The following is a 121896-nucleotide window of genomic DNA, read 5'->3' as shown; positions in this document are numbered from 1 at the left end:
ACTACAATCCCACAGTAAAATCAGTAAAAAAAAAAAAAAAAAGAAGATGGAGAAACAAAAGCCCTGCGTCCCACAATGCTCCAGGCTTTCAGGTATAATCATGTGATAAGTGGTTGAATATTCTGTGCACAAGTGCTTAGTGTAAGGCTCCATTCACATGAGCGTTTAGCCATGAAATGAATCCCAACAGCAAGAATCTAGTGCGTCAAAGTGCATCCAGCTGTCATCACCGCAGGCAATCGCTGGCTGTGTGAATCGTCAAGAATAGCTGCAGCCGCCAACAGCCTGTCATCACAGTGCATAGGCTCAGCGGCCACAGCTAAGCACATGCCAAGTGTGCCACATATCAATCCCACCTACAGAAACAAGTATATTGTTGCCACTGGAATTTGCACTGTGGCTAAATGCTCGTGTGAATGGACCTAAATGTGTGCAAGGACACTTATTACTGGATGTTGTGTAGAAATGATTCCCAGAATAAGTCTACAAAAAGAAAAGTTTTATTAATATATTAACACAAACACATATCCAGCATGAAGTTGACAACGTCCCTTCTCACTATATATAGAGGTATATATACAAGGTGTGCGGGGCTGGTCACAGTTGTCAGTCTTCATGCTGCTAAGCAGGGGAATGCTGGGGATGGCGAAGAGGTCATTGCTGTTTGGAGCGAGGCCACAACCGACTGGTGATTGATCCCAATGAAAGCGTCTGTCTCTTACTGAGCTGTGACAACTCTTCAAGTCTTTGCTGCTCCTCCTGGAATAGAAGAAGATGTAGACAACATGAGATTAATGCAGTCATTTACAATGTAGAACAGGGGTGTCAAACTCCATTTTATTGCAGGCAGCATCAGTAGTTTGCTTGCCGATTGTATCTGGGGTGTGTTACATAAAGAGCGCAGAGCTCAGGAGTGCGTTACGTACAGAGTATGGGTTAAGGTGTGTGCTACGTACAGAGTGTAGAGTTTAGGGGTACGCCATGTACAGGGTTCAGGGGTGCACTGTGTACAGGTTTTAGGGGTGCACTATGCACACTGCAATGCCAACCCACCCTCTCCTACCTGGCCTGGCTCTAGTAACTATTTAGGTAGCTCTAGTACTGCCCTGTGTAGGCGGCAATCTCTACTACCCATGTACTTGGCTCTGTTAAATCCCCTCTGTGTATGCACCAGAGCTTTGCAGGGAGATTGTTCTCGCTCTCAGTTTCTGGAGAGCTGTTACACTGGGACTGAAAGCAAAGTGGTTTCTTGCAAACACAGAAAGCGGGAGCGGAGGGAGGGTTAGAGACGGAGGTGGCTGAATGGAGTTCCACCACATTTCATCTTCAAAAAGGGGGGCAAGGTCACATGACAAGGCCTGGAGGGCCAGGATTTGGCCTGAGGGACTTCTGCTCGACATATGTGATGTAGAACAATAAATGCCAACTTGCAAGATCCTTAAAGCGAACCTGCCAACACAGAACAATATCATGGGTACCCAGAAAACAAACAAACAAAAAAAATTATTTTTTGCGTTTCTGGCAAGTGAAATCTTCAGTCTCAAACACTTACCAGAGATTCTGCTGTCTGACACTTCTCGGTGTGCCACGTAGCATGTCCCCCTATTGAGTACTGTGGTTCCTCCTGTTAGCTGCTACGGTACTACAGAGTAGAGTATGGATGCAGCACCCGACAGGAGTAACCAAAGTACTGTACACGTTAACAGCAACAACTGGAAGTGTCGGGTAGCAGTGGTGTCAGCAGCTGTTCAAAAAAACAAACAAACACTCGCTGCCTGCAAAGAAAGTGGTATTTATCATTTTCTTTTCAAAGGGTGCCCGTGATTTCATCCAAGGCAGACCACCTAGCAGTCCTTGAATTTCCCCACCGGTGTCAGACATCGGATTAAAAGGGGCTGTAAACCCCCAAGGGTTTTTCACCTTAATGCATTAGGGTAAAAAAACGCCTGCGCTTCAGCTGCCCCCAGAGCCCCCCTTTTACTTACCTGAACCTGGTCTTTCCAGCAGCAGGGACAAGCACACCAGCTCCAGCCGGTGTTTCAGGTCCTGATTGGATAGATTGATAGCAGTACAGCCATTGGCTCCCGCTGCTGTCAATCAAATTCAATGACACGGGAGCCGGGGCTGAGTCCTGCTGTCTGTGTCAATAGACACAGCAGCAGGACTCGGGAGCGCGCACGCAGGAGTGCCCCCATGGAATGCGTCTCTCCGTGGGGGCACTCGATGAGGAGGAGCCCCGCTGGGGGACCCCAGGAAAGGAGGATCAGGCCACTCTGTGCAAAACCCTTGCACAGAGGAGGCAAGTATGACATTTAAAAAAAAAAAAAAACAAACAAACCTTTAGTTACTCTTTAAGTGTACGCATTTGATCTTGTCATTTCAGCTGAAGGGGTTCGGGGAACAACATCAGGCAAATCCAGCTACTCTACATCACAGTTTAAATTCAGATTGCTACCTTCAGCCAAGATCACATGAACAAATGCCTATATATTACCAGAAAGGGGGATGAGAGGATAGACAGTGGAAGCTATATTATATACAGGAGCACCTCAAAAAATAAGATTGTCATCAAAAAGTTCATTTCACTAATTAAATTCAAAAAGTGGAACTCATATTATATAGATTACACACAGAGTGTTATATTTCAAGTATTTTTCTTTTAATGATTATGGCTTATAGCTAGTGCTAAAGAAGCTGGCTGCTTACAGAGTGCTGTATCCAAGCATATTAATGGAAGGTCGAGTGGAAGGAAAAAGTGTGATAGAAAAAGGTGCACAAGCAACAGGGATAACCGCAGCCTTGAGAGGATCGTGAAGCAAAGGTCATTCAAGAATTTGGGAGAGATTGACAGAGAGTGTACTATGGCTAGTGTCACGGCTTCAAGAGCCACCACACACAGACGTATTCAGGACATGGGCAACAACTGTCGCATTCCTTGTGTCAAGCCACTCCTGAACCAGATAACATCAGAAGTGTCTTACCTGGGCCAAGGGAAAAAAAAAAAAAAAAAAAGACTGGACTGTTGCTCAGCGGTCCAAAGTTCTCTTTTGGGATGAAAGTAAATTTTGCATTTCATTTGGAAATCAAGGTCCCAGAGTCTGAAGGAAGAGTGGAGAGGCACAGAATCCAAGTTGCATGAGGTCCAGTGTGAAGTTTCCACAGTCAGTGATGGTTTGGGGAGCCATGTCATCTGCCGGTGTTGGTCCACTGTGTTTTATCAAGTCCAAAGTCAGCGCAGCCCTGTACCGGGAAATTCTAGAGCACTTCATGCTTCCCTCTGCTGACCAGATTTATGGAGATGCTAATTTCATTTTCCAGCAGGACCTGGCACCTGCCCACACTGGCAAAAGTACCAATACCTGGTTTAATGATCATGGTATCACTGAGCTTGATTGGCCAGTAAACTCGCCTGACCTAAACCCCAAAGAGAATCTGTGGGGTATTGTCAAGAGGATGAGAAACACCAGACCCAACAATGCAGACGAGCTGAAGGCCGCTATCAAAGCAACCTGAGCTTCCATAACACCTCAGCAGTGCCACAGGCTGATCGCCTCCATGCACATTGATGCAATAATTGATGCAAAAGGAGCCCCAACCAAATATTGAGTGCATACTACACTGTACATGGACATACTTTTCAGTAAGCCAACATTTCTGTATTAAAAATCCTTTTTTATTGGTCTTATGTAATATTAAAATTTTCTGAGATACTGAATTTTGGATTTTCACTAGCTGTAAGCCATAATCATCAAAATTAAAAGACATGCTTGAAATATATCACTGTGTAATTAATCTATAGGATATAGGAGTTTCACTTTTGAATTACTGAAATAAATTAACTTTTTGATGATATTCTATTTTTTTGAGATGCACCTGTACATATATGGAAATCTGATGCATCGCCTGTACTTTCAATGTGCTACTCCAGATGACCCGGGTCAAGTATTTTCTCCAGTTAAGACAGAATGGGGTCCTGGACAACATAGCTGCTTTTGCTCCTCTGACACTGGTAAGAATTGCAATATCAGAAAAGCCACCACATTTGCCCCGTTTGAACTGGCTGTAGACACCAAAGTCCTTATGAAGTGATAGGTGGGTACACAGCTTTGACCAATTGCTCTATTCTGCTGGTTTACTGCAGAAGCATGAAGAGTGTAGCTATGCTCCCTAGAATCCACCATATCCAAGGTTCTTGCCTAGGTTTCTTTGTGCCTGATTCAATTCTGACAAGAGCCCAAGTGTTCTGTCTAAATACAAAGACATTTATTTTAGTTATATTTAGTTTTTGGCTGGTGGGTGACAGGGATTTTGATGAGCGCACAGGCTCCCATTAAAATTTGGTAAATATGGTGCTGTCTTATGCAAACATTGAAGAAGAAAGAAAGCTATGACTAAGCACCAGGGAAGGTGTGAAACACTTTAGCTGTGCTGTATGGATTGTTTTTCTTTCATGGACCAATAAAGGTAATTTTATGGGCACCATCCAGACTTTTCACCTTATGCAAATGTTATTATACAAAATGGCAGCCCTTTGCATAGAATTTGTAAAATGGGAATTGTATAGTCTTCCACAATTACCTGCTCCAACTGAGTCTGTCTGCGTTTAAAAGCATCTAAAGGATCCTCCTCCAACGAGTAATTTTCTAAGACAGTGCGAACATCACCGACACCGCTCACTGCAACGGCTATAAGAAAGGAATGTTAAAAAGTCACAACAATTCAGAACATCTAAAAGAAATCTTACTTTATGTGGCTATTAACAGTAACACAGGTTGGTTTATATGAAATAGAAAAACTTACAAATATCCTCAGGGTAGATAATGTTCCTGTCCTTGGTAGAGATTAGGTGAAATTTAGTTGAAAGGTTGCAAAACTTTGTGGCAGACTCAATTTCACCAATCATCCCTAATAAAGACATAATGCTGCATAGGAGTGACTTCTCTTTGCTCATTAGTAATTTAACCGAAGAAAGCAGTATAGAAGTTGTAAAATAAGCCCTCATTGAGCTCTGAAGCTGCAGGCATTGTAAAGGAAATGATCCACAAACTGCAGTTCAATTTAATAGAAGGCAGGCAAACTACCAATTAACTTCAGGGGGGTCACAATGGAGCTGGGCCATGGAATCAAATTGTGCTTTCTGCTGTACACTTGGAGGATGAATTGCTTAACATTGCCTGAAGCCAGAGAAAGGTTTGGTCAGGGGCGGCGCTGGATCCGAGGAACTTCTTAGGTCCAGTTGATGTAAAGAGCTGTAGGTTTATTAGTATAGCAGGTAAAGCGACATAAAACATATAAATATTTTTTTTTTCTAATAAGTGATCACATTCCCCCTGTTCTCAGCTGCATAAGAGCTGGAGGAAGAGAAACAGCAGCACACTGTTCTTAGTGAATGGCTGTGCGGGAGGGGATTGGTGTCAGCAAATGTATGATCATTGGAGGAAAGCAGAAGGAAAACTGACCATGCTGTTCTGTCTAGTGTGGTCTGTTTTTAATAGGAAAGCAGAGGGACTGGCAGGATCGCCAGGGGTTTCACACAAAGGTAGCCATACAAAGAGAACAGGATACTTTTTCTCATACAAGTACATGGTACAGCAGGCACATATCAGGAATATAAAAATGTTGGGTTTACACATTCTTTAAGACTGCTCCCAAACCAGGGTCTCCTTCTACTCACTGAGGAACCCTGGGCAAAAACTTGAGTTGAAGAAGAAACAGAGCGACAATACAAATCATTAAGTTTGTTTGGTATAAATGATAATCTTTTATTATCCATGGAAAGTCAACGTAATTCAGTGATGACAGAACCCCCCTTCTTCAGAATGGAAGTGCAGGAGAGTGATTGATTCACAAGTGGGAAAGTGCAGCCGCTACAACTAGTGTGTGTCTGCATGTCTGTTCAAGGTCTAAAGAAATGTAAGGCTACTTTCACACTGAGGCAGTTTTCAGGCGCTTTAGCGCTAGAAATAGCCTCTGAAAAGCGCATGAAATGCGCCTCCCATTCAGAGCAGTGTGTCTTTTCACACCCGGGCGGTGCGCTTGTGAGACGCTTTACGAAAAGTCTTGCAAGCAGCATCTTTGGGAGTGCTGTAAATAGCACCTCCAAAATGCCCCTGCCCATTGCAATGAATGGGCAGCGCTTCCAAAGTGCCTGAAAAGCGATTTGAAAGTGCCGCAAAACTGGACTTTTTTTGTTAAAAAGCGCCCCGCTAGTGGCCGAAAAGCCCTGCAAAAACGAGCAGCGTTTTAGCGCTAACGGCCGGGCGCTGCCAGTGTGAAAGGGGTTGTAAGGCAGCTATCCAGTGCATGACATGTATACTGATGTAGAGATGGTGTGCACTGGACCTATAAAGAGGTTCAAAAATCCTTCCAAAAGAGTCACAGAAAACAAAAAACCCCCACAGTAGAAGTTCTACCACTTTACCCACACCATCCAAAATAAAAAAGGTTTGTTATAACTAACCTAACTGCAATCAGCAGGAAAGTGGCCCGTCTGTGGCCCCCTATAACTGCCTCATATCAGGCACAGCACATTGATCATTACTGGTACAGACTTTACCCCTTAGTCTTGAGATATACTCACTCTTCAGGAAAGAAGCAAGATCATAGAGCCCTCGGTCCTCCGAGTTGCCATCCCATTTCTTTATGGCCAGGCCATTGTAGGGCTGCAGTTTAAAAGCTTCTCTGTTACAGTCCACAATGACAACACGTGCCGGGTCTCTGTTCAGACAGGAGATGTCCTAGATACAAATACACAACATTACACAGAAATGAGATAGCAGAAATACAGAATAGCTTCACCAGGATGCAAACAGACAAACATTTCAGCTATACCCAACAAAGTTATTTGTAAGGAGCAAAGTGTAAAGCCTGGTACACCAAGGTTTTTTTCATGCAACCTGAACGAAAAAAAAAAAAAACTGAGGAGCTTGGGAGGAGATCCTAACAATCCAATGTTAGTACAGATCTCCTCCCCTGCTGAGCTATTGTGTTCTGACAGGGGGACTGTCGCCCCACCAAAACACACCGGTTAGTGCTCCCAGCCATTGGCTGCAGGTTTTCCATCATGTCAGTTCAACAGAAGGCAGACAGGCTGCTGTACACACTGGCCAAATGTCAGGGAGTTTCTGTTGAACCGGCTGATATTTGGCCCATGTCCTCCCCTTCTTCCACAATCCCCAATCCATCTGCTGATAGTACAGAGCCCTAGGAGGCACTCTGAACATGCTCAGTTTGCGGTGTATTGCTAGAGACTTTTTTTTGGGGGGTGCATGTGATCAGTACAGGATCAATCAGCACTGTCCAAACAGGGGTTCAGGGGTCTTGCAGCCTCATAGGACAGTTAGAGGAGAATGAAAACTCCTCCTACAAGCTTTACCCAGGTCTCAGCCAGTAACTGATATAAGTCACAAGACTGCTATATTCTGCTAATGAGAAGAGGTATTTAGCAGTTTATATTTAATAAAATAATTGCATTTCTGTGTACTATGGGAGACCAGATATAGTGAATGCAGGGCCCTGGGTTTAGTAACACTTTAAGCTACACTAACCAATCAGAATTCATTCCTCATGGACAACAGAAAATGGAAAACGGCTGATGTGGGTTACCACATTTTCTGCATCATCATCACTGCTCTCCACATTGCCCTATAGAGGACTATGCCAAAGACTGTCAGCAGATAGCATTATCATTTAAAGAAACAGAATTAGTCAGATACTCTGCAGGTATACCAATGCACTATTACTATAGCTTCATGCTATGCACTACACTTTTTATCTCACAGAGGGCCACTTAAGATTCTGCTGGTCAAGGCTCATCTGGGGAAACATGTCCCCTCACCCTTCCCATAAGCCAGAGAGAAGGCCTCCCACACTTCACTCCATAAACTTAAACAGGAAAGGGTAGCCATTCGTGTTTAAGAAAAAGTGGCTACCTAAGAGCAGTTGAATCATGCCTGCGAGTCCACCGCACCTCAATGGTCTATGAGGGAAGGAAATAAATAGAGAATATTTAGCAGCTTAAAGCGGTAGTGAACTGCCACTAAAATAAAAATAAAATGGGCCACCCCTGCAGGGTTAACTCATAATGTACTAAAATGCATTGCATACTAGTACATTATGACAGTCTTGCCTGTAAAGCGAATCCATCCAGCGCAGCGTTGTCATGGATCCCCGATGCTGCCATTTTCACCTGGTCTTTCTTCCAGGTTTGCGGGCTCCGGGTGTATGAATGGCCAGGGCAGCAGTGACAACACCCGGCTGTGGCAAGGAGCTCTGAAGCTACGGCACAGGTATGCCATGCCTTCAGTAACAAACAGCTAGCCAATGCCCCCCACCTGAGTGAGTTGAGCTGGGAATTTTCTTTGGTTTTGTTTTGCCGTCCCTTCAGAGCACATGTGTGGGCAGCATCCCTTGTAAATATCTCCTAAGCAGTGCATGTCTAGGAGATATTCACTGTACCTACAGGTAAGCCTTATTATTTGGCTTACCTGTAGGTACAAGTTCAAAAGTGGAGTTCATCTCCAATTTAAGGCTTCTTTAGCATTTGAAATTTTGGGATCTCCAGAAGAATTGCTGCAATTCTGCCAGCGATCTCAAATTGCATTGCAAAACGCATATTGAAGTGCCATTCATTTTCAATGGGACCTAAATACTGTGCGCTTTTTCCGTGATCAATCGTGTGGCAAATACAGCAAACCGCAATGCACAAAGCTTGTCGCACAAAAGCAGCTCCTGCTCCTTTTTAGGCCACAAACTATGCTTTTTGCAGTTTGCTTTGATAATCGCCGCAAAACCGCACCGCTTTTTAGGTGCTATTGAAAATGAATGGCACTTGAACACGCGTTTTGCCAATGCAGTGTGATTTGAGATCGCTGGAAGAATGGCAGCGATTCTACCTGAGAGCCCAAAACACCAAATGTGAATGGATCGCCCCATCCACACTAGTGAATGCAGAAATTTCCCTCACACTGGAAAGATATTCTTTCAGTTCCCATTGAGTCTACAGGACAGGAAATAAAGGGAAGTCTTCCTAATAAGACAAAAAAAAAAAATCCAAAATGAAAACCAGTTTTGCCCTTAGTTATACTTTAAATGGCCCTTGTCCTCATCAGTACTGGTTAAAAAGAAAAAAAAAAAAATTGTATTGTACAACTACACCTAGAAGTGTAGAACTAGATGTAAAGGACTTGACCTCTGCAGTATTCATCCTTCATATAGACACCTTTACTAAAGTTAGCAAAGATAATGTCTTACTTTAACATGATGGCCTTCTGTGTAACGTGTTGCATCGCGGAACAGTCGATACGATATAAAACCATGAGGGTCCATACTGTCAATGAGAGGGAATGCAGTCTGCAGAAGAAGCACCATATATGTTTTAATCACATTACTTACAGGAGAGGAATCCAAGAAAAGCAGACAGAGCATTAAGGAAGAAATATATGTTGCAAAATATCTTTTAGGGGCATATTGACAAGTCACCAAAGTAATAAAGCCAGCCACAACTGGGTCTCATTCACATCACAGAGGAGAATGCACAGAAATTGACATGTGATTTTAAGCTCCCTTCACATCACCCCATGCATCTGCTAAACAGCAGCGCGATTCTCACTTGTTTAAGGAACATGCATATTCCTGAGATGCGATCGTGTGAAACGAATGTTAGAATGCATCTTAAAACACACCTTGCAGTAGGTTTTCCCCTTCCCCCAATTTTCACCATTTTGAACACGCTACAGTAGCTTGCAATGCGCTGCGATAAAATGTAACCCATCCTATCTTATTTGCAATTCAGCACAATGCAGGGGGGTGCGACAGAGCCCTTAAGAAATAACCCCATGTAGAATCTAAAGCTGGCCACACACACAGTTTTGTCCAATTCCTAACAGGCCAGAATTCACTTTGTGGGTGACCCTGTTGGCTCTGTCCTGCCCAATATCCTCCAACTGAAAAATTTAAGGAGCAAGATCGAAAATTTTCAGCCAAGCAGCAGCTACATCCAATCAGCTGCAGGCACTGTTTGGGTATTCTTACAGCCACCTGAAGTTTTTGTTGCTCAACCCAGCGAGCTGAACAAAACAAGACAAAAAAAAAAAAAATATTAGAAAAGAACTCGGGAGGAACCACTGTACTATGTGATGTTAGTGCAGCAATCTCTTCCACTGAGCTGTTGTGTTCTGATAGGGGGACGGCCCCCCTGCCAGGACACACCGGTCAGCGCTTTCAGTCATGGCCGAGAGCGCTGATCGGCAGACCATTTTCGGTCATGCCCCTTCGACAGAAGCCGGCTTCAGTACACACAGGCCAAATGTCGCCCTACGTTCGGCTTGTGTGTGCGGCCCTTTAGGCAGGACACCCACAAAAATAAGATTTGCACAGGCACCTGTTGGCCCCTTCTGTTATCTGTTTAGGTCAGTTGAGATTAGACAAAGCTTACACTTACCATGCCTGTTTCAGCGGTAAATATAACAATTTCATAAAGAGGGGCAAGTTGCTGGAACAGGTTGTCAATACCGGCCCTCTTCTTAAACCTCCATCCTGTTTCTAACTAAAAGCAGAAAGCAGCATTACTAGAGGAAAATAGCAAATGGAACATTAGTACCTTTCAAAAAATCATTACATCCATGTATGGGCAGGCTGGTTGTACACAAGTCGATCGATCAATGTATGGGCTGCCTTACATTTTCAGAATATATGCAAAGTGTTCTCCGATTGGACGAGGTGGAGAGCGTGATGTCACTACCTCGTCCCTGCCCTGCTGCCATGAGGCGTTGTAGTGCAGCTACCCTTCTTGGTTCATTTAAGATATCAGGCAACATTTTATAACTGCAGTAAGAGTGCAACAAATGATCCTGCAAGCTTCTCCGAATTTCCCCTGAAGTGTCATGACTTTCATAAGGGACATGTGTAAGAGCTTCCTGTGTCTGGAAGCACCATCTGAACCAGGGACTTATAGTTTGGATCACTCACCGACCACTCTGGGTGTAGCAGCACATTCTTCAGCTCGAGAACTAGTGTGTAGGGAGGCTGGTAATATGGTTCTTTTAATGGATCTGGAAGAAGTTTCGGACTTGTGGGTTCAATGATCATCTACAATAAAGACAAAAAGAAAAAAAGAAGGATGATTAAATCCGTTACTTATTAAAGAGAAAGTCACAATTCAATGTCAGTCCAGTGAAAGCTACTGTACATCTTATCCATAGGATAGAGATCTTATTTTTGCCAGGAGTTGGGCTTTGGGCCTCATGCACACTGCAGCCCAAAGAAGCTGCTCCTACTGGCGCTTTTTTTTTTTTTTTTCTGCCGGTAAACTCTTGAAAACGCCTATAGTGTGCATGGACACATAGGCCAACATGGAGGGGAGTTATCAGGCAGAGAAAGGTAAAAGCTCAAATGCCTGTAGGAGCAGCTTTTTTGAACTGCATTGTGCATGAGGCCTTAAAGTTAAACCCCTTTTGGAGTCTGTTACCTACTTACTGTAATCAGCACCTATGATGAAGGGGAATACCTACGCTGATGAAGGTAAATACCTGTCAGAACAGAGGTTTATAATAAAATAAACTTTGATTTTTAATTGTTGCAGCATTTAAAACCTGTCAGAAGTTCTGGGGAGGAAACCAACAGAAACTTGAAAGATTTCTTGGTCATCATGTTATCCACTAGGGTTGCACTGATACTAGTATCGGTGCCAATACCAAGTATTTGCACAAGTATCGATACTCGTGCAAATGCACCGATACCTGAAACTGATACTTTCAGGCTCGATTCTTTGAGCTGTCAGTGGGTCTCCTCTGTGTGAAAGAAGTCTGGTAATTAAAGCTTAAAAAAAAAAAAAAAGCAGCCGGCAATGTTTATTAACAACTTGCGCAGCCCTGAAACACTAAAATAAAAAGAAACTGTTTCTCTTTGTATATTTCTATTTCTTCATCTGCAGATCAAAGGGATGAACAAATGTTCCTCCGTTTAACCCCTTATTAACCCTTAATTTACTCTAATCAGCCTTAATTAACTCCCTATTCTCCTCCATTTAAAAAAAAAAAAAAAAAAAACTATTTCATTTGTAAATAACTTTTCAATGCTTTGTACCATTGCTGACAGCTGAAGTTAAAAGAAAACAGTTGCGGTAGGTATCGGTAACGGCAAATACAAAAAAAAAAAAAAAAAGGTATCGGTGCATTCCCATTATTCACCCTCTTTCCATAGATGGACAATGCTCCAACATTACAAAAAATGACCCCCGATATGCACACGGCTGACATTAGCAGCTGCCTGTGTACACGCCAGGCAACTAGCATTTTCAAAAGGAGGCCAGTAATGGCAGCGTCTATTTTTCTCAGTGCAGAATACTATAACTGTATACCTAACCCTTTTAGTGCTTACCATCCCCACACCATTTACAACATACTGAGTGCCAATAGAGACTTTTGTAGTATACTGGGAGCCATTATGTACTACACTGTTATAATAGCTGTACCCCAAAAACCTGCAACACAGACACAAGGATGAAAGTAGAGGAGGCCTAACAGGCAAAAAAAAAAAAAACTTACCTGCCGATAATCTTTAAAATATTGATATGCTCTTCTAAAATGCTGTACGACAGGAGGGTCTGGAATCAGAAGTATAAGAGAATCAGAAGTATAAGAAAATCAGAATACTGAAATAAAAGGAGAGACAGAGAGAGTGTGGAAGAAAGACAGCAATCAGAAGGCCTCATTCACACAAGTTGGGACTGTATTTTGCCTGAACAGGATACACAGATGTTCTGTACATCTGTGTACAGGCAGTCTCATTCATGCCCATTGGGATGCAGCAGCCGCATGAACAGAGCCAAATGCTCCCAATTTGAAATCCAAGTGGATGTATGTCACCAAACTCTTATGCCCCGTAAACACGTTTGGATTTTCTGACAACGAATATTGGATGTGAGCTTGTTGGCGGTAAGTCCGACCGTGTGTATGCTCCATCGAACATTTGTTGGCGGACTTTCCGCCAACAAATTTTGGCTAGCAGGTTCTCAAATTTTCCGCCAACAAAACTTTGTTGTCGGAATTTCCGATTGTGTGTACACAAGTCCGTTGCACAAAAGTTCACGCATGCTCGGAATCAAGCAAGAGGAGCCGCACTGGCTATTGAACTTCCTTTATCTCGGCTCGTCGTTCGTCTTGTACGTCACCACATTCCCACGTTTGTAATTGTTGGGCAACATTTGTGTGACCGTGTGCATGCAAGACAAGTTGGAGTCAACAACCTTCGAACAAAAATCCACGGTTTTGTTGTTGGAAAGTCCGATCGTGTGTACGGGGCAATGCAGTGTGTTTGGGGACCCACACCTCCCGTGCAGAGAAAAAAAAAAAATGAATACGAAAGATAGAATATGCTAGTCATGAATGTCTAGATTATGTCTTAGCCCACAGACTGAAGAAGAAAAAAAAAAGTCAATTCCACCAACCACACTAAACATGGATAAAGGAACCTTCGCTGTCAGCTACTGTATTTAGCACCCGCAGATACCTGGACACAGTGGCACTACATCTGATTGGATGGTGTCATGCAGTCACTTTTTGGCTGATGCTTCACCCAGCTGCTAATTTTAAAATGGCAATACTTGCAGGGCCACCCACAACTCGAATTTTAGGAATCAGATGAAATTTAAGCCATCGCCAGCATAGAAGAAATTGAATTGGTTAGTATGGACTTCTGCTTTGCACAATTATCGTTTTCTTATCAAATAAATTGGGGACAGTCCTGAGCCATGAACGATCAAGATATTTTTATCACATGAAAGACACTCAAGTTAATGCCACTTCATTTATTTTACTCTATAATATACTATACTAGTGTTCTGACATTCACAACAGACATTTTGACAAATTTAAGCAACTTCTGCTGCTTTCTTTAGGGCTCATTCAATTACCATGCAGGATTACATTATATTGGGAAAATGTCCTCTATGCTGACATAGTCATGGTTCCAATAAAAAGTCTATTGAAAGGGACCCTTTCAAACATTACAGTGCAATGCAAGGTAAACTTCACAGAAACCCACATTAGTGCAAAGGATGTTGCCCTGTGTATTCACTTGCTACTGAAGGCTAAAGTTGGCCATAGATGGATCGAAACTCAGCCTGTTCAGCAGGGATCAGACAAATTTCAATCCATGTATAGGCGGTCCTGCTCGACACCACCTACTCTAAGGCCTGGTTTACACCTATGCATTTTTTTTGGTGCATTTTGTAAAAAAACGCTCTACAGTTCATTTAACATGGATTCCTATGAGACCGTTTCACAACTATGCTTTTTTCAGTCACACAAAACAAAACAGCTTTTTTGGTTCAATAGACGTCAATGGAGAAGCTGCAGAAAAGCATGTAGTGCATTTTTGCCGCGATTTGCAGTTTTTAATCTGCCCGACAAATTTGTCCAAACTAAAAAAAACTAAAAGGAGCATAAAAAAGAAATGCAAAATGCAGTAAAAGCACATGTGCAAAACATACAGCAAAAAGCACTGCAGAAACGTTCAAAAGCAAACTGCATAGGTGTGAACCGAGCCTATCAATATGTGTCGAATGGAAATGTTAAAAAAAAAAAAAAAAATCTCAGTCAGCGGCTTCAGCCAATAGACAACTGCCACCAATGAGTGTATTCTGACAGTGGAGGAACACAACGCGGTTGATTTTCTAGAACTGGAGAGTCCAAATCTGGTGCAGCTGTGCATGGTAGCCAATCAGCTTGTTCAATTGAGCTTTGACAATAAAACCTGGAAGCTGATTGGTGTCCATGCAAATCTGCACCAGATTTTCCACCTTCCATTTTTAGTAAGTCAACTCCAGTGACTCAGAGGGGAGGATTCTTCTATCCACCTAGCTTGTGTGGATGGAGAAAGCTGGTTGTTCCCCCCCCCCCCCCCCCCCCCAATCAGTCCATTGGCTGATCTAAAAAATAAAAAAGTAATCTATATGGCCTGATCACTGTTTTCTCCAACTTCTCTCTATACAAATACAGACAGCCCTGTATGTAGGATGTAAAATGCACAGCAAGATGAAAGCAGGAACATGGACATTTTATACTGAAAACAGACAGACCAGGGAAGTTTTTTTTAACTCACCATTGTCAAACTCATCTGGTATCTGTAAAAAAAAAAAAAAAAAATTTTTTTTTTTAGAAAAAAGATAAAGATCAAACAAAATATTTTATTTTATACGTATATTACAGAGCTCAGCACTAGTAACTTGGATGTTTTGGGCTAATTTCACCAACATGTACATCTATATTCATTTACATCTACTATAGATAAAAATGGCTGGCTGCTGTTTGTTTCCAGATGTATTATATGGTAGAACAAAATGGTATCATATAAACATTTTAGCAAGAAGTCTAAAACCTAAAAAATAAGTCACCTACAGATGCCTGAACATATCTTCATAAAGCTTTTGGAGCACCACGGGGGCCCCCTAAATCAAGGACCCTTACTTACAAATCTCAATTTCAGTAGAGGAAGGCATGCTCCTTGGACTTTGGATTCCCTATATACAAACCCAATCGCACAAGCATTTACGTTTTTTTGAATTTTTATTTAAGGAGGTGTGCTACAGATATATATGAAATAGTAACTTCACACAATATACAAATAATATAAATTGCTTTAGGAACAACCAAAAGGCGGTTATACCCCTCCAGGGAATGAAAGGTAAAAACAAGTAGCAGCATTAATAACTCAGAATATTACATAAGATAAAAAAAAAGGTTCGTCTAGTCAGGTCACACATGAGCTACAGTAACCACGCATTAGTAGACAATCTCTCTGTCCTCCAGCGGTAACTACCGAGTCACTAGGAAGGGGGGAGTCTGATGCGTGGTGTCCAACTGGGGTCTGTGCACACCCATTTTTGGTTAAATAAGTATGAGAGGAAGAGAAGCCAAAAGAAAAGGGAGAGAATAAAAGAGGGAAAGGAAAAAAAAAAAAGAAGTAGATGGAAGGGGAGCGAGGGGGGTTAACGTAATCCCAAAAGTTAATTTCACTCAAATAGGACCTGGCGACCCTGCAACGAAGGTCCTGGTTAGGACCCTTACACAGTAATAGAATTTTGTCTCCATGTCCTGCATTGCCATCCTGTCATATGTGCTTCAAATGTATTCAAGTAGTTTGGCTGTTCTAATGCACATTACCCAGGCACGGTCAGTCCACTGTTGCCATGAGCAGGAAACCAACCCTGAGAAATGCCATTTCAGCCATCGCTGGCGTGTATGTAGACAGGAAGTGGCTGCAGGCAATCAGCAGCATGGAGATGTAAAAATAAAATTTAAAAAAATGGGATTTAAAAAAAATTTGCAATGGTTTATGATATACAGTGCTTTGGCAAATTAGGTGTCATTCAGTAAGGGTTTCCATCTACACCAAGGAGCTGAATTATGCATAGAGTTTTACAGCTATAGATCACAACTGCCAGAAAGTAGCAGTTTTCACCTCTATAGGCTCATATCATGTTCAGTCAGATGGACAGAAGTGGGTTTACACCAGCTCCAGGACAAAAGAGGTTATACACAATGCGTGAAAAGGAAGGACATCTGATAAGTGTGCTGCTAAACACACAATAAACATCAAAGACAAAAGAGCGCCTGCCATCTGCACACCTAGGAGTGTGCCAGAACTTGGTGACAAGTGGGCCAGTCACAGCAAGGTGATACACCATGCATATCAAAGGCCAGGAGAGGAAGCCGAGGTGTCAACAGGATGCAAGTGTATCTCAGACATGAAAGACTCCTTGCTGTATACATCTGTATGCTCCGAGCTACCTGGAAGAAGGTGTGACTACCCAAGTGTGCTTTCATACTGTCTTCCACAAGCAGCAGCGATAAGGGTCCCGGTACTTGTACGTGACTGCAGTTCCCGCAAACTATCACACTGATTTTGAGGGGAAAAGTGAATTAGTAAAAAGTGGACAGTGCTAAATGGTGGAAATTTATAGGTTATAAGCAAGTCTTTTTCCCCCCTTCAATTAGCTCCACTGCATTTCAGTGATACTAAATCGTCCTCAGATCTCTGCTTCCCAACCCACTTTAACCAATTCAGCCATTCTACAGACTGAAAGTTACTTAAAAAATAAATATCCAAGTTAAAGTAGATCTAATCCCCAATTCTTATATCAAACTTTAACCACTTCCAGTCCAAGCCAATTCTGACACTTTGCTCCTACATGTAAAAACCATAATTTTTTGCTAGAGAATTACAGAGCTCTCTGGGGTCTATAAGAAAAAAAACAAACAAACAATCTCAGCCTTTCCAGCTAAAAACACAGCAGTGTTTACATCTGCCAATGCCGGAAGTGACGTCATAACGCCACGCCTGGCCTCTGAAGGCCATCTGGTCCTTGGTCAGCTCTATGGTAAAATTCCGCCGCCGACCGATTTATTCTCCAACTTGCCGATCGCCCGTTAAAGCAATTAAGCAGCTGAATGGTTTTTACTTTGCAAGGAATCGCATCATTCAGATATCTCCACTCAAAGTCCAGGATGTCAAATGACGTACTGCGGGTGGGAAGTGGTTAATATTATACTGTGATTTCAAAAGTTGTTTTCGCTTTTTAAATCTAAAGCTTTCATTCAAATAATAATTGGTGATCCTACCATATAGGTCCTTGTTCTGGTACTTCCTGCTATAGAGTGACAACTGTCTCCTAATTGGGCTTTTGCACAAGTTCAAAAGGCGAAAAAAAAAAATAAACACAACCTCTCAGCCTTTTACCTCAGGAGGAACCCCTGAAATAATTTTCAGGTCCATGGGAACCCTAAATAAAACCAATTCTTATGGGGAAAATGCCCCAGTAGGTCAGTAGGATGAATGCCACCCTTACAGGCAGTTAAAAAGTTAAATGTGTCGCCTTGTTGGTTATGTCAAGTAGAGTCACCAATAAAACTACGCAGGCATCATCAGATGGGTGATCAGCAAACGTGAACTACAATGCTCAATGGCAATGCACCGATGTTGCAATGTGCTGTAACAAGCGGTAGTGCATTGCCTTACAGAAAAAGGGTCATGTCCAATCCTTGGCACATAAGGCCATGTTGGCAGTCCATGCATTTTAATTTACTGTAATGCATGTTAACATGCAGCACAACACAAAAAACAGTTTAACTTACTACAAAGATAATGGGACCCTGAAGTGTCTCTAAACCCTATAAATCTACTTCTCTTATTTGCTCCCTTTTGGCCTGTTAAATACTCCATTGAAAGCATTTTGTTATAAATCGGTTTGATAAATGCCATAAATACCCAACAACCACTTAAGGTTCCACACAGTAACTGATGCCCCGTACACACGAATGGATATTCCGATAACAAAATCCATGGATTTTTTCCGACGGATGTTGGCTCAAACTTGTCCTGCATACACACGGTCACACAAAAGTTGGTCGGAAATTCCGAAAGTCAAGAACGCGGTGACGTACAACACGACGAGCCGAGAAAAATGAAGTTCAATATCCAGTGCAGCTCTTCTGCTTGATTGAGAGCATGCATGGAACTTTGTGCGTTGGAAGTTACAAGAGCGGATTTTGTTGTCGGAAAGTTGCTCTCAAATTTTGTGTGATGGAAATTCCAATGGAAAATGACCGATGGAGCCTACACACTGTCGGAATTTCCGACAACAAGCTCCTATCAAACATTTTCCATCTGAAAATCCTATCGTGTGTACGGGGCATTAGAATCTACATTGTTCTCAGTTATCCGAGGAATACAGAGCCATAACTTTCCATGACATGGACAATAGCAGAGAGGCAATGTCCTGTTATCCGAATACTGTATGGTGGATACTTGTGCCAAGGTGGCTCCATGCTGAGCAGACTCATGATTTCCCATTAAGCTCCTGTCAGCAAGTGTCAGGATACTAAATTCACTCTAGGTAGGCCCAAACAGCAAGTTAAGTCAGCCACAGATGGATCGAAGTTCCACCAGTTCAGCAGGGACTGCCTGAATCTCGATCCATCTATGGGCAGGTTTGGTTGTACAGAAGTCAATCTCTCAATCAACTTCTGTAAAACTCACTTGTCTTTTTTTTTTCCATTTGATTAGTGCTGCCAGATAAATTTCAGCATTTTTTTTTTTAAAGCCCAGTGTGCGTGGAACCTTAAAGTAGGTGTAAGCTCAGTCCCTAAAATCTCAAATCTCATGAAAGCTTTTAAACGCTAATACAATTTCAAAACTAAAATTTCAATCTTCTTAGATCTGCAGCGCCATTAAAACAATATATGATGATTTGATGATCCTGCCATTAAGGACCTTGTTCAGGCACTTTGTTATAGGATGACAACACTCTGTCTTCATCTCCCAACAGTGCTCCTGCGTTGTCACCCTGTCACATGGACATCCAATGGAGATTTAAATTGGCCACTTAACATAACACGGGCAATAATCCATTGCGGTCATTATCAGTAAACATGCCCTGAGAAATGCCATGCAGCCATCACTAAGATGCATAAAGTCAGGAAAAGGCTGCAAAAAATCATCAGCACTGAGAACCAACATAGAACGAGGAAAAAAAGGGAAATCAGTATTACAGTTGTATATGATGTACAGTGCTTTCGTAAACAAATTGCACTTACTGAAGATGTAAACCCTAAAGTAATGAATTGATGAACATGGTTATATATCTAAACACTATAACCTGGGGACACAATACATTGTCCAAAGTTGCAAATGTTTCATGCTTAGTGACTGATCACGGGAATTCGAAGATCAGTCATGGCCTGTATAATGTAGGCTTTACCTGTCCTGGCACGCCGGCTGTGTCGTATAATATCACAGAATGTACAAGGGATAATAACAATTAGTATGACTAATGAGCTCATTAAAAAGCCTCAGAGGAGATTTATATATAGTTTACGGCACACAAAAGTCCTAGCACCAGAGTACAGTACCATGTTATCCATTAATAATAGAGAAGAGAAGAATTAATGCAATTTTGTTGTTTAACTAATTGCAGAGATTTAAAATGAATGCTTTAAAAGCTGGAAGGATTTCATCTATTCAGTTATCCCATAAATTCTATCATAATTCTACTTTTACTACACATATGTCTTGCAAGTGTAGAAATTCAACCTTAGTGCCAACCCTGAGTACTCCAGTGTCACTTGATTTCTCTAATGGCCCTTTGGGCTGCAGGCTTCAAAGCACATCAAATGGGCAATTGACGTACAGTTAGGCTGAAAGCTTCCTCTTCACATACTACTCTTAATAATAAAAAGGACTATACTGCTCTCCCCCTTCATTCTTACATCCTCATCCCCATCAAAGCCGAATGGGAGGAAGTGGTCTGTCAGCTGATGTCTCATGAAAAGAGAGAGTGAGGCCTCTAATGATGGCCTGGACACACTTGGCACTTCCCTGTGAAAGGGAGCCAGTTCATGGGAATATGTGGCTTTCCCACAACCTCAGATTTAAAAGCTCAGACTTCCCCGGAAGGAAATCTCACACTACAGACACCAAAATGACACAAGATGATCATTGGGTGACGATCCCAGTGTCAGCTGGCACCACCAGACAGCCACAGACGTTCTGACCAGCTTGGGGATATGGCAATTGGCTGTGTTGGGTCCTTCTGGATGCTGTGCAAATAGTTACTGAGCTGCTGCACCTCAATGTCAATTAGACCATCTCTTCTAATTTTCCCATCATGTCCTCTCACTTACTTCATGCACTAAGCCAGGATAAAAGGGGAGTGACAGAGCCCCCAAAAACACTTTAGCCATTTACCTACACCTTAATATGAAATAATTAAAACTAGTGTTGCACTGATACCAGTGCCGATACTAAGCATTTGTATGAGTACTTGTGCAAATCCTCCGATACTAAAACGGATATCTTTAGATGCGATTCAGGTGCGAATTGTTAAAGTGTATGACACTGGAAATTAGACCTGAACCGGGTTAAAAAGCATACCGACTTTCTGAAATCACACTGCAGCCGGCCCGCACATATGTGAACCACCCTAAAAAAATAAAGCCTTTTGGTTCACGTGTCATGCGAATATGATACGGTTCAAAATGCATCCAATTTTCATATATGTAAAACAGGGCTGAAAATAGGTATTGGTATTTGGCATCAGTGAGTACTTGGAAAAAAAAAAAAAAAAGCATCGGCACTCTTACTTGGTCTTAAAAAACTAGTATCAGTGCATTCCTAATTAATGCTTTTGTGGATTCTTTGACTACTGATGCAGGGCCGTCTTTAAAACGCAGTGCAAACAGGGCACTTGCCCAGGGCCCAATCTTTGTTGGGGGGCCCAAAGCATTGAGCCCACGTTAACCTGCGAATAGGGGCCCCGATGACTGCTTTGCAGAGCACACAGAGAACACAGGAGGCTGTATTCCTGAGCTAGCCAGCAGAGAGGGGGCGGGGTTGGGAGCTCCACTGACGCTCTGATCCCGCCCCATGCAGTCTGTATGCTCGGAACAGAGCAGCTGTAGTGAGAGCAGTGATCGGAGTGGCCCCACCCATCTATACTGCCTGGGGAATACAGAGGTCCGGGGGCGGGGCCTCCACTGATGCTCTAACCCTGCCCCATGCCTGTATGCTCAGGGAGGAGCAGCTGTAGTGAGAGCAGAGAGTGGAAGCCCTGCACCTGGACCTCTGGCTGTATGCAGTTTGCGCAGATGGCCATGTATGTCCTTACACCCATAAAATGCCTGACTGCTGAAACTCTGAGCTGTGTTACTGTAAAGCTGTGCATTGCTGAAAGTTCTCTGACCATCTCCTGTAGCATGTTCGCAGTCTCCGATTGTCACCTGCAGCATGTGCGCAGTCTCTGATGCTCTCCTGCAATATATTTGCCGTCTCTGACCCTTTCCTGTAGTATGTGTATTAAATGTGCCGCTTTACTTGCTCAATTATTTGGAATTGCTCCAGTGCTCAGTGAGTGCCAACGATGTGCATTAACCTGTAGCAACCAATCAGTGAACAGTAGTAATCTGCTTTAACACCTAGCAACCAATAAGTGAGCGCTAATAATGTGCAGTAACCTCTAGCAACCAATCGGCAAGCAGAAATTATGTGTTGTAGCCTTTAGCAACCAGCCAGTGAGCAGTAAGGAAAGGCTGTAACCTCTGGCAACCAATTCCAATCGCTGCGTGATCTGCTGCAGTAAATGGATTTTGCGTCCACCTGCTATTTTTTGTATTTCTCAGAAGGGGGGGGGGGGGCAAGAATATGTCAGCCCAGGGCCCAATCAATATCAAAGATGGCCCTGCACCGATGTGATATTCTCTGGGTCCTCCAGATAGCACCCCGTTTTATGAGAGAAGCCACACAAGAGCTAGTGAGTTCTATATACTAAACTGGTCTTCCACGATCACGAGACATCAATTATGGATGATCTCAACATGAGGAACCCTTGAAATAACTTTCCAGTCTCAGGGAACCTCTGCTAAAAAATACTATATCTACAACTCATGATACATTAGTGCGATGGTCAGGGGGAAGAATGCTCCTTACACTTGTGGCCATTGGGAAGAATTACTCCCTTACAGATAGCTAAAAAAGATCATTGGTGTCAGTGGGAACTTCACGGAGATGGTGAAACTGCTTATTACTCAAGGAACCCCTAGAAGCCTCTCGAGGAATCCTGGTTGAGATACCCTGATCTAGCATATCGCACAAACACATTCAGATCTTTCTGGATGACTTACAGTGCCTTCTTAATGTATTCATACCCCTTGAAATTTTTCACATTTTGTCATGTTATATCCAAAAACGTAAATGTATTTTATTTGACGTTAATATTTTCTCTGATAGACCAACACAAAGTGGCACATAATTGTGAAGTGGAGGAAAAATAACAAAATATCTAAAAAAAAAAAAAAAAAAAAAAAAAAAAAAAAAAAAAGTGTGAGGTACATTTGTATTCAGCCCCCTTTACTCTGATACCCTGAACTAAAATCTAGTGGAACCAACTGCCTTCAGAAGTCACCTAATTATTAAATTATTGCCTTCAGAAGTCACCTATTATAAAAGTCCACCTGTGTGTAATTTAATCTTGGTATAAATGCAGCTGTCCTGTGAAGCCCTCAGGAGGTTTGTTACCTTAGTGAACAAACAGCAACATGAAGGACAAGGAAGACATCAGACAGGTCAGGGATAAAGTTGTGGAGAAGTTTAACCACTTCGCATCCAGGCCATTTCTGACACTTCGCTCCTACATGTCAAAAATCATCATTTCTTTGCTATAAAATTAGATAGAACCCCCAAACATTATATATGTTTTTTTAGCAGAGACCCTAGAGAATACAATGGCAGTCATTGCAACTTTTTATCTTGCACGGTATTTGCGCAGCAATTTTTCAAACGCGTTTTTTTTAAAAAAAAAACAGTTTCATGCTTTAAAAAAAAACAAAACAGCAAAGTTAGCCAAATTTTTTTGCATTGTGTGAAAGATGAAGTTACGCCGAGTAAATAGATACCTAACATGTCACGCTTCAAAATTGCACACGCTCGTGGAATGGCGCCAAACTTTGGTACTTAAAAATCCCCATAGGCGACGCTTTAACATTTTTTACTGGTTACATGTTTTGAGTTACAGAGGAGGTCTAGGGCCAAAATTATTGCTCTCGCTCTAACGTTCGCGGCGATACCTCACATGTGTGGTTTGAACACCGTTTTCATATGTGGGCGGGACTTACGTATGTGTTCGCTTCTGCGTGCGAGCTCACGGGGACAGGGGCGCTTTTTTTTTTTATTGTTAATTTTACTTCAAAATTTTTACACTTTAAAAAAAATTTTTTTTTTTTGATCACTTTTATTCCTATTACAAGGAATGTAAACATCCCTTGTAATAGGAATATGACACGATCAGTCCTGTTTACAGTGAGATATGGGGTCAATAAGACCCCACATCTCACCTCTAGGCTGGGAAGCCTAAAATAAAAAAATAAAAATAAAACGATCGCCGCTTCACAGCCGAAGCGGCGCCGTTTTTCTGAATGCAGAGGCCGGGCGTGACGTCATAACATCGCGCCCGGCCTCCGAACGATCATAGAGACTCTGGCGACCATCTGGTCCGCCGGAAATCTCTATGGTGAACATCCGGCGCCGGCGGATCCGCTATCCGACTCACCGATCGCTGAGGTGAGTCGGTAGTAGCACCGGAGGGCGGCGGGAGGGGGGGGACGTCCCCTCCCGCAAGAACGATCAAGCGGCGGAACAGCCGCTATGATCGTTCTTATGGTGTACGGAATCGCCGGCTGAAAATGCCGGTATCTGAATGATGTCTGTAGCCTCAGACATCATTCAGATATAAGCCCTGAAAGTCGAGGACGTCATATGACGTCCTCTGGATGTCAAGCGGTTAAAGCAGGCTTAGGATAGAGATATAGATATAGATATTAGATATAGAGAGAGAGAGAGAGAAAGATATTTATTAAAAAAAAAAAAAAAAACCCATCCCAAGCTTTGAACAGCTCACGGAGTTCAATCCATCATTTCAAAAATGGAAAAAGTATGGCAGCGTTAAAGAAGCAGCCAAGAGGCCCAGGGAAACGGAGAGGAGCTGCAGAGATCCACAGTTCAGGTGGGAGATTCTGTCCACAGGACAACTATTAGTCATGCACTCCACAAATCTGCCCTTTATGAAAGAGTGGCAAGAAGAAAGCCATAAGAAGTCCCTTTGCGAGAAGCCATGTGGGGGACACCGCAAACGTGGAAGAAGGTGCTCTGGTCAGATGAGACAAAAATTTAACTTTTTGAACTAAAAGCAAAATGCTATGTGTGGTAGAAAAATAACACTGCACATCACTCTGAACACACCATCCTCACCATGAAAAATGGTGGTGGCAGCATCATGTTGTGGGGATGCTTTTCTTCAGCGGGGACAGGGAAGCTGGTCAGAGTTGATAGGAAGATGGATGGAGCCAAATACATGGCAATCTTAGAAGTAAACCTGTTAACAGTCTGCAAAAGACTTGAGACTGGGATTAAGGTTCACCGTCCAGCAGGGCAACGACCCTTAAACATACAGCCAGAGCTGCAATGGAATGGTTTGGATCAAAGCATATTCATGTGTTAGAATGGCCCAGTCAAAGTCCAGACCTATATCCAAATTGAGAATCTGTGGCAAGACTTGAAAATTGCTGTTCAGATGCTCTCCATCCAATCTGACAGAGCTTGAGCTATTTTGCAAAGAAGAATGGACAAAAATTTCACTCTAGATGTGCAAAGCTGGTAGAGACATCCTCAAAAAGACTTGCAGCTGTAATTGCAGCGAAAGGTGGTTCTACAGAGTATTGACTAGATTTTAGTGAGGGGTACCAGAGTAAAGGGGGTTGAATACAAATGCACGCCACACTTCAGATCTTTATTTGTAAAAAAAAAAAAAAAAAAAAAATTTGGAAAAACCATTTATCGTTTTCCTTCCACTTCACAATTTTGTGCCACTTTGTGTTGGTCTATCACATAAAATCCCAGTAAAAGACATTTGACATTTTTGGTTGTAACGTGACAAAATGTGGAAAATTTCAAGAGGTGTGAATACTTTTTCAAGGCACTGTATTTTCTCCTGTGCTTGTGGATGTTTTTTTTTATTTATTTTTACACAATAAACAAGGATGCCATTTATTTATCCACTGCATACTCCTGTGGGCCAGTTCTCAAGCCACAGGAATCTTGGCTGGTGTCAACCACGGGGCAAGGCCAAACCTAAAATGGCGTTCTGGTGCAGACACACAAGTCACAGTAAGTGACAAAATTTACAATATAAGTACGGGTCTTCACAGGGTATAGTGCCTGAAAGGAAACATGCTTTTAGGGGGTTGAAATAAGGCTTCGTTATTCGTTTATAAACACTCAGTGTGTGCAACCAGCTGGTACATGCCGATTTCATCTTGCATAAACCTTCGCAAGATAATTGGCTCTCATTACTTCTACCCCCTAAAGGCATGTTTCATTGTAGGCACTGTGCGCAGTGCAGTTTTGTAATGGAAAGAGATTCTTTCACCCACCCAGGCATGGGTACAAAAAACACCATCTAGATTAAAAGGATTTTATAATTGTACCACTTCTGAAGTCATATCTACTGAAATCCCCATGCAGTTGGGGCTGTGTCAGCCAAACCACATAGGACATACAAGCCCGTTTCGGCAGACAAAGAAGTGATATTTAAAATGTATGAATTCTCTTCCCCAGTTGCAAGACATAATGCAACACAATTACACCTAAATGATTACAGAACAAGTACTGAAGACTAAACAAGGAGGGAATTCCCTGGACAGGCAGAACTGTGTTGGATGTACAAATTGGATACCCCGTCTCCTAAAGGCATCAAAAGTTGACTGTAAAAGATTTACTTTTTAATCATGGTCTGCCAGATACATATTCTATAACAGCTTTTTGCTATTATGTCTCAATTTTTGTACTACATGGCTTTAAAATGATCGAGATTTGTGTAATATTCTGTATAGGTATGTGCTTTTTATTTATTTAGACCCCTTTCACACTTTGGCGGTTTTCAAGCGGTTTAGCACTAGAAATAGCACAAAAGGGGTCTTAGAGTTTGTGTGTTCATTTTTTGTTTTGGGCCTTTTACTTCCCACTCCCAGTATCACTGCCAACTCCCATATATCAAGAAGCGCAAGCACGCAAATATTTTGGTTCAACCAGCAAGTTGAAGTTTTCTGCATCCCCACAAGCAATGTGGATACAGGGATCTCCCCTGCTGTGCTAGATTGACTTCTTTTGAACAGACAGGGCTACACACCTACCAAAAATCATCTGGATAAGTAGGAACCAGCTGAATCTGAAGTGTATACCCATATACCCAGCTTTAGACTCCCTTGTGAAGGCTTGTACTTATAGTGTACATTCTGTCACCTGGTGTGACTTGAGCTGGTGTGCCTGCACCAGACCATCTTGGGGTTGGCAGCCCTAGTGTCCTACCCAGTGGTTTGTGGGACTCAAACCCTTGAGAAAGGAGTGTTTGTACACCTCAAAATGTTGGGCTTCCAGACCTCACTTTCTACCTGACTGTTTTGCTACTTGGTAAATCCTTATGTAACTTTTCACATTGTCTGTGTCAGTTTTGAGCCTCAACCTAGTTGAATATTGTACAACACTTGTATTTTTTATCTGTCATTTGGCATGAGTATATTAGTGTTGTCAGAAACTTTTTGACTTTAGTACAAAAAACAAAAAAAGTTTTACATTAGTGGGTGTACTTGTTCTTTATTAGGATTTGAATTTCCCTTAAACTGGGGATGAAAGAGTACATTGAGCAGACTGGCTGAATAGACACAAGCCTTCAAAATGCTCACTTCTCTTTGTGCTTCAGCAGAGATAATGCCACCTAAAACTTTATGTGGGATTTGGTATTTTAAACAGCTCCAAGCTAATGGGATAATGCTTACAGAAAACTGTATTACTAATTTTTTGGGCAAAATGTATAATCATGCCTGATAAGATTTGTACATAGAGTAGGATATAGTTTCCACAATTCAATTTACTAAGTGTTCCCAAAACGGTTGTGAAATCAGATTATCCAAAACAAGGGATTACTGCTGAGCCAGCTTTATATAGAACCAATCTCTACTCCAACCTTTGAACACATAGCATTTCATCTAATGAGTGACCTCTGGTGGTAAACTTAAAAAGCCGGAAGATATGAAAGAACACCAATACTACTAAATAATATTATTATATCGATCTGTGGAATTATAATAATCTTGAAATAATGCATACAAAACTCTTGAGCTCTTAAAGTATGGTCATCAGCTGCTAATAAATGTTACCAACATAAACCGATCAGCCAGAACCATAGACACAGGTAAAGTGATCCTTTACCTGACCACAGACAGGTAACGTGAATAACATGGACCATCTCCTTAAAATGGCACCTGAAAGTGGGTGAGATATATTAGGCAGCGAGTAAACATGTTGTCCTTGAGGTTGATTGGTTGAAAACAGAAAAATAGGCAGGTGTAAAGATCCGGTGGACTTGGACAAGGACCAAACTGTAATGGCTAGATGACTAGGTCAGAGCAACTCCAAAACTGCAGCTCTTGTGGGATGTTCCCAGTCTGCAGTGTTCAGGACCAACCAAAAGTGGTCCAAGGAAGGAAAACTGGCAAACTGGGTCATAGGCGACCAAGGCTCATTGATGCATGTGGGGTGAGGAGCGAAGGCTGGCCCTTGTAGTCCATTCCAATAGAGCTACTGTAGCTCAAATTTCTAAAAAAGTTCATGCCGATTCTGAACACAGTCAGAGCACACAGTGCATCACAGTTTGTTGTGTATGGGGCTGCATAGTCGCAGACTGGTCAGGGTGCCGCATTCTGACCTGTGTTCACAGCCAAAAGTGCCTGCAATGGGCACCTGAGCATCAGAACTGGACAACGGAGCAATGGAAGAAGGTGGCCTGGTCTGATGAATTATGTTTTCTTTTACATCACGTTGATGGCTGGGTGCACGTGCATTGCTTACCTGGGGAAGAGATGGCACCAGGATGCACTATGGCAAAAATCCAGCGGAGGCAATGTGATGCTTTGGGAAATGTTCTGCTGGGAAACTGAGTCCTGCCACTCATGTGGATGTTACTTGGCATATACCACCTACCTAAACATCGTAGGTGACCATGTACACCGCTTCATGGAAAAGGTATTCCCTGATAGCAGTGGTCTCTTTCAGCAGGATAATGTGCCCTTCCACGCTGCAAAAATGGTTTAGGAATGATTTGAGGAACACAGCAAAGAGTTTGAGATGTTGACTTGGCCTCCAAAACTTCCAGATCTCAATCCAATTGAGCGTCTGTGGGAAGTGATGGAAAAACAAGTCTGATCCATGAAGGCCCCACCTCACAGCTTACAGGACTTAAAAGGATCTGCTACTGATGCCTCGGTGCCAGATAACCGCATACTTTCAGAGATCTAGTGGTGTCCATTCCCGACAGGTCAGGGCTGTTTTGGTGGCAAAACAGGAACCTACTCACTTAATATTAGGTGAGCATTCATAAAGTTATAGGCAATTGGTGTAATGATATATCTTTATACATACATACAGTTGTGCTTATAAGTTAACATACCCTGGCAGAATTTACGCTTTTTTGGCCATTTTTCAGAGAATATGAATGATAACACAAAAACATTTTTTCACTCATGGTTAGCGTTTGGCTGAAGCCATTATCAAATCAACTGTGTTTACTCTTTTTAAATTATAATGGCAACAGAAACTACCCAAATGACCCTGATCAAAAGTTTACATGCCCTGATAACAAGCACACAAGTTGACACAAAAGAGGTTTGCTATTAAAAAGGTAACCATCCTCACCTGTGATCTGTCTGCGTGTGTGCGTGTCAGTGTAGGTCAATGAGTTTCTGGACTCCTGACAGACCTTTGCATCTTTCATCCAGTGCTGCACTGACATTTCTGGATTCTGAATCATGGGGAAAGCAAAAGAATTGTCAAAGGATCTGTGGGAAAAGGTAGTTGAACTGTATAAAACAGGAAAGGGATATAAAAAGATTCCAAGGAATTGAGAATGCCAATCAGCAGTGTTCAAACTCTAATCAAGAAGTGGAAAATGAGGGGTTCTGTTGAAACAAAACCACGGTCAGGTAGACCAATTATAATTTCAGCCACAACTGCCAGGAAAATTGTTCGGGATGCAAAGAAAAACCCACAAATAACTTCAGGTGAAATACAGGACTCTCTGAAAACATGTGGTGTGGCTGTTTCAAGATGTACAATAAGGAGGCACTTGAAGAAAGATGGGCTGTATGGTCGAGTCGCCAGAAGAAATCCATTACTATGCAAATGCCACAAAGTATCCCACTTACAATATGCCAAACAGCACAGAGATGAGCACAAAGTCATTTGGAGCGATGAGACCAAAATTGAGCTTTTTACCCACAACCATAAAACGCTACATTTGGAGAGGAGTCAACAAGGCCTATGATGAAAGGTACACCATTCCTATTGTGAAATAGGGAGATCGATCGCTGATGTTTTGGGGATGAGCTAAAAAGGCACAGGAAATTTGGTCAAAATTGATGGCAAGATGAATGCAGTATGTTATCAAAAAATACTGGGAGGAACATTTGCATTCATCGGAGGAACATTTGTATTCATCAGCTAGGAAGCTGTGCATGGGACCTACTTGGACATGCCAGCATGACAATGATCCAAAACACAAGGCCAAGTCAACCTGTCATTGGCTACAGTAGAATAAAGTGCAGGTTCTGGAGTGGCCATCTCAGTCTCCTGACCTCAATATCATTGAGCCACTCTGGGGAGATCTCAAAAACGTGCACTTCAAGACAGCCCAAGAATTTACAGGAACTGGACGCTTTTTGCCAAAAGGAATGGGCAGCTTTACCATCTAAGAAGATAAAGAACCTCATCCACAAATACCACAAAAGACTTCAAGCTGTCATTGATGTTAAAGGGGGCAATACACAGTATTAAGAACTGGGGTATGTACACTTTTGATCAGGGTCATTTGGGTAGTTTTTGTTGTGATTATGATTTAAAAAGAGTAAACACAATTGATTGATAATAAATGGCTTCAGCCAAACACTAACCATGAATGAAAAGTTTTTTGTTATCATTCATATTCTCTGAAAAATAGCCAAGAAATCAAATTCTGCCAGGGTATGTAAACTTATGAGCACAACTGTACATACATACGTACGTACGTGCACACACTCCCACTTTTTTGCCATTTATGCATACCTTTTAAAAACACTAAAAAAGTAAACCAACTAAAAATGCTAGTCAACTGGATGTCATACTGACCCTATATTTCAGTCACTGATCTAGATCAAGCATGCATATCAGGAAGGAGTTAGATCAGAAGTACTTATCTGCATGCTTGTTCCAGGACAGAAACTCATGATTGCATTGAAGCCTCGTATATAGCGAAGCTAAACTGACTATGGAAATACAGGCAAAATGGTGCGACAAAGATCTATAAACTGACACCAGCAAGGATTTGCTCATGAGCTTGGTGTGGTTAGAATAATAGAGGAACAATGGTAGCATCACCAGGTATTTCTGAAGAACGAAATTAAAAAACAGACTACATTTACCGAAAACACGAAACCACCACAACATGTAAACGATATAGATTTTTGGATCATACACTTTAATGGCAACCAGAAGCAATATTTACACTACAAAAGCTTACCCACTTCCGGACCGACCGCCGTCTTTATATGTCGGTACTTTAATGTTGAATACCGTTGTTATGGCAGCAGATGGCGGGCGGCCATAACCCTGGTATTTTCTGAAACGGCAGGTGGTCCGCTTTAAGATAAAAAGCAGTCTCTGCAGCGGAGTCACCGCGAGATCACTTTCATTGGCGGCGGGAGAGATGCCCACCTACTGCCGCGTTTCGGATGTCTTCGCCGCTTACTGGAGCCGTTGGTAGTGGCGGAGACGATCCGATCCTTTCCCCTCAGAGGCACTGTGTCGAGTGAGGGAATGATGGCCCCCACTCAACGACATTGGATGACGGAAGCGACATCAAACGTCACTTCCGCCCAACGGCCTTAAAGGGACATTTTTTTATTGCATTTAAGTGTAAATGTGAGATCGGAGGTCTTTTTGACCTCAGATCTCACATTAAAGAGGTCCTGTCATGCTTTTTACTATTACAAAGGATGTTAACCACTTCAGCCCCGGAAGAATTTACCCACTTTCCTGACCAGAGCGATACGGCACTGCATCGCTTTAACTGACAATTGCAGTTGTGCGACGTTTCACCCAAACAAAATTGACGTCCTTTTTTCCCCACAAATAGAGCTTTCTTTTGGTGGTATTTGATCACCTCTGCGGGTTTTATTTTTTGCGCTATAAACACAAAAAAAAAAAAGAGCGACAATTTTGAAAAAAAAAAAAAAAAAAAAAAATACAATATTTTTTACTTTTTGCTATAATAAATATCCACAAAAAAAGTATAAAAAAAAAAATTCTCTCTCAGTTAAGGCCGATATGTATTCTTCTACATATTTTTGGTAAAAAAAAAAAAAAAAATGCAGTAAGTTTGCGCAAAAGTTATAGCGTCTACAAAATAGGGGATAGATTTATGGCATTTTTATTATTAATTTATTAGTAAGGGCGGCGATCTGCGATTTTTGTTGTGACTGCGACATTATAGCGGACACATCGGACACTATTTTGGGACCATTGTCAATTATACAGCAATCAGTGTTATAAAAATGCACCGATTACTGTATAAATGACACTGGCAGGGAAGGGGTTAAACACTAGGGGGCGATCAAGGGGTTAAGTGTGTCCTAGGGAGTTATTCTAACTGTGGGGGGGGGGGCTTCAACTCACATGACAGCGATCACTGCTCTCGATGACAGGGAGCAGTAGATCTCTGTCATGGCACTAGGCAGAACGGGGAAATGCCATGTTTACAAAGGCATCTCCCCGTTCTGCCGCTCCGTGACACGATCGCGGGACTGCGGTGGACATTGAGTGCGCGGGACCCGCGGGCACGGAGTATGCGGCGGGCGCATGCCCACTAATGCCGTGTCTTAAAGGGGGCGTACAGGTGCACCCATTTGCACAGCCGTGCCATTTTGCCAACGTATATCATCGTGCACTGGTCGGCAAGCGGTTAACATTCTTTGTAATAAAAAAAATAAATTTGTTCTTTTTATTTATAAAAGGGACAATGTAAAAATAAAACAGTAAAATAATTTAACCATGCCTGTCTCCCTGTGCTCGCACAGAAGCAACGCATACGCAAGTCGCACCCGCATATGTAAACAGGTGTTCAAACCACACATGCGAGGTATTGCCACGATCGTTAGAGCGAGAGCAATAATTCTAGCAAAAGACCCTCTTTGTAATGCAAAACTGGTAACCTGTAGACATTTTAATGTCACCTATGGAGATTTTGAAGGGTCAAAGCTTGTCACCATTCCACGAGCAGGCGCAATTTTGAAGCATGACATGTTGGGTATCAATTTACACGGTGTAACATTATATTTCACAATATAAAAGAAATTGGGCTAACTTTAGTGTTTTCTTTTTTTAATTCGAAAAAGTGTATTTTTCCCCCAAAAAAATAGTGCTTGTAAAACCGCTGCGCAAATACGGTGTGTCAAAGTATTGCAATGACCGCCATTTTATTTTCTAGGGTGTCTGAAAAGAAAAATATATAATGTTTGAGGGTTCCAAGTAATTTTCTAGCAGGGAAAAAGAAACAAACAAAAAAAAAAAAAAAACGGTTTTAACTTGTAAACACCAAGTTTGAAAAATAGGCCTGGTCCTTAGGTGGTTAAGGCTGGACTTGGACGCCAAACAAAAAATGTTTCTGCCATGCAGTGGGGCTGTGCCCGCGCTGCATGGGTTAACTGCTCGTTTTTTTTTTCTAGGGGAGAGAAGAGATGTACTTACCTAATCCTCCCAGCACAAGACTGTTCTGGCACCCAGCACTCTAGCGGTCTTGAATAGTTCCTGACATCACGCCCAGAGCAGGCTCCATAGACCAGGAACAGTCCACCGCTGGACCGTGCGGGAGCGGTTTTCCGAAGGTTCGGGTAACAAAACAAGTGTTGACGTATGCAGTGCGGGGACAGCCGCACTGCATGGGAAAAATATTTTTTTGCCCGGAATTGGGCTTTAACTTAACGCAACATTGTAAACTACATGTAGAATACTTACCAGCACCACCTCTTTTGCATTCAGTTCCTATAATAGAATCTGCAGTATCTGATACTTCCAGGTGTGTCAGATGCCTGCTTTCCCCTGCTGCAGCTCTCCTTCCTCCCCTGATGTACCAGCTGGAAGGAAGAGCCACAGCGTGCACCAGGCATCAGACAAACCCAAAAGTGTTATAAAGTGCAGACTTTAGTGGGTCGCCTAGTCTAGCAAAGACCATTACCAATGAAGGAGTAAAGCTAAATATTCTAGATGTATTTTTCAATGCCCTATAGTATAGTATAAGTATAACTAAAAGGCAAAACTTTTTTTATGCATTTTGGATAGAGTGCAAAGGAATAAGAACACCTGTCAGTTTTCATTGTTGTCTGTGTCCCCATTAGGAAGATTCATCCTCTCCATTTGTCCTATTTATTGTTATCGTGTAACACCCTCCTGTCAGTCCTATAGTACAATGACGGCTGGGCGGGAGCACTGTTGTTCTGGGCCAACATCATACAATGTCATCCTAGAACACGCGCCTCTGGCGAGGCCGCCCAGCAGTGCGATCTGGTCTGATCCATGCACTGACCTGCTGCCAATACCATGTGATCACGGTGACCAATCACAGCAGATCACATGACACAGTTATAAACTATGAATAGCTTCTTTTCATGCCATCCATTTTATACAATTGTGTTGCTAGCTGTGATTGGTCAAAGTGATCACATGGTACAGACAGGGCCAACCACAGCCCATCTGTACCATGTGATGAGGAGGGAGAAAGAAGAAATTTTTTTTTTTTTTTTTTTACACAAAGGATTACTATATTTTTTATTAAATTTGTTTACATATTGTCACTAGTCAGTGTCCCTGATCACTGCCACACCAGTTATATGATAGCGTTGTACTGCACTGGTGATTAATTTTTTCATTTTCCCAAAAAGTTGTAACAAAAAATTACAACTTCAGAAAAAACTTGCCAGGTCTCTTACTAAATACTTTGGACTGTCTACTTTCCAAAAAGGGGTAATTTGGGGGGTATTTGTGCTGTCCTGGCATTTTCAGGCCTCAAGAAATTAGACAGGCAGTCAGTAGATCAGGATTGATCAATTTTCACACACACATATACATATATACACCATAGTTTGTAGACTCTATAACTTTACTATAGTCCAAATAATAAACGCTGATTTTGGTTATTTTCACCAAAGAAATGTAGCAGAATACTTTACCTAAATTTATGAAGAAAGATTATTTATTTGCAAAGTTTCATTTTCAGTCTTTTTTATTTTGCTTGGCAAATAAGAAAAACCAAGCGGCGATCAAATACCACCAAAATAAATGTGTGAACAAAATGCTAAAAATCTGTGCAACTGTCTTTCAAAGTGTGACAGCGCTGAATGCTAAAAATTGGCCTGAGGAGGAAGGGAGTAAAATTCCCTTTATTGAAGTGGTTAAAGTGACGGTAAAAGAAAAAAAAAAAATTATAATATTTATTTATATATATATATATATATATATATATATATATATATATATATATATATATATATATATATATATATATATATATATATATATATATATATATATATATATACACACATATACACACACAATTTTTGGGTTGTTCCCAGAACAGAAATAGTGATTATATCTTCCAATGGGGACATTAGTTCTGGTGACAATCTGGAACTCCATCCCTTTAAAATAATTTCCTCTCACTTCCTGTTTTGGCTAGGGGACAGGAAGTGAAGGGAATTCTCCCCAATGGGGCAGATGGTAGTAATAACCCCTGTACAGGAATTATAATCCACCCTTACTCTATCAAAAATAAAAAAAAATAAATAAAAAAGTTATGCCTTTTGTTAGACTTTATGTCACACTCTAGGATTACTGCCTTATTTCCTTTTTTATCCCAGACAAGATAACAAGCGGCCTAACGTTTCCAGTCCGTGAATGTCTCGCAAATATTGGTTAGAAGGAAAGAACACCGGAAAAAGGTACTTGACTGAGAACACACTCAGATTTTGATTTTTGGTCCTGGGGTGGACTTTAAAAGGGTAAAAGGGTAATGACAATGTGGGTTATTTACTAAAACTGGAGAGTGCAAAATCTGGGGCAGTTCTGCATAGCAACCAATCAGCTTCCAGATTTTATTGTCAGTCAATGTTTAATTGAGCAAGCTCAAGTTAGAAGCGGATTGGCTACCATGCACTGCTGCATCAGTTTTAGTAAATACCCCCCAGTGTTTCTTTAAGAGAGGAGACAGGTGCAGTAATGTTTGTGAGTTGAGTTTTAAATAGAAAATACCCATGAAAAAAAAAACAAAAAAAAAACAAAAAACACACTATAAAAACACAACATGGACGTAGTAAACTTAGATTTTACATGCAATCCTTTTACATAATCCTTTAGTTAATTGGGAAAAAAAAAAAAAAAAAAAAAAAAAAACACAACAATTGTGGTTGTTAGGTTATATTATAATTTAGGGAACTGATGCTTAGATAAAAAGGAATATAAAAAATGGGAACTGCAATCAAAGTAAGCCTGCAGCAAGCGTTATTTCATTCTGAAGGCATCTCCACTACACTAATGTAAATTAGCATATTTAAAGAAGAATTAATAATATATGGAACATATGGAAACCGATTCATGTATTGTACATAGTAGGGTGAGCAAATGTGGGCAGGCTGACTATATCACATTAAGATGAACACTGACCTCTAGTGGTATATTTAAAAATTGCAAACATTAATGGCTTGACATTGCAAGTCAGCAAGCTGATCAAATCAGATTCCTTCAGGTAAAATGTTCTCATTACCTGGAATATTTGTGTGCTTATTGGTAAAATTGTATGGAAAACTACACAATCTACAGTGGAACTATAGGCAAAATATAAAATAGCCCATATAGCGCTGTGTTTCACGAACACATCAGTCTTGGATACATTATTTTTCTAACCCCTTTCTTCAAAAGGGTGACAACACCCTTTTCCCCTGCAGTGAAAGTTATGTTATCTGTGGACGGAGCAAGTGACAAACAATTTATACCTGTACTCCATTTAATGCTATACGGTATATGTTCAAAGATGGAGGCTCCCAGAGTAGATTTAGGATCCACACTACACATAATTTTGTTCTGTGAAAAAAAAAATTTCCATGCGTATCTTACTTTAAGAGCCGGTTCACACCAGGAATCGCATGCAGTGCTGTGCGATTTCAGTCCATTCAATGTACAGCCTAACAATTTTTTTTTTTTCAAATATAAATTTTATTTCAAAAAGAAAGTAAATGAACAAAAATAGAATTGAGTTACATTCTCCAGCATGTCATCCATTATACACAGTTGAAAACATATCTCGACCATAACAGTAAACTGGCATTTGTGTTTAAGAATTCAAAATTGTTAGTTGACATCCAGCTAACAGAATCAGTTTTTGCAGGTATTACGAATCATCGCCTTCTATGTGCAATGCACACTTCGTTCCTGAAATGTTTTGAGATTTCTGACATGCAATACCATACCATTAAGAAACCAGAAATAAAATAAAGGAAACAAATAGATTCCATTGAAGAACACTACAAAGTAAAGAGACAAAGAAGAGAGTAAAAGGAGAAAAGAAAAGAAAGACGGGGAAGAAGATGTTAGGGAGAGGGGAGGGGGTGAGTGAAGGGGAAGAAGTGGGGTGTTTGACCCAGGTGTACCGACTGCTATTGTGTTATTTTGTTCTATGTGGCCAGAAGGGCTATTCCTTCGTCTGAAAGTATGAACATATTCCACAGCCTCCATGTCTGTGAATGTTGATCGTTTGTTTTGCACCATTTGAACCAGATCCTCCAATCTCCTGATCTCTTCCACCCTGCGCAGCCACATCCCTATAGTCGGCGGGAGCATCTTCTTCCATAGAAGGGGGGTGCACTCTTTAGCTGCGTTCAGTAAATGCTGTACTATCGATTTTTTATAGGTTCGTGGCGAGATCGTAGTCGCGTGAAGCAAAATTAGCGCCGGATCATCACTTATTGTGTAATCCGTGAATTTTTGCATTATTTTACGGACTGTTGTCCAAAAGTGATGCAGCAGTGGGCAAGACCAGAAGATGTGGAGGAGTGTCCCCTTACTCGTTTGACATCTCCAACATTTGTCAGATGTATCCGGGAAGTATTTGTGAAGTCTACTAGGCGTGTAGTACCATATAGATGTTTTTAGGGAGAATGTGATAATCGTTTGTGTTTGGGCACTAGTAAATGTGCGTTGTAAGTCAGTTTCCCATGCAAGTATGAACGTCAAAGCAGGTTGTTCTGAGGGGGAATTAATCAAGGCATAAGTTTTGGACAGAACTTGAGGTAAAGTTCCCTCATCATTACAGTAGCTTTCAAAAGTCGTCAGGTCACGGTTAAACTGTGATGGGTTGGGGATCGTACAGAGAAAGTGATGCAAACGTATTGCTGTCCAGAATGGGAGTTGAAATTGGCCACTATCTAGTGTCAGGGACTGTATGGATGGCCATTTGTTGTTTATCAAGAAATGTGAAGCTCGATCTCTTCCTGTCGATCTAAGATTCAAATCCTAATCGTTCCAGACCCGGAGGAAAACCTGGGTTACCCAGAATTGGGTATAGAGGTGAGCTATCTGTGGATAAGGAGTTTGCAAGTATCGTGGCGTGTCCCACCCGAAGTGATGTGCCAATTATAGGGTGCAATTTCAATGTCACAGGTAGTTTATCATAGCACCAGACCGCTCCCTGCAGCGAGACCTCGGACTGTGCCTGTTCTAATTGTATCCATAATTTGTTTTTGCCGTGTCTGTTCCAATCTATTATTCTGCCCAGGTGTACTGCCCTATAGTAGTTTTTTTAATCTGGGAGGGCCAATCCTCCATAGTGTTTGGGAAGTGTGAGGTAGCTTCTATGCAGTCGAGGTTTTGATTTCCCCCATATAAATTTGATGAAAATAGAGTGTATTTGCTTAAAATATTGAAGCAGGATTTTGATTGGCAGTGTTTGAAACAAATATAAAAATTTCGGGAGTATGGCCATTTTAAGTAGATTACACCTGCCAAACCAGGAATGTAGCCCCCTCTTCCATTCCTCTAAAAGTATTCTAGTTTTGGTCAGCAGAGGAGGGAAATTAAGGTCGAAGGTGTGTCACAGATCACTGGGAATCAAGGTCCCCAGATATTTAAGGGATGTATCTGACCATCTGAACTTAAATTGTGATTTTATAGAACTCAGTCTATTTGGCGTTATATTAATTCACATGGCCTCCGACTTATCGAAATTGATTTTTAGATTGGACAGGGTGCCATATTTTCCAAATTCCCTCAAAAGATTTGGAAGTGACACTATAGGGTTGGTTAGGGTGAACATAAGGTCGTCTGCATAGGCAGAAATTTTGTATTGGATATCCCCTACTGTTATGCCTGATATATCTGAATTCAATCTTATAGTGCAAAGAAAAGGTTCTAAAGTTAGGGCAAAAAGGAGGGGTGAAAGCGGGCATCACTGTCTAGTACCGTTTGATATTGGGAACGTATCTGAGAGGATTCCATTCGCCTTAATCTGTGCTGTGGGTGTAGAGTATATGCTAGAGATCCATTGTATCATTTTGTGGCCTAGACCAATATGCTTAAGGACTGCCGACATGAACACCCAGTTAACTCGGTCAAACGCCTTCTCAGCATCTGTGCTGAGAAAGACGGACGGGACACGTTGTTTGTTTACTTCATGGATGAGGTTGAGCACCTTGGTGGTATTATCCCTTGCCTCTCGAGCGGGGATGAAGCCCACCTGATCCAAATGAACTAGATTCAGCATAAACTGGGTCAGTCTGTTGGCTAAAATTTTTGTGAAAAGTTTAAGGTCCACGTTCAAGAGCGATATAGGCCTATAGCTGCCACACACCGCTGGGTCCTTGTCTTCTTTGAGTATAAGAGATACGTGTGCCCGTAGGGTGTCCTGGGCAAGGAATCTCCCCTACCCAGCCCATTAAACATCTTCACCATATGGGGGCCTAATATTGTCAAAAGTGTTTGGTAATATTGTATAGTCATCCCATCTGGGCCTGGAGCCTTGCCCGGTTTCATCCCTCCTACCGCACGCTGCAGTTCCTCTATTGTGATGGGTTCTTCCAGTCCTAACTTATCCTCTAATGACAGTCTGGGCATTTGGGAAGCTGTAAGGTAGTCATTGACCGTGTCGTCGGTTGACGGTTTGGCTGGGAGGTTATATAGAGAAGTGTAATAGTTCCTGAATACTTCCGCAATTTGAGTTGGTGTGGTCTTTTTTTGCCCCTCTAGATTTATAATTTGGGGAATGTACGTGTTAAGTCGATGTTTTCTGACTGACCGTGCTAAAAGTTCCCCGCATTTGTTCCCCGACTCATAAGATATTTTCCTGCATACTTGTAGGGCAGCTTTAGCTCTATATTGTAACAGATCAACAATTTGCTTCCTGAGGGATGTTAGATCTGCTTCTATCGAGGTGGTCGGGGTTTGTTTGTGTTTAGATTCCAAGTCATGTATTTTGTCAAGAAGAGTCAGCAGTAGTTGTTCCTTTTCTTTCTTAATGCGTGCGCCGTGCTTTATGAATATGCCTCTTATTACAGTCTTGTGGGCTTCCCACACTATGCCCGGGTAACATTCTCCTGTGTCATTAAGTCGAAAGTAATGTGTCAGTTCAGTCTGTACATCTGCCAGGACCTCTGGTGTCTGCGAGACTTTCATTCAATCTCCAAAATTTGGATCTGGTTGTCAAGGATGATAATAAACAGTAACACATGGTGATAGGTGCATGATCCGACCATGTGATGTTGTCAATCTCCACCCTGTGAACTGCATCCAGCCGACTATGGGGGACAAAGAAGTAATCTATTCTCGAGTATACTGTGTGTGTGTGTGTGTGTGTGTTATAAAGTATAATCGCGTTCCCCAGAGTGAAGTAATCTCCATGTGTCTATCAGTCGGGCATCACGTAAGTCTCGAGTTATGCGTTTGTGTACACTAGAACATATGGACAAGGAACTAGATGACGCGTCGACGGAGGGGATTAAGGGTACATTGATGTCCCCACCCAACACTAGTTGGCCCTCCGTGAACTCAGTCAGTAAGTTCAGTGTGTGATGTAAGAAGGTATCTTGTCGGTCGTTCAGTGCATATACAGTGGCAAGTGTTACTTTGGTGCCTCTAAGCAAGCCTTTAATGAACAGATAATGGCCATTCGGGTCCACAAAGGTATCTGCACAGGTCCAGGGTACCGTCCCTGAAATAAGTATTGACACTCCCCTGGACTTGGCCGTTATATTAGTGACGTGGTAAGCATGTGGAAAGTGTCGGTTTTTTTAGATATGTCTGATTGCCTGTCCTAAAGTGTGTCTCTTGGATAAATGCAACATCCGCGCGAGCTCTCTTAAGGTCAGACAAGAGCATACGGCGTTTCTCTGGAATATTAAGGCCCTTGGCGATCAAGGAATATACATTGAGTCCATCATCACCTGGGCCAAAGAAGGTTAAGGGATGGGTGTGGGATGAGGGAGTGGAAAGTAGGGGAATGTAGGAAAGAGTAGATGTAGAGAGGAGAGAGAATAGGAAAAGAAGACGAAATGAAGACCGTCAATTAAGACGGGTAACAGTTGGTGTGTACCGTCTGTTTACTATTGTAAATTAAGCAAATTACTTTACAAGAGAGCACGTCCTGGACCTTACCAGGAGACTTGCTCTGACCTATTGGGGGAGAGGTAAGAGTAGACCAGTGAAGGTGCCCCCGGTCCGCCCCTTACCACCCAGCTTGAAAACATTATATAAACCTCTACTCAAAATCTTACTACATATAACATTGATTATGGCAGAAATAAACTCAAATTAGCTCAACAAAAACAGAGCAAAAATGTTGTAGGGTGTATGGTGTAAAATACATAGCATCCTGACTTGCTGCATAGCAACTAACTGTGAGCCATGCCCTTTACAATAGAATATAAATATCTTTGAGAGAAGATAGGGGATGTACGTTGTCCACGCCACCCCTCAATCAAACCCCTTCGTTATTACCATGTCCCCTTTCTTAAACTAACCACCCCTCCCATACTACCTGCGTCCTCCTCTATGGGGAGTCAAAACTCCAAGTGAAGGATAGGCGGGGGGGGTGTGTATACAGATGATCCTTCCCCAATAACTAAAGGTGTGAAACCTCCCAAGTCATCCCCACAGTATGTGGGTTTGTCTGTGGTGCTATTCAGCTCCCCCTGCTAACGTGGGTGAATGTCTTCTTCTACTCCCCCCACAACCCCGACTGCCCCACAGTATCCCACCCTTGCTTGGCAACTCAGGACCTCTCAAATCCTGTCTCCGAGGGTATATGTATGATAACCAGCTGAAGGTAAGCAATCCTGCCCCTGTGAAGACCAGCTTTAACATTGAGAGAAAAAAAAAAAAAAAACACATTGCCCAAGCGATAATATCAATATTATAAGCAATACCAATATCAATATCCACTCATCCAACATCTATCCCAATTACCTGGCAATGCATAGGATACAAAAACGTTAGTGTCATATTGTGTCACATTTAATAACCTGGACCTAAGTTCTGAATATACCCTTCAGTCACCCTCAATAGGTCGAGGGTATTAGCAATAAGTGTAATCCTGAGAAAGGATGTCGGGCCGGACATAAAGGGGCCATGGTAACCTCACAGGCTATTTCAATAACAGCCTGTGCGAACAGTCTCCCCTCCTTCATGCCATTTTGTGGAGCTGTTCAATAAGGATGAGTTATCTCTAGAAGCGGGGGGGGGGGGATCCAACAAATCGCAGGGGGATTGCAGAAAAAGCATGAAAGGTATATGTCCGGGAGTAGCATACAGGGACATCAGTGGGAATAGAAATCAGCTTCTATCAGCTCACCGATCAAAGTAATCCGTTCAGTCTTCCCTCGGCACTTCTGCAGAAGTGTAGCGTGACCTGCGTTGGTTCCGCTGCAGTCTCGGTGATCGAGAGCTCTGCCTGCCAGATGGTCCAAGCCGGTTGTTGGAGCGCTGCAGGAACTGTAGCCAGTCCGGGACTGCAACAGGGTCCACCTACAGGAATGCAAACAAGGCGGGAAGTTCAGCAGGTGTCCGCAGGGTAAACGAATGTTGAGCTTTTCGAAATGTCACTGAGATGAGGAAACCCCACCTATAGGTGAAGCCAACATTTCTCGCCACCCCAGCACTGGCTTTAACTGAGCTCTTCGCTGCAATGTCGACTGCGATAAATCCGGGAGAATTCGAATAACTGCTCCATCGAATGTGACATCTCCTTTCTCCCAAGCCGCTCACATCACCATTTCTTTGTGTGTATACGACAAATAACGTCTCTCGGTCTGCCCATATCAGTCGAGCGGGGACCCAGTGTTTGGTGTATACGGTCAAAAGACAGGCTTGATGGGTATTGTTCTCCCAGTAGGTCCCTGAAAATCGCTAGTGTGGATTCCGCTAAATCTTCTATCCCCGCTGCCTCCGGTATTCCCCTCAGTCGCAAGTTGTTCCGTCTGCTGCGATCTTTGGCCTCCTCTAACCGCAGTTGTTGAGCGAGGAGCACCGAGGCCTGTGTAGTTTGTGCCGCCTCAACCACCGCCAAACGTCTTTCAATCGTGGTCATTGATGATACTCCCACTTCCACTCAGTCTGACAGGGTCTGTATTTCCTGCCTCACCCCCGCTATCTCCTGTCGGTGGGAAGCCTCTAGTCTGCTGACGATAGCTTCCATGTCTGCTCTGGTTGGAAGGGCTTGTAAGAGCGCCCTTAGCTCCGCATCAGCTCTCAGAGTCAGCGGTGTATGTGACAGGGACAGAGACTCCTGCGAGTCGGAACGGAATATTCCTGGTATTGAGCAGTCTAAGTTTTGTACTGTCGGCGTCGACATCTGGCCAGAAGGAGCCTGTAACTGCCGGTCCTTGTGTGTGCCGGGCCTCGTGGTGTCCGCCATCTTAGTAGCTGGTGCTTGTTCACTAGAAATCGTTGTATGTCTCTGCCGTTGCGCGATTTAGGAGACACCCGCTGTCTAAATCTGCCTCTCCGCTTTCCAGCAGAGTACATACCGGGTAAAACAAGCAGGGTATGTGCGGTTAAAAGCTGGTAATGGACGGGTCAGGCCGGAAGCTCCTCAGAAAGACGTCCTCACTCGGCCATGTCGAGACCACGCCCCAACCTAACAATTTTTAACCACTTCCAGGCCAAGCCAATTCTGGCATTCTTCTCCTACATGTAAAAATCTTAATTTTTTTGCTAGAAAAAATATTTATACACATTTCCTAGCAGAGACCTTAGGGAATAAAATGGCGGTCGTTGCATTTCTTTATGTCACAGGGTATTTGCGCAGCAATTTTTGAAACGCAAGTTTTTTTATATATAAAAAAAAACCCCACACACAACACTTTCATGACTTAAAAAAAAAGAAAAAAAAAAAAAAAAAAACCTAAATACAATATTTACCCCAATTTGTTTGCAGAATGTAAAAGATGTTATGCCGAGTAAATAGATACTGCGAACACTTGCAGAATAGCACCAAACTTTGGTACTTAAAAATCTTCATAGGCGACGCTTTAACATTTTTTTTTTTTTTTTTTTTTACAGGTTACCAGTTTAGAACTACAGAGGTCTTGTGCTAGAATTATTGCTTTTGCTATGTTTGCAGCGATACCTCACATGTGTTGTTTGAATGCTGATTACATATGCAGGCGTGACCCACGCATGCGAGCACCAGGGGATAGGGGCGCTTTAAATGTGAATGTGAGTGCGAGTGTGCATTTTATTCTGGATGATGCCTGTAGCTGCAGGCATCATTCAGATATCACCACTTAAACTCCAGGACATCACATGACGTCCACCTAATGTTAAGTTGTTAAGCAGCTACAGCAACAGGTTTTTTTTTGTTTTTTGTTTTTTTAAACAGTGTTGAAATTGATTGTTTTAAGCATCTCCGGCAGTGTAATATGCTTTGTCCTAATCCCTATAACTGCCTTTTTTACTAGACAACTTGATGTTGTAAAGAGTAACTCCAGGCTAAAAAGTTTAACTAAAATCTGATGTGGAACAGTAGTTAAAAGGAGAGGTCCAGCCCAAAGCTCGTTTGGCTGTACTCCTATGGATCACAGGTGTGCAGTTCGTTTTGCACTCCTGTGACCTGTTTTAAGCAGGGAGCGGGCTGAAGTCTGCTCTCTGATGACGTCACGGAAGCCAGTCCAGGCACCACATCATCCCGACAATAATGTCTGGATCCTCCAGGTGCCTGGACTGACACCCAGCTCAGCCTCCCAGCGGCTGGCTGAGAGGCTGAGCCGGCCGCCCCCACCCCCCTCCACAGCTCAGCGCTTCAGTGAGCTGTGACTGACAGTCTACAGCTCTCTGCTCTGAAAACCGCGTGATCAGGGGTGTTCGATCGCTCCGTTCCCAGTGCAGAGGCGCCAGGAGACAGATGCTGCATCCTCTGAGGTAAGTAGGATTCCAAAAAAAACCCTTTACTTCTCTTTTAAATCACTGGCATTGTCATTGTATGCCACCTCCTAGATTGCTGAGGTATCTTCATTATTTAAATTTTCATTGCTGCTGGGAAATATAGCTTTCACTATGCTTCCAGCCTTCAAATTGAATTGTGGATCTCCTGCACAGCAGCCGCAACACCCACTCCAATGTCCATTCACAGAATGCTCATGAATGGGTTTGCAGAATACAAAGCATTCTGTGATTGGACAAGAAGAGGGATGGGAAAATTACAGCAATGTTGTGTAGAGGTGCCTCAAGTCTCCTGTCAAGAGTGATGGAAACATTGCGAAACTTTATAATGAAGAATTAACAGAGAGAGAAAGATTTGTCCGAGCAGTGGAGGAGACTGGCGCCGCATCCCAATAATACTACATACAAGAAAGGCGTTTTTTCCAGGTGCCAAAGACACAACACAATATTTTGTTACTTTCTTTACAACAATTTTATTGAAACAAAAATGTTAAAATCCCATAAAAACATAAACCTAAGTGGTTCAGCTACAGTATTAGTTCCATATGGGTCTCTTTACTAAGAGCTTGCAATGGTAACCTCTACACGTTTCAATTTGATTGGCTTCATCAGGAGGAATCAAACCGTATTAAAAATACAAGATACAGTTGGAGTCGAACAGTAATATTCCTCCCGATGGAGCCGATCAAGGCAAAACATGTAGAGGTTACCATTATCAAGAGACCTGTACGGAACTAATACTGTAGTCAACCCACTCCTTTGTTTATATTTTTATGGAATTTTAACATTTTTTGTTTCAATAAAATAGTTGTGAACATTTTTTTAACAAATTGTTGTATATTGGCACCTGCAAAATCCCACTTTCTGGTTCTTGTATTTAATAATGCATAAACAGCAGAGATCAAGGAGGTGGCAAACTCCACCTGTGATTATAATTTATTACCCATCAATTTTTAATAAAAGTTCTGAATGTTGGAGTTTTTACCTTAACCACTTGCCACTGTAGCTGTACGTCGGTACTTTGACAGCAGATAGCTGCCATAAGCCCGGTATTCTCAGAAACAGCGGGCAGTCCTCTTTAAGATAAAAGTGGTCTCCGTGGCAGATTCACTGCAAGATCACCTTTATTGGTGGCGAGAGAGGTGCCCCCCCTCCCGCAGCTCTCCGTCATCTTCGCCGCTTACCGGAGACGATCCGATTCTTTCCCCTGAAAGGCCTGGAGCCAAGTGAGGGAAAGATAGCCCCCGCCCGGCTCCATAACATTGGATGACGGAAGCGACGTCAAACGGCCTTAAAAGCGGAATTTTTTTTTTTTTTATTGCTTTTAAGTGTAAATGTGAAATCTGAGGTCTTTTTGACCCCAGATCTCACATTAAAGAGGTCCTGTCATGCTTTCTATCACAAGGGATGTTTACATTCTTTGTAATAGGAAAAAAAGTGGCCCACAAAATTTTTTTTAAAAGGGATAGTGTAAAAAAATAAAATATTTTAAGCATCCCGTCTTGCCGTGCGCGCAGAAGCGAGCGCATACACAGGTCACACCCACATGTGTAAACAGTGTTCAAACCACACATGTGAGGTATCGCCACGATCGTTAGAGTAAGAGCAATAATTCTCGCAATTATAAAACTGGTAACCTGTAGAAATTTCTAAACGTCGCCCATGAAGATTTTTAAGTGTCAAAGTTTGTCGCCATTCTACGAGCGGGCGCAATTTTGAATCATGTTGGGTATCAATTTACTCGGCGTAACATTATCTTTCACAACATAAAAAAAATAAATAATAATAATTGGGCTAACTGTACTGTTTTCTTATTTTTGTATTCAAAAAAAAAAAAAAAAAAAAAAATGCGTTTGTAAGACCGCTGCGCAAATACGATATGACATCACAACGACCGCCATTATATAATATACGTTTGGGGTTTGTATGTAATTTTCTAGCAAAAAAATGATTTAACTTGTAAACAAAAAGTTTGAAAAACAGGCCTGGTCCTTAAGTGGTTAAATGAAGTGGGAAAATAACGGATCTATTCTCCTGATGAACTGGTAATAAAACCATGTTACGAGGAGAAATAAAAAAAGATTGCTTTGAATATTAAAAATCAATTAAATAAAGTTTTTTTGGTTTGTGGTGCTCAGATGTAGTGTAGTTCTACTTTAAGGCTCGGTTCACACAGGGACGACTTGTCAGGCGACCTAGTCGCCTGACAAGTCGCCTCCCGTTCTGTGCTATGGAACCGTTCTAAGGGGAGCGACGCAAGTCGCTCCGACTTAGAAAAAGGTTCCTGTACTACTTTGGGGGCGACTTAGGGCGACTTGCATAGACTTCTATACAGAAGTCGTTTTGCAAGTCGCCCGGGCAGTCGTGTGCAGGTCGCCTCGGTGAGGCGACCTGCAAGTCGTGCCGCCTCTGGTGTGAACCGAGGCTAAGAATCCCAGAAACTGGAACTAACAAACAGATTCTCAGTCCAGTAAAAAAGAACCCGTGTAGATTAGTCCATGATAAAACAGACCCAGCCCTCATTTGTTGACTGAAAAGAACTGCAAACTTGACTGACTATTGTAGGCATTATAGAGAGAGAAGAAGAGGCTGAGTGTAGTGGATTCTTTACCTTGTTACCTTGCTCATCCACAGAACTGCTACCTGCAGGAAGAACACAGGAAATTGAGAAGATATCACAAAGAGCAGTAGTAAGAATGTGCTAAGTGCACCAAAACATATTAGTAAGATAGTAATACAATGAAAGTGAAATCCTCATTTGTTGCCATAGGTTACAGCTGAACTCCAGCCTTCCCTTCAGTTTTGCATGGTTGTACAGGCTCCTCTTCTATACTGAAATTGCTTATACTCTGATTTCACTGCACACTGTGAGCTTCTCACCATATGCATTAGAGGCATAGTCAGATAGAGCCTGCCCCCATTTCCTGACTGGAGGACGTCCAGCACTATCTAGTCCTTTAGGCCCATTCCACACAAGGTGGATCTGTTTCAGCGGAGTCCGCTAGCTCAGCGGGAGGTCTCTCCGTTGATCTCCACTGAACTGGCGGATGATAGGTCCGTCTCTGCTCACTGAGCAGGGAGGGGCCTGTTGAGCACCGCTGATTCCTATGGAGAGATCAAATTGAAAACGGACAGCGTGTCCATTTTCATTAGATCTCATCCGATCAGACAGATGGCGAACGTATCGCCATACGTCTGATTTTAGCGGATCGGATGTCAGTGGACATGTCAACGCTGACATCTGTCGCTCCATAGACCTGCATGGAGTGTTCGTTCAGGTCCGCCTAAAAAACTGACAGGTGGACCTGAACGGTCCGCCTGTGTGAAAGGGGCCTTACTCCCCAGTTTTACTGTCCCTAAGCCTGCGCCCTTTTATTCATTGGATTTCAGCCATGGAGGCTCAGCTTCACATGTGGAATTACTTTAAGCGGCCTGCAAGTAAACAGCTTGAAAGGCAAAATAAAAGCACATTAAACTTCAGCTTTAAACACATATGCTATAGTGTAACATATATTCAGCATTATAGCTGATCAAGGGGAACACCCTACTATCCTCAGCTTTTAAAGTCTCCTGTTTTTCATTTAAAAAACAAAAAGGTTATACTTACTTGCTCTTTGCAGTGGAGCCCAGAGTCTCCTCTTCTTGGGTCCCCCATCGGCGTTCCTGCCCCCTCTCCTTCCTGCCCCCTTAGCAAGCAGCTTTTTATGGGGCCACCCGAGCCGATGCCCTTTGTGTCCATTAAGACACGGAGCCGCGGCTCAGCCCCACTTCCTCTCTCTCCTCATTGGCATAGAATGCATTAAGATAGAAAACCTTGTGACTTTACAACCACTTTTAACCAGCCTTCAGATTGAGCTTGTGAATATAGGTGAGTGTTTACCAATTATCTGTACAGTGTCTCTGAGCTGACTGAAATTTTGCCCAATCAAAAGGGAGCAAACCAGGCGAATCCCGTCCCACTGAGCAGCACTCTGCCAAACCTCAAATCTTCCCATCAGGGATTTTATAAAACCCAGGATTAATGAGCTGCTTCCTGACAAGCACAGCCGTAAGGTTTCCTTATTACTAATAGCAGCTTACCGACAGCTAATTAGATTTAAAACTGTGAACTCACCGAAGGTATATACAATAAAGCCGCTTCCAACAACGCCAAAAATTCCCGCTGTCCTCAAGAGAAATTTTTTGGCTCTTGCTTTATTTTCTTTCTGCTTTTTCTGCTGCTCCTCAGATTCAGCATTGGCCTGGGGGTCCTCAGAGGCCTGTAGAGTGAAAACACAACACTGGGGGTCAATATGAGGAGGGTACAGTAGTGTCCTTTTAAGAAAATTATGCGAGCCCCTGGGGCGAAGACTGAAGAACAGAAGCTGTAGCCAGAGAGAAACTTTCATTATTGTGGCATTACAATGAAAGAGGGGCTAGCATAGGATATATACTAGTACTCTTTACGGTTGTGACCGCCCCTTTGGAGATTTCCAAAGACTTCCTGTTCTTCTGATACCATGTCACTGATATAGAAAATCTCTCCACCGAGATCACCGACAGCAATAAAAACCTGGCAGGAGTTCCAACCTTTCCCCATTTTCTTATATTGAATATGCTAATGGCACAAACATATTGACATAATATTACTGAAGATTTTTTTTTTGTCTTGAAATAAAATGAATTAGCTGCTAAAATGATGATACAATGAAAAGCAATAATTGCTCAAGACCTGGGAACTGAACCCTCCTATCCTTTTCAGCCAAGGAAGCAGCCATCTTGGCCTTGGTCTGATCTGCAGCTACCATGATGCTCCACATGTGATCAGTTATGACTCCAGTCATTTGACTGTTTGGTTAAGAGCACAAACAATGTGACAGTTAGCAATCCCGAGCATGTCGGGAATGTAACCATTTTTTGAAACTGTTAAATCGATGGGTTTAGTTCCGCTTTAAAGCGGAACTCATCGGTTTAACTATTTCATGCCGGAATTGCTAACTGTCACACTGTTTGTGCTCTCAGCCAAACTGTTAAACCATCAACTAACTGGAGTCATAACGGATCACATGTACAGCACCATGGCAGTTGCAGATCAAACAGAGGCCAAGGTGGCTGCTTCCTTGGCTGAAAAGGATAGGAGGGTTTAGTTCCACTTTAATCAAAAATAACACATAGATATTACATGATTACATGTGCAAAACAATAATTTGTCCAACGCTGTATTATACCTGTTCACAGTCTGTACAGTATTGCCCCCCACATCCCTGTTACCAACTGTCACCAGGCCCGCCCTGTATCACTAATGTCAACAGTTCACAGCTAGGTCACCTCAGTCATTTAAAAAAACAAAACAAAAAAAAACTGCCAACAGTTTTTCTCTGCATCTGAAACAAGCGATTAGGAGGGTAAGTGCCGGTTCACACAGGGGCAACTTGTCAGGGGACCTAGCCGCCTAAACAAAAAAAAAAGATTGCTTTGAATATTAAAAATCAATCAAATAAAGTTTTTTTGGTTTGTGGTGCTCAGATGTAGTGTAGTTCTACTTTAAGGCTCGGTTCACACAGGGACGACTTGTCAGGCGACCTAGTCGCCTGACAAGTCGCCTCCCGTTCTGTACAATGGAACCGTTCTAATAGGAGCGACGCAAGTCGCTCCGACTTAGAAAAAGGTTCCTGTACTACTTTGGGGGCGACTTGGGGCGACTTGCATAGACTTCTATACAGAAGTCGTTTTGCAAGTCGCCGTGGCAGTCGTGCCGCCCCTGTGTGAACCGGGGCTAAGGCTCCAGTCAACTTTGTGCATAGCCACACCAGAATTGCCATTGAAAAAAGGTGGTTAAGGTCCCATTCACTCATGGGTTGGGCGTTTGAGACACCACAGCTGCTCGCCATCTTTGAGTAATGAGCCTTACTTTTTCTACTATTTTAACTATTCTCAACATACATGGTCCTTTCATATCAGCCACTAACCTACAGTGCTCAGTATAAATGAGTACACCCCATTTGAAAAGTAAGATTTTAATTAAGATCTCAATGAACACAAGAACAATTTCCAAAATTTTGACAAAACTGAGTTTTATAGAACATTTGTTTAGCTCATAACATGAAAGTAAGGTTAATAATATAACTCAGGATTACAAAATCTTCAGTTTTACTCAAATTAGTTGATGCAAAAACAAATGCACCCCACAGCAAAAAACACTACATTGCGTATTTTGTATGACCTCCATGATTTGTAAGGACAGCACCAAGTATTCTAGGCACGGAATGAACAAGTTGGTGACATATTGCAACATCTATCTTTTATCATTCTTCAAGAACGACCTCTTTTAGAGCCTGGATGCTGGACGGAGAGTGATACTCAACTTGTCTCTTTGGGGATTGGGTTCAGATCAGGAGACAAACTTGGCCACTGAATCACTTACACCCTGTTCTTCTTCAGAAATGCAACAGTGGCCTTAGATGTATGTTTTACATCAATGTCATGTTGGAAAAGTGCACAGAGTGATGGTAGCATCTTCTCTTTCAATATAGAGCAGTACATCTGTGAATTCATGATACCATCAATGAAATGCAGCTCCCCGACACCAGCAACACTCATGCTGCCACACAGAAAGACACTGCCACCACCATGTTTCACTGTAGGCACCATGAATTTTTCTATGTACTCCTCACTTTTGCAACGTCATACAGTTTTGAAGCCATCAGTTCCAAAAACATTTATCTTGGTCTCATCACTCCAGAGTACGGAGTTCTAGTAGTCTTTTTCATCATTGGACCCTGCAAATTCTAGGTGGGCTTTTTTGTGCGTGAGCTTTAGGAGAGGCATCCTTCGTGGACAACACCCATGCAAGTGAACTTGCATGGCGATTTTCTTCAACCCTTCTCATCAGAAGACGCGCCTGTCGAGGTGTTGAATTCCGTGGACGGCCTGGACTTCTCTGTGAGATGGTTGCAATTCCATCTTTGTTAAAATTTTTGTATCACTTTTGCTAAAGTATTCTGACTGATAAGTAAAGCTTTGCTGATCTTCTTGTAGCCTTCACCTTTCTTGTGTAAATAAATCATTTTTTTTCTCAGGCCTTGTGACATTTCTCTCCCATGTGGTACCATTGCCGACAGCGTGAAATGGGAAGGGGTTTTCTTTGTTAAGTAAGGCCCTTTTATGAGCAACTGTCTGCTGGACACCTGCTTAATGAATAATTAGAGTCACCTGTAGTTGAATTCTTGTCAATTAGGACTGTTGTATAAAATTTAGCTTTGCTCCTTATGCCCCGTACACACAGTCGGAAATTCCGACCGTGTGTAGGCTCCATCACACATTTTCCATCGGATTTTCCGACACACAAAGTTTGAGAGCAGGATATAAAATTTTCCAACAACAAAATCCGTTGTCAGAAATTCCGATCGTGTGTACACAAATCCGACAGACAAAGTGCCACGCATGCTCAGAATAAATAAAGAGATGAAAGCTATTGGCCACTGCCCCGTTTATAGTCCCGATGTATTTTACGTCACCGTGTTTAGAACAATCGGATTTTCCGACAACTTTGTGTGACCGTGTGTATGCAAGACAAGTTTGAGCCAACATCCGTCGGAAAAAATCCTAGGATTTTGTTGTCGGAATGTCCGAACAAAGTCCGACCGTGTGTACAGGGCATAAGACTTTCATTGGGGTGTATTCATTTTTACAACATGGTCTTAAATGAATTTGTTAGGAAAAATACTTTGTGTGTGCAAAATAACAAATCTTGGTTGCAATCAATGGCCCGCCTTTGTGGGAATATTTTGTAGTATAGTGTCCCATACAAAATGTTGATTCTGAAAGGAAAGTAAAGGTTTTCTGACAAATCTGTTGGGGTGTACTCATTTATGCCGCACTGTATGTATGGTACTAGCTGTCAGCAGGACAAAAACTGTTATAAAAAAGCTCTGCATGTACAGGGAAGTAGAAATCTTGATTTTTAAATAGAATACATTGACCCTTCCTTTAAAGCAGGTTAAAGAGCATAGTACTTGTGCAACCAGGCTGTAAAAAGCCTGGTTGATCCTGTCTGTTCCTCTGTCCCCCTATGTAAACTGACAACGGTAATCATGGTTGCTGATCCACAATACCGTGGTCAGTTTACGTGCCTAGGTTATCCCGCTGTCTCTCCACTCCCCCCCCCTCCCTGCAAGCTCCTGTGTGTAAGCGATCTCTTCTCCATTCCTCCCCTCCTGCCGCTATTAGTAGCTGGCAGTAAAGTCAAAGTAGGATTACTGCCAGACCCTCTGTTATACCAAGGTATACTACACAGTGTAAATGTTTGTTTAAAATGATGCCGCTAAATGCCTTCTTTTAGATCGCCTCTGTGCGGTCACATGACCCCCCTCCTCTCTCCTTCCCCAATCTGAGGACTACAGTGGGAGGGACTGAGCGGGCAGCACAGTGGTCACATGACCGGTCAGAGGGAATCTCAGCCCCTCCTGCTGTAGCCCTTAGATCGGGGAAGGAGAGAGGAGGGAAGTGATGTGACCGCACAGAGGCGATCTAAAATAAGGCATTTAGTGGCATAACTTTAAACAAACATTCACACTGTGTAGCATACCTTGGTATAACAGAGGGGCCAGCAGTAATCCTACTCTGACTTTAATTTTGCTCTCCTGCAACCCAAAATCAGCGTGCTAAAGCCCACCGTCAGCAAATATCACAGAGCTGCTCCAGTTTCTCCATTCACCCAGCTGCCTGATTGATGGATGATAGTTGAAGCCAGCTGCTCCCACTCCCTCCCCAGCTCAGTGCTCCAGTGGGTGCTGGAGGGGCAGAGAGGAGATCGGTGACTGACAGTCACTGCTCTACAGTTGGAGCAGGCCAAGAAATAAAGGATCAGAGGTCATGTGATCGCTCAGTTCCAGTGGGAGGACAGCTGCAGCTTTGGACCGAACCTGCAGCCATACAGATGAGTATATATGTTTGTTTTTTGTTTTTATTTTTTTATAACCTTAAACTTCTCCTTGAAGTCCAACAAGATGCATGTTACCTTGAGGATCTCCCTCATTAATTTGGATCTGACAGTTTTATAGTGCTCCCGGAGGATACACTCCAGGCTCTGGGAGGGGAGACACTGCACCCTCACACACAAGCTTTGGCTGGCCATCCCTCTGCTGCCTATTCACAGAATACAAAGAGTTCACATAATGCAAAGGCTTCTGTGAATGAGCTGTAGAGGGGAAGGGCTACAGACAGTTTTATTCAGCTGGCTATGCTGTTTTTTGTAAAAGCCGTTGTAGCGGTTAATTAGCCGCTGGATCACTTTTATAGGCGGCGGAAGAGAGTTCCCTCCCCCTTCCCGGGTTCTCCATCCCACCGCAGAGCCCGGGACTATAACCAGCGGTTTCACTGGCTGACCATAGAGGTGATCGAGAACCAAAATGTCCCTGATCATCTCTATGGTCCAAGAAACCAGAAACGACGAGTATTTTGTCACTTACAGTTTCGCCTAATGTACACAAGCCACTATTTGGTTTGGGAAAGCATTGGATCAAACAGATCATGCTTTTTAGGGCAGAGGAGAGATATGGGGTGTAATAGATTCCAGATCTTTCGGTAAAGAGCAATAATGTTGATCAAATTTTTTTCTTAGAGAGACAGTGTAAAAATAATAAAAACAGAGAAAAAAAGTAAAATGCCAATGTGCCATGCACGCGCGCAAAAGGCGACCGCACCCATCTGTTGCATGCATTCAGAAACAGCAATTGCACCATACATGTGATGTACTGCCGTGAACGTCAGATCCAGAGCAATAATTCTAGCACAGTACCTCCTGTGTAAATCTACAGCGGTAGCCTGTAAAGGCTTTTAAAAGGTTGCCGATGGATAATTTAACCACTTCCTTGCCGTGCTATAGCCAAAACAAGCTCTTATTCTGGGAGGGCGTCCATGGGCACACTAAATTGCTGTGTACTTCTGGTTATAAAGAAGCACAAGTTAAATATGAAACGCATCACCTCTTTTCTGTGTCCTATGTCCTGGTGGCAGTCAATGTTGACACAATAAATCTTTGTTGGATCAATGGTGGTGTGCAGCCGTACCTTTTTTCCTTCCCTCATACTATGGTGGCAAGCCGGGGTTAGCACCCAGCCCATCCAACCCACTCGGATCATTATCACCTTGAGCAGAGATCTCTTTCCTTGGATCCTTTGGACAAAGCCGATCACAGATTGAGGGAAAGGTCCAATCACAGGGACCCTTTATCAGCTGTGTCCAATCGCAGCTCATCACAGTGTAAACAGACTTGCCGATTATTGGCATTAATTTCCTCGCGCTAGAGCTGCACGATTGATCGTTATAAAAATCAAGATTGCAATTCTACCTCCCTCATGATCTTAACACAGCATTTCCTCGATTCAGTGCAGAGAGTTCTCTGTTCAAGCAGACAGCTGTCCAAAAAAATAAATAGGCAGCCTGCCAAGTTATCAAAACATTGCTTAGGCAGAGATAACGAGAAACATTGTAACATTTCATTGTTTTTAGATGAAAGGAATGAATTTGTCTGTAAATGAGGTCAGTTTAACCACTTAAAGACTAAACCTTTTTCTGACAATTGTTGCTTACAAGTTAAAATCTGTATTTTTTGCTAGAAAATTACTTAGAACACCCAAACACACACATATAATATAAAAAAAAAAAAAAAAAAAGATAGATAGAGAGTATATATATATATATATATATATATATATATATATATATATATATATATATATATATATATATATATATATGGGGGGTATATATGCACAGAGACCCTAGAGACTAAAATGGTGGTTGTTGCCATACTTTGTCATGCAGTATTTGCGCAGCGGTCTTTCAAACGCAATATTTTTGGAAAAAAAAATTTTTTTTAATGAATTAAAAAAATGATTTTTTTTTTTAATGAATAAAAAAAAAAAAAAAAAAAAAAAAACTAAGAGAGTAAAAGTTAGCCCAATTTTTTTTTTTTGTATAATGTGAAAGATGATGTTACGCTGCGAGAATCGTGATATTTATTCTAATTAAAAAAAAAAATTGGGATTCTCATTTCAGCCAGAAACGTGCAGCTCTACCTCACTCGCTGTCACAACATGTGGAAAGCAGAGCCGGTAGCGACAAGTGTCACAGGGGACATTTGCACTAATTATTAGTGCCCTGATTATCAGTGCAACCCCATCAGTGCCCTCTATCTACCCCCCCAAAATTATTGCTCTTTTGTCCTCTGTATAACAAACAATAAAAAAAACCCAGTGCTGATTAAGGATGGGCTTGGGCGTGTTCGCAACTTCACGCGCCCGCAAGGAAGCTGACACTGCACAGCGCTAATCACAGGCAGTGAGACATTTCCCGATCTGCAGCTGCAGAGATCCGGAAATGTCTCACTGCCTGCGATTAGCGCTGTGCAGTGTCAGCTTCCTGGTGGGTGTGTGGAGTTGGGAACATGCCCAAACCCATCCTTAGCGCTTATTAAATACCCCCAAAAGAAAGCTCTATTTGTGTGAAAAAAAAATTTATAAAAATTTCATAGGAGTACAGTGCTGCATGACCTCGCAATTGTCAAAGTGTGACAGTGCTGAAAGCTGAAAATTGTCCTGGGCAGGAAAGGGGGTGGAAATGCCGGTAGTCATGTGGTTAAAGCGGAGTTCCACCCAAAGGTGAAACTTCTGCTCTAAGCACTCCTCGCCCCCTGACATGCAACATTTGGCATGTCATTTTTTTTTTTTTTTTTTTTGGGGGGTGGGGGGGGGTGGGGTGGGGGGAGTGTGTACCCTTTTTTTGTGCGACTTCCTGTCCCACTTCCTGCTTCCTATCTTCGCCCACCTAGGCGACTCCTCCTCTCGCCCTAGGCAGCCCCTTCCTGCCAGCAATCTTCTGGGACAAAACTCCCAGGTCCCAGAAGATCGTCTGGCCAATAGGAGAGCGCAGCGTGACTCGCGCATGCGCATTGCGCGCCCGGCTGTGAAGCCGTAAGCTGTCATGGCTGGGTGCCACAGTTACCATGACAGCGCCAAGGAGAGGAGGGGGGAGAGGAGCTAGCCTCCGGGCGGCCACATCGCTGGACCATGGGGCAGGCAAGTGTCGGTTTATTAAAAGTCAGCAGCTATGCTTTTTGTAGCCGCTGACTTTTAACCACTTCCGGACCGCACGCATGCCGATGTACGTCCCTACTTTGGGGACGGATATTGTTGTTATGGCAACAGCTAGCTGCCATAATCCCGGTATCCCCGTGTTTGGCCAGCGGTCCGGTACAAGATAAAAGTGGTCTCTGCGGCGGATTCGCCACGAGATCACTTTAATCGGAGGTGTGAAAGGGCCCCCCCCTCCCGCCGCGATCCGGTGGCGATTGCGTCTGTCCCCTGGGCTGACATGGAGACGAGTGAGGGGAAGATGGCCCCCACCCGTCTCCATGACACTGCAGGGCGGAAGCGAAGTCAAAACGTCACTTCCGCCCGTATCTCTTAAAGGGCCAATTTATTTTGTTTATTTTTTTAAATGACAATTTTTTTTTTAATTGCATTTTAGTGTTAATATGAGATCTGAGGTCTTTTTGACCCCAGATCTCATATTTAAGGAGGTTCTGTCATGCTTTTTTTTTTCTATTACAAGGGATGTTTACGTTCCTCGTAATAGGAATAAAAGTGACTTTTAAGAGAAATAAAAAAAACAGTGTAAAAATAAAAAGTGAAAGATAAAATAAATAAGACAAAAAAAAAAAAAAAATTTAACAACGCGCACCGAGCTTGCGTGCAGAAGCGAACGCATACGTGAGTAGCACCCGCATATGAAAACTGTGTTTAAACTAGAGGTCGACCGATATGGGTTTTTCTCTGGCCGATGCCGATATTTAGAAATCGTGGTGGCCGATTCTGATATGTGATGCCGATTTTTTTTGGGCCGATATATTGGGCCGATTTTTTTTTTTTTTTTCCCTTCATCTCATAAAATCTAACAGTTAGACCCCTTTCACACTGGGGCGTTTTTCAGGCGCTTTTGGGCTAAAAAGAGCGCCTGTAAAGTGCCTGTAAAACGGCTCCCCTGCAGTCTCAGTGTGATATCCCGAGTGCTTTCACACTGAGGCGATGCGCTGGCAGGATGTAAAAAAAATTCCTGCAAACGGCATCTCTGGAGCGGTGTATACCACCACTCCTGCCCATTGAAATGAATGCGCACCGCTGCCGAAGCGCCTGCAAAGCGTTTTGGCAGCGGCGCTTCAGGGGCACATTTAACTCCTTCCTCGGCCGCTAGCTGGGTTATAAGCGCCCCGCTAGCAGCCGAATAGTGCCTCTAAAATGACGGTAAAGCGCCGCTAAAACTAGCAGCGTTTTACCATCAACGCATGCCCGCTCCATTGTGAAAGCAACCTTAAGGGATACAGAAAATTTTTTACATTTAAACATTAAACAAAACAAACCTCCAATCAGTTCACTTGTATGTATAATTTAGAAAAAAAAAAAAAAAAAAAAAAAAAAACTATCTTAAATATTAAATACACAAAAACAGGTAATCAAAACTTTTTGGACGAAAAAAAAATGGGCCAACTTTACTGCTTAGTTTTTTTTTTTTTTAATTCATTACTGTATTTTTTTTTTTTTTAAATTGCGTTTGAAAGACCGCTGCGCAAATACCGCGTGACATAAAATATTGCAACAACCGCTATTTTATTCCCTAGGGTCTCTGCTAAAAAAAATATATATAATGTTTGGGGGTTCTAAGTGATTTTCTAGCAGAAAATACTGGATTTTTACCTGTAAGCAACAAGTGTCAGAAAAGATTTAGTCTTTAAATGGTTAAACTGAGAATTCCTACACGGAGTTCAGTCTATTGATAAAAAAGAACTTGAAGAGATACAAATGTATCTTCTTATCAGACTTGGCAGGCTGCCCAGAGGTGAGAGAAGATAACTTTCAGGCAACTTGCATTGACTCTATTACAGAAGTCATTTGCAAGTCCCGCTGAAGTTACAATTGGCCTTTTTTATCAGCACAATCGGCCGATGCCGATTAAGTAAAAAACGCCAAATATCGGCCGATATATCGGTCGACCTCTAGTTTAAACCACACATGTGAGGTATCGCCACGATCGGTAGAGTGAGAGCAATAATTCTAGCCCTGGACCTCCTCTGTAATGCAAAACATGCAAGTGGTAGAATTTTTTTAAATGTCGCCTATGGAGATTTTTAAGGGTAAAAGTTTGTCGCCATTCCACGAGCAAGCGCAATTTTGAAGCGTAATATGTTGGGTATCAATTTACTCATTATCTTTCACAATATAAAAAAAATTTAAAAAATTGGGCTAACTTTACTGTTGTCTTATTTTTTAATTCAAAAAAAGTGTATTTTTTTTTTTTTTTTTTAAAAGTGCGCTTGTAAGACCACTGCGCAAATACGGTGTGACAGAAAGTATTGCAACGACCGCCATTTTATTCTCCAGGATGTTAGAAAAAAACTGTATAATATTTGGTAGTTCTAAGTAATTTTCTAGCAAAAAAAAAAAAACTGTTTTTAAACTTGTAAACACCACATCTAAAAAAAGAGGCTCGGTCTTAAAGTGGTTAATAAACTAAAAAATGGTTGGAACTCCGCTTTCATGTAACATAGTTTGGCGCCATTCCAAGTTCGCAATTTCAAAGCAGGACATGTTTGGGATCCATTTACTCGGCGTAATACTATCTTTTACAAAAAAAAACCCTGGGTAATATATTGTGCACTAAAACTCATTAAAGTGGATCCCCCCCCCCAAAAAAAAAAAAAAAAAAAAAAAATCGCATTTGAAAAACTGCTTTGCAAACACTGTGTGACAAAAAAAAGATGTAACACCCACCATCTTATTCTCAATGGACTCTGCTTCTAAATATATCATGTTTTGGGGGTTCTAAGGCATTTTCTAGCGAATAATAATTATATAAAATGTTGATTTTTCCATATATGTGAGAAGTGTGAGGACTGGCCTGGTCTCCCTCCAAGCCCTGACCTCTGTATACAGGAGAGGAGCACTGACTGCACCTGGACACTTCCGGTGGAACCCTCCAATCCCCGCACTGGGTGGGCACCAAGGCCAGCTGACAGCTCCAGAGGTCAGGGGTCACAGCCACATGGAGGTCAGGGGTCACACGTCTCTCACCTCCTGTTGGTGCCGCAGTTTGTCCTGCAGCACAGTCCCGGTCAGGCTCCCCCCGGGCCCGGAGCTCAGCAGCCGACATCCCAGCAGTGCCCGGGTACACAGCAGAAGCCGCCCCGTCCTCACGCACGCAGGCACCAACGAGGCCGCCATCTTCCTCAGACTGCATGCACCGGCCAATCAAAGAGAAGCCGGTCAGCGCGTCACCCAATGAGTAACATTTGCCGCACAGCCAATCACAAGCCGCGGACCCTTCGGCCAATAGAGAAACCGATTGCATGCCGTTCGCTTACAGCGCAGTCTCAATGTCGCCGTCAGGCGGCCATGTTGTGTGTGGCAGCTGAAGAAGGCTGTCAGTACACGTGGTGGGAGGAGCCTAAGAGTTATGGACCCGCCCACTCCCAAGCCTGTCGAGCGGAAATCTGTTCCAATGTAAATAGTCCATGAATGGGAAACAGAAACACCTCCACTGTCATCCTTCATGCATTGTGTTCAGCTGACAGCATCAGCTTTATTTGCCTGGAAATTTGAAACATCTAAAAAAAAAGTCTATTAACCACTTGTCTACCGGGGCAATTTTTAATTCTTTTTTTTGCGCACCTGTTAAAATATGCATTTTTTTTGACAGAAATTACTGATAACGTCCCCAAAAAAGTATAAATGTTCTGAAAGCAGAGACCCTGGGGAATAAAATGGCGGTAGTTGCAGCCTCTTTTGTTGCACAGTTATTTATCTGAATACTTTATTGGGAAATTGTTGCTACACAGCCACACTTAAAGCGGAGTTCCCCTTAAAAAAAAAAAAAAAAAATTAAAAGTCAGCAGCTACAAATACTGCAGCTGCTGACTTTTAATAATCGGACACTTACCTGTCCCAGGGTCCAGCGATGCAGGGGATAGAAGCACCGCTCGTCTCCCCCTCCGCTCAGCCACGCCGACATTTTAACTGTGGGCGCTCAGCTGTGGCTTCACAGCCGGGCACCCACGCCCGCCGTGACTGGCCGCACAATCATCTGGGACCTATCACGTGTCCCAGATGATTGACAGAGGGAGGGGGGAGAGCTGATCTCCCTTCCTGCGCCGAGGGAAGTAACGTCAGGAGCCCAGGCACTGAAGGAGGCAGATTACGAGGGACCCCCTAGCAACAGGCATTTAGAGGTGAGTAAAAAAAAAAAAATTTCTCCAAATTTTTTTTAAACTTTTTTTTAAGCACATTAATTATTTTATTTTTTTTTGGGGTGCAACTCCACTTTAAAGAGGAGGTCCAGCCTAGGTGAAAAAAACATTTAAAGTCAGCAGCTACAAAATGCCGCAGCTGCTGACTTTTAATATTAGAACATTTACCTGTCCAGGGAACCCGCGATCTTCGGATCGATTCCCGGGTGCTGCCGCCGCCATTCCTGGTAAGGGAACCAGGCAGTGAAGCCTTTCAGCTTTACAACTGGTTCCCCACTGCGCATTCACGAAGCGTGCTGCACGTTCTAATTGGATGAAAGGGGGAGGGGGCCGAACTTCCGGGAGATCTGGCCGCTGCCCTGTCTCCGGAAGTAAGGAAGGGGGCCTGTCAAAAACAGGTCCCTGTTCCCCCTCCCCCCTGAAAGGAGGGGGGGGGAGCGTATAAGCGGAAGTACCACTTTTGGGTGGAACTTTACTTTAACAAAAACAACACAAGATCACAACAATGAACAGAACAAGATGGGTTTGGAAGGTTGGCTTATTACCTTACTTTGTGCTAGCTGCTTTTTTCACTCGTTAGGAGCGCTCACTCATATTATTGCACACCAACCAATACTGGGCGGATGAAAACTTGCACCTGCCTATACTGAGATGAACAGGAAGTGAATGTAATACCCATCTTAGGCCTGGTTTACACATGTGACAGCTGGTCATGGGTTTGACAGGCAGTGAGGAGGCAATATGTCACCTCCTAACTGCCTGTTTTAATCCTCTAATTCAGGGGTCCCCAACCACCGGGCCGTGGCCTCTCTGCAGCCAGGCCACGGGTACGGGCAGCATGAGAGAGTCGGGTGGGCAGCATGAGATAGCCAGACGGCCGGTATATGAGAGTCAGGTGGATGAGAGAAGCAAGCGGGCAGGCGGTCAAGCACAGATAACATCATCCCTCATCACCGATCTCCCGCCCTCACAGTCGGTGTTCTGTCAGCCTCAATGTCGGAGGTGCGGCGAGGAGCAGACATCATCTCTCACCGCCCGCCCCACATCACCGCTCTCCTGCCTTTACTCAAAACCCACCACTGCACAGAGGCCTGCCTCTGTGCTAAATGGACCAGTGCTGCCACCAGTGCAGTGACAATTCACATCTGGTGGCAGGCAGCGTGGCAAGTGAAATTCCGCATCTAGTGGTAGGCGACGTTGCACGTGAGAAGCTCAGGGCTCCCACTGATTATGCATTATGGTGAGTTGAACTATTTCATTACTACAATGTACTAATAGAAATAATGCGCCTCAATTACTCTGACACCAGATCAAGCATGGTGCTGTGATGATTGAAGCGCTAACACCAGCCATTGCCCTGACAAATTGCCCACGGAAAATCGATTCTAATCGGTTCTAACCCTTTCACACACTTTTCACATCCCCCTCCCTCCCCAAAAAAATGCCTGTACATACACTTTAATTTCAGTATACATTTTCAAATTTATAGTTTTGCTCACATTTTCGCGATTGGCTTATTCCCCAACCCTCTAAAACATGCGCTAGTCACTCCCATACCAAAACAGGCCTCACCAGACTCCACCAATCTTAACAACCTAAGACCCCTCTCTTTACTCTCTTTTGCCTCTAAACTCCTTGAACATTTAGTCTACAACCGACTGAGCGACCACCTCATTGAGAATAACCTTCTTGATCCCCTTCAGTCTGGATTTTGCCCACAGCACTCCACAGAAATTGCCCTCCTAAAACTCACAAACGACAGCTAAAACCAACGGTCATTATTCCGTACTCTTATGCCCCGTACACACGGTCGGACTTTGTTCGGACATTCCGACAACAAAATCCTAGGATTTTTTCCGACGGATGTTGGCTCAAACTTGTCTTGCATACACACGGTCACACAAAGTTGTCGGAAAATCCGATCATTCTGAACGCGGTGACGTAAAACACGTACGCCGGGACTATAAACGGGGCAGTGGCCAATATCTTTCATCTCTTTATTTATTCTGAGCATGCGTGGCACTTTGTCCGTCGGATTTGTGTACACACGATCGGAATTTCCGACAACGGATTTTGTTGTCGGAAAATTTTATCTCCTGCTCTCCAACTTTGTGTGTCGGAAAATCCGATGGAAAATGTCCGATGGAGCCCACACATGGTCGGAATTTCCGACAACACGCTCCGATCGGACATTCTCCATCGGAAAATCCGACCGTGTGTACGGGGCATAACTCTTGGACCTTTTGCGCTGCCTTTGATACAGTTGACCACCCCCTCCTCCTCAAAAAACTCAATTTGCTTGGTCTCCATGGCTGCACTCTCCGTTGGTTCGAATCTTACCTATCTCATCGCACCTTCAGTGTCACTTACAACTTCACTTCCTCCTCTCCAACTCCTCTTACTGTTGGGGTCCCCCAAGGTTCTGTCCTTGGACCTCTACTATTCTCGATCTACACGTCCTCCCTGGGTCAGCTTATAGCCTCCCATGGCTTCCACTACCATTTATATGCTGATGACACCCAAATCTATCTCTCTGCCCCTCAGCTCACCCCATCAGTCTCCTCACACATCACTGATTTACTAACAGACATATCATCCTGGATGTCAAACCACTTCTTCAAACTGAATCTATCTAAAACTGAGCTCTTAATATTTCCTCCCCCATGTGCCCCTTCCCCTGACTTCTCTGTCAAGATCAATGGCACATCCATCAGTCCGTCCCCACATGCCAGGGTGCTAGGGGTAACCGTAGACTCTGAACTGTCTTTTCAGGCCCACATATAATCCCTGTCCAAATCATGCTGCCTTAGCCTCCGCAACATTTAAAGAATACACCCCTTTTTAACTAATGACACCACCAAGCTTCTAAATCTCTCCCTGGTTATCTCTCGCCTCAACTACTGCAACTCCCTCCTCATTGGATTACCTTTACATAGACTATCCCCCCTTCAGTCCATAATGAATGCCGCTGCAAGACTCATCTACCTTACCAACCATTCAGTGTTCTCCACCCCTCTCTGCCAATCCCTCCACTGGCTTCCACTCACCCAACGAATAAAATTCAAAGTACTAACAATAATTTACAAAGTCATCCATATCTCTGCCCCCAGCTACATCACTAACCTAGCCCCAAATTACCAACCAAGCCGCTCTCTTCGGTCCTCCCAAGACCTCTTGCTCTCTAGCTCCCTTGTTACCTCCTCCCATGCTCGCCTCCGGGATTTCTCCAGAGATTCTCCCATCCTTTGGAACTCCCTACCCCAATCTGTCTGACTGTCCCCTAATCTATCCATCTTTAGACAATCCCTGAAAACCCTTCTCTTTAAAGAAGCCTATCCTGCTTCTAACTAACACTGTGTTACTTCCTCCATCAGCTTATCCCCCACAGCTATTACCTTTTGTATCAATTGACCCTTCCTTTTTAGATTGTAAGCTCTAATGAGCAGGGCCCTCTGATTCCTCTTGTACCAAATTGTAATGTAACTGTAATGTAACTGTAAACTGTAAACTGTAACTGTAAAGATGATGTTTTAATTATGTACTAAATATATTTTGTACATTTTATTTTTGGTTTATTTGGATTCTGAACTATGGCTCTGTTATAATCCCATTACATATTCACTCTCTATATACATTTCATCAGGGATGAGGTGCATGATACATTATTATTATTATTATACAGGTTTTAAATAGCGCCTGCCTTTATTTTGTTAAGCGCTGCGCAAACTGTTGGCGCTATTTAAAACCTGTATAATAATAATAATAATGTATCATGCACCTCATCCCTGATGAAATGTATATAGAGAGTGAATATGTAATGGGATTATAACAGAGCCATAGTTCAGAATCCAAATAAACCAAAAATAAAATGTACAAAATATATTTAGTACATAATTAAAACATCATCTTTTAAAAACAAGTACCTTATATATCCCGTGATACGATCACAATAATGAGTTTGTCAGGTCCCTTGCAGTCCAAGGGACTAGGAACACCCCGTAGGAACCCAACGGCTGACTGCTGAGGGTTCAGAGTTCTGGGATGCAGCCACACAGGGTCACAGCCACGGTAATGGACAGAGAGTTAAGATTCCCCAGGGCGTGGGGTCTAAGAGCCAGCAGGTTTTCAGCAGAGCCTTTGATGGTGAGGATGGATTACAGCTGACTCCAGGTCGCGGCCCCTAGGGTCTCCCAGCTCACACTCACTGCTGGCTCTGGAGGATGGAGAGGAAGCAGCAGCACAGTGCAATGAGGAATGGTCGGTAGGCAGGCCAAGGTCGGGGTGGTCAAGAAAAGCCGAAGGTCGGGATAACAGGCAGGCAGGGATGGTTAGGAGAAAGCCAAGTCGGTACACGGAAATAAACAAAGAGCACACGGCACGAATGACACAGGAATGCTGATCAGCAAGGCTTGGCTTGCAGTGCACAGGCTAATATAGTGTTAACTGTTAGAGGCTGGGATGGAGCCATGCTTGAGGGAAGATTACTTAAGCACACAGGTGAACAGCGATCGGTCTCTAAGCTGAACACAACAGAGGGGTAAGCAGACAGACAGACATGAACATTACTGCAGATTCATGACAGCGTTTTAAATAGTGTCTTGCAAAGTGGTGTCTGATCCCGACATGTTTCGCAAATAACAGCTTCTTCAGGGGATTTGAAGACCACTAATGTTTAATTCACTATAATACAATAAAATAGAACAGAAAATATGATATTCAAATTAAATTGACATACAATATAAATCAAGGCAATTATTAGCATTGTTTAATTTTAATTCACTCTGTCAAAACCATCCCCGGCTTATCCAAGCAGTCACCAATAGACTCCCATATGACTGTCAGCACCTAAAAGGGAGAAGTACCGCCGCGTGGCCACAGGAGACACATCCGGACTGAATTGCATTTTTTGAGAGCTAATTCCCTACTTTATCCAATTCAGCCCGGATGTGACTCCTGTGGCCACGCGGCGGTACTTCTCCCTTTTTGGTGTTGACGGTGATATGGGAGTCCATTGGTAACTGCTTGGGTATACCGGGGACGGTTTTGACAGAGTGCATTAAAATTAAATAATGCTGATAATTGCCTTGATTTATATTGTATGTCAATTTAATCTGAATGGCATGCATTATTGTGACCATATTACGGAATGTGTAACATACTTGTTTTTAAAAGATGATGTTTTATTTATGTACTAAATACTTTTTGTAAATGTTATTTTTGGTTTATTTGGATTCTGAATTATGGCACTGTTATAATCCCATTACATATTCACTCTCTATATGTTTATGCATTAGGCAATCAAATTTAAGTAAAAAAAAAGCTCATATATTCATTGCATACAAAGTTATGTTTATGTGACTATTGTTGGGGGGGAGGTCCATAGTTTTCATTAGATTCTTAGAGGGGTCTGTGACTCAAAAAAGGGTAAGAACCTCTGATTTAGTGGAACTGTCCCTCCATATAGCCATCAGGTGCTGAAAAACGAATAGTTCAGGGCAGGCAACGAGGCCTCACCAGCACACTGTACTAGAAAATTAGAAACAGGACATTTATACCCGCAGCCTAAGTAAGGGGTCCTTGGTGGCCCCAAAACATTGCAGTTTTGTGACCACTGCTGTCTGAGAAAGGAGACCTCAGTGCCCCCAAAACATTGCTGTTTTGTTGTGTGGTGAATAAATGTCTTGCTTATAGTTTTCTACTAGGGTGTGCTAGTGAGGCCTCATTGCTGTACACATCTCTCCTCATTTGTGCCTCTTTTTGTAAATAACTCAATGAAAAATGTACACATTAAAGCAAATAATAATGTTATTAATATGTAGCCAGGTTGGCACCCTAGCACTCAAGGAACAGGGGGACCCAAACATCAGTGGCTCCTTTTGGGATTGAGCCATTCAAATATATTTTACCTTAAGAAATTCTTAATAGCAGATCAATCCAACTAATAATGAATTACTGGATCACTTAATAATGGATTACTTTTATAAATACTTTATTTTTTGATCTGGTTGGTGATGCACATTTATTGTGGACTATTTTATGTACTTTTTATAATAATGATACAGCATTATGTGCATCTCCACCGTTATAATACCTATTTGTTTAATGCTAATAGCTCTTAAATCCCAGCATACTGCCCATATGTTCATTTATCTTATTTATAGACATCTTTGATTCCCCTTTAAGACAACTATATATTGGCTGCTGTGTTGGACAGTTTGTATGCGTTTGAGGGTATGTGGCCTCATCTTTATAACAATATTATTTTGATACTCTGAATCTTTTTTGATATTTTTCTGGACTCCTAAAACATGATTTAATCTCCTCTCTTGTGTTGGTGTTAGGTGGTCTCGGTGCATATCCAGTTGGCCCTGGTGGGCTGAAGATTCCCCACCTACCCCCCCCCCCCCACACGTCCATCTTGCTTTGGGGACACAATGGAAATGGGGGCAAATTTTTTTTTCATTTGTTTTTATGAGATCTGTTTTTGTTTCACAATAAGGAACTCTGTAAGTACATTATATAAACTTTGCGTTCTGTGATTTGAGATGTCATTTTACATGCTTTAATATGTTGTGTTTTTTACTATAGATCACATCATAATTACTTGCAGATCTATCCCCAGCGAATGAGCTAGTTGACTCTAAAACGCGTCAGTTTCCTATATGTAATCTCAGCATGTATAACCAAAGCAAGCATATACACATTGTATTTTGTGATTCTGTATCTACTTAAGGCCTCTTTCAAGTCATGTGTATACCACGCTTTATGGAGCCAAAATAAAATGTATACATTTTAATAAACACCCTTTGAGCCTTTAAAGTCCCACTCAATGGGGGAAATTAACCCCTGGTAAGATCAACAGTGAAAGCCACTGCATAGTAATCCCATTGTCATTGTTTACAGGGCCTTCACTACTGATCTTGGGGAATTTTTGCACTTGTTGCAGAAACACTATTATGACATAGAATCTGGGGAAAGGGAGGATGTGGCTTCAGGCAGCTTGGATGTCTGAGGATCCAGCAATAGCGTTTGCTTGGGGACGGCTCAGATGGCAGGAAGAAAGAGCAACTCTGTATGCATATGATATACTGACAACACTGCTTGGGATTTCAGTAAAGTAAATGAAGAGTTGTCAGCTAGAACAGGAAGTTTTGAATTTACTGAAGACAAAGAGACAAAACATTGAGGAAATGTGCATGTATTGAATCCATGTGTGTGTGTATATATATACAGTGTATTGTGGCAGAGCGAGCCTGTGCCACTGTTTAATATGGTGCTCTGGGCCAGGTTTTCTTGGAATCAGGCACACTGATGATGCAGGTGTGTGCTGTATTCATCTTAGAACCAGGGTTAGAGCTCAGGGCCCCACCCTCCCGAGGGGGTCAGTGATCGTAAGGGAGCCGTACAGGGTGCACATTGCACTATATTGTCCAGGACAGGACAGATTGAGGCATGAGGTACAGCGTGTGTGTAGAAGCGCTGGGACTGTGTGTTAGATGTTCTGGAGGACCAAGGCATGAGGCCTGAACAGTAAAGCTGCAAAGAGAGCCACAAGGCTGAATATTGTTCATTTATTGTAGTAATGTTGAGAACCCCCTGCGTGGAAAGATATTCATGTGAACTTGTGTGTTACTTTTAATAAAAGTGGGCAGAAAAAGCCCTGAAACATACTTCTGGCGTGGAATAAACTCACTGCTTGGTGCTACCAATGAGCTACAAATTCCCCAACTTGTCACAACATATTAAATATAAAATATTAAATTTTTTTTCCATAGACATAATAAACACATACAAGTAAAAGGATCTGAGTCAAAAGCTGCTTTTCTCAGTAAAAATCAATTTATTAGCCTATACATTATTTTTACATACTATTTAGAAATATATTAAAATATACAAATACCATGGCTTCAATTGGGAATCATAATGTAAAAATACAACAAACAATACATTGTTTTCATTTAGAATACAAAATATATAAATCTTTAATTATAGTAATAGTTGTATGGAATAATACAAAATAGGTCATACAGCATAAATTAACAAATATAAAATCTCCATGTTTGAGCTATGACTTTTAAAAATAAAATATCTTAAATAAATATGCTATAAATAAATGAATTAATCATAAATAAATTTAAAATGAATTCGCTTCAAAACAGAATTTTTCTAGCACTGTATTGTAATCCTCTTATTTAGTATACTTCCAAATCGCTTTAAACAAGAGATAAAAGATTCTATGCATTATTAAAACATATATAAGCCAAAACATTTTTATTTATTTTGGATTTATTGATAGGGAATGGTCAAAACCCCTTTCAGTTTTCCTTTGGTATCTGTGTCCATTTGTGGAAATTTACCTTCATTTATTATACAGTAGACAAACTGAGAGGAAATTTGAGGAAAATCCTCTGTCAGTCGTCTCCAAAACATTAGTCTCCATTGGAAGATTATTCCATGCCTGATCTGATGAAAGCTCAGAATTTTGAATTATCCATCAGTTTCATTCTTGATAACATGGGTCACCAGGGGAAATAGAGAGAAGGGACACAGACAGCAATAAAAAAAAACCTAAACAAAAATCCATTCTACACCATACTTTTACATACCCTCAGGAGGCTGCATGGCCAGTGGTGATAATCCAAGAAGTAAAAAATGGCCAATAACACGCCAAGAGGTAAAGACCACTCATGGACATTTTTTGTTTCTTACCAATAAAACCTTGACATTGGTTCTAACCATTCCCTACTCTTTCCAAGCAAGACATTTTTTTTTGCTTTGCATACTGTTTGTGCCTTGGTAAATCAAGGCTATAAGGTTGATCATCAGTCGTCAAAGGTAGAAAACTTTGGAAAGAGGACCAAACAAGTCTATCTACGATCAGTGATAAATGAATCTCTCTTTCTTGACAAGATCATGGCATATCCCTCAAAGACATAGTTCAAGAATGATAGCCATCTTCTGATTCATTGGTCACTGGTTGAGTCCACCAAGAGCTGGTAATTAAGAATTGTTTATTTTGTCCGGATGAATAGGCTTGACCATCAATGGGTGGTGAAGGCAAGTAATTTTCCTTACTTGGATGAGTAGGCATGTTCTTCAATAGAAGAAAATTATTTAATTTGTTCAGATGAGTAGGTATATAAATTATTGGTCAATGATATAGAATGCTTGTCTTCTTTAGCCAGATAGCTTATGACCATCATTAGCTAAAATAATTGTGGAGAATACTCTTCCTAGGCTGGATGAGTAAGCATGATCTTCCTTGACTATAAAGAATGAATTGCCTTGTTTGGTTTGATAAGAAGCATATGCTTAAAGGCTAGTAACAGAGAATTCTCTTAATTGGCTGGATGGGTAGACTTGTTAATCTCTGATTAAGAAACATCTTCACTGGTTGGATGAGTATGAAGGTCCATTGCTGGCCACTAAATGTCAGATTGAATAGATGATGATCAGTGGTTGGTGACTACAAGACATGCCCTTCTTCAGTGGACAAACATTTCATTTACGGCAAAAAGAATTGACACATCTTAGTGACTAGGATCAATTGAAGTAAAAATGTTTCGTCATATGTCTGTAACAGGTTCAGTTCATTCTTTGTATGTTATTATTGGCTGAGAGCCCAACATTTCACATCTTCTCTCAGTGGAATGAGATTCAGCATTACAGCATCTTGGACGCAATCAGAAGATGCCTGTATTGGAAAAACAAATATTTGAAATTAATTCCTTTGCGCACCATTCAAGAAATAATTCTTAGCTTTGTATGTATCTAAGATCACTGATCCCAGACCTTAATCCTGTTATAATTAAACATTTTCTGCATCTGTTTCTGGGGAAAAAAAGTCTTTGTGCCTATGCCTCTAGCTGCTACGCACATGTGCATAAATCTGGATTTCTATTTCTACACACTGCTAGTATATGAGATATGACTAGGTCTGAACAAAAGGAAAAAAAACTCTATTCCAATAATGCAGTAGGAACTTTTCCTTCACTTGCCTAGTGCGATTATCTCCTAGGTTCTGTCCTTATATAAGTTGTGACCATAATACCCGAGCCCATCAGAAGAGGGTTTTCTGGCTGACTAAAGCAGTGGTTGCCAAATTGTAGTGTTTGATTTTAGGCAGGATTGTCTGTTTTTTACTCAGGACATACCATCCGAATCCATTTGGACAGGCACATTTTTGGCAGTTACTAACAGTGGCAAAATTTGCTTGCCTACTATTGTCTAGTCAGGCACAACATGAGCCAGTAATTTAAATTGGAGAGAGGGACCAAGCAAACTCTGACACTACTGAGAAGTGTCAAAGCTTTGCCTTTAAAGTAACCCTAAACAATATCCTTATTCTGCAAAAATAATCCACACATATCCACTATGTAAGGGCTCTGTAAAGGTAACGTCCTTTGAGAGCTCCTGAACCTCCCACCTTCTTGCTTCCTCACATCCATTTGTTTAGAACAAGCAGTGCATGTTAGTCGCGGTCATGTGCACTGCTCTATTCACACTACACATCCCATAGTCCATAGTCCCTACTCCATCTCGGGAGCAAGCAAGAGAGGTGGCTACGTTCCTACATACAGTGAAACCATGGAGAACGAAAGTAGCCACCCTCTACCAGGAAGTCCGATCACAACAGCAATAAAAAAGGAATTTGAAGATTTGGTGGAGGCTGAGAGCAATGTAAGGGAGTTCTTGAGTTAAGAATACATATCTGAATGGAATTTTTTTTGCAAGTAACATCTTTTTGCCATGTCTCTGCTGGGGGGAATTTATTTTCTCTACATGCTTGCATTGAGGTTTTTTTAACCAAAGTTTAGTGTCACTTTATAGTAGAACTAAAGGCAATGTTTTTTCAGTTTGGATAGCGTAAGGGGGAGTTATAACACTTGTTAATGTGTTTTTTTGCCCTCTGTGTCCAATTGGGGTGATTTCCCTTCACTTCCTGTCCCGTAGCCAATACAGGAAGTGAGAGGAAATTTCACCAAACTAGTGTCCCCAGTGGAAGATTTCCCCTCTATTACTGTTCTGTTGACAACCCAAAATTTGGGATTTTCTTTCAGCGATGATGCTAAAAAGGACAATTAGAGAGGGTGACTATTCCTAATGGGGGCACAGACAGCAATAAAAACCTGACAGGTGTTCTAATCCATCTCCACTCTATCCAAAACTAAAAAAAAAAAAAAAGTTTTGCCTTTAGTTATTCTCTAACAACTTCCCAAGATTTAAAGTAGCTGCATATATATATATACACTTACCGATTCCTGAAAATGCTGGAGATGGTGCAGCCAGGGCTTAAGCTGTGGAGAGGCAGGCTCATTATATTCCACGGACTCTCTCTGTAAGGAACAGATAAGAGATAATAATGGTAAATGATTATTATTATACAGGATTTATATAGCACCAACAGTTGGAACAACGCTTTACATCATGAGGGCAGACAGTACAGTTACAATACGATTTAATACAGGAAGAATAAGAGGGCTCTGCTTGTTAGAGCTTACAATCTAAAAGGGAGGGGCAAGTGATACAAGAGGTAATAGCTGTGGGAGATTAGCTGATGGAGAAAAGTACAGTTGTTAGGCAGAGGTAGAATAGGCTTTCTGAAGAAAAGGTTTTAAGGGATCCTCTAAAAGTGGACAGAGTAGGAGATAGTCAGACAGATTTGGGTAGGGAGTTCCAAAGGATGGGAGAGGCTCAGGAAAAGTCCTGGAGGCAAGCATGGGAGAAGGTGATGAGGGAGTTAGAGAGCAGGAGGTTTTGGGAGGAACAAAGAGAACGCTTAGGTTAGTATTTTGAGCCTAGGTTAGTGATGTAGCTGGGGGTCCAGTTGTGGATGGCTTTGTAAGTTTTTTGTTAGTATTTTACATATAATTTGTAAGTTATCTGAATCCCACTTATAAGATTACATATATCAAGATAAGAGAATGACATGAACTTACACAAGTTGTCAGATCATCCTTCATTTTAAGGAAAATCATAAGAGCTTGAGTTACAGGGTCAGAGATAGCATAGGTGGACATTTCACTTAGTACATCAACGGCCAATGAAACTTGCTCCAGGGTCAGAATCAGACTGTCACTTGGCTGTAAAATCATAAAAAAAATAAAATTTTATGTCAAGGACCATTTGTACGTATGTAATGGGTTGACCTTGTCATAACAGGCAAAGTGCTATAATGATATCACAGGTTAACGTATATCTTAGGGTTTCTCTACCAGGGTTCCATTGAACCCAAAGGTTCCTCCAGAGTTTGCTCTGGGTTTGTTGAGCAATGAGAGATTTTTGCTTCTCAGATAAGTTCCCACTGACACCGTTGATCTTTTTAGCTGTCTGTAAGGTGGAATTCTTCCCAGTGACCACAAGTGTAAGGAGCCTTCTTCCCACTGACCATCACACTGATGTATCATGAGTTGTAGATATAGTCATCTTTAGCAGGGGTTCCTTGAGACCAGAACATTTTTTTCAAGGATTCCTCTGTGTTGAAAAGGTTGAGAAAGGCTTTGTTAGAACCCCCCAATCTGCTCTCTAAAACAGCTGTGTTAAAGCTGAACTCCAACCAGCCTCACCTTTAACCTTGCAGCTAGGCTCTCCTCCTGTACTGAAGTTGCTTACTTTTAATTCACTGCACACTGAAAACGAAGGTGCAGAGAGTCGGATAGAGCCTCATTTCCTGGCTGGAGGACATCCAGCATTATCTAGCTCTTTCCTCCCCAGCCTGACTGTCCCTGGCCCTCCGCTTTTATTCACTGAATTTCAGTTTACTCATGAAGGTTCAGCATCACAGGTGGGTATTACCACAGTCTTTGGTTTTCAGGAACCAATGTACAGCACCCTTCCAGCTCCTCCCACCGAATATGATCTGCCTGCCATTGCATAGAGAAGACCCGGTGATCATATAATGGATGCAATGAAAACATATTCTATTTAATAATTTCATTAGCATGCTGATCAATGGAGGAAACAGGGATGCCAAAATATAAGCAGATTAAGCTTTAAAGAAAGTTATTAGAAATAGTATACTGTAAGTTATATGTGGTTGTAAATCCGATGCCAGATTCTGGAGGGAAATTAGACTGGTCTCATTAGGTCTAGCACATCTTTTCTTTTGACTGTTCAAACTTCTGCAGAAATGACATCTCCTATGAGCTCTAGGGAGGTCCCTATTGACTTGCTGTCAGTAACTAAGTCAGTGGGTAGGACTAGGCATGGTCAGCTGCCGACTGACTGGCTGGTAGCTGGTCAATCAGCAGTGTCAATGCACTTAACTCCACCCGCTGCCTGCATCATCACGCCCCACTGTAGCCCTAAAGCGGAGCAAGGGTGACAACATTGTAGTGCTTTCCACAGCACAGGGAGAGCGTTGTCATCCCTGCATCTGCAACAGTTTTGCTAGCAGGATCACCAATTATGTTTTAACGGAAAATAAGGCATAGAAACAAAAAGACTGGCAGTCCAGATAACAAGATTCATTTAAAAGGACTAAAGGCAACAACTGAAATGACATTAATGTTAAAGCTTCAGTAACATTTAAGTGATTGGGATTAGATCCGCTTTAAATAAACTAGAAAGAATATAAATGATACTAAAAATAGCAAGTTCTCACCGTCAGGTCACATGCAGAAGGCTTGTGTCTCAGCATTCTTCCATAGCAACCCATTGCATTATTGGACATGACATTTTCCTGTAGAAGACATGACATTTCAATTTTTTCTGCTGATCTTTACAGTAGTGAACTGTAATTGTATTGCACATAATATTATACTGTACATAATGTAGGTGACATTGGAAATTATTATAAAAATATATAAAAATATTGGAAAGGAAAACTCATTAAAAAAAAAACAAAACTGGATTGAATAGATGCTAACCCCCCAGAAGAGGTGCAGTTGTATGGAGTACTGTAGGGTAGAGGGATGGTGCTGTTTGCAGGGAGCAGGTGGCTCTCAGATGGTGACTCCAATTAGACCCAGAAAAATAATTTGAAGCAAGAAACTCAAAATATAAAAATCAAATTCCAATGTGTTGGCTATTTTTAAAGTGGTATTAAACCCACATCACTTTCAGCAGCTGATTTAATCACCTACTGAGATTCACCCTTTGAATTCCCTCTCCCCCAGCTAGCTGTCATACTTACATGGTGATGTTGTAGCTTCTTGAGAACTGTCATATCAGCAGAAGACAGATCAGATAAGTAGCGGGACACCGGACACAGCTTCCTGTGCGGACGGCCACTTGCCAGTGCGATTAGAATGATCAAGACCAGCATTCTGATAACCATATTGGTAGTGTTGGGTTCCATCTTGAATTTTGTTTTTGTTTTCAACCACCTGCATTAGTGAACACACAGACATACATGTAATCCATAGTTGGGCAAACATTTTTGGCATCAAAAGCACAATGTTTGATGCATGCATAATCCCATTATACAAAAGGCTCAAAGCATATCTAAATCTAATATATATATATTGCAGTCTACTAATCCTTAATTGTGGTGACTGCACTAGTATTCTTTTTTTTGTACCTGGTGACCCTGCTAGTAACACACTTAACATCTTAGGGTGTCTCCACTGTGGGCGGAGGATCAATGGAGACACCTGAACAGCAACACTGTCAATCTAGGGCAGTGATGGCGAACCTTGGCACCCCAGATGTTTTGGAACTACATTTCCCATGATGCTCATCTACACTGCAGAGTGCACAAGGATCATGGGAAATGTAGTTCCAAAACATCTGGGGTGCCAAGGTTCATCATCACTGATCTAGGGAGAGGGTAATGTTAGATGCACTAGCAGATTTGGTTCCTGGACATAGACCACTTCTTCAGGAACATGAACTTTAATGACATCCCACTCTTAGTCCGTAGGGTTCAATATTGAGCTGGCCCACCCTTTGCAGCTATAACAGCTTCAACTCTTCTGGGAAGGCTGTCCACAAGGTTTAGGGGGTGTCTATGGGAACGTTTGACCATTCTTCCAGAAGCGCATTTGTGAGGTCAGGCACTGATGTTGGACGAGAATGCCTGGCATGCAGTCTCCACTCCACTCAAACCTTGTGGACGGCCTTCCCAGAAGAGTTGAAGCTGTTATAGCTGCAGAGGGTGGGCCAGCTCAATATTGTACCCTACGGGCTAAGACTGGGATGCCATTAAAGTTCATGTACATGTAAAGGCAGGCGTCCCAAAACGTTTGTATTTTTATAGTGTAGTGCCAATAAGGGGGAGGGGACTCATAAGGAGGCTACGAGTGGAGATCCCCAACATGCAGACACCCCCAAATGACCAATCCCATAAACACCTTCTACTTTAATTGAAACTATGGCACACTCTGGGTTTTTCTTTAAATATTAAATGGGATGTTAGTTATTACACCATATTGAATTGTGATAATAACGTAAATTATTCTATTTAGATTGTTTGCTGCATAAATATATCAATGGCTCCTGATGAAGTGGACTAGATCCAGGAATTGCGTCAAGCCTTAGGATCATCACTTTTGGATATGATATACTGTATAGTCAAAATGTTTTTTATGATTTTGTATTGTGGTGTTATAACATTTTTTATACAGTATGTAATGATGACGCTCCTACAAGATTTTATAGATGTGAATTAATAAAACTATAATTTTAAATAATACGTTGTACCTCAATTTTCCATTTAACTATATATAGATTCTGTATGATGTGCCCCTTGGGATTAAAAAACTAAGTGACATTTAGGTGATGTTAGTATTAACTGGCAGCTGCAGCTATACCGCCCTCTAAGAAATGATCCACAGCAAACTGCTTTTCAGAGGGCGGTAGGCACTGCTTCTCATCTGAAAGGGTTCTTAAGGTCTATTTTAATGCCTCTCAACAAACACAAAAAAGGGGTTGTGTATGATAGATAGATAGATAGATAGATAGATAGATAGATAGATAGATAGATAGATAGATAGATAGATAGATAGATAGATAGATAGATAGAATTTATTATCATTGTATATATACAACAAAATTTATCAATGGTCAAATAACACTAGTAAGTGCTACATGTAAATGTTAGGATTCTTTATATAACAGGTTCTCTTGATAGAATGTCCTATTCTTTGGGATGTTATGGAACAACTTGCTCTCCTAGTCCTGTACTCCAGAACATTTCAGGCTGTGTGTCACCATTAGGCTGATGAAGTGTTCCATAATAATGGAAAGGATGTTTCTTGTAATTGTTGATGTGCAGATTGTACAGCTTGTTTCTGAGTTACCATGCAGGATGTTTTAGGAGATCATCCATGAAAAATGGCCAAGACTGAGGTTTAGAAGAGCACCCTTTGATAAAGACATCAGGTCCTATCTTAACACTTGACTCCCTGTGTTCATGCCTGCTACCTATTACTTTTACTCTATCAATTTCTCTTCTAAATCCTTTTTTTTAGATCTTTTTACTGTAAGCACCATGTTTTAATAACAATGTAATGGCCCGGTACCCCTGGCAATGATACTTTTGAATGGTGAGCAGCTCTTATATCCGGTTTTATGCATCTTGTTTATTCTGAGATTATTACTCTTTCAGTGCATCTGAGCAAAATCTAGTTTGATGATTGTGAAAACTGTGACAATTTTTTAGATACAATTTATATAAGAACAAATATCTATTTTTACCACATTCTAATAGATAAACAACAGTTTTTTTTTTGCCTTTAGGGAGTCCTTCAAGGAGTGGAACTTGTAAAACTTGCTTTCTGTCAGTTTGACATTTTAACCTAGACTGTAGCCGGGGTAGAAACCCGGCTGTCTATGTATCTCTGGACATGACAAGTGAGAAGATTTATATATTTTTCTTATGTCAAGTAAAGTTTAAGAAACAAGGCAAAAGGCAACAGGATACAATTTTACCAACTAAGTCACTACAGCAAATATACTGTAAATAGCTTAATGTAGTACTTGAGGGACAAACAATCTGCAAACTTAGTTGGGAGATTTGAGTATAATATAAAATAAGATTCATTTCCATATTGGCTAGTTAATATTCATAGAACCCAGTTAAGCCAATAAAAATTATCCTGTACTTTCCAAGACCCTTTCATACTTATTTTTAATACTGACATGATAGTAAAATCTAAAGCTTTTGTTACCCCAACATTTCATTTTCCTGATATGTGCCTGCTGTACCATGTACTTATATGAGAAACTATCCAGTTCACTTTGTATTGCTTCCTTTGTGTGAAATCCCTGGCATTACTGCCAGCCCCCCCTATTTTGCTATTAAAAACTGACCACACTAAGCAGGAGAACACAGTCTGGTCAGGTCTCTAGCTATGCTGAGAACTCAGCCTGCTCTCCTCCAATGATCAGACTTGTCAAGACACACCCCTCTTGCACAGCCATTCACTAGGAAGCTCAGTGTCCTGCTGCTTCTCCTCCCCCCAGCTCTTTTGCCGCTAAGAACAGATGGAATGTGATCACTTATAAAAAAGAGAAATAAGGTATTTATAATGTATTTTTTATATCTTTTTATTCCTATATTAAACTGAATGGGTTGATTTACAAGCTGATCATTTACAATCACTTTAAATAAACTGTTTAGTTCTGATTATATGATTATGCTTCATAATTAAAAAGGATTGTGTTCAGAAGATTGCAAGGTTATCCCCTGCACAACCCCCCCCCCCCCCAAAAAAAAATAAAACAAACAAACAAAAAAAAAAACAGATTGTACAATCCTACCATCAACATTGGAGATATCTGTTTTAGGGGTTTTCTGCACCTTCTCCTCCCTGTGTTAGATGCCTGATTGGATACGCTTGCAATGATAAAGTGTATGGAAATCCAATCACTAAAACCTCATATTAGCTTCAACAAGCTAATATAATTTAGCCATTTTCATTTGAAAATCTGCAGTTTTCAATAAAATAATATCTGCTGATTCAGCCACTTAGGATTTGCTATTTCCTTATTTTTCTTTATTATTTGGATTTTTCTTTTTTTTTATGCATCCTGTTTTGCTGTAAAACAAATGCAAAAAGAAAAAAAAAAACCTTGCTGATCCTGCCATTAAGGTTGTTCAGGTACTTCCTTTGATAAGAGTGACAACACTCTGTCCCTGGGTCCTAATTCTGCTTCTGCGTTGTCACCCTTTTGTACAGGCTTCCGATAGAGACCAAAAGTAGCCTTTTCACACAGTATCCAAACCTGGTACATTGTAGCCACCACTGTAAAAACCTACCCTAATGAATACCATGCAGCCATTGCTGGAGTGCATGTAGACATGAAGTGTATGTAAAGAGGCTGCAGGAGATCAGCAGCACTGAGAAATAAGAAAGGAGTAAAAGGCTGAAAAGGTATATTTTATCCAAAAAATTTTATCCAAAAATTTTTTAATACTGCTATTTTAATACTGGCTTATTTTAATAATAAAATTAGGATTTAATAATAATAATATTAATGATAATAATAATCACAACAACAATACTACTACTATAGCTAATAATAATAATAATAAAAAAAGAAAATACTGTATATATAGCAAAACTCAAATACAAACAGGAATACATCATCTACATCTCTTGCAGAGGACCACTTACCTGCTCCTTTTCTCTGTCTCTTTCTAGACTTGGTCCAGGTGTGATTGGAGATCTCTCCATGGTCCCTCTTTTATATTTTACTCAGACTTGGAGAAAGTTATGGTTTTCGTGATGTCGAGGTTACTTGTCTATCGTTCGAAATATGAACATAGCTGGCAGGAACCACCAGGAACTTCTTACAGCTTTTAGTTTCCTTGTCTTGACAGGTAAGCATGTGACGTCACGTAAATTGGACATTCTTTAGCTGTCAGACAGCCTACTCCTTCATTCTGCAACACGCTGTATGTCTGTTATTAACAACTAATCCTTCTGTTACACAGCAGACTCCTTATACCTCTCAGAGATCACAGAGCCAGCACATGTTCAGAACAATTACTTTCTGATGGCTAGACACAGGTAACTTTAGGATTTTTAATTTCCTCAAAATTTTGGAAAAAATCAAAGATTATGGCAAATTTTCACTATTTTGGCAAAATGCGATAAAGTCAATGAAAAAATTAAAATGCAACGTCAGCTTAAAGAGGAGCTCCAGTCGCTTTTGTGTTTATTAAGAGTCAGCAGCTACAAAAAGTGTAGCTGCTGACTTTTTATAAACAAACACTCACCCGTCCCAGGATCCAGCAATGTGGTCACCCGAACTGTCGCTTCTCTCCCTCCCCTCTCCCCGAAGCTAGCATTTCAACTGTGGGCACCCGGCTGTGGCAGCTTGCGGCTTCACAACCAGGTATGCACTGCGCATGCACGAGTCGCGATGCGCCTGCTGAATTTTTCAGCACACTGCAGAGAGGGAGGGGAAGGGGAGAATGCGTAGGAGATCCGAGCGGAGGAGGGAGTGGGTACCTATCAAAATCACATACCCACTCCCCCCCCCCCCAAAAAAATGACATGCCAAATGTAGCAGGGGGGTGGGGGGTGGAGTGCTTAAAGCAGATCTTCCCCTTTTGGGTTGAGCTCTGCTTTAAAAAGAAAGTTCTACTGATCCTTCTCCTCCCCCCACATTACTTCCACTCTTGGTGCTTATTTATTTGTTGGGAGGAGTGGGTACCTATTTCTGGCAGGTACCTGTTCCCTCTTCCACTGTAATTGCCTAAGTGATCCCAGCAGAAGTTTCCCCCCTCCCTCTCTACCTGCAACCTCCTGGTTCATGTCACAGGAGGCTGTGAAACCATTCACAGAGCACAGCAGTGAGGAGCTACCTGTGAAGCCACAAGGAGTCACAGCCAACTTCCCACAGTAAACATGGCGGCACTAGGGACTCAAAGACTGGCAAAGAATTGGCTCGAGTGAGTGATGGGGAAATTGTATATTTCCTTCATATTATTGGCTCACCATGGACAGTGCTGGATTCCTGGACAGGTAAGTGTCTCTTTAATAAAAGTCACCAGCTACAATATTTGTAGTTACAGAGTTACTGTACATAGTTAGTCAGGCTGACTAAGTCCATCTAGTTCAACCAATTAAAGGGGAAAGAAAATCATACAATCCCATATACACAATCCTATACCCACAGTTGATCCAGAGGAAGGCAAAAAACCCCAGCAAAGCGATCAATCAGTTTGATTTACTACGTTGAGAACACACGAACGCCTTCTCTGCTCCTAGGTCTGGATGCAGAGAAGGCATTCGATAGAGTGCATTGGAACTATATCTCCAGGACTTGAGAAGTTTGGATTTTCAGGATTTATCCATGAAGCAATTATGCTACTTTATACACAACCATCAGCAAAAGTTTCCACCTCGGCAATGTTGTCAAAGACTTTTAACCTCACAAATGGCACCAGACAGGGTTGCCCACTCTCTCCCATTATATTTTCTTTGGTAATTGAACCCTTAGCGGAAACCATTAGGTCCAATGAAAATATTTTAGGAATAAAGATAGGTGATAGAATACATAAAATTGGACTATTCTATCTTTAACTAGTCCCAACAAATCCCTGCATGTCCTACAATCAATACTTAAAGCGTTTGTAAAGGTGTTTTTTTTTTTTTTTTAAAATAACAAACATGTTATACTTACCTTCACTGTGCAGCTCGTTCTGCACAGAGTGGCCCCGAACCTCGTCTTCTGGGGTCCCTCGGCGGCTGTTTCAGCTCCTCCCCGCAAGCATTCACCACCTTAATGCGAGCTCCCTCGCACGGTGGTGAGTGCTTGCGGGCGCGCTCCCGTGATACAGCCGGCGGCTATAGCCGCTCGCTGTATCACTCGGCCCCGCCCCCCGGCGCGCCGCGTCATCGGATGTGATTGACAGCAGCGCGAGCCAATGGCTGCGCTGCTTTCAATCCATCCACTGCAGCCAATCAGCGGCCAGGGTGAGCAGAGGAACAGATGTCGGGAACGCGAAGCTGACTTTCGAGGCGTCAGGTAAGTAAAACGGGGGGGCTGGGGGCGGCGGTTCTGTCAGAAGTTTTTTCACCTTAATGCATAGAATGCATTAAGGTGAAAAAATTTTTACCTTTACAACCCCTTTAACTCCTTTAGTAAAGTATCTTATTACAAAATTAACAATAGAAAAGCTTTGCCCTACCTATGAATATATCTAACGATACCTCTACCATCCTCAAAGAAAAATATAATTATAATTGGGATGCATCTTCGTTCACCTATCTAGGTATCAACCTTACATTTCCTGCAAAAAAACTATATGCAGCTTATTTTCCTAAGTTATTAGACTTGATTTCTAAAGATTTTCAAAATATAAAACAAACGCACCTATCCTGGATAGGCAAAATTGCAGCATTTAAAATGCAAACCCTACCCAAGATACTCTACCTTTTTAGAGCCATAACTATTCCAATACCTTCAAGCTTTTTCAAGATTCTAAATACTAAATTGAGAAACCTGGTCTGAAATAACAAAAAACCAAGGGTAGCTTTCTCTATTTTAACATCTTCTATAAACAAAGGGGGTATGAACTTACCTGTTATGCATAAATACTACTACGCAACACTTTTGGATCAAATGAAATACTGGTTCTTCCCAAATGACGATAAGCTGTGGTTATCCATTGAAAGAGAAATCACCAAGGGAAATGATTTATTTGCCCTGTCAGTGGCTTACATGATATTCCCTAAGTTCTTAGGTCCTAAATTGCTTTCCATTAAAGCTACCCTGTTAGCATGGAAGTTTCTTGTCTCAAACTTCCATGCTCTAGGGCATTTACAAAAGATACCTATACCACTCAGAGCCCTTGACTACTGTAGAGGCCGACTCTCGATGAACAAATGGATTGCTGAGGGCTTTAACTTTTACGTACACCTTCCCTCAGGATACAAAGCCACGATTGATGATAAGTTAAATAAGCTTAATCATCTGCAAAGCTTAAATCCACATCAAGATTTTGAAATTCCATCTTTTTTTTTTTTTTTTTTAACAGTTACGTTTTTATTCATCTCCAACGGAGAAAAGTTTCAGTACAAAGATAAAAAAGAAGTACATTCACAAATATATATATAAATGTACATATACATAAACATAAAAATATAAAAGGGGACAATAAGAGAGGATTACATAAAAAAGGCAAAGAAGAACCATTTCCAGAAGGAAAGTGACAATCTAGGATAAATAGTCTCAAGTATTACATCAAAAAGCAAGGCACATCAGTTCACATCTTAGTTGCAAGTATTCATATCACTGCGAAATTCCATCTTTAATTTGGTCACACCTCACCATTAACAAACCTGTAAAACATAAAAGTATAGCTTTCTTCTATAAAGTTTTTTCTCAGTATCCTAAATATGAGAAAAACCCTAATATGTATAAATGGGAAAAAGATTTAGGACAATCCTTTTCGGATGAATGTTGGTACAATGCTATGAGAATAAACCAGACTGCAACATCCTGCTTAGAGCATTGGGACAACTCTCAGAAAATATTGAATAGATGGTACCTAACTCCTTACAAATTAGCTAAAATATATCCATCTACATCACCCCTATGCTGGCGTTGTACGGATCAAGTTGGTTCCTTATTCCACATTTTATGGAGTTGTAAAAATCTGACCAGTTTCTGGAACTCGATATCCACCTTTATTGCCTCTCTCACAGGCAACTTGATAAAACTATCACCTGCTATGTCCCTTTTAGGTATCAACCTTGACACTTTCCCATTTCAATACAGAATATTAGTGGTGAATATTCTTTTAGCGGCTAGACTTACCATAACGAAAATGTGGAAATCAATTGAGGCCCTTAACCTGTGTGATGTCATTCTTAGAGTCAACACCCAGGCTATGAATTACTGTTAGCACTTAAAAATTATAACATAATTCACTTTAAGAAGCACTGGTATGTATGGATCATACATCCTAAAGCATCTACAGTACTAAAAGACTTGTACGCTCAGTCTTAACTACCACTAGGTAGCCTGTTGGTATCACTTATTCCTTGTAGAGACTTATGCTGCTTTCATTTCCTGATTGGTTTGACTCGCTAGAATACATTGATTTACTAGACGACATCCTGTTCTCTCTTTTGTTTATTCAAGTTAGAATAGACCTGTTCACAGTTTGCTCCCCTAGGGGTGAATAGGTTTATTCTTGGAGGTTTACTAGGTAGAAACTGAATTAAAGATATGAATTTGAAGGATTATTCACAATTATTATACTGACTTAATGTATTTATCAAAAATGCATTTGCTATACTATGTAACTGTAATAGTGTGAATCCTGTTATACTTTTCTTAATGTCTTTATATGTTATTTTATGTTCTGATAACTAAATAAAAAAAAAAAAAAATTGAATGTTAAAAAAAAAAAAAAAAAAAAAAAAAAACCCAGCAAAGCATGCTCCAATTTGCTCCAGCAGAGGAAAAGATTCCTTCCTGATCCCCGAGAGGCAATCGGATATTTCCTGGATCAACTTTACCTATAAATGTTAGTATCCAATTATAATATGTACATTTAGGAAAGAATCCAGGCCTTTTTCAAAGCAAGCTGCTGAGCTGGCCAGAATCACCTCTGGAGGTAGTCTATTCCACATTTCCAAAAGAAACCTTTTCATATTTGGAGATGTAATCTCTTTTCTTCTAGACGTAAGTCCTCTTTGATGACCTTAAAGTGAATAACTCATCACCAAGTTCACTATATTGACCCCTTATGTATTTGTAACATGTTGATCATATCCCCCTTAATCTCCTCTTCTCAAGAGAGAATAAATTCAGTTCCTCTAATCTTTCCTCATAGCTGAGCTCCTCCATGCCTCTTATCAGTTTGGTTGCCCTTCTCTGCACTTTCTCTAGTTCCCAGATATCCTTTTTGTGAACGGGTGGCTAAAATTGAACTGCATATTTCAGATGAGCTCTTACTAATGAGTTGTACAGGGGCAAAATGAGTTCATACCTCTCTTAATACAAGAAAAGACTTTTCTCGCTTTGGAAACCACAGCTTGGAATTGAATGTTATTATTATTATGATCTACCAAAACACTCAGATCCTTCTCCACCATTGATTCCCCCAGTTGTATGTATGATGCATGCATATTCTTAGCCCCCAAGTGCATAGCCCCCAAGTGTAGCTGCTGACTTTTAATTTTTGAAAAAACAACTGACGAACCTCAAAAGAGGAACTAAGCTCTGGAGGCTGTGTCCCAAATAGTCAGGCAGAGGCCAAAGGTTTAATTGCCAGTATTACCAAAATGTACAAAAATCAGCGCTAAATCTCCAATCTCTGGACAGCGAACAGCCGCTTATAAACTGTGATACCAGCTCCTAGCAAACAGGACGGACCATTAATTATAATGCTCAAAAACTGCCATGATGAAGCACGTCTCTGAGGTCATCACGCACCACTGGCTGTTAGTGAACGGCTTCTCTCTCTACATGAGCCGATACTGATAGCATTCGGCATTCCGGCCAACACGAGCCATCAGCCTGCTGGGATTCCTTTTGTATTTGGATGTCCGTGAATATCTCTTAATAAATTGCGAGAACACAGACGTGCTTCCCCATGACAGTAAATTCTTTCTCCTACTGCTATGCTGCAACCCGCTGCTGAGCAGCAGCTGTTTACATGCTGGATGCCGGTCCATATTGTTGTGACACATGCGTTTTTGACAATTATAATTTATGGTCCATCCTTTCTGCTAAGAGGCATCTGTCAAGTGTTTTTATCTGGTGGTGGATTTCCTCTTATCCCCATTGAACGATTGCACTTTTTGGGTCAATACTGTGAAATTTACTTCTACTTGAATGGACTGATATACAATATATACTTTTTATTGATGGACTTTTGGTTATATGCATTATTTTTTGATCTTTATGACTATAAGTTAATTTATAAGCACTGATTTGCTGCACGTTTACACTTTATATAATGCACTTTATATATAATTGTAGCAGCCTCCCGGACCTCTAGAGGCCTGATGGTGACCTCCAGAGTCAGGAGCTGAAATCCATCCTCGTAGAGTGGGTTACCAGGCATGGTGGGTGTAATGCAAGATGAAATGATGGGCACCACTCACTGTTTGAAAGCAAATAAAGAGATTTATTGTCTCTTAACAAGAACTGTGGGTGAGGGGGTTAGGGCCAGGACACCCTTAGGTAGATGCAAGGACAGTTATCAGACTCCGAGACACAATAGGCAGACAGCTATGTAGTTCAAAGCATCCAGCCAGATGCAACTTCTGTATTGGCAGGAGCGCTGTCTCCTATGGCAACTAAGCTTTTAACCATTTCCAAAGATCTTCACACATAGAACTTAGCAACAGAGTACAGTTATTCTCTTATCTCACAGTTTCCTACTGTGGGTCTTCAATCACTGAGCTCCCAGTCACTCACTAGACTTCCAGATCCCAGCCAGCGTAACCTCTTTAACTCGGTTGGACTTCAATCCTGCAGTCCCAACCCTACGCTGCTTCTCCTGCTCTTGGATAGGCCTCAGGCAGACTAGCAGGCAGGTGTCCCCGGGATAGGCCACAGGCTTCTGGCCTAGCAACCCATGACGACATAACACACATCCACCCAGACAGCCATCCAGGTGGCACAGAACCCCAATCACCTGACACCCAAATAAATAGGCTCTCCCAGCAGGGCAAGGGACTAAAGAAACCCCTGCCAATTGGCTGAGACACCCCGTTCATTCATAATCTGACCTTGCTATGCCCTTGTTGATTTAATGTTACCAGTAACAGTGCCACCCAAGGAAAGAAGAGAAAAGGAGCAACAACTCCAGAATTAGAGAGGGATCAGTGGATTTTCTAACAATTAACCAGAACATTCACTATCTGGCAAACTAAATTTGTGAGCAACCCTCCCTAAACCAGGGTGCTACATCATGTTTGCACTATTCTCATTTATCGTTAGTGCTGCTTAATTTATTTATAATCACCAGTATTGGCTGGGATCCACTTCCTTGCTGTGCACTGTGTCTCTGTATGCAGGTGACTTATTGGTAGAGGTAGGGCTTTGACTCCTCATGTCAGAACCTCCAGAAAGGAGAACAGTGAGCAGCACAATAGTAATATTACCAAATCTCACTTTAAACCTTCTGAGACCAGCAAGCAGACTAGCAGCTGTGCCTTCAGCAGGTTTCAGCGCTGTTCTTCTCTTCCCAAAGTTCAGGTCTGTGAGCAGAGCCTTGGCATAATGCCGTACAGAGCAGTGCTATTAATCCTGCATTGTACGGAGTGGAAGCAGGAGTCTGACTATGGCTGGCAGCAGCTTACAGAGGAGACTGCGGTGGACTGCTTGTGTGGGTGGAAAGAACCTGATAGAGCGGGAGTTGGGTATGAAATACAGCCTCTGTGGCAACACTCTGAACTTAATGAGTATTTAGCTCTTGCAGTGTGTGTGTATGTTTGTGTGTTGAGAGGGGAACTTTTGAACTACATATCCTAGAGGGACATTGACAGGAGGAGGGGAAAGAGCACACAGCTTCCTCATGCCATGAGGGAGCCTTGGGGGTGCAAACTGCTATCCAGTGTGTACCACCACTGCTGCATAACAGCAACAGGAACAGGATCTGGAGTGCTGAGTCCAGGTGTGCCGATAGCCATATTCACCTGGGTGCTGAGCAGAGAGTGGACTAATCGCTGTGTGTGACTTTGGGGTGAGTTGCAATATCACTGGGACTGGTGAGCTGCTGCTGTGGGGATTTACTATCTGCTGCTAGAGAGACCGGGCCCTTTAGGAACTAATCATACAGCCAACTAGTAGCCTTTTTGCTGCCTGCAGGCTTAACTGGGACTTGTCTCATGTGCACCAACAATACAGCTGGGCCCCAATACTAGCCAGCTTAAGAATTAGGACTAAAGAATCTCCTGTTACAGCTGCTAAACAGATAACTTCACCCATTGCTTATGCTAAGTGGTACCTCTCAGGGGACATTGCACCAATTCCTAGCCATTCTCCTAGAGTGCACTCTAGACTAGTTATAGTATTATTATTCAAGTCACAGTTAATGCTTATATACACTGTTTATTTCTGACTTTACAGATTCATAAGTTAATCCTGGGCTAGTGGTACAGAACTCTGTTCTAGGTTACCATGGTGTAGTGCTTATACTGTCTAACGGACTGAGGATAGTGTTACAACTTAAAGTAAGGGGGCTAGCCTGGAAGTGGCCTCTTTCCAGACCTGTTCTGTTAACAAGTTAACCACGAAGCACTTTTGGGGTCCTGAGCCATTGGCATTGCCTTAGCACATGCCCAGTCTCTGACGACTCACCGCTGTCAGTAGTCTGATTGGGTTGAGCACCACATGCTATCTCATTTGTTCAGATCACTGGAAGTCTTCAACATTCCTGCTTTTTTACCTGTTCCTACTGTGGAAAGGGTTAACACTGAGAGACTGACTTGCTGACATCCTCCATTGGTTGAAGTGTCACATGCGCATACTCCATGCTGTTTGCCATGCTCTCTGCCATTTAGCACTGAGAAAGCATCTACCAGATGCCGCTCCTGCATTAAAAAGAGCCAGATGAAACTCCAACCTTTGGTCCATTCCTTCTTACCTCCTACATTGACTGAGTCATCATTGTATATTTGACCCTCACCTGTTACAAGCAGATGGTTTCCTGAGTACCTGAGGGCTTGCCTTGTACTCTAAGCTTTACATTGCCTTACCACCATGCAGTCAAAACAATCCTAGACACAGAGAGGGAAGTCCTGTTGTCCCGGGTGCCCTCAACTCACATTCAACTAATGACTTGCAGCAGGCCTACTGAAATGGCCAACATCTGCAACCTGGAATACTGTTGCCCTCTGCTCCTGGAGTTTATCCTAACTTTGGAGTCATCCCTATCTCTGTCAGATGGGGCCAGCATCTCCTGCTCTTTTGCAGAATATTTTTACTACAGTCATGCATAACTTTATGGCCTAAATTACCAAGTTATTTTCTGAATTTGAATGCAGGGACCACAAGCATGCTCCCTCACTGTCTCCCACTGTCTCTTTAAGGACCCTCTCTATAAACAGTTGGAAGCCCTCTCTAGAGCTTTGTTTTTACTGGCAGGTCCTGCTCTGTACCCTGTTTTAACTTTAACTTTGTGAAACTCTGTCTGACAGGTATATTAGACATCTGGTCACTGCTGTGGTTGATCCATTGATTATAGAATGTTTAGAGCAAATGGTTGTAGCATTAAGCTACAGTTATGATGGTCTGCTAGAGGTTTCCTTTTTCACATGGGTTTCATCAGTACACATGTGGAGGACAATTTGGTTAAAATGTTGTAGTGTTGAACCCACATTTAAGAAGTGCTGGCACCATATGGCCTGGAAGTTACAGTTACATAGTAGGTGAGGTTGAAAAAAGGCACAAGTCCATCAAGTTCAACCTATGTGTGTGATTATATGTCAGTATTACATTGTATATCCCTGTATGTTGCAGTCGTTCAGGTGCTTATCTAATCATTTTTTGAAACTATCGATGCTCCCCGCTGAGACCACCGCCTGTGGAAGGGAATTCTACATCCTTGCCGCTCTTACAGTAAAGAACCCTCTACATAGTTTAAGGTTAAACCTCTTTTCTTTTAATTTTAATGAGAGGCCATGTGTCTTGTTAAACTCCCTTCCGTGAAAAAGTTTTATCCCTATTGTGGGGTCACCAGCACGGTATTTATAAATTGAAATCATATCCCCTCTCAAGCTTCTCTTCTACAGAGAGAATAAGTTCAGTGCTCGCAACCTTTCCTCATAACTAATATCTTTCAGACCCTTTATTAGCTTAGTTGCCCTTCTTTGTACTCGCTCCATTTCCAGTACATCCTTCCTGAGGACTGGTGCCCAGAACTGGACAGCATACTCTAGGAGTCTTGTAGAGTGGGAGAATTATTGTTTTATCTCTGGAGTTGATCCCCTTTTTAATGCATGCCAAAATTCTGTTTGCTTTGTTAGCAGCAGCTTGACATTGCATGCTATTGCTGAGCCTATCATCTACTAGGACCCCCAGGTCCTTTTCCATCCTAGATTCCCCCAGAGGTTCTCCCCCAGTGTATAGATTGCATTCATATTTTCGCCACCCAAATGCATGATTTTACATTTTTCTACATTAAACCGCATTTGCCATATAGTTGCCCACCCCTTTAATTTGTTCAAATCTTTTTGCAAGGTTTCCACATCCTGCAGAGAAGTTATTGCCTTGCTTAGCTTAGTATCGTCCGCAAATACAGAGATTGAACTGTTTACCCCATCCTCCAGGTCGTTTATGAACAAAATAAATAGGAATGGTCCCAGCACAGAACCCTGGGGGACCCCACTACCCACCTCTGACCATTCCAAGTACTCCCCTTTTATCACCACCCTCTGAACTCGCCCTTGTAGCCAGTTTTCAATCCATGTACTCACCCTATGGTCCATGCCAATGGACCTTATTTTGTACAGCAAACGTTTGTGGGGAACTGTGTCAAATGCTTTTGCAAAATCCAGATACACCACGTCAACGGGCCTTCCTTTATCTAGATGGCAACTCACTTCCTCATAGAAGGTTAATAGATTGGTTTGGCAAGAACGATTCTTCATGAATCCATGCTGATTACTGCTAATAAAACCGTTCTGCTACAATCTTGTATATAGTCCCATACCATGCCCTCCAAGAGCTTGCATACTATTGATGTTAGGCTAACTGATCTAATTCCCAGGGATGTATTTTGGGCCCTTTTTAAATATTGGTGCTACATTGTCTTTTATCCAATCACCTGGTACCATTCCAGTCAGTAGACTGTCAGTAAAAATTAGGAACATTAGTCCCCTTTGTACCCTCGGATGCAAGCGATTCGAAGTGACAGCGTCTTTTCGAAACTGCTCCAAATTACATTGTCAAGAATGCTACAAGTGGCCAAAGCACCTATCTTCCTCAGACAAAGAAGCCTAAGGCACAGTTTGGGAGGCATTCGCCCCATCTTGTTTCTCAAAAGACTGAATGTCTTCATTCAAGCTCAGAATTTCTGTTTGGGATCCACCAGGTCTGTCATCACCTCCCTTTATGAGAGAGATTTCTTTGCACATCAAAACCTACATGCCCCCATTCATTTTTAGCACACTAGCATTTCCTACAAGTTGCTGTGGGTCCCCACTGTAAGTTCTCGGCTCTACCATTTTCCTTCATTTCTTTTGATGTGGTTCTGACTGCTGAAAAACTGAAAGGCTTGTCATCCCAGTTGGTCCCCATAAGGGTTCTCCAGCCTTTTGTTTTGCCATCTTTAGGAGGCTCAAACATACAGCTTATGGTTTCAAGGATTAGGTTTCCATCCTTTCCTGCTAAGGCACTTTCTACCAGATCTGTAAGTGCCTCTAGAGCCTTTCATCATCAAGCTTTTTTTTCCCAGATCTGAAAGGCTGTATCTTCTGTTCAAACATTCTCAAAGCTCTACCAGGTGGATGTTCAGTCCCCATCTGATGCCATCTTCAGGCGTAAGGCCCTCCAGATGGCTCTTTCAGCTGCAGGCAGTTTCGAGTTCCGTTTCCATGTGCCTCTTATTTGTTTGCTGTATTGCCCATATTGCCCAGCCCTCAATTGGACTGCTTTTGGTGCTTTTTGATCCTTTTCTTGGAGTCCATTAAAAGACAGAGGTCCCATCTCTCTGTGTTTATAATCATGCTCTCAGTACTGCTTGCTAAAAAAAACTGAAGCATGCTGATAGTAGGACTGGGTAGTGTTCTCTTATTGATATGGTATTGGCAGAGAAGTTGAGGGCTAATATAAGCCATCTGGGAGAGATGTAGTAATTATGTACTGTCTATATACTGTGTATTGCAATGTGAGAACATACCAACAGAATATCAGAGTCAAAATTCAGTTTGGCTTTTATAAATAATTTTATTATGTTTTAAATTAAATATATACTTTGTTTATAAACATACATAAACAGATGCAATTACCCCAACTGGGAGACAGCGCTTTACAAAATAAAATATATACAGTATTGTCGATTAATTATATATTTATAAAAATATACAAGTCTAAATGATAAATGTTGAATTAGAAATATAGCAACATGTCAAAAAATAAATTATACACCATTTTCTTGCATAAATTTACATTATTTAACTCCACCAGGGAGTTAATTAATTTATCCTATGCATATCTTTCATATGGTATATAATATATGTTTAAAATATTTTAAAGTATAAAAAAATTGCAAATAAATATTTGAATAAATAGATTTTTTTGAATAACAATATTTAGGTGGACTCTGGGCTAAACGTAAATATAGCATATTCTTACTTACTTGTGTTTACTTCTTTCAGATACGTGTGGTAATCCAGCATGATACAAAGCCTGCAGCTTGCCTCTGTGCAGTAACTTCCTATATTAAAGAACAGTAACTGCTGCTCTTTTTCATTGGGCAGGCTGACTGGTCTTCTATCCCCCACCCATAGTTTTTTGCTGGCAGCCTGCAGTGGAATGACCTGTAGGCATCAAACCACCAAGTGATGATGTCACTGCTACTTTTACAAGGCAATATCTAATATATACTAATATATATATATATATATATATATATATATATATATATATATATATATATATATATATATATAAAATTATATTTGAGTGTTCTCTTTTAGCTTCCCAAATTCAGCTTTATATAAAAATAGTAGTTTACGCTGGAATACAGTACACATTAAATAGTGGTAATAAGGACTGACAAGCAAAGCTCTTATTTGGGGAAGCATTTTCATTAAGTGATTATAGATTATAGATTTTGATCACTCCTGGGTCACATCATGGCTGGGTTTATGAAGGTCAAAATGTTGAGAAAGACCAGCAGTGGTTAGATTTAGAGGACTCTTTTATACAGTAAAAGGACCAAAGTAGTCTATCTATGGCTATGGTGTCTATTAGCAACACCGTAGACCTGTCTACTATATAGATCATTTATTTATACAGTTATATGACTGTATAACTATTTATTTTTTGTTTGAATGGGCAGGTCCATCATTGGCTGCTGGTTGCTTATTAACTGGTCGCAAAGAATCATCTTAATTGGTGGACAAATAGGTTAGACCCTCATGAGCTGATGAAAGAGAATAATTTTCCTTAGTCTGAAAAAATGAAAGTATAGAATCCTCTTCTTTGACTGGATGAGTAAGATATATTAATAATTATTTAATGAGAAGAAAATCTCCTTCGGTCAGATAAGTTGTCATGGCCATTACAGGTTGACTAATAACTAGTAGTAAAATATACTTCTTATCTGAGTGTAGCACCCTCTTGGGTAGGTGCAAGAGAGAGTATAGTTTTTGGGTTTCCCTGCTTAACAGGGGGACTATTAGGTAAATTTAGGTGCTCTTTGCCTACCAGGGAGCAGTGATCCATTGATAGAGTCTGCTCAGTGTGCTCAGATGCTGCTCATGTTGTCTGTTTCACACTGGTTCCATAATGGGGCATATTGGACAGTGGGAGGAAACCTGACAAATGGGAGCATAGGCGTAGTCATTGGATAATGAGCGGAAGAGTTTGCAGGTGGTCGTGTGAATATACCCAAGTGTCTGGCTTCAGGATAATCAGAGGGAGACCCAGGGAAGACTATACTCAGCAACCCCCACGGAGGCAATGCTACATAAACGAGCAGGCATGCTTAGTACTCTTTACTGACAGAAAAGCCTTTGATGAGTAGTCATGTCATTTAACGGATAAGGATGTAAAATCCTGTTCACTGCTGGACTAGTGGATATGGCCACACCTGAATGATAGACCTGTCTCTTCTGTGTATGAATGATTGACATGCTTGTTGTTGATTACCATAAAAAATAATCATCACCAGTTGCATGTGGAGGATTGTTCATTACAGAGATAGGGGAAAATCTGCCTAAATGAGTGGGGAAGTCTATGTTTGTCAATGGCTTGGCTTGTTGTGTAGATGCTAAACAATGGCTGGTAAAAACAAGACATTTCTTTTTCTGAGATGTTGAGATGTTCACTTTAGCATTAACTGAAGAACATTTTCTTTGGCTGGATGAAAAGGTATTTTAACTTTGGCCATTGGTAGCATGCATATATGCATAACTGGCCACATGTATAAAATCCTCATTTGAAGCTGGATGGTAAGCGTCATCTTCTAGTGGTGGGTAGAAAAGTCCAATTTAAGGCAACATATGTGAACAAACACATTCCTCTTTGACAGTTGTTAGAGTAAGTTCCTTGCACCTTGTGAGCAGAAATGCAGGGAGACAGCAGGACACATCCTTGAGTTGATTATTTGGATTGGTAGCATGATCAGTTGTAGTAATAATTTAGTATAATATAAATGTAGTAATTATTTCATGTTGATTCTGTTCATGTTAGTATTGGTGGCTATTGATGGAGAGCCCAGCATGTAACATCTTCCATTCTCAGTGTTATGAGGTTAAGTAACACAGCATGCTGAACACAATCAAGAGGTACCTGTATTGAAAAATACAATTAGGTGTGAATAATTGCTTTGTGCACCAACTTATTTAAATAATTTCTCCAATTACTGATTAGAACTAAAAATGATTATATAATAGAAAGCTGTTGGGTTTGTAAGTATATACATTTCGCTAAAGAAAAAAATCTTTTTACTATATGCTTAAAGCGTTAGTTCACCTTTATTAAAAAAAAAAAACTGCCTATGCAGATAAGGGACATCTATAGATAAAAACAACCTGACCAAAGTTAAATAGAGCCCTTGCTATAGGTGTAGGGCATTTATCTACCTCCCGAAGCATGACTGAAAACTCCCAGGATTTTAATAGGATGTTGCTAAGTGAGGCCCAGCTGTTACTGTTCACCTTCACCATCACAGGAGTGAGCTCTTTCTCTGATTCAAATCCCTTCATATGCGCTTTTTCTCCCCTGATGCTGTAGCTCAGAGCTCAGCATTTGAGAGCTCGCTCCTGTTATGGTGAAGGTGAACAGTATTAGCTGGGCCACTCCTAACAACGTCCTGGGAGTTTTTCAGTCAGGCTTCATAAGGTATGTAAATGGCCTACACCAGTGGTCTCCAAACTACAGCCCATGGGCCAAATGCAGCCCTTTGCCTGCTTTTATCTGGCCCGTAGGGCACTATGCCCCCCACTGACACCAACATGGAGGCACCATTCCTTTCAATGACACCAACAATGGGGCAATTTTCTTTCCACTGACACCAGTGATGGGGTACTATTCCTCCCAATGACAGAAACAATGGGGCATAATTACTACCACTAATACCAATGATAGGGCACTATTCCTTCCACTAATACCATTGATGGGGCACTATTCCCCCTTCTGACTACAGACACTATGTAATTTTTACTCCAACTGTCGCTGTGACATTTTCGACTCCCACTGGCTACTCTGGTCCCCCTTAAGTTTGAAGGACAGTCAACCTGCCCTTTGTTTAGGAAGTTTGGAGACCCTTGGCCTACACCTACTGTATAGCAAGAGCATTAGTAATCTTTAGTCAAAGCTTTACAGTTTGATTTTATCTACAGATATCCCTTATCTGCATAGGCAGTTTTTGTTAGTAAAGGTGAACTAACTATTTACACCTGTTACTTCCAAATAAATGTGCACACATTGGATTTTTTATTCCATGTTTACCCTCATTTTCTCATCAGCATTACATATGACTAGGACTGAACCAAATAAAACATATCCATGCACATATTGCTCTGGAAGTTCTTCCTGCTCCCTCACAGGTTCACTTTCACCCCAACCATGATAGACCAGGGAAGTTGCAGCCCCCTAGCAATATATGTAAAAAGTAAGCTGCTAATTCTAACCAGATTTAACTGTAGCTGTACTAAACGCAGAATTCTTGCTCAGTGTACCTTAAACCTCTTGCGGCCAAAATTTTGAGAACACCTCACAGGCTCCCTGGAAGTATACCTTCTGAAGCCTGTGCTTTGTAACCTTACCTCCCTTTACTTTTAATTTCACTAATCACAATAAACATCGAAGCAGGTATGAGTCTGATGGCTGGGAAAAAAAAGTCTTATTACTTGCATTTTTTTATCCGTCTTTCCATACAAGCGAGATACATATGAGTGGGTGTCCTCAGATCACCGAGTAGTGGACCAGTTAAATACAAAAATGCTTGCTTGAAAAATTAAGGTTTTATTTTACATTTTGAATGGAGTTTGCATTCAAGGTAAATTAAGTGGCACAACAAACTAGGGCAGTGGGAGGTACTCTCTCCCTATATATTCATCATATTGCTTTTTCTGTTATTCCTTCAATAGTAAGGGTGCCCAACCATTAAAGATACAATGCTTCATTCTGTTGAGGGGTTGGTGCCAGTTTTGACTATAACACAGCTGAGATCTTTCCTCAATAGCGGTAGCAGGCCATAGCGGGCTGTTGCCCTCTATCAGCTGACGTCACAGACTTTGGAAGAATCACAACAATATTAAGACCAAATTGATTTCACCTTCCCTATTGGCTTCAATGCATTTTGCCAAATTAGTGACATTTTCTGATTGTTACCAACGTTTTGGGCAAATTAAAGCTTATACTTATCCCTTTAGCTTCCCGGAAGTTCCACAAGAAGTCTAATGTTCTCCCACTACCCTGACTACTCAGAGAACCCCCTACAAATTTTCCTTAAGTGACCTGTATGGGACACTTACCACTTCCTGAAAATGCTGGAAATGGTCAAGCCAGGACTTCAGCTGTGGAGAGGCAGGTCCACTATATTCCATGGACTCCCTCTGTAAGGGACAGATATAAAATAGTTAGAGTACACGTGGATATCTCTCTTGGCTACTCATCCATGGAGAAATACATTAAGGGAATAGAATTAAGTCAACTTACACAAGTCATCAGATCATCCTTCATTTTAAGGAAAATCATAAGTGCCTGTGTTACAGGGTCAGTGACAGCAAAGGTGGACATGTCACTTAGTACATCGATGACTAATGATACTTGTTCCAGGGTCAGCAGCAGACCATCACTTGACTGCAAAGACAACAAAACAAAAGAATAAAGTGTGAGAGATTATGCCTGTTCTATTTTGTGAATGTGTAATGGGCCAAGGTAATTGAAACGGATGAAACTTTGGCTTAATCAATAAATATGTTTATTTATTCAAAAGTAATAAATCGCAGGAACCCAAAGCTAGCAATTATTCATAATCTTCAACTGTTCTGACTGTTCTAATATGATGGAGGGTGAAATTTAATTGGCTGAGGTACATTACTGCAGTTTGTACATAATTGTTGCTCTTTGTGTTGCTTTGCTATGTTAGTTTGAATGGGGTGGAAGTCAATTGAATATTGATTGTGTTCTTTCTGCAGGTAGCAGCTGTGTGCGTGTAGAGCAGCAAGGTACAGAATCTGCTGTGCTCACTTGTCTCTAAATCCTTTCTCTTTGTCTCCTGCTCTCTCTCCCAGCCTTTCTATCTTTCTACCTCCTCTATTGTTCTCCTTCTTATCCTGTCTTAGGCTGGCCATAGATGATACGATTTTCTTTCCTCGATTCCCCCATCTACACAGTCAGTGTTGATGGGGGAATCCCTCCCGCAGAGCTATTGTGTTCTCTGGGGGGGGGGGGGGGTACAATTGAACAACTTGGGTACAATCAGCCTGTCCATACATGGTTCCAATCTCAGCCAGTACCTGCTGAACCGGTCAAGATTTGAACAGTCTATGGTTGGCTTTACTCCCTCCATCTCTCTATTTCTCTTCTTTTCTTTCTCATTTCTCTCCTCTCCCCTATCTCCCTCTCCACTCTCTCACCTTCTCTCTATTTCTCCCTAACCTTTTTCTCTCTTCCTCTCTCTCTCCCTATGTCGCTATCTCTCACCTTTAGGGAAATTTATAACTGAAAACAGATGTCCCCAATAGAAGATTTCCTCTTTATTACCATTGAACTGAAACATTTTGTATTTCCCCCAATGTTTTGTCCCAGTGACAATGATCACCAAGACAAATAGTTCCACCCAGTGGCACATGGGCAGCAAAAAAATCTTAAAATTTTTATTGCTGTCTGTGCCTCCGGTAGGGAGATTTACCCTCAGTATTTGTCATGTTTACCATAATCATTGAAAGCGAAAGAAAATCCCAAATTTTGGGTTGTCAACAGAATAGTAATGGAGGGGAAATCTTCCAAAGGGTACAGTAGTTCTGGTGACAACCAGGGATTCCCTCACTTTGCATGGTTTTTTCTCTCACTTCCTTTATTGGGGATAAAATAGAAAGTAAAAGGAAATCTCCCCAATGGGACACAGAGGGCAAACAAAAATTGACAGTGTTATAACTCCCTCTTACTCCAAAATAAAAAAAAGCATTACGTTTAGTTCTTATTTAAAGAGACACTAAACTCTGATATATATAAAAAAAAAATCTATACAAGCACATAGAGATAAATAAATTAAAAGTCAAGTTTCAGGCTGGGTTCACACTGATACGACAAACACTCCGATATTGGGAGCTCATGTCGCATGAAGTGTGAAAATCAATGGTTCCCTATGAGAGCTGTCTTAACTGGTCTGGCACAAGTCGGTTCAGTTTTGAAAAAGATTCCTGCACTATTTTGGTCCGACTTTGGTTCTACTTCAGCCCATTGAATATCATTGAAGTCGGATCGAAGTAGGATCCTTGTCTTAACCATCCGACTTGTGACATCCAACATGGTGATTACAGCAGCTGTAAGGCCGGGTTTACACTGGTGCGACACAACACTCGTCCTACATTGGATCCAACTTTGCCCTGCGACTTGAAGCTGACATAAGTCCGACTTTCAATGAACAGGGATCTGACTTGGATCCCCGCCAATACCAGGCACTGTGTTTGGTATGAATCTTGAGGGGGAACTCCACACCAAATTTTAAATAAAAAACTGGCATGGGTTCCCCCTCCAAGGGCATACCAAAAAATGGCGTGGGGGTCCCCCCAGAATCCATACCAGACCCTTATCCGAGCACGCAGCCCGGCCGGTCAGGAAAGGGGACGAACGAGCGCCCACCCCCTCCTGAACCGTACCAGTCCGCATTCTATGCATTAAGGTGAAAAACCTTCTGCAATTCGCAGCCCCCCAGAGCCCCCCCTTTCACTTACCTGAACCCGATCATTCCAGCAACGGGGACGAGCACAGCTGCTCCAGCCACTGTTCTATCCTCATTGGATAGATTGATAGCAGCAGGAGCCATTGGCTCCTGCTGCTGTTAATCAAATCCTGTGACACGGGAGTCAGGGGGGTGGGGCAGAGTCCCAATGTCTGTGTCAATAGATGCAGCAGCAGGATTTGGGAGCCTCGTCTGTCCGGGACTCTCCCTCCTCATTGACTGAGACAGCTGCAGGCACCATTGGCTCCCGCTGCTGTCAATCAAAGTTAGTGAGCCAATAAGGAGAGATAAGGGACTGTATGGACTGTGTGTCTGAATGGAGCAGCGGGTTGGCCTGCCGAGTGCCCCCACAGCTGCTTGCTGTGGGGGCAGGAGGGAGGGGATAGGTGCGTCGGCAAGGGACCCAAGAAGAGGATCAAGGCTGCTCTGTGCAAAACCACTGCACAGAGCAGGTAAGTATAACATATTTTGTTATTTTTAAACAAAAAAAGAAAAAAAAAGACTTTAATATCACTTTACATGTTCAACGAGCTTCAAATAGATCCTGAGGGTTACAGAAACTCCTCTGTTTGTTTACTTTTTTAAAAAGAAACTTTTAGCATGTGAATTTTTAATGGTTTTTGAGAAGAGTATTTCTTTTAGGGTGTACAGCAAGTGCACCTGAAAAGAATAAAAGCGACAACTGTTTATCTACATAAACCATGGCGTCAGCACTGCCATGGTAATCACATGGCTTTGGTAGAAAACAAAGTCATGTGATTTTTTTTTCAAGTACATTTCCACTAAGCAGTCTGCATGATGAAAATTGAGGCTAATTTTGATACTTTTATTTTTTAGCAAAGGGGCAAAATAAATTTCAGCACAATTTCTTCCACTTATCCCCACTGCCCTTTCCTTCCCTTTTTCTCTTACTTATTCTTTGTTTCCTGCATCTGTGTTGCAAACAGCATTCAGTTATGTATTCATTCATTTTTGCAGAACATATTACAATTAGAATTTTATGGGTTGCACTTTGAACTGGCTTATTAAAAAACAAACAAACTAAAAAAAAAAAAAAACCTGAAAGCATATGCAGCAAGTACATTTTATATATCATTGTTAATAAGTTCTCACCGTGAGGTCACACGCAGAAGGTTTGTGTCTCAACATTCTTCTGTAACAGCTCATTGCCTTAATGGACATGGCATTTTCCTATAAAATACATGACATTTCATTGACATTCTGCTGATCCATACTGTATATGAGCATATTCACAGTGCAAGTGTCATTATAAAAGGGCAGTCCCACATTCAGAAGCTTTAACCGTTTGAAATGTTGGAAATATGAAAAATGGAGCATCGTAATGTCATCATAACACCATTCATCTATATTGACTTTAGCTGAAACCTAGAGACACTTGTAGGCGGTGAAACAGATAAATAATTTTGATGTGGTTGTAGTTTTTTGAGTCTATTGTGCAGCTGCCAGGTTTTCAAAAATGGTACCTAGAGAGGTGGGACTTTCCACATTTTTAATGAGAAAATAAAAACATAGATGATTCCAGTCTTCCTACTCATTTCATTGTGATTCATATTTTATTTACAGATTACCAAAAGCTTTTTAAATTTTAATCCCTCATGATTCTGTATCTACAATGTTGTCTGATTTTGATGGGAAAATGGGTTTGGTTAGTTCCAAATGCATAAGTGGTTGGAAGAAGCACGTGGACTAGGGTTTAAATCTATCAAAATGTACATTTTTGATTTACAGAGTGCTTTCCGACAAATGTAATAACTAATACCAACACAATAAATGGAGTAAGCTGATCACTGGAAATAATAGTTGCAGTTTAGCAAATGCAAGTGCAGCCACCAGTAATTACAATAATTAACCAATATGTCTTCTGTCAGTTATATGAATGCAGTAGGGTAATATCATGTTGATTGCTGGTTGTTCTGCACTGCTTTACCAAATTAGGCTGAATGTGGCAGTGGCTCTTTAGCCTGGAATGATTGATATTATGAGACAATAGTTTGAAATTAGCTCCTTTATATTTTGGTCTAAATACTTACATGGCCATGTTGTAGCTGTCTGAGAACTGTCATATCAGCAGAAGACACGGATAAGTAACGGGACAACGGACAATGCTTCCCGCGGGGGCGTCCACTCACCACCGCAATTAAAATGGTCAAGGCCAGCAATCTGATGTCCATATTGGTAGTGTTGGGCTAAGTTCTGTAATTTTGGCTTGTCTGCAAGAACCTGTACGTATGATTTGAGTTAATGGTCATATATGGGATCAATTTATTTTCAAGCTTTTGTGATAAATGTTCATTTTTAATGTTAACATCAGGAACACCCCAAATTCTTTATGCAGTGCCATATTATATAGGTGATTCCCTGTTCCACCATTCAACATTGCTAAGTATTAATATTCAGATCAGATATTGGGGTAGATTAACTAAAACTGGAGAGTGCAAAATCTGGTGCAGCTCTGCATAAAAACCAATCAGCTCCTAACTTCAGCTTGTTCAATTAAGCTTTGACAAAAAACCTAAAAGTGGATTAGTTACTATGCAGAGCTGCACCAGATTCTGTGTGCACCCGTTTTAGTAAATCAACCTCATTGCATGTGTTATTTTTTTCATTAAAGAGACTCTGTCACCAGAATGTGGGTAAAAGCACAGAAAAATCAAATAGTTTAAATGCTTGCTCGCGTTGCTTTTCCTTTCCATAAATAATTTTTTTTCTTCACTAGCAATGTGTCTTTAAACTTACTAGAAAATCTGACAAACCCATGAAAGTAATTTCTCTATCATAGCCCCTTTCTCTTTTCACATCATAGCCCTCTCCTCTTCTAGGACTGTCTAAAGAATAAAATTACACAAAAATTTGAATCCAGCTGTATCAAATGGATCATTTTCTCATCCAACCATACAGCCTCATCTGGTATTTATGATTACATTATACAGATATTATGTCAGCCCATTCTTGTGCAAAAGACTGAAAATGATTAATGTCAATGTGCAATGCAAAAGGCAATAATTTATAGCGACTGATCCATACAATAGAGTCAGAAAATTGAAAGAAGACTCCCTGTTGTTATTAGGAGTTACTACCTATCATCATCAATCTTTTCACAGCCTTACTGAATACACCTGGGTATTTTTTGTTATACAGATAGTTGTTCTCAGAAAAATCTTCACAGTAAATAATACAATTAATAAAATTGTCAGCTGCAGATACTTTGAAACCATATAAGAACACATCCTTCCATAGAGCAGCGGTTCCCAAGCCCAGTCCTCAAGTACCCCCAACAGACCATGTTATGGGAATTTCCTTTAGATAAAACAGCTGTCATACATACCAAGCCATTATCATTGATTCAAAGGCTAAGCCCACCTTTTACAAAACAAATTACCAATGTACTTATGTTTGCATAAAAAATATTTTTCTTTGCAAATGAGTCTGCAAAGGATTGCAACCGCGAACAGTGGGTCATGGATGCAATACTGGGCTCCTGCAGAATCTTCCTCCAGCTCTATGTCTGTATTGAGGTACTAACTTTCAGTTGGAGACCTGAGCGATATGTCAATGGACTATGAGTGTGTGATAATGGGTTTACGTAGAACTACAAATCTGTCTGTAGTAGGAGGTGGCAGACAGGACTTGTAGTTAATACATTCACACATCCCCGTACAGCTGGAAACATTTCTAACCCCTTCAGTCGGTGTTGAAGTGATTATACCAGGATGATTCCTGCAGCTACAGGCATCATCCCAGTATGTTTTTTTTTCAGCCAGAGATAGGCTTGGATGGCATGTAGAGGAACCGATCCCCTCTTTTTTGCTTTTGTTGTAAAAGTGATCCCAGCAACTAATCAACTGCTGGATTTTACAGACAGCAAAAGGGTCTGTAAAAGATCCCCTCCGCCACCTTCTGCCACCTTCCCAGGCTCTCCTGTCCCACCAGTTCTACTGGGTGACCATACAGATGTCCAAGGACCAGAATCTCTGGCTTGGGAAAGCATCGGATCAAACTGATTTTGGTTTAATCGAATGCTTTAAAGGACGAGGAAAGATCTGGGGTCTAATAGACCCCAGATCTTTCAGTAAAGAGTATCTGCCATTTCCCATGCTATTACAAGGGATGTTATCCAAACCTCTTAATAACCATAAAGTTGGAAATTAAAGAGACAGTGTAAAAAAAATAAATGAAATAACATAAATAATAATATTTTTTTTTTAAAGTGCTCCTGTCATCCCGTGCTCATGAGCAAAGGTGAATGCATGCGTCGGTCCCTCACACACATATGTAAACATATATAATATATATCAATTTATAATAGTTAACATATAATTAAAATAACTAATAATTACATTTTTTTAAAGTGCTCCCGTACCTCCGTGTTCGTGAGCAAAGGTGAACACATGTGTCAGTTTCATACTCACATATGTAAACAGCAATCGCACCACATATGATGAGAACACCAGAGCAAGAGCAAGCACCAGACCTCCTGTGTAAATCTAAAGTGGAAACCTGTAAGGCTTTAAAAGTGTCACCTATGGATAATTTAATGTACCATAGTTTGTCACCATTCCACGAGCGTGCGCAATTTTAAAGCATAACGTGTTTGGTATCTATTTACTCGGTGTAACAATCATCTTTTATATTTTATCAAATTATGGGCTATTATATTATGTTTGTGTGCATTAAAATTAATTAAATGGTATTTTTTCCTATAAAATTGTGTTTGAAAAATACCGCGTGACATAAAAATTGCAATACCCACCATAATATTTTCTAGGGCCTCTACTTAAAAAATATATAGTGATTGGGGGGTTCTCAGTAATTTTCTAGCAAAAAAAATGCAGATTTTTACACATATGCGAGAAGAGTCAAAAAAAGAGAACGCTGGCAAAAAATAAAAAAAAAAAAGAGGGGGGGGGGGATTTGCACTGATTTAACTTTTAAATCATAAATACAGGGGTAACATGGTCTAAAAGGTGACCTTTAAAGCACCTGTGCAAGGTAGGAACAAAATACCTGGAGGTATCTGACAACTGAGGTTGGGAACTAAAAAGCTATAGAGGATCACTCACCTGTTCCTTTTTCTCCTTTTGTCTCCTGAGCTGGTCTGAGTATGTTTAGAAGTCTCTCCATGTTTCTTCTTTTATATGGCATAGTTGTAGAGAAGCTCTTCATTTTCATGATGTTCAGATGACTTTTCTATCGTCCCGAACACAAATGACAGCACAGCGGGAAAAATCCACTGGGAACTTTGATACCACTATTACTTTCTAGACAGGTGAGAAGGTGACGTCAGATAACTGGGAGAATCTTCGGCTCCTTCCTACTGCCAGATATCATATCTCAGTTTATAATGCACAATAAAACTGTCACACAGCAAAACCTCTATAGTCTATACTGTCCCAGGTCACATCTCTGTACAGTACCTTAAAAAAGTATTCATACCCCTTGACATTTTCTATTGATTGGTTTGTGCAAAAGTTATAGCATCTACAAATTATGGGATATTTTTATGTTTTTTTTTTTTAACTAGTAATGGCGGCAATCAGCAACTTATAGCAGGACTGCAATATTGCGATGGACAGTCGGACACTAAGGCTGGATTCACATATATGCGATTTGAACGCATTCAATTCCCATGACAGGAGAGTGTGATTGGCTCTCAATGGTGCCGGTTCACGCAGGCCTGGAGCGGCCATGGTCCACATTTGGAAAGGGTCCTGTGCATCTGTGGTTCCGATACAGGTGCGAATCAGGTCCGAATTTCTAGCAGAGATTCGGACCTGATTCGCACCTGAATGGGTGAACAGGGAAGCCCTGGACCCCCTGCTGTGAACCTCGGCTACAGCATATGTGAACCCAGCCTTACTGACACTTTTTGGGGACCAGTGACACTCATAAAGTAGAGTATTGGATCCCGCGATATGGTTATATACATCCTGTGGGAGGTGCTTTTACTAGGGGAAGGTATGGATCCGTGTCCTTGCTTTTCGGGAACACAGGATCCATGGCTTCCCTACTGACAGAACGGCAATCTGCATTGTTTACATAGGTAGATTGCCATTCTTGCTCTCTGCCTAATGACTGGTGGATGCCGGCAGACAATCAAGTCTGCGGTACCTGTAGATCAGCTCCCACTGTGTATAATCCCATTGGGAGCAAGTCGTCGGTGTTCTGTCGAGAAGTGCCCCCTATCGAATAGTGCCCACGCGTGCGCAGGGTGAAGCCGCACTTCAGCCGATCAGCTGGAATGACGTGACCATGGCGCAAGCGCATATCGTATCGTAGGAGGCTTCTCTTCATGGGAGATACCATTTCACGGCCACAATTGAAACCTATACAAACAGCGGGGGAGACTGTAGTTCTCACATTGTGCCTTGCTGTTGTGGGGCGGCTTTACAGTGTGCTGATGGTCCCATTTTGTCTGTGTTGCAGGGTGGGTTTGCTGTGTTGAATGTCCGGTTTTGCCTGTGTGAAAGGATGGGTTGCAACGCAGACAAAACGAGGTCTTCAACACAGCCACTAGCCGCCCTCTAGCAGCAGCGATGCACAATCTGAGAACTATGTGCTCCCGCACTGTTTGTATAGGTTTAAATTGTGGCTGTGAAATGGTATCTCCCATCGAGAGATACCTCCTACGATGTGCGCATGCGCCCTGGTTACGTCAGTCCAGCTGTTCTGTACATTGCATGCGCAGTACATACCAGGTACTTTTCGATGGGGGGCACTTCTCGACAGAACGCTTGCATGCGTGCCCCAGACCCAGAAGTGCAGGATCATGGTACGTGATCCTGTGCAGCAGAGCCACCTTGTCATCATATATGTAAGTTATACGGCCCGTAAGTGGTTAAACATTGTGAAATAATAAAATGGTCATAAATGTTCTCTGACTCTTGACAAGTGCCAGCACAGAACAAGTAAGCCGGGTTTCCTCTTGTTTGCAGCTATTTTGCTGTTTGGGTTTGGGTTTCCTTTTCTACGTAACATCTGTGTTTATGTCTAACAAGCATGCCTGCCTACACTTGGCATATCTTCTAATTCTTCTAAATGTTTCTCTGTTCAGCAATAATTTTAAGGATAATTATAGATCATTACTGAAATTCATTTTTTGTTAACTGTGGTAAGAAAAAGATACATTTGATAAAATCCCAGAGTAATGCTCCGTACACACGCTCGGACTTTCCGACAACAAAACCGTGGAATTTTGTTCGAAGGATGTTGGCTCCAACTTGTCTTGCATACACACGGTCACACAAATGTTGGCCAACAATTATGAACATAGTGACGTACAAGACGTATGTGATATCTCCATTATGAACGCTAGTTTTACAAGACCAAGCACTTCCGGCTCGTACTTGATTCCCAGCATGCATGGACTTTTGTCTGACATACTTGTGTACACACGATCAGAAAGTCGTTGGCGGAAAATTTGAGAACCTGCTAGCCAACATTTGTTGGAGGAAAGTCCGACAACAAATGTTCGATGGAGCGTACACACGGTCAGACTTTCCACCAACAAGCTAACATCCAACATTTGTTGTCGGAAAATCCGATCGTGTGTATGCGACATTAGGCTTAGTTCACACTACTGTGACCCCAAAGTCGTGCGACTTCTAGTGCGACTTTGCATTGCGACTTGCTTACTTTATGTGACTCCAATGTGACTTTCATGCAACTTTTATGTTTTGCGACTTTGGCAAATCATAACAATACAGAGTGTGACATATTATTGAACTAACAAAGCCCTCTGAAGTTGCAAAGATAAGACAAAGAAATGACTCCCTTGCGACTTTTGTGATTTTAACATTGCAGACTATGCAAGCTTTGGGTGATCTCGGCTTGACTGTTTCATAAGCAATCGCTATCTTGTCAACAGATACTGTGGAACACTCTTCTCTGCTGTTTTGATTTACTTTGATGCTGTACGATCATACAGCCGCTAATTGCTTTTCAGAATATGTACATTAAAATAATCAAAAAAAAGGGGTATGTTGGCGCTGCACATGATGAGTATAAAATAACATATATGTTGACCGACCGTGGTGGTTTGAAAATAGGTATATAACAATATATGTGAATGTGTTGTCTGTTTGGGACAGTGAAGATAAGAAAAGGCAATATAATTAATTCCTATTTCCAAACAGACAATGTGTTGGGACAGTGAAGATAAAGGTATAAATCCCTAAGCAATATAATTGAATCCCATTTCCAAGTCGCCTGTATGACAGTAAAAACACTCTCTATCCACATCAAAAATTGTGCATTATCACAAGGTGAGTACTAACTGATAAACTAGTGTTAGTGATATATTTCAAAAAAACTAAAATAGAAAAATAGACTACCAATTTACAAGTGAATCAAGTGAAAGAAAAAAAATATATATAGAAAAAAAAATATATATAAATGAAGTATATAATAACGATGAATATTCAATCACTAAGTGAAGTTTCCGAAAATGACGTTGACGTTAACGTAATTTCTGGAAACTTTCGTTTTCTCGCGTTGGTCTGTGGAACACACGCTGTCCAGACCCAGGAACTTGCCTGTAAACCTTTCATGTGATCGGGGCAATTGTTAGCCCTTTTTGCTTAAAGGAAGTCCTTTTTATTCGTCTTTTTTATTCGTGGTAAATAACATTTTTTATCGGATTTACACTATTGTTGCCCGTTTTTGATTTCATGTAGATGCCGTTTTGCATTTACCTTGTTCCGAAGTAGGAGAGCATATGGGTCCTAGGGATATCCGGATTGGAGACACAGTTTACTACATGCTCTTTACCCCTGCAGGGATGGGGGCTTCTGGTGAGTGCATTTACCTAAGGGGGAGCACGAGAAGTCCCTTTATTTGATGTACATTAGCATCACTTGGAAACCAACACAAGTCACTTTTATGGGAATATGGACACTGAATACTGAGCAGTGTTGCCAACCTACCAGATTGAAATTTACTGACACAACACCCAAAATTTACTGGCACAGTCAAGTTTTTACTGGCATATCCAAAAGTTACAAAATTACAGTTTTAAGTGCAAATTTCACTATTTAGGCTACAAACAAGTACAATATGCATTTAGCAAAGTGATTTAAGGTAGATATTAAGGCAAAAACATATTTCTTATTTTATTTTCAATATAGCAATTAAGTAGCTCAGGGATAGGAATCGAGAGGGCAAGAAATTAGAATGGACATGCAACACACACATGAAATTGACTCTCACAGTGACACTGACAGCAGTGTGCAGCAGCACAGATGATGATGGCACCTCACCAACATGACACGTCCCCTCCTCAATCATAGTGATCCTCTATCTCCATGCCAGGTGGTCCCTTCAGTCCACTCCCGGGTTGCCTTCCTCCCGTCCTGCAGACCTGCACATGAGGTTCCGGCTGCTCCGTTTCCTTGCAACATGACTTCACGTGACACACTGCCGCCACAGTCCGAACACACTGTAGCAGGCACTGGGATGGTCTTGGCCAAGCGTCACAGTCATATTTTTTATTGCCAACCTTTTTCTTTAACTGGCATTTACTGGCAGGAGAAAAGTGCCCATTTTTTACTGGCTGCCAGTAAAAATACTGACAGTTGGCAACACTGATACTGAGAGACTTTTTTTTATCATATATTGTCTTCACGAATGGACTGTATATTTATCATTACCATATACTTGATATATATATTTTTTTCAGCAACTTATTTGCTACGCAGTTTTCAATTAGTGACTGAATATTCATCGTTGCTATATATTTCATTTATATATATTTTTTTTTCTATATATAATTATTTTCTTTCACTTGATTCACTTGTAAATTGGTAGTCTATTTTTCTATTTTAGTTTTTTTTTGACATATATCACTAACACTAGGTTATCAGTTAGTACTCACCTTGTGATAATGCACAATTTTTGATGTCGACTTGGAAATAGGATTCAATTATATTGCTTAGGGATTTATACCTTTATCTTCACTGTCCCAACACATTGTCTGTTTGGAAATAGGAATTAATTATATTGCCTAGGGATTTATACCTTCATCTTCACTGTCCCAAACAGACAACACATATTGTTCTATATACCTATTTTCAAACCACCACGGTTGGTCAACATATACGTTATTTTATACTGATTATAAGCAGCGCCAACACACCCCCTTTTTTGATTATTTTTTTCTTGGGGCGCCATATTATGTAATTTTCCATTTTTGACCTTAACCACATGGGTCTAAAAAATCCCTAGGGGGGTTTTCTCTTCCTATGTTCTACACATTTACAGTTCATTTTGGGATGATGGCCTAACCATTTCCTGATTATACCTATTTTATTTTAACATTTCAGTCTATGGCACTCATGTCGTAAGGAAGACACAGAAAAGCAGTGCAGGAACTATTATTTTTGGTCGCTGTGACTTGAGTCAGCAATCAAGGCGGCATCCATGGAAATGAATGTGTTTTAACTCATCATGCAACTTTTTTGTGTCACATGTCGGAGCAAGTCGCATGAGAAGTTGCAGCAGTGTGAACCAGGGCCTACTCTAGTATTACACACATGGTGGAGCAGTACAGTGATCTTAGCACTGGGCTCATTTATGTCCTAAAGGACAATTCCACCTTTGGAGAAGTTGTCTTTAACTGCCTTGCAGCATTAGGTTCCTCAGGTTGAATCATCTTCATGGAGTTTGCATGTTCTCCCTGTGCCCACTTGGGTCTCCTCTACATACTTTGGTATCCTCCCCCACTCCAAAGACATGCTGGTAGGTTAATTGGTACAAGTGACTGCACTCAGGAAGGCTGCTAGACCCTCTAAGTGCTTTGAGTCCCCAGGGAGAAAAGCACTACAGAAAGATAAATCAAATTAATATTTTAACTAAACTGAATTTAAAAAAAAAAGAAAAATCCCGCTCCTCCTTGAGTGCAGCCTTCCTTTTAAAATACTTACCTTTTTCCTGTTCCAGTGATTTTCACGATCCTGATGTACAGTCTTTGAAAACAAAATGTCACCCTATATAGATGTGGGCAGATGCAGTCTACTTTCTTCACTGCAGGTGGCGCTGTTCTGCAGTGGCACTGAAGTTGGAGAGGAAGTCAAGAGGAACATGGGCTGTGAATGCACACAACAGCTGCACGTCCTGAGGGGAAGACAACACCCTCTGGTTCTCATATTCTACTCAGTTGTCATCCATTATGGACAAGGTGTGACACCTAGGGACACTTGCACACATCAAAGCCATGTCGGTCCTATGGTTGTTCCCCTTTTCGGGCTGACTTTTGCTCTGCCTCCACAGCTCCTGAGCTAGATGTCTGTTGCTGCCACTGCCTGCGGAGTCAGTGATTGATGACCTGGCCCAACCCATTGATACATTAAAGCATTAAAGCGAAATGCGTCAGAAACTACTGATGCTTGTATATCATTTTGATGCCTGTATACAGTTTTTTTTTAATACCATCTATTACCAATGTATGTGGATTATCTTCTTTTCACACTGTATGTATACCTCATCAGCCTGTTTATCACTGCTGCTGTGTTTTATATGCCAACAAGTTACAATAAATCTGTATTTTTATATACTCATGGTATGTTCATTGGCTAATCATACTCACCTCGTTTAAAGTCCCAGGGCGATTCTTATGTCTCTATGTACTGGTCGGCACAGATAGGCTGCATCGATGGGCACTAATAAGCTGCAGTGATGGGCACAGGCTGCACCGATTGGCACAAATAGGCTGCACTGATGGACACAGATGAGACTGCACTGATGGGCACTGATAAGCCACACTGATGGGCACAGATGAGACTGCTCTGATGGGCACAGATGAGACTGCACAGATGGGCACTGCTGAGGCTGCACTGATGGGCACTGCTGAGGCTGCACTGATGGGCACTGATAAGCTGCACTGATGGGCACAGATAGACTGCACTAATGGGCACTAATAAGCTGCACTAATGGGTACAGATAGGCTGCACTGATGGGCACTGATAAGCTGCACAGATGGGCACAGATAGGCTGCACTGATGGGCACCGAGGTGGCACTGATAAGGCTGCACTTATGGGCACTGATAAGCTGCACTGATGAGGCAGCACCGATGAAGCTGCACGGATGAAGCTGCACTAATAAGGCAGCACTGATGGGCACAGATAAGCTGCACTGATGGGCACTAATGAGGCTGCACTTATGGGCACTGATAAGCTGCACTGATGGGCACTGATGAGGCGGCACTGATGAGGCTGTACTAAGGCGGCACTGATGGGTACTGATGAGGCTGCACTGATAAACTACACTTATGGGCACTGAGGTGGCACTGACGAGGCTGCACTTATGGGCACTGATAAGCTGCACTGATGGGCACTGAGGTGGCATTTATGCTGCATTGATAAGCTGCACTGATGAGTCTGCACTGATAAGGCAGCACTGATATGCTGCACTGATGGGCACTGATAAACTGCACTGAGGCGGCACTGATGAGGCTGCACATATGGGCACTGATAAGCTGCACTGATGAGGCTGCACTGATGGGCACTGATTAACTGCACTTAGGCGGCACTGATGAGGCTGAACTGATAAGGCAGCACTGATATGCTGCACTGATAAACTGCACTGATGGGCACTGAAAAGCTGCTCTGATGGGCACTGATAAGGCAACACTGATATGCTGCACTGAGGCTGCACTTATGGGCACTGATAAGCTGCACTGATAAGCAGTGGAAACCGTCCACTGCCAAATATCTGTAGGAGAGGTTTCCACCATCCCTGCAAAGTTTGCTTTAATTTTTTATGTCTTATTTTCAGTTTGATGTGTATTATATGTGATGTTACATATCACAGAGACCGGTATTTTGGTAATATTGAAGTCTATTGAGATTTACATACATTAGAGGGTTCCACCTGTAGCACTAACTCACGGTGGAGCTGCTAATTTAAGCGGGTCTGTTACCTTCACTTTGCTTCCCTCTGTTTCACCGGCACCGGGTCTAGGGGTTCCGTTGAGTTTACTTCTGGACGACACATGCACCAACACTGGAGTACATTTCAATGCTTTATTGAACAGACAAAATTTAGGAAGTAGCAGGAAAGAGGCGGAAAAGGAAACTTTCAGGAGAAACTCAAATATCTTCTTATAGAATCTTAGCGACAAATGTCCTGGTAGAATTCAGATAATTATGTGGAATGAGCTCCCCTCGTGGGTCACACTCCTTGCTCGTCTGGATAGGCCTCTCTCACCGGTCTAGTAGCCAGTACGCAGCACGAATCAAAAGTCTCTGCCACAGACTTGTTTGGGCAATAAATCTGTACGTTCCTCTGCCACAGGATGTATCAGATCTTCTGCAATGAAAGTCAGTCACAGTGCCTGAGCCTTTAAGCCGAACCGGCAACACTATGCTGTATGGTTACTTCTTTTGGATACGTCCTCCAACTGAGTCACCAGGCCCCTCTATAGACCAGCTCACCGCGTGATTTCTCCAAGACGGGTCCTCCCCTGGGATCTCCCCGGTTGTCCAGCTTCATCACACAGGTCCGACAGCTCAGGACCATTCCTCGCCCGCGGTGGTAGGCCCCAGACAAGACTCTGGGCCCACCCCTGTGCCGCAGCATCATGGGCCTCCCGATCGGAGGACCATGAGGTAGCTCCTTAACGCATACCTGTTGGCCAGGAGGGCCAGCAGGTGGCTGAAAGAAAAAGAACCCTAGAACATGGCGTCTGTCCCATAAATACCCTCTTCCCAGAATGCAACTCGGAGGACCACCTCCACCGAGCTTGCCTCCGAGACAGAGGAGCATCTATATACTTCGACACGTTGCACAAAAACACACATAACGTCAGCCAAGCTGGAAAAGAGGCAAACTTTTACCTTCCTAACGCACAATTTACTAAATTTACCTAACCTGCAGGAGATTGTAAATCTACCAGCGCTACGCACCATTATTGTGTTATTGATTAGTAAGTTAGAGCTGCACTTTTTTGCTTTTTTTCTCATGTTGACATTTACTTGTACCACATGCTGATGTAAAGCAGCATGACACGGCTCTTGCTTTCTTTGTTGTGGCTGGGGATGTGCTCATATACACCATACAAGCACTGATTGATGTTAGAAAGATCGCAAATCTAGAACAGTAGGAGGAATATTCCTAATACTGAATTACAGCTGAGTACAGTGGGTAAAATATATCATTATAGGTATGTGTCTACAGTTCGGTAATGATTACATAAAGCAAGTAAGGGCAATATGTTTATCTCCTGTTGTGGCTGGAGGGGGAGAGCACAAACATGCTTTGCATTTATAAGGCTGTAACCTACCTATCCTGCTGTGTGTTGCTGAGTAGTGTCGCTGGCTGAGAATGAGGGGCTGGTTTATGTTAAAGTGGGCTTGTTCACATTTAACATGTACAGGCCTAGTGTACCCACATTCACTGCAATTCTCAAAGCGCGATGGGAAGTGTAGTTTGAATAAGAGAGAGGAGAGGATATGATGTAATCCCTGTTCTACCAGCTCCTCCTTGGCAGAATAGATGCTGCATTTTTTGAATAACAGAGATGACTTTCTGAAAATTCAATTAGACTTTTCTCTTCAATGGTAAGGAATTTCACAAATGTAATAACTATTTAGTGTTTTGTGCAGGGGTGTACTAATGGGGGATTTTTTTGCCGATCCCGGAGTTCTGCTTTAAGGCCCTGGCTCCCAGGCTTGATGCGCATTTTGTGAATGGGTAGATTAGGGACAGATACCCCATCTGGTAGGGACAGAACTAGAAAACTACTGCACAGAGCAGGTAAGTTTATCATATTTGTTACAAAAAATAAACAAGATTTTAATATCACTTTAAGACTTGGCATGTTAGGTATCTATTTACTTGTTGCAACCTCATCTTTTATATTTGAAGAAAAAAATGGGTATTATATTGTGTGTGCTTACGCTAAAATTAATTAAATTTTTTCCTGAAAATTTGTGTTTAATAAATAGTTGTGTAAATATGATGTGACATAAAAATTTGCAACTATCATGTTTTTATTCAACAGGGCCTCAGCTTGCAGAAAATATATAATGTTCTGGGAGGTTAAGTAATTTTCTTTCCAAAAATGAAGTGTGTAAAAAATTCTAAAAAATTGCTCTAGAGCCGAACTGGTTAAAGCAGACATTTCTTCCTGCACAAGTTTTGCTAAGTCAGCTAAATCAGTAGATAATTACTCATCTCACCTTGAGGTCACATGCAGATAGCCTGTGTTTCAGCATTCTTCTGTAACATCGGTGCATTTTTGAGTACCTTACTTCCTTGGATAATCAACATCTGAGTTATGCCAAGTATATCTCCGAGATGCATAGGTGAGAATCAGATGAAACTGCTGTGAAGTCTTGCACTTAAAGCGGACCTTCAGTAATTTTTTCAACTTTCCAACTATTAAATCTTCTGCCCTTGTTGTTTTAACTTTGGATAGCAAAACACTTTTTTTCTGTCAGTAAATATATTATACAGCCCACTTCCTGTTTCTTGTCTGGTAATAAGCCTAGGCTTATGACATCATGCACAGCTCTCTCTCTCTCTCTCACTCTCGTGAGAGTTTGCCAGGAAGGGAGGGGGGATGAGTCATAAGAGGGCCAATGAGAGCTGCAGAGCTGGAGGTGTGCCTCTGTGTGTCTGTGTAAATCCAAGAAGTGAACAGACAGCAGCTTCAGCTGCCCACAGTTAAATAGTTGCATCCAGACTCAGTGGAGGGAGATTTCTGCAGCATATTTGGCAAGTACAGAATCATAGTATATATAAAATAATATGCAAAGTGTTGGAGGGAAGCTTCAGAATGGCAAAGATGTTTTTATTACAAATTATGTGAGCAGACTGCAGTTCTTCTTTAAAGTGTAACTAAATTCATTTTTTTTTAAAGTTTTGGATAGAGTAGAGAAGGATTACAACACCTGACAATTGTTAATGCTGTCTGTGCCCCCCCATTAAGAAGATTCACCCTCTCTGTCCTGTTTACCATTATCATTGAAAGTGAAAGTAAAGAAAATCCCAAAGTTTGGGTTGTCCCCTGAAAAGTAATAGAGGGGAAATCGGTGGAAGCAATACGCCCCAGTATTGGAGTCAGTGGACATAATAATAACCGCCAACATTGGTGTCAGTGGGCACAATAATAACCCCCAACATTGGTGTCAGTGTACACAATAATGACCGCTAACATTGGTGTCAGTGGACATAATAATAACTCCCAGTATTGGAGTCAGTGGACATAATAAAGACCCCCAACAATGGTGTCAGTGGACACAATAATAACTCCCAGTATTGGACACAATAACTCCCAGTATTGAAGTCAGTGGACATAATAACAACTCCCAGCAATGGTGTCAGTGGACACAATAATAACCCCAGTATTGGAGTCAGTGGACATAATAATAATAATAACCCCCAACAATGGTGTCAGTGGACATAATAATAACCCCCAACATTGGAGTCAGCTTACGCAATAATAACCCCCAACAATGGTGTCAGTGGATGCAATTATAACCCCCAGCTGACTCAAATGCCATGTACACACGATTGGACATTCCGACAACGAAATCCTGTGATTTATTTCCGACGGATGTTGGCTCAAACTTGTCTTGCATACACACGGTCGCACAAATGTTGTCGGAAATTCCGATCGTCAAGAACGCGGTGACGTACAACACATACGATGGCACTATAAAGAGGAAATTTAATAGCCAATGCGTCACCTTTTGGGCTCCTTCTGCTAATCTCGTATTAGTAGAAGTTTGGTGAGAGACGATTCGCGCTTTTCAGCCTCGTGCTTTTCAGATCGCTACTGCTCTTCAGTTTGTGCCTGTGGGTTCATATCTGGCTTTCAGTGCGTGTAGTCAGTTCGTATCTGGTTTTCAGTGCGTATTTTTATATTACGTATTTGATTTTCAGTGCTTTCTTGTGCGCTCGTTTCTGATTTTCAGCTCACTCTTCTCAGGCTTTTCTGATTTTCAGTGCGTTCTGTTAGTTCGTTCTGACCAGCCAACTGTTTTGAAGCCATGTTGCAGGTATGTACTCATCGTAGAGTTCGTGCTGTGCAGGGGCTTGGTGTTGGGGTTCTTACTTTGACCCAAGCCCAGTCCGTGAACAGGGAGAGGAGGAGTTCATGGACCAAGAATTCGTTGCTCCAGCATGACCAATTTTCTCATATGCCTTTGTTGCGGGAGATCCGTGAGAATAATCCTGATGATTTCAGGAATTATCTCCGGATGACGGACCCCGTTTTTCACCGTTTGTTGGCTTTGCTGTCCCCTTATATTACGAAGCAGGACACCTGCATGCGGCAAGCCATCACTCCTGAACAGAGGCTAGTCACCATCTTGCGGTACTTGGCGACAGGGAGAAGTCTGCAGGACATCAAGTTCTCGACTGGCATCTCCCCCCAGGCTTTGGGGATCATTATTCCAGAGACCTGTTCTGCCATCATACAGGTCCTGCAGAAGGACTATATTAGGGTAAGTTTTCTCCTTTAACATCACATTTTATGTATTTAATGTTTGCTAATGTATTGTATTTCCTTCATCATTCCCTAATTACCATGATTGTAATATGCTATGAATGTCCTCTTTATGCTCATGCATGCTGGAAGTTTTGAAAGTTTCTTTTTTGTCCTTCATGCATATTTGCCTTCACTAACCTCCCTAGCATGCTATCCTGGGCCCATACACACCTAGCCTAGTCACTTAACAATGTATTTTGTCAGCTCCATAGTAGTGCTTTACCCTAAACACCCCCTAAAATGTGTACAAATGTTATTTGTGTCCTTAAATTCAGGCAGAGTGCCAAAGGCTTTTTTGAGGTCCCAAAATCATTTGGAACCCTCCCTCCCCCAACCGCTAAGTCAACCGATACTAATTCTCTATCTGCTTTGCCAAACCCATACACACTATACCCACCTCTTTTGTGTTCATATTTATGGATGAATTCACCAAAGCATGTAGTGAAAGGACCTGCCTGAATACGTTTAAATGGTACTGTTTAAAGTTTTGTTCTCCTATTATCTTGATAGGTAATTGCAGAATGTAAAAATGTGCTTCAATTTGTACAGTGTGTATTTATATTTTTGTATTATGACACTTCTTACCTGTCCAGTGGGCTGCCAATAGTGTAAGTAAGGAGGGGCTGGCCAAAGTAACACACATTATATATGCATTCAGCTCTCAATGAAGTGGAGAGGGTTACCTGTCCAAAACATCTCCCCCCCCAAAATTTGCACAATGGGCCATCAGAGGGGGGAAGAATCTGATAAGCGGACCTTAGTTTTTTTTCTTTAAATACTCCTTAAAATAAATGTTATACTGATGTTGGCCAAGAATGTTTGTGTCTAATCTGCTTGCAATGTTACGTGCAAAAGTACTTATTTTTATTTTTCTTGTTTCACTAAACAGTTGCCTTCAACGCCACAGGAATGGCAGACTGTGGCTTCCCAATTTGCCCAGCGGTGCGACTTTCCCAACTGCGGAGGTGCAATAGATGGGAAACACGTCCACATAGTCCCACCCCCCAACCTGGGGTCATACTATTACAACTATAAGGGGTTTAATAGTATAGTGATGTTGGCGGTGGTGTCGGCGACATATGAGTTTCTCTATGTGGCTGTGGGGAAGAATGGCCGGATGTTGGATGGTGGAGTCATCGCCCAGACTGAGTTCTATGGATGGCTCCAGAGTGGTGGGTTGGGATTGCCACCTCCGGAAGACAACGTGGCTGGTCTGATGTTCGTCTTTGTCCTGATGAAGAGTTTGGGCTGGGTGATCACCTGATGCGGCCATTCCCCATGAGGACCTTCACCCCAGGCTGGAGGGTTTTTGACTACCGGCTGGCCAGAGCCAGAAGAGTGGTGGAGAATGCTTTCGGGATAACGGCCAGCCGCTTCCGTCTATTCCTTACGCCAATCAACATGGCGGAATATAAACTTAACCATATAATCCTTGCATGCTGCATTCTCCACAACTTTTTAAGGAGAAATTCTATGAACTATGTGGCCTCAGTTGGGCATGAGGCCGGATTTCAAGACCAAACCCTGACGGTGCTTGAAGCTGGCCGTCCTGGTTTGCCCCCCCAAAGCGCCCGCGAGGTCCGTCTAAAATATATGAAGTACTCTGCGGGTAGGCGGGCCATTGATATGCCAGAAAATGTATAAGAAACATTTTTTTAAATAAATGTGTGTTTTAAACAGTAAAATATTTCCTTTGATTTACTGCTTGTGTTTCTTTTAGCTGTCTCCTAGGTTATCCAATGGGCTTTTCTTTTTGGCCATTTTCTTCAATAGTGCAAACTTAATTTATTTGATACATGAGGTGACAATCTCTTCTTCAGCTAACTATTATGTTGTGGGTCTGCTACACACAGACAGCTTGTTTTTGTTGTTAATGTATGTAATGCATTAAGGATAAAGGATCATCATTTTCAGCACCGTGAATTAATTTTTTGGAGTGACGAAAATGGCCTGTTGCAAATTATAAAGTACTGTGGGTGTTATTATACTTTGCAATATAAGTGCACTGCAAAAGTGCACTTGAAAGTGCACTGCAAAAGTGCACTTGTAGTGCAAAGTCGATTTGCCTTTAGTAAATAACCCCCGTTGTCACTGTAAACACCAACTTAAGGAAAAAACTGCTATTGAGCATTGAAAGAAGAAGCCACACATTGTTGATTAGAAAAATTGTTACTCTGTGCACATTCACATGTGCGTTTAGAAAATGGTTTTTGAACAAACCAACATATTTTTGGATTTTTTTGTTTTCTTTGGACAGTAGAAATATCCTTTTTTTGTGGTAAACAGGCATGTTTTTAAAAACATAAAACAATACACAACTCAGGAACTTACAAAGTTCAACTTTGATAAATTGAAGGCAATATTAGACATTAGTATGTCCAAACTGTGTTGATCTTGCCTTCATCAGATGGGGTGATGTCACCCCTGTGAAAGCCAAATTTTGAGAGTCAAAATGGGGATTTCCCTCCTGATCCCATTCCTAATGTCAACATGTGCTAGCTCCCATCATGGGGGATCAATGGATGTGTTTCGGGGGTGCAACCCCTTCCTCTCATCCACTTTAGTTGTGAGGAAGGGGTTGCACCCACAAAACGCATACATTGATATCCCGTGATGGCAGATAGCACATGTTGACACACTGTGTGCATCTTCAAAATTTGGCTTTCAAGTTTTTAAAGAAAAGTTGTAAAAATACAAACAATTTGCTAAATTTTGGTGTGTTTTATATTCTGCCTAAAGCATCAATGATGTTTTTGAGTCTTTTTTCCACATCATTTATGTCTTCCTTGATCTTCTGTAAATCACGATTGCACACCATGATCTCCCCAATGAGGACGTGTGCACTTGCACTTGTAAAATGTGTTTCTTCTTCCACAACATCCATATCACCTAAAGTTAAGAAACACACCATAAATATGCAGGCATACATCTATTACCTGACGCTGTGGTCTCAGACACTGACCTGTTGTGGTCACTATTTCGCCCACTTCATAAACCTCCCCTTCCTCCACATCCTCTGGTTGTGGTGTGGAGATTTCCCCTTCTTTAGGAGGTTGGGGGTCCCTGGTGTCCTCTGAAGTCCCGAGTCATTTCTCCCTTGTGAGAATAAATAAAAGGTATACTTAGCACACAGATATTTGAGAACAGAAATAGTAATATGAAACATTGCTTGGAAGTGTTGTACAATTGTCTGTTTTAGCAGAGTTCCAAGCTGAAGACATGATTTTTTTCCCCTTTCTTCAAGCTGCAATACTTACCTTTTGTGGTCAAGTTTCACACATGGAGACACCCCTAGTATCCACTGGAGCACCTGTGTGGGACACCCTAAAAAGTTTGTTCTGGTGTCCCACACTAGTGCTCCTGCATTCAGATGTGTAAACAGCTGCTGAGAGTCCTCTCCCTACACCGAATCAAGTTTGCATTTCATTCTAGTTACAAACCCATCTAGACAACTGTACTAAACTTCTTTTAAGACAAATATGCCTGAACAAATGTAGTTAACCTGCATCTGCCAAAAACATTGTATTAGTGGGCGAACAAACAATGTTTACTACAAATGATTACTATGCCCACGAACCTGAAAGTTGCCATTTTAAACAGTGCAACAGTAAAGAAAAGCACATGGAGCAGCATGCAAGTAATAAGAATAATAAGAACACACAACAAATACTTACTTTTTTGCAGAACTCTCTTGTTCCTTCTGTACTGATTGTGCTCCCTCAATTTCAGGTCTGACCAGCGTTTCCTCAAATGATCTTTGGATTGTCCTACACCAAAATTCCTGTGCAGACTTTTCACAACTTTAGTCATGATCTTGGCCTTTCTCACATTTGGGTTTGGGTAAAGTCCATGCTTCCAATCATAGTAGGCCCTCTTCAAGATGTCCACATCCCCACCATCTCTACAAAGGACATATTTGAGGCCTTAAATCTCCTCTGGGATTGGGACATTTGTGGCTCCAGGCTTTCGTCGTTGCTGCTGTCTTCATGCATTTGTTCTTTTTCCGCCATGTGCTCTCCCACTGCACCGAAAGAGAAGGGGCGGTGGGAGACTAGAAAAAAGGTCAGGGGCGGGCGGAGTTTAACGCATGCGCAGTGTATATAAAGTGGACAACATGTGCGTCGTATGTAAGATCTGTGAGCGGAGGAAGGAGTAGCGGAAGCACCGATCGTTCTAACGAAGGTACAATTTTTACTTGGGGCATCAGTGGCCTATACTGCTTTTAGATTGAGGCCAATATTGGAACAAGATTAGGAGAGTTTAGCCTGACATTAGGGTTTGTCTTGTGTTGTGTCTTGCAGATAAAATCAACGATTATAATTTCCTCTGCCAATTCATTGATTTGTACAGCGCTGCCATGTCTGCGGCAGACAAAACACCCTTTTATACAAATCGACTAAAAAGGAAGTCAGCACTGGATAAATTGCTGGAATTTGTGAAGCCGCAGATCCCCATGGCAGACATCAACTATTTTAAGTGCAAAATCGGTGGCCTGAGGAGCACTTATAATAGGGAGCGCAAGAAGGCCCAGGATTCCCAGAGATCAGGAGCTGCAGCAGATGACATTTATGTACCCAGGCTCTGGTACTACGACAGACTGCGATTTCTGTAAGACCAGACTGAAATCAGGCCATCACTCTCAACCCTTCCTTCCACTCTTCCTTCCACCCCAGCTGTGGCTTCTGACATCCAACCTGGGCCTTCCACCCAGGAAGAAGATGTGGAGGAAAATGTAAAAAAAAAAAAAAAAAAAAAAAAAAAAAAGGCAAATCCATACCAGACCCTTATCCAAGCATGCAGCCTTGCAGGTCAGGAAAGGGGGGGGACGAGCGAGTGCACCCCCCCAACCATTATTTTTTAATAAAGGACTAAACCACAAAACGCATCAAAAACGCAACACGTTTCTGGTGCAACTCCATTGAAGTCTATTACAGGCAAAGTGCAATCTGCTGTTGGAGAAAAAGTCCCCGACCCTTTTCAAAAAATGCAGCACTGCAAAA

The 121896-nt window shown here is 41.7% G+C and overlaps 2 protein-coding genes across 3 annotated transcripts; both read right to left on the bottom strand.

The window, feature by feature from the left end:
* Positions 1-478: 478 nt before the first annotated feature.
* Positions 479-60513, bottom strand: TIMM50 (translocase of inner mitochondrial membrane 50). 2 transcript variants are annotated; one of them, XM_073598793.1, is made up of 11 exons: positions 60216-60513; positions 49223-49367; positions 47720-47751; positions 15103-15124; positions 12546-12604; positions 10969-11088; positions 10442-10546; positions 9253-9351; positions 6581-6737; positions 4579-4685; positions 479-759 (listed from the first exon to the last, which is right to left on the bottom strand). In XM_073598793.1, the coding sequence occupies exons 1-11, from the start codon at positions 60363-60365 to the stop codon at positions 655-657; spliced, it is 1101 nt and encodes a 366-aa protein (XP_073454894.1). In that variant the 5' UTR covers positions 60366-60513; the 3' UTR covers positions 479-654. The 2 variants fall into 2 exon arrangements, with proteins under 2 accessions (XP_073454894.1, XP_073454895.1); XM_073598794.1 differs by lacking the exon at positions 60216-60513 and adding an exon at positions 59916-60110.
* A 10481-nt stretch (positions 60514-70994) lies between these two features.
* LOC141108916 (interferon lambda-3-like) lies at positions 70995-80007 on the bottom strand. The gene is made up of 5 exons (XM_073600882.1): positions 79948-80007; positions 74991-75068; positions 73327-73470; positions 72643-72723; positions 70995-71081 (listed from the first exon to the last, which is right to left on the bottom strand). The coding sequence occupies exons 1-5, from the start codon at positions 80005-80007 to the stop codon at positions 70995-70997; spliced, it is 450 nt and encodes a 149-aa protein (XP_073456983.1).
* Between the last annotated feature and the right edge of the window lie 41889 nt (positions 80008-121896).

The sequence above is a fragment of the Aquarana catesbeiana genome, linkage group LG09 (assembly GCF_042186555.1).
Source record: "Aquarana catesbeiana isolate 2022-GZ linkage group LG09, ASM4218655v1, whole genome shotgun sequence".
NCBI classification, from domain to species: domain Eukaryota; kingdom Metazoa; phylum Chordata; class Amphibia; order Anura; family Ranidae; genus Aquarana; species Aquarana catesbeiana.
Note: the sequence above shows the minus strand (reverse complement) of the source record. Positions and strands in the feature narration are given on the sequence as shown.

Coding starts and splice junctions, on each gene's coding strand:
- TIMM50 (XM_073598793.1), bottom strand. CDS start 60,365: ATGGCGGCCTCGTTGGTGCCTGCGTGCGTGAGGACGGGGCGGCTTCTG. Junction 49,368..60,215: donor AACTGCGGCACCAACAGGAG/GTGAGAGACGTG, acceptor TTCACTCTACAG/GCCTCTGAGGACCCCCAGGC. Junction 12,605..15,102: donor ACCAGATGAGTTTGACAATG/GTGAGTTAAAAA, acceptor TTCTGATTCCAG/ACCCTCCTGTCGTACAGCAT.
- LOC141108916 (XM_073600882.1), bottom strand. CDS start 80,007: ATGGAGAGATCTCCAATCACACCTGGACCAAGTCTAGAAAGAGACAGA. Junction 75,069..79,947: donor GAGACAGAGAAAAGGAGCAG/GTAAGTGGTCCT, acceptor TGTCTTCTACAG/GAAAATGTCATGTCCAATAA. Junction 73,471..74,990: donor CTTCTGCATGTGACCTGACG/GTGAGAACTTGC, acceptor ATGATTTTACAG/CCAAGTGACAGTCTGATTCT.